We start from the raw sequence: 144,179 nt of genomic DNA on the forward strand, positions 1-144,179 counted from the left end.
ATCTCTGTGACAATGTGCAATGGTTCAGTGACGATTCCATCATTAACTGGCACCTCTTTCACGAGATTAATCGTCTACGAATAGGCGCATCCGCCTATGACTCAATACATAAATCAATAGATCAAAGATATCAATCTCATTCAATTGCAAATATCAATGCAATAAGGTAAAGTATGTGATTTTGCGAAACTCAAGTCGAATCTAACTTGAGTTGTGCAATCCCTCATCAACATCAATTTATACCTTTCGTTTCGTTCTGTCGATCTGACTCTGTCGAAGTCTCAAACTCACTGCCTGTCAATTCAATCTGGCAATAACAATATCGAATACACTGTATCAATGTATAACTCAATTCAGGACCTGTTCTGATCAATACTCAAATCAAACATAATCTGATCCATATCAACAATATCATGATAAAATCTCAATGAATACTGAATCTTATCAAAATCAATCTACTGATGTTTCGACGGCAAAACAATACAGTCTTGATAACCCCGTCAATCTCAACATCACAGATATAATACCACAACTCACAATCGATACCAATACGAATCATAATCTTCAATAATAACAAGTCATAATATCAAATCTGTACAATCTCGATCATATCAGTTTTGAAAAATCATAACAATTATATAAATAGTCCGTTCTTCGATCTGACTTCAATTATATACTGATCAGCATATCCAGAACACAATATATCAGTCAAATCATAATTCCCCCAATATCTTAATTCCAAAGAATATCAGAAGTCAATAAAACTTACGTCGTATTGTAGCTGTCGTCGCTAGGAACACGGTACTGAAGTCTGATTCAAAATCGAACTAATGGATTTGTCACAACTTGAATTCTATGATCAAGAATTGAAAATCTCCCCAAGGTCTCCTCGGTTCTTCCCTTGCTTATTCTGAAGAAATTTGAGAGGCTTGTCATATATATTGCATGTTCAAGGAGCAAGTGGCTCATCTTAGGTGCAACACGTCTCGCGCTATGCGCGACCACCGTCGGCGCATATGCGCGAGACCTTCGAGTCTCGGCGCTTGTGTCTCGGTAGCTCGCGCATTTGCGCGCCCCATTACCGCGCATATGCGCGATACCTACTGTGTCACACCCTTACTCTATACTTGACATGATTACAATAATCAAAATAGGTTTGAATGATATATCTATATTATGAAGAAATTCACACAACGAACATCAATTTGACGGTTTATAAAAATTTTGACATGATGTCCCTACATTCTTGTAAAAGCCAAAAACTCAACTGAAGCAACAACATCAAGCAACAACATCAACACGTATATACAATCGTATTCTTACATACAAACATATTCTGTATCATTATACCCCTAGACATAAACATTGTAAAACTTGTTTCAAACCTATACATTAAATTCATTATAATACACTAGCCACCGAGGCACACACGTTGTGTGTGTCATAAATACATAGAGCTAATATATTAAAAATTCATGATATTACAACACTATGAGACCAAAAAATTTTGTACTTAATCCATGAAAGTCAAGGGACACCAAAACTTAAATAAATATTTTTGAAGCAATAATATCATCTCATGTGAAATAATGATAAACTTCAATGTAAAAGAAGTAAAAAAATAGTCAAAAGATTGTCCAAACAATATGAGAATATTATCAAACAAAAATTTATTGAATATAAAAACCTAAAATTTGTCTTCCACATTCAGATAATAAATAGAACAAAAAACAATTAAAGTTGTAATTATCTTTAAGCATTTTATGCATAAGCTAAACCCACTCTGGTCTAACATAATAAAAAAATATCCATTTTATCAAATCATATCATGGTACAATATAAACATACATAATAAATATAACAATATATTAAATCGTGCTATAAAAAATTGATATGGCAGGAAAAAATGTAAATAATTGCAAGTATTTTGCTAAAAACATGGCAAATAAAGTAGAATTGATAAACTCCTTTTATTTGATCATTTGTAATGTTTCCAAGCATTATAAATTGAAGTATTTGATAATAAAAAATCTCACCAGAACTCAAATATTAACATAAAACAATAACAAAAAATTATAAAGCGTTGTAATGAAATTTATTAAAACTACAGGTTGTCATTAACATGTGAAAACTGAATTGAAAAAAATAAAGGTTATCATCAACACAGCCAAAGACAAAAATAAATAAAATAGGACTTTTTTTATACACTATGATGAAAAAGATATGAAAATTGTAAATTAACCTAAGAAGTCATACTTAAATGTCTCAGCTTTGCATCATTGTCAGAGTATAAATGAGAAATGAGTTTTTTAAAAAACTAAAGGTTGTCATCAACACAGCCAAAGACAAAAATAAATAAAATAGCACCCTTTTGATACACTAAATATGATGAAAAAGATATGAAAAAATTCTAGTTATGACAAAATGTAAATTAACCTAAGAAGTCATACCTAAAAGTCTCAACTTTGCATCAATGTCAAAGTATAAATGAGAAATGAGTACAAACTTTAGAGCACCATGTTCAATTCGCTTAATCCAATTGGATATATTATCACAAATAATTTGCTTATTGCACTTGCATGTATCAAAAAACCCAAGGTTTGATGATGTTCAATTCCAGAATTTGAATACCAGAATGGAACTAATTAGTGATGAAAAATAGACTATTACAATAAAATTTCCTCACCAACTGATTCAATTTCATCTAAATCAAAATTGAGATTATAATTGAGGGTGATTAACTTTTCTGCTGGTTCATCTCTAGGTACACTTGGCACATGCTGCTCAACTACTTCTTGGGAGTATAACATATCATTTTCAAAAGACACTGATGGGTAGCGGTGCCTATAGTGATATGACTTCCTGTCACATAATCATTTGCCAGTCATGCAGTGGTGAACATTGAAGTCAAACGTCTCCTTAAGATATTCAATCAATGATGAAACACATCTCAATCAAGATGAGTAACAAAATCTAGGCATACCCCAAGATTCCTTGTCGACGAAGGCGTGGCTTTGTTGATGGTTTGAACTCGTTTACATTGTCCATACTGTTACCCAACTGTTTTTGTATTTCTTTTTTTGCCTCTGAAATGATTTATAATTATATCATGATTTCCAAACAAATGCATGGCACATGACAATAATTAGAGAAATAGCATTTAAAAAATTACTTTCCAGCCTCTCGTATGCATCAAAAAATTCATCTGGGTCTTGGAGCTTATCAATGTCCAGAGATGGATCCAGGCTTATAGGCTGACTGTTAATGTAGAAAAATTAACATTTAGTCAATCACATATGAATCAAATGAGTCTCTTAGAACTTATGTTATTAAAACTCATAAACTGCAGTCTTTACCTGAGACTTGTCTTCAAAGTAAATGGTGCTTGTTTTCGAGCAAGGCCAAAACCTTGCCTTCTATCTCGAAGCATGTCCTTACCCTTTTTAGAAACAGCATCACTTACATTTACGTTTTTATCAAAGCTCGCCAGATTGGAGTCCAAAATCGTTGTTCTGATGTCCACAATTCTCTTCGCCTCAATCAAGAGCTTTTACGGACTCCTTAAGCCCTAATATACATATAGAGCACCACACCGAATTTTTATTCCCTATTTTCGAATAAAACACTCAGAAAAAATCATGAGCTAAATAAACCAACTTCAAGCAAGATGGAAGTCACAAAATCTACGGCAAATTCAACGTAGTCTTTTTTTCATCCTTTCTGCACATTTCTCCTCCAAGCCACAGTCATTCGCACCACAATAGTTAGTAATACGGTGGAACTAAACCCAGAGGGAAGGATAAATCAAAATGCAGCTAAACAGTTTATGCATTTCTCATCTTAATATCAATACAAATTGTAAATGCAAAGTATTTTACATAGAAAATTAGTCAAACGATTAATCTTCGTATGCTAATATCAGCATTCAAAAGCATAAAATTCGCACAAATTAGGCAAGCCTTTTAGCTGACGACATCAAATAATCAAATAATATAAGCATTTTCTTTCCCAATAAAGCTAGTCAAAAGAATGCATAAATTAAACAAATGCAAAACATTAAAATTACCCGAGATTTCATAAACTCATTGATAGAATCTAAGTCCTCAGAGTTGATGGGCACTGAAGAGGAACAATTTCCCCAATTCAAACGATGAATAAAAAATTTGGAAAACAATCATAAGGTGTAAAAATATTACAGAGTAGAGAAAGAGATAAAAATAAAACCTTCAAAAATTTGATGGGTTTGAAGTGGGAGTGAAGATCGGTCAAGTTTTGAGAAGCTTTAATTTTCACGGAATAGAAAATCTTTCACAGAAGAGAAGAAAAAAATATTAGTATGAGATTGAACAATCTGCGTGGGAAATTGAACATGGGAAAATCCAAGTGATGCGTTTAAGAACGTGGAGTGATGAAGCGGGAGTGAAGGGTATTTTAGGTAGTTTAAAAAACAGACCAAGACACCATTTAGTTACTCTAGTATGCTCAACTTTAATAAATAGTAAAAGATATGCGGAAGCTATACAATAAGAAGTCCCCGGTTCTTTTCGAGGTGAGGCACGTCACTAGCATCCATTGGCGAACCAGCATCCTATGTCTCTCCTTTACCTGATCATGTAATACATGAGCTATGTGAGTTTATAAAACTCAATAAGTTGGCACTTGTATGTATCAATATGCATCGAAGGAACATACATATCAAGTCGTGACAACAATGAATCTTTAAACCATGTCATATCATAGCATATATTCATGTTCATTTTTGTACTTAAGCCTCATTAGTTGACATGTACTACCGTGCTTGCTTTATTATATAGCTACTACTATGTTGGACGTCAGGGAGCAACCTTTGGCAACCCCACGCCCATGAACATATATTGGCCAATAGCTTTGGTGGACCTAAAACCACCCATGATGTCAACAAGCTCTATATCATGTAAAAATCAGTTATTTTCCTTTCATGTTCATAACATTGCACCCATCATCAAAATTTATGAGTTTCTTACATATTTAATACATAACAATGGAATATGGTGCTATGTTTTCATCAATAAGATATTAACAATGTACATATAGCAATAATCAATGGGAAGTATTTGAAATCATAATATTATTCATGTATTACTTCAAGAACATGCCAACTTACAGTCCAAGCTTAAGAACTCTGGTTTGAGATGGTGTTTCTCGCTCCTATACTGTCAAATACATCAATAAACCCATCACTATGCATATACTAGGTGAAAATCACTCCTCTACATTTAGAACAACTAAAAGAGAAGAAAACTTACACTTATATGATGTTCTTGTGATGAAGAACTAAGTTCTTACCTCAAAGTGATGAAAGGAATGAAGAAGAGAGCTTTGGAGGAAGATTTCTAAGTTTTTATTTCGTGTCTTGTTGTGAAGGGAAAGGCAAGAACTGATACAATGGCTCAGAAATTCGAAACTTATCCTATTTTATACTGGGCGGCACTCGGGTGGTCATAAATTACCGCTCGAGCGCGGTACTTTCTGTCGGAAACAAAAAATCCAGAACCATCGGCGCTCGGGCGGTCATTTCTTACCGCTCGGGCGCCACTATGCGCACTGTCACCTCAAAGATCGTTTCTGAAACGGCTCTTCCGTTCATAATCTGAAAAAGTGGTAAACTAGAAAGTTGTAGCCCTATGTCTTGGCTCAAATATCCAATTAGTTTCATGGCATTTCGAGGTCTGAGTAAAAAGTTATGCTAATTCTCCCAACATGTGTCATTGTAGGAGTGACGATACACACGACCTACTTCGGGGCGCTTTTGGCTTGTCTTCCACAATGATTTGGACAAAACTCAAAACAAGAAAGTTGTAACTTTAGATCTTATCTTTCTAATGGTTATGGCCTCACACAATTTGGATCAATATTCCAATGATTATGTTAAAACTCGTAAGAACTACCATATTTTCATCTCATTTCCTACCAACTTCATTACACTACTTTACGTACACATCTTACAATCTCTATTTAGACATATTATCAATCTCAAAACACCATGAATAATATAAAAATCATGTTCAATCTCAATATTGATACCTCAATCATCACATGAAATCTAATGAGCTAATGAACTACGGACTAAACGACATAAACACATTATTATCATTTGTACGAGTAACCGGGCATTACATACTGTCTCCGCACAATTCGTCTCGCACAGCTCGCGCATATGCGTGCACTCAATTCGGGCATATGCGCGAGGTCCTCTGCCCATCTCGCGCATATGCGCGCATCAGTGCCGCGCATGTGCGCGAGGTGTACTGTCCTCGCACATTTGTCGTGTCTTTTCTCGTCTTTCCCGGTCCAATCCTTTCCATCTATAATCACCATTATTATCAGTAAATCATTTCAGATTACAATAACGAAATTCTTGGGCAATACATTTCTCCACCCCAAGATCCGATTTCGTCCCCGAAATCACAGGCAATCAAATCATATCACAAGTAATCATATCAGATAGAAAATCAGACATGAGAAGAAGATATACAGAAGCTAACAGAAAACTAACATCAACGAAAAAATTCTGGGGTTCGCTGTCTCATATCGAATTATGTCTTCCAAGTAGCTTCTTCGATATTCTAATAACTCCATTGAACTTTCAACAGCTGAATAGTCTTCATTCTGAATTATCTTTCTTCTACTGATTCTGATTCCAATATGGAATAATCATTTAAGAAGTATAATATCATAGTACCACTCGAAGTAACTCTGATAGAATCGATCTCAGAATACTGGCTATACAATATTCGTATATACCAATCAACAGCTCATAACAAATCAACATCGTCATCTGCCATCAAATCTGTTTAGGCTAAATCAATTCAATATTCAATCTCCTATATCAAATACAATCGGTCGTCGTAAGACGTTGGCATATTCAGTCTACCTATTCAGAGATGTCGTCATTCTTTTCTGAATCAGCTTTACTTCTGCAGTCATATCTCTGATCATATCAGGTCCAATCTCAGGAACCTCAGAGATATTATCTCAAGTACAAAAGGGAATCTGCCCTTCTCATCGTACAATGCCTCGAATGGAGCTATCTCGATACTCATCTGATAGCTGTTGTGGTACGAAACTCTCAAAGTGGAAAAAATTCTTGCCCACTAGTGCTAAATCAAGCACTATAGCTCAAACTATATCTTCCAGTATCTGGATAGTCCGCTTTGACTATCCATCAGTCTGAGGATAATATGCGGAAGAACCTGCTACACACTCTGCCAAACGTGCAAAGTTAACCGAAAGCATGGTCTGATATAATCAATTTTCGGCACTCTATGTAATTTGATCACTTTTCTGACAGATATCTCAGTAATCTAATAATATCTGTACATTTTCATGTACGAAATACAACTTTCAGACTTGATCAATCTGTCATTCTTAACTCAAATCAATACTCAATCTCGGGAGTATTGCAGTAGCTTCGTCACGATATCCTTGGAAATGTAATCTCATTTCCATTTAGGAATCGATAAGCTATATAACCAATCTCTTGGTTTCATTCTTTCTGTCTTCATCAGTCGGCAAGTCAGACATTTAAGTACAAACCTTTCGGGGCAAGTCAGACATTTCGGGGCAAGTCAGACATTATTTTCTTAGTACGAAACTGGAAAAAACCTTCGATAGAATTCAACTTTAAAGATCTTCCAAGTAATCATTGTACCACGCTGTACTAAGACTTCCTTGGTTACCATCCACCTGCCCTTTGCGACCTCTCGTAACTGGTGCCCAATCAATTTGACTCTACATTCATCCGAGTACTCGAGTGAATCAAACAATATCTCTATATCATCTATCCAGCTCTCACCATCAACAGGCGTCTCAGTACCCCTTAGAATCGGCGGTGTCAATGACTGAAACCTTTTCAACTGTATTTCCATCGGAGTTTCTGAAACATCCATCTGATAAATCAAGATACTATCCCTATTCTGGGATTCTTCGAGGGGATAAATATTATCTTAAAAGGGGTTAGTAACAACATACAACCAAACTATTTCAGTCCTCCTCTGATCATCTTACTGCTGATCAAGAATCGATTCTGATTCACTTTAAATAATACATATTACCAAATTAAATCAGATAATTCAAGTAACATGTATTACAAAGCATTACATCAAGCTAGCAATCAAAACTAGGAAAGAAAACTCAATCTACCCCACTCACTAGCTTCTATCTCAATCTAAAGGATCTATCGCTCTGATACCACCTGCTGTGGGGACCCGGACGCTAATTCATGTCTTAATCATTATTAATGTCAAATATAACAATTAAGAAAAGTGGGACTAAATTTTTTTCTTCTTAAATTATATATGCGAAAATAACAGTAATCTAACTGATATACATGTCAATATCAAAGTACAAGTCATGTACTACATGTCTCTATTTCAACTAGGTTCAAAGACTATACATGCAGTGCTGAATCCTATTCTGCTTCTGGGCTCGAATCTCCACGCTAACTATAATCTCTCATCCTCTTCCAGATCCTGACCCTGTCCCACCTGTTGTCATGCACACATACAAATAAGACAACAGCCGGATAACTCTGGTGAGAATTACATTCCCAGTATAAATCATGTATACATGTATTTCATATAAACAGATATAACAACATGAAACAGATATTTATAACATGTATCAAAATCAGAAACATGAATCAATACAAACTCTGAATCACACTCTGTGACTTTTCGACTCACATGAATCAATGCGACTCTGAATCATACTATGTGACTCTTAGACTCTGACTCGACTTATCCTAATCTATGGATCCCGATCTAAATAAGAACATACACCCACCTACACTCCCGATCGGAGGTGGTGGTACGTTCTTATTCATGGACTTTGGCCCTTTACGTATAAAATCTCAGCGATAGGAGCTGCTCGACTCCCCAACATATTGATACGACCAAACGGCCGGCGTCTTGGCGAATCAGCCACAGACTAGGCACATCCGCCCTGGCATACCTGCCAATCATCTAGGCATATCAACCCTGGCATATCCTGCCAAATCTCTGTGACAATGTGCAATGGCCCAGTGACGATTCCATAATTATCTGGTACCTCTGTCACGAGATCAATCGTCTACAACTAGGAGCATCCGCCTATGACTCAAAACATAAATCAATATATCAAAGATATCAGTCTCATTCATTTGAAAATATCAATGTAATAAGGTAAAGTATGTGATTTTGGGAAACTCAAGTCGAATCTAACTTGAGTTGTGCAATCCCGCATCAACATCAATTTATACCTTTTGTTTCGTTCTGTCGATCTGACTCTGTCGAATTCTCGAACTCACTGCCTGTCAAATCAATCTGGCAATAACAATATCGAATACACTATATCAATGTATAACTCAATTCAGGACCTGTTCTGATCAATGCTCAAATCAAACATAATCTGATCCATATCAACGATATCATGATACAATCTCAATCAATACTGAATCTGATCAAAATCAATCTACTGATGTTTAGACGACATAACAATACAGTCTTGATAACCCCGTCAATCTCAACATCACAGATATAAAACCACAACTCATAATCGATATCAATACGAATCATAATCTTCAATAATAACATGTCATATTATCAAATCTGTACAATCTCGATCATATCAGCTCTGAAAAATCATAAAAATTATATAAATAGTCCGTTCTTCGATCTAACTTCAATTATATACTGATCAGTATACCCAGAACACAATATATCTGTCAAATCATAATTCCCCCAATATCATAATTCCAAAGCATATCAGAATTCAATAAAACATACGTCCTATTGTAGCTGTTGTCGCTAGGAACACGGTACTGAAGTCTGATTCAAAATCGAACAAATGGATTTATGACAACTTGAATTCTACGATCAAGAATTGAAAATCTCCCCAAGGTCTCCTCGATTCTTCCCTTGCTTATTCTGAAGAAATTTGAGAGGCTTGTCATATATATATTGCATGTTCAAGGGGCAAGTGGCTCATCTTTGGTGCAACACATCTCGCGCATATGCGCTGACAGACCTTCGAGTCTCGGCAGCTTGAGTATATGCGTGCCCCATTGCCGCGCATATGCGCGAGACCTACTGTCTCCGCACAATTCGTCCCGCATAGCTCGCGCATATGCACGCACTCGCTTCGCACATATGCGCAAGATCCTCTGCCCATCTCGCGCATATACGTGCATCAGTGCCGCGCATATGCGCGAGGTGTACTTTCCTCGCACATTTGTCGTTTCTTTTCTCGTCTTTCCCGGTCCAATCCTTTCTATCTATAATCACCTCGATTATCAGTAAATCATTTCAGATTACAAAAACAAAATTCTCGGGCATTACAGTACCGACCCCAGCGATTTCTAAGGCATGATCATTTCCCATGAATACAGATCCTCCTGAGACTGGTTCATAATGATCAAACCATTCTCTCCGAGATTTCATGTGCCATGTCGCTCCTGAATCCATAATCCACGTGTCACAAAATTTGTGTCTGCCTTCTGCAACTGTTGTTGCTTCGTTGAATAATATTTCACCACTGCCTGAAGTACTGGCCACATTTCCTTGAGAACTTTTTTCAATACTCGTACACTCTTTCTTGAAGTGCCTTTTACCGCCACATTTAAAGCAGTAAATATTTTTCTTCTTACTTCTCGACTTTGATGTACTTCGTTTTTGGCTCCCACTGGAGTCATTGTCCATAAATCTTCCTCTTATCATCGGTAAAGCCTCTGCCTGCTTCGAGGTTACCAACCTAACTTCCTTATTCTTGCGCCGGTTTTCTTCTCCGAGAACCACAGTTAAGATATCGTCGAATCTTAAAAAACCCGTAAGAATATTGTTGGTAATATTGATAATAAGTTGATCATATGAATTTGGTAGACTTTAAAGTAGAAGCTCCGCACGTTCATTTTCTCCTATTTTATGCCACATGGAAGTTAGTTGGGTAAGTAGGTATTTAGTGTGTTGATATGGTCGGTCATCGATGAAGATTCCGCCATCCTAAGAGTATAAAGCCATTTCTTTAGGAAAATCATGTTGTGTAGCGACTTGACCTCGTACATCTTTGTCAGAGTATCCCAGATAACTTTTGCTGTTTTTATCCTAGAGATACTAGACAAAACTTCGTCTGCTATATCCAAGTGTAAATTGGCAACAATATTATCATTCATCTCATTCCACTTTCCATCATCCGCAGTCTCCACCGGTCTATCTCCAATAGCCGCCATGCAATTCTTCTTTCTTAAAACTGCTTGTATCTCTATTTTCCATAGCATAAAATTGCTACCATTGAACTTTTCTATCTCATACCTACCCGCCATTATGTCTACAACAATTTTAGTAGACTGGACAAAATAATCCCGTCTTAAATAAAAAATCTCAAAAAAATTTTTCTGATGTGGGAGATCAGTCTAGGCTACAACCACATACTAAAAATTTTAAGAAATTTTAAACCAAGGCTCTGATACCACTTGTTGGTCCTAGGTGCGGAATTTGAGATGATAAAACACGAAAATAAAGAATAAACTGGACACCGAGATTTACGTGGAAAACCCCCAAAAATTATTAGGGTAAAAACAACGGGCAAGATGAAAAAATTCCACTATAATATTTTGTGGTGTACAGATCGCTCACTGTGTTTCCAAATAAAACACACACTCTCTTAATACAGGAGAACAAAAACCTCACAAATATTATAGAACTTAGCACTCAAATGCCTATAAGATGATAGAAAACTCAAAGAAGGGATGATTTCAGAATGAAGGGAGGAGCCCTATTTATAGAGCCCCTGTCAGTGTGAAGACGCGTTTTATACGCGTCTCCGTCTTCTGAATTATTCAAACCATCAAACAGCCCACGTTTCTTTTACAAATTCAATTCAAATATGCCAACATTGATGACCCCTCATTTAATATTCTTGTCGACTCAATTTTACACTCTTATCTGCATTTAATGAAAAATTAGAGAATTAAGACTTCATTTTGGCTTTGTTCGCGTCGATTGATGATAGATTTATCAATGTTTAAAATCATTTATTAAAAATTGAAGCTTCCGAAAAATCTGAAGTCAAAATACATATTCGCATTTAAAAGATTTCGTTTAATTTATTTTAGATTTTTAAGCCTGGTTTCATTTTTTTTAAAAGGTGTTCGAACTTTTCGTGTTAAAAAAGTATCATGTTTCTAGAGAAAAGAGTTCCATTTCTCTAATAAAAATCTAAAATTAATATTCAGATTTAAGGGTATTTCTGGAAATTACTTTTTATGCATTTTCGTTGGGTATACATTTTGTATACATATCTATACTTCTATACTAGCTATACTATATTATCTATATTATTATATTATTAAGTCGGAGACCTTTAGATTAAATAATTTTTAGTGTTATTGTCTGTTTTAATATATATATATATATATATCAATAAAGTGTTAAAAATACTATAATCACATATAGCTTAGCTGATATAGTCTTTGTTTTCTAACCATCAAGTTGTGAAGGTTCAATTCTTGGTTTCGTCTTTTTTTCTCTTTTATTTAATTTTTTAATTTTATATATCAAAATTACAATATATTCTCTCACTATTTCTTATAAGGCAAAAACTTGTGTGAGACGGTCTCACGGGTCGTATTTGTGAGACGGATCTCTTATTTGGGTCACCCATAAAAAAATATTACTTTTTATGCTAAGAGTATTACTTTTTATTGTGAATATGGGTAAGGTTGACCCGTCTCACGAATTATGACCCGTGAGACGGTCTCACATGAGACTCACTCTTCTTATAATTACATTTTATACTCATTTAAATATAAAGCAAAAGAATTATAAAAAAAATGATACAAGTATGCAAGTGTATTGGTCTACATAATATATATGAGTCTTATGAAAGAATGTAATGTATGCATCATGCATGCCAACTCGTCACTTTTTCCCATTAAAATCTATATTAACTTCTCTTTAGAGGGAGAAAAAAAACTTGACAGAAAAAAACAATTCTGCTTGATTTATCCCAGTTTATGTGTATGATTACAAAGTACAACAATTAATTATGAGAAGTGTTTCAATTTGTTTTCACTTGGTATAATGTAGACAATCAATCCTATAGAGTGTTCAATGGTACCGACGCATACTATTGAAACACATGGCTAGATTCTCGTTTTGAGTTTAGCATGTTCCGGAACCACTTGACTGAGGACTTGGGAATCCTGGTAAGGTTGTTCTTGAAATCCACATAATATATCCCGAACCGAACCGTATATCCCATGTTCCATTCCCAATTGTCGAGCAACGACCAAACGAAGTAACCACGGATATCGCACTTGTCTTGCCTACATTATGAAATCGACCTAAATTTAATGAATTTTCTAAATATTTGATATGGGTTTGAAGACTAAAAATTATGTTTTTAATCATGTGAATATTGTTATTATTATAAAGTAAAACGTCATACATGTGAATATTTACACGAGTAAATAAAAATGAGATTTAGCCGTTTGAGAAACCAAAGAGAAATAAAAATCATGCTGGTAATATTTACGTCATTACCTTATGGCAGCTGAAAGATTTGAAAGGTAGTCCCTGTGAAAATTTATTCTCTTATCATCCTTCAATGCTTTATCTAGTGTTTCATGTGATCTATTAGGATCATCCATCCCTGGAATCATGAATTCAATTTATTTCAAATATATCACTAGAATTCAAAGAGTTTTCAAAGAAACAGACTCACCATTTTCGGTTATTATTACAGGTGGATTCCCATACTTTTCTTTGATGTAGTTCGCCAGCTTCCGAATACCCCATGGAACAATGTGCAACCAACTAGACGCAGCCTGGAAAGAGGGAACAGCAAGAAGACATAGCTTACTCCAGGGCCAGGGACTGATTTTGGTTCATAATCATTATGGTAAAATGATGCTACTTACCCTCTCGCCAATAGAGATTCCTCGCTTTGAAGCTATTGAAACATGCAGAAATAGAACATTAATATCATGTTGATGAATCTTAGACAGAAAGATTGAGCTTTTACTCGCTTTTATTGTTGGATCCCGGTTTTCTACACGCCCAAACGCAGCGGAAGTTTTAAAATTTTTATTTTATTTTGACAATCAAAATATATTTGATTTGGACGCTCGTATGATTTTCATAACATTCATAGGGAGTTTAAAAGTTATACCTTTGGTGAATAAATCACGAGGCTCCAACTACACCGGTATTAGCGGACGTAGCTCTTGTTGTAAATCTCTACGAACATTCTTCGATCTCCTAATCCGGTCCACGACTGAAATATTTGTTCCTCTTCTAAATTGCACTAGAAATTTAGAAGAACTTTTGCGTAGAGATGGAACACGAAGAAGAAATCGACTCAACATCATAAGCCGAATTTTTCCTTGATTTTGAGAAGAGATTTTCGAGAGTTTTTGAATTGGGAAGAGCCGAAACCCAAAAAATATTCTTCAAATCTTTCGGATGCACCTTACGTTAATAAGGATCAAATCCTTCTTATCTTTTTCTAATATTTAATTTACTTAATTAATCTCATTAATTAAGTTAATTAAATATTCCAAAATTGCATCCCATATCTTGGCCATTCTCGATGCATGCCTTTTTGTAAAGATAAGATTCAAAATCTTATTATTATATTTATAATCCTTAATTTACTTAATTAATCTCATTAATTAAGTTAATTGAAGATTCTAAAATACATGCAATATATTATCTAATCTCGAATCCCTGATAATATTTGGAGGATATGATTTTAGGTCAAACATTTAAAAAAAAAAATAAAATAAATTACATGACCTAATTATCATAATTAACATTAATGGGCTTGATTAATTAATTGATCTAGTCCAACTAGTTTAATTAATTAATCAAAGTCCATTAAGAACTTTAATTATTTAGTATGTTGGATTTGTACTCAAGCCCATTAAACATACTTCCCATTATATTTAATTTAATATTTAATAAACTCAACTTTTGAGCTTAATAAATTAAATACATTATAAATTCAACTCCTTGAATTTTTATCACCTCCAAAATTTAATATTTAATAAACCCAACATTTGAGTTTAATAAATCAAATTCTCAAATTTTATAAATTCAACTACTTGAATTTATTATCTCAAAATTTAATTATCATAAATTCAACTCCTTGAATTTACTATATAATATAAATTCAACTTCTTGAATTTATTCTCTCAACGGGAACAAACAATCCAGTACTTGTGTGACCCTCAATGGTTCAGGGATACAGCTAGCCGTGGGTTCACAACTCTTTGTGATTCAGGACATAATCCTTTATTCGGGCTTACCCTAGTTAGCCCCATTCTTTTCATCAACACCTTGATCAAGAATGTCAGAACTCATTTCTGATTGCACCCATCGGATCATGGTAAGAGCGTCTAGTAGCATCGCCCCATGATCCCCTAGGTATCACTGATAGTGCCTGCAAGAACCAGTCGATTATGATTAACGTACAGTACGGTCCCTTCATCTCATATATCCCGATCGAATCTGCAACCATTGGTTCATCGAGGGTTGCATATTAATTCGATAACTATGTGATAACTTTAATAGTGGCATCGCGTGTACTACTGGAGAACTCCTTCTCCAACGTACATCTCATACTCTGGCCAGAGATTCCATGCACTATTATTACATCAGATCACATAGGATATCCACACCCGTAGGTGAGCGGTGAATCCCCGACTACAATGCACTGGCTCCTATATGTGTCGCAACTGTACCCAACCTCGCCACCTGATGACTCTCCTGGAGCCGGTAAACGAGTCAAAGCACAGACCTAGCATATAGAGCCTCAGTGTTGTCCCGGGTCGTAAGGACTAATGGTGTACAATCATAACCACGGACTTATCCTCTCGATGAATTATAACCACTTGGAAAGTCCGAGGGAGGGTTGTTCGATATAATCATCATATGACTACCCATCTGCATGTTTGGACATCTCTATGCCCTTACCAAGAAACGCAGTACACAACATCACAGATGCTAGTCTCGAGCTCAAGCGGCCTTTATCCCTGTTTTAGGCGGCTGAATCGACTAGGAACGAATTTAGAATATGCAGTGTTTACAAATGAGTTTCAACATCGAATTACGATTCATTTGTATTAAAGCATAATCAAGGACTTTATCTATGCTGTTTGCATGGGTATTCAGATAAAGTATAACAAGACCATAAAAATTTAAATTATATTAAAATAAAGATTGTTTATTTCACTTGAGTCAATAAATTCCCTAGCCAACCGTTGGCTTGCAGGGCATCTACTCTAACAATCTCCCACTTGCCCTAGAGCCAGCTACCCATAATCCCATTGCTTCGCGATGCTACTCAAACAATGGTCTTGGCTAGGGCTATGTAAGTGGATCAGCAACATTATCTGCAGAGGGAAGTCTTTCGACTGATATGTCTCCTCTTCCCACAATCTCCCGCATGATGTGGAACTTCCTCAGTACATGTTTGGATCGCTGATGAGACCTTGGTTCCTTTGCTTGCGCAATGGCACCAGTGTTGTCGCAGTACGACGGGACTGGATCAACTCTATTAGGAATAACGCCCAACTCTTGGACAAAATTCCTCATCCAAACTACCTCTTTGGATGCATCAGATGCAACAATGTATTCAGCTTCAGTGGTGGAATCCGCAACGGTGTCTTGTTTGAAACTTTTCCAAGAGACAGCCGCACCATTAAGCATGAATACAAAATCAGAGGTCGATTTCGAATCATCTACGTCACATTGGAAGCTAGAATTCGTGTAGCTTTCCAATTTCAATTCTCCATCCTCATAAACCATGAACAAGTTCTTAGTGCTTCTCAAGCACTTAAGAATATCTTTCACGGCTTTCCAACGCATTGGACCAGGGTTCGCCTGATATCTGCTTGTAACAATCAAAGCGTAAGCAACATCAGGACATGTCGATATTATACCATACATGATACTACCAATAGCTGACGCATATGGAATACGTGTCATCATCTCTATCTTTCCATCAGACTTGGGCCACATTGCATTAGATAGAGTAATACCATGACACATTGGTAAGTATCCTCTCTTGGACTCTTCCATAGAGAATCGCTTCAATATGGTATCGATATAAGTGACTTGGGTGAGTCCTAGCATCCTCTTTGATCTATCTCTATAGATTTGTATTCTCAATACGTAGGATGCTTCACCCATGTCTTTCATGGAGAATTTACAGGCCAACCATACTTTAGTTGATTGCAATAATCCTACATCATTCCCAATTAGCAGGATATCATCAACATAAAGTAATAGGAATGTCACTACACTCCCACTAAATTTCTTGTACACACATGGTTCCTCAGGATTCTTAGCAAAACCAAACTCTTTGATAGTGCTATCAAATCTAAGGTTCCAACTCCTTGATTCCTGCTTGAGACCATCTATTGATCTCTGAAGTTTGCATACATTATGCTCACTTCCTACTGATGTGTATCTTTCAGGTTGAGACATATAAATTTCTTTTTGATGTCTCCATTGAGGAATGCAGTCTTTACATTCATTTTCCATATCTCATAGTCATACCATGATGCTATGGCTAGTAGTAATCTAATGGACTTAAACATAGCAACTGGTGCCTTCCATTCGCCCCAAGCTTTATTTTGTAGATCCATTTGCACTCTATAGGAACGATTCCCTCAGGTTGATCCACTAATTTCCAGACTTGGTTCGAATACATAGAGTCCATTTCTGACTGCATGGCTTCAAGCCATTTGGTTGAATCAGTATCAGATATTACTTCTTTGAAATTCATTGGATCACATCCAACACAAGACTCATCATGGCCTTGTTCATGAAGAAGCGTATATCTTGCAGGTGGTCTAATAACCCTATCAGACCTTCTAGGAGCTTGTACTTCAACTACTGGTTGTTGGGGATTAGGTTCAACTACTATAGTTGAGGGAGTATCTTGAATTTCTTCAAGTTCTATCATCTTGCCTTTTCTATCTAATAGAAATTCATTTTTCCAAAAAGGTGGCATTTCTTGAAACAAACACTTTTGCTTCATTGGGATGATAGAAATAATATCCAACAGAATTCTTTGGATATCCTACAAAGTAGCACAAATTGGATCTACTATCCAATTTGTTTCCCACTGTCTGCTTCACGTAAGCAAGACATCTCCATATTCTCAAGTAAGAATACTTGGGAGGTTTCCCCATCCATATCTCATATGATGTTTTATCCACTGCTTAGTATGGACATTATTCAACAACATTGCCGCAGTTCCAAGCGCAAAGCCCCAAAACGATGTAGGCAATTCAGTGAATCACATCATTGATCGAACCATTTCCAACAAGGTTTGCCTACAATGTTCAGAAACACCATTCAATTGTGGTGTTACTGGTGGAGTCACTGTGAGAGAATCTCATTCTCTTTTAGATAACCCAAAAATTCAGCACTTAAGTATTCTCCACCTCGATCAAATCGAAGTGCCTTAATACTTCTTTCTTGCTGATTTTCTACTTCAGATCTGAATTCTTTGAACTTTTCAAATGCTTCATATTTGTGTTTTATCAAATAAACACACTCATATCTCGAATGGTCATCAGTAAAGGTAATGAAGTAGGATTGCCCATATCCTGTGCTAACACTTAGCGGGCCACAAACGTCTGTGTGGATCAAATCCAGCAGACCATGTGCACGTTCCACGTTTCCATTGAACGGAGTCTTAGTCATTTTTCCTTTTAGACAGGATTTACAAGCAAGTAGAGAATTTATGTCTGACAAGTCAAACATGCCTTCTCCCACTAGTTTGTGCATCCTTCTTTAGGAAATGTGACATAGTCTAGCGTGCCATATTTGTGTGGGATTTGGATCATCTAACTTTCTTTTGTTTGTTGTTGAAATCATGTTTACTCGGACATTCACTTATCATTTCCAGAACAATTCTGGCGCATATAATTTTTTTATGTCCGGACTTCTTGCAGTGAAATAAATATGTTCTAACTTATCGGGCTTCGTAGGCCTTTTAAGTGTCTTTCAGAGTTTGCTTCTTATTGGGATTGTTTTTCTTGTGAGGGGCAGAACATTTCTTTCCCTTACCTTGTGGACCATTTTCGTCTGACGAGAGGGCCATAAGAAAAACAACAATTCTATATTTTATGGTGATCTAATAAATTATAAGCGTGTTGACTAGCTCTTCAAGGCTATCATCTATCTTATTCAATTCACCATAACCCCGTCAAATGAGGAAGAGAAATATAACAAATTGATGTTATCTAGGAACTCGTTAGGAATCACATATTCCAGACACACCACATTCTTAGCAAGCCCAGTCATACGTACACCATGCTCATGAGCCAAAGCCCTGTCTTGCGTGCGTGTAGTCATGAGCTCATTGAAAGTGGTCTGCATAGTTTCATGCACCATGCAACTCTTGCACGAGCATTCGAATGTCAGCAGCATTCAAAATTTTCCTCAAACTGTCTCTACAGTTCATTTGACATAAAAGCGAGCATGTTACACTTTAGCTTGCATACTATGGTCCTACCATCTTGCATGCTTTGTCAGTTCAACAGGACTGACATTAGTGTGTATGCCATTTTCTCTGAATTCAGAACAATTTTTCCAACCAGTCTTGAAAATTAGATTCGATTAGCTGGTTAATAATAAAAATTTATAACGTGACGAAATCGAAAATATACTGATACGGAAACAAAATAATGGTTGCTGATTATTTTAAAATAATTTTAAGATATAAAATATGGATTTTATTTTATAAATCTCCCTCCCACTATTTTGACATTTCCACCACCCTCTGATGAAAAAGGGAAATCGTATTTCCTTAGTAGGCACGTAGAGTCCAATTAGCCAATTATAATCCCGAATAATATCAGCCAATTATAATTTCTAAAAGGTAGAGTCCAATTGCATCCCTATGCAACCTCCGCGTGTTTTGCCTCACGTTTAATAAGGACCCAATAATATGACGCCGTTTATTTTCGCGTGTCAAACCAACCCATCAATATTGAATTGTAGTAGACGGTCGCCACGAGTTCCCCCAATAATATGAGCCGAAGTCATGGGAGTTCCACTCAATTCACATCATATGTCCGGTGGAAGTCACAGCTTTCCGGCGTACAGGCCTCCCCAATAATATGAGCCAGACACTGTCCGCGGGTAGCGATCAACATGCAACCACGGTTGATGGAAGGCAAGGAAAAATTAAACTCTTTTAATTTTTACTTTTCCGGTTTGATATAAATTTTGAATCATATTCAAAATGAGGGATTTTAATTTTTAAAATTGTCTCATCATTTTAATTTAAAATCACGTGCCACGAGTTTGTATGTTTGCCGGATTCATGCAACTATATTATCTAATAATATACATACATGTATACTACTATATATCGCATATATCATAATATTACATTCAACAATAAATAAGGATGATCGATCGCCAACACTATTAGATCCATGTGAGCCAGATATGGATCCAGGTCCAAAACCTAGGTGAATGCAGGGATGCAAATGCAACTATTACAAGAGCTTCCAATATTTTACATGTCTTCATCTTAATCATCGGGCCCACCATCTTCCAGTCTTGATCTCCCACTATTTCTAATAATTACATTTGAATAGCCATGGCACATAAGGGATACATCTCATGGGGTGGGAACGAGCCATAAACCAGGCCCACTTTAATAATATCAAATATTAATAAAAAACCGAATAAAACAGTAAACTATCCTAACATACACCTAACACATTGGTCAAGGCTCTCGATCATCCTTCATGCATTTAATATCAAATATTAACATCAATTTAATTAAATAATTTAATTAATTGATAAATCATATATCTAATAATTATATCACTAACCACCACAATTATTAAAGAATTTAATAAATTAAATAAACTCCTTTATTTAATTTCCAATTAAATCAATAATAATTGATTTCTTGTAAAAACTCATTTTTACCATAAATAATTAAAATCATATTCTAATTATTTATTTCACAAGAAAATTATTAATTTTCTAAAAATCAATTTTCCAAAATAAAAATTGAACCAATTTTCAAAAATATCAATTTTGTCCAAAAATTTGAAAAATCAGAAAATCGAACCCTAGGCCCAAACAATTCAAGCCTATTATCCAGAACGGTTCCCGAGACACTCCCGGGCACCAGCCCGTGCTGCCCTCGCACTGCCCGAACGTTTCGGGCAGTCGCAGGGACGCTGTGCGCGCGCAGGCCGCGCGCACGTGGCGCGCAGCTCCTGCGCGCGCCGCACGCACGCTGCGCGGACGTTCCGCGCAGCTCCTGCGCGCGCGCCGCACGCACGCTGCGCGGACGTTCCGCGCAGCTCCTGCGCGCGCGCCACACGCACGCTGCGCGGACGCTCCGCGCAGCTTCTGTGCGCGTGCTGCGCGTACGGTCTGCCCGGAACAATTCCGGGCAGAACCGAAATTTTTTTTTTTTTTTTTTTTTTAAATTTCTGGAAAAAACAATTTTTATGGTGCATCAATTTTCTGAAAAATTTTCTTGTGTGGTTAGAAATAAATTATTCAATATGATTTAAAATCATACGATATAGAGAACCTGGCTCTGATACCACTGTTGGATCCCGGTTTTCTACACGCCCAAACGCAGCGGAAGTTTTAAAATTTTTATTTTATTTTGAAAATCAAAATATATTTGATTTGGACGCTCGTATGATTTTCATAACATTCATAGGGAGTTTAAAAGTTATACCTTTGGTGAATAAATCACGAGGCTCCAACTACACCGGTATTAGCGGACGTAGCTCTTGTTGTAAATCTCTACGAACATTCTTCGATCTCCTAATCCGGTCCACGACTGAAATATTTGTTCCTCTTCTAAATTGCACTAGAAATTTAGAAGAACTTTTGCGTAGAGATGGAACACGAAGAAGAAATCGACTCAACATCATAAGCCGAATTTTTCCTTGATTTTGAGAAGAGATTTTCGAGAGTTTTTGAATTGGGAAGAGCCGAAACCCAAAAAATATTCTTCAAATCTTTCGGATGCACCTTACGTTAATAAGGATCAAATCCTTCTTATCTTTTTCTAATATTTAATTTACTTAATTAATCTCATTAATTAAGTTAATTAAATATTCCAAAATTGCATCCCATATCTTGGCCATTCTCGATGCATGCCTTTTTGTAAAGATAAGATTCAAAATCTTATTATTATATTTATAATCCTTAATTTACTTAATTAATCTCATTAATTAAGTTAATTGAAGATTCTAAAATACATGCAATATATTATCCAATCTCGAATCCCTGATAATATTTGGAGGATATGATTTTAGGTCAAACATTTAAAAAAAAAAATAAAATAAATTACATGACCTAATTATCATAATTAACATTAATGGGCTTGATTAATTAATTGATCTAGTCCAACTAGTTTAATTAATTAATCAAAGTCCATTAAGAACTTTAATTATTTAGTATGTTGGATTTGTACTCAAGCCCATTAAACATACTTCCCATTATATTTAATTTAATATTTAATAAACTCAACTTTTGAGCTTAATAAATTAAATACATTATAAATTCAACTCCTTGAATTTTTATCACCTCCAAAATTTAATATTTAATAAACCCAACATTTGAGTTTAATAAATCAAATTCTCAAATTTTATAAATTCAACTACTTGAATTTATTATCTCAAAATTTAATTATCATAAATTCAACTCCTTGAATTTACTATATAATATAAATTCAACTTCTTGAATTTATTCTCTCAACGGGAACAAACAATCCAGTACTTGTGTGACCCTCAATGGTTCAGGGATACAGCTAGCCGTGGGTTCACAACTCTTTGTGATTCAGGACATAATCCTTTATTCGGGCTTACCCTAGTTAGCCTCATTCTTTTCATCAACACCTTGATCAAGAATGTCAGAACTCATTTCTGATTGCACCCATCGGATCATGGTAAGAGCGTCTAGTAGCATCGCCCCATGATCCCCTAGGTATCACTGATAGTGCCTGCAAGAACCAGTCGATTATGATTAACGTACAGTACGGTCCCTTCATCTCATATATCCCGATCGAATCTGCAACCATTGGTTCATCGAGGGTTGCATATTAATTCGATAACTATGTGATAACTTTAATAGTGGCATCGCGTGTACTACTGGAGAACTCCTTCTCCAACGTACATCTCATACTCTGGCCAGAGATTCCATGCACTATTATTACATCAGATCACATAGGATATCCACACCCGTAGGTGAGCGGTGAATCCCCGACTACAATGCACTGGCTCCTATATGTGTCGCAACTGTACCCAACCTCGCCACCTGATGACTCTCCTGGAGCCGGTAAACGAGTCAAAGCACAGACCTAGCATATAGAGCCTCAGTGTTGTCCCGGGTCGTAAGGACTAATGGTGTACAATCATAACCACGGACTTATCCTCTCGATGAATTATAACCACTTGGAAAGTCCGAGGGAGGGTTGTTCGATATAATCATCATATGACTACCCATCTGCATGTTTGGACATCTCTATGCCCTTACCAAGAAACGCAGTACACAACATCACAGATGCTAGTCTCGAGCTCAAGCGGCCTTTATCCCTGTTTTAGGCGGCTGAATCGACTAGGAACGAATTTAGAATATGCAGTGTTTACAAATGAGTTTCAACATCGAATTACGATTCATTTGTATTAAAGCATAATCAAGGACTTTATCTATGCTGTTTGCATGGGTATTCAGATAAAGTATAACAAGACCATAAAAATTTAAATTATATTAAAATAAAGATTGTTTATTTCACTTGAGTCAATAAATTCCCTAGCCAACCGTTGGCTTGCAGGGCATCTACTCTAACATTTATAACATCTTACATGTGGTAATTACAGCTGAGTCAGACGAAGCATCCTGTAAGATCAGCTTACGAATTTGAGTTCTATCATTACGAGCGTATAAACTTGTGTAATGGTTTATCCCAACGAAGTCCAACGAACCCTTAAGTAGCGGGGACAAGTCCGGACCGATTTCAGGGAGTCTTTCACCCACCAGCTTCTGCATTGAAAGAGGGTAACTCCCAAGAAGAAGTGGATCTAGAAACCTTAAAATCAGATTCAAGGCTTGTAATCATTCTCTACAGACCATAATTTTCAAAATACCGAAATAGTAAATTTTATTCGTACGTCATTACCATCCTATTCCAAAATCCAATGCTCTCCTTGCAGCGTCTACATTTTCATCAACATCAGATATTGGTTCATACCACTTGGCGTCTAATGCTATACCGACTATGCCTCGTTGGCTTTCCTGATAAAAATGGCGTCTATTATGATTCGTCCCAGAGATGTTTTTTGTCCCTAAAAAGAAGTTCTTAATAAACAGAAATACCTTGAAATTTTGCTTGTAGTTTCTATAAGCAGCAGCATGAGACAAGAGTACGTTATGAGCTACAATGTAAGGCTCGACAGATGATTTTCCTGCTTTGCAAAACAAATGTCCGAGGATAGAGCACCTCCCCGGAGCTTGAACCCCTAAATCATAACCTTGGATTGCAATACCGTGAGGCTCGTTGAAAGTTATCCAGTGTTTCACTCTAGTCCCAAAAGCTTTGAAACATGTAAACGCATATTCTTCGAAATCTTTTCTGTAACAAGTAAAAAATTTGACATATTAAACTTCATTCTCGAACCCAAGAAATTACACTGTAAGCAAAGTGAATTACACGAACAATGCACCTACACTGCTTGGTTGCTTAATAATCCTCCATACTTATCTTCAAGGATTTGGGGAAGATCCCAGTGATATAAAGTTGCATAGGGCTGTATTCCTAACAAAACAATATTTTGAACAACTACTTAGAAATGAAGAACTTGCACGTATGATTTCTCACGAGTTTTCTTTCTCCTTACAAAACTAACCTTTTTCAAGTAAAGCGTCTATTAGATTGTTGTAGTATTCTATCCCTTCTTGGTTTGGTTTCCCAGTTCCATCTGTAAATTCCATAAACTAAAGACGTAAGAAATAGTGCTTAATGTTTTAAGCCACAAACTAATATTGAAAAATAGGGACCATTGGTGGCAAATGGCTGCATATTCAGTTATGTTTGCGATAAGTTCATCGTAGGGATTAGGGGTGGGCACAAGTCGTGTATTTCGGGTTTCAAATGCTTTGAATTGGATTTTCAGATAATAATTTATGCTACCAAAAAATAGTTGGTCACCCGAGGAGTCAAGTGCCGATGAGATTTGGTCAGCTTTCCCTAACAACCAATATCCATTATTTGAATTATATGCATTTTGAAGTATGTTGTCCTTTTCAAACACCATTTAATAGATTTTGCAAATTCATAAAGTTTAATTAATGTTGGTGGCAAATTGAGATAATAATATGAAAATAAAAAAATACATTGGACACCAAAATTTACGTGTAAAACTCCCAAAAATTATTAGAGTAAAAATCATGGGCAAGATGAAAAAAATTTCACTATAATATTTTATGGTGTACAATCACGCACTATACTTTCAAATAAAACATACGTTCTCTTAATACAGGAGAACAAAAAGCCTCACAAATATTATAGAATTAAGCTGTAAGTTCTAGGAAATTCGAACTACGTAATCTGAATGCATGCAATCTAGGGTTTTATTTAATATGTGTTTAAACGATTATTGCGTGTTTAGAGTTCACTTCATGATCATTTTAAAGTTTCATGCATTAGGGTTTTAAGTTGCATTTCGCTCTCGAACGAGTAACAGAGACCGGGATTATCAGGTAAAATCTTTTTTTTGAATAATTAATTTTAATTAATTAATTTGAAGTGTTTTTAAGGGTGATTGGGCCTTGGTGGGTAGTTTTACTCGTCGGGTCATATTTTTAATCGGCACGCAAATTTTATCGAATCAGGGGAATTTTGATAGCTTGGTCAATATTTTCTAAAACATACCTAAATGAAATATTTTTCGCGAGTGTTATTAGGCTTGTTGGGTTTGTTTTAATGTTTAATGGGCGCAAAACCTTTTAATACTTCTAAAATATTATCAAGGACCCATTAGTAGGTTATTAAACCTAGATTCATTAACCCTAAACACCACTTAACCTTCAGTAGCCGCCCATCCCGTTTCCAGCAGCCCTCCCTTCGACTTTTACAAGAAAAAAAAATAGCAGCCCCATCGATTTTCCTCCATAGCTTTCAAGCAAGCTCCCTCCCCGCTCCTCTGGTGCTTGTCCAACGCGTGTATCTTCGAGTTTGCGAGCATGTTCACGTTAAGGCACACATATATCTTCGTTTTCTCCTCATTCACGCCAATATTGTGCTGAAATATATGTAAATGCATGACAATCCTTTGATCTACCTTGTGTTCATGTTTTTTAATAAGTTTGACATGAAATTTTGCATTTTTATGACTCATGCTCAAGTTTTTATGTATTGTTGCAAGGGGCTGCCGATTTTTATGATTTCTAAGGGGCCTGTAGGTTGTAAACTAAGGAGACATGATGCTGGAGTCGAGGGTGTGCAAGGGTTAGGTGAAGTCCGAAAGGTGGTGCATAGGAGGCTAGGGTTTTGGGCGTTTTGGTGAAAGCTTAGGGAAGACGCGGCTGAAATGGGGCTGAACCAGACCAAGGTGCGGTCGAGGAGGGTCCAACCGAGGTCGAGGGGAGGTCCAAACTCAGCTGGTCTCAAGTATAAGAGGGGTCCCTAGGTTAGAAGCGAATGCGCTTCAAGGGAGGTTTGGGTGTGCTTTTCCCGTTGTGGTTCGAGTGGTGCGCTGCTTGGGGATGAGGGCTAGGCTTAGATTGGTCCAGAAGGGTCCTAAGGTGGACTAGGAGGGGGTGGTTCATGGCTGGTCCCAGCTGGTTAGGTGTAGGGTCAGTGGTTTAGTGCTAGTGTCGCGGGTAGTTATCGATTAGGTTGAGCAGAAATTTTCCAATAGATTTTTGTTATGATTTGGGGGTCATAAGGGGTCTGGAATAGTTGGTTAATAGGCTGAACAAGTAGAGTTAATTCATATTTTGAGTTTGGAAAAATTTGGTTAGGTTTCGGGTTGATTCGGGTTGAAACCGGTACCCCCGATCCAAGTTTTAAAACGAATCGTATAAGTTTTGAATCGGACTCGAGCTTACGTCTAAGAAGTATTTTTTAATATGTTTTGAGGTGTTTTAAGGAGTTTGGTAAGCTTTGGCTCGAAATTTTGAGGTTCAGAGGTAAAATGTTCATTTTGGGTTTCTAGGGCCAAAATGATCATTTTACACTCGGGTCGGGTTTTTAGTCCTGGAAGCGCTCTGAGCAAAATTTGACATTTTTTAAATGTTTATGTTAACTAGTACACGCCTTTTTACGTAATTATGAAAATACGTTGCATACTTGGTTTTAAGGAAAAATTTCGTATATGCATGATTTTGTTAAGTGAAGAAAAATATGATGTTTGAAGAATGGAAGTTGGTTGTGACTAATACAATGACATGTTAATACGATGATATGTAAGACCAATGCTCAGTGGATGGGTAATATTGTCCCTGATGTCCCCGCCGTCGGGTATCGCGGTTATACGTAGATGGATCCATCGCCTAATACGATGATACGAAAGTCACAGCTGATAATTGAAATTCAAATTAAGAAAACGAACATGTATATGTTGATATAATGATATATGTAATGAAAATAATTATGCCTTGACAGATTACGATTTTGCATACGACTTTTTAAGATCATGAATTGTATTTTGATTACGGTATTTTCCACTATTGCATGTTATGTATATGTATTTGTATAATGTTACAGGTGTGTTGAATCTTTAGACTCACTAGGTGTGAAAATGCAGGTGAGCATGTTGTTGAGGAGGCTGGAGGTGCCGAATTCTGAGTAGGCAGGGCTGTATGTGCGCACATGACCCGAGGACCATATTTTCTGCACATCACATTGTATGAGTTTAGAGTGGACATGAACATTTCATTACGCTTGGTCTTGACATGTTGTTAGTTATCAGGCTCTTTTTACTTGATTTATTTCACGTACAATTATGAATGCCGAGTTGGCAATTTTTAACTGCAGTATTTTATCTGTTATTTGATTACGATTATTTTTAAAAAGTTTATTTTTCAGTAGTATTGCATGCATGCATATTTTTGAGAATTTCAAAAAAATTGAGCTTGTCAAAAAAAATTTAGTAGTATTTTTATGTAGCAGTCGTCACATAAGCACTCAAATGTTATAAGATGAGATAAAAAAACTCGATGAATGGATGATTTTTGAATGAGGAGAGGGAGCTCTATTTATATAGCTGATTAATTCTAAGTCTGCCACCAATAATTCTTCTGCCGAAATTTCTCCCACTTGGAGATTTGATTGATAATCAAACAAATATCTACACATCTTTTCAATATTATCATTCTCTGCTCCTGACGTTTCCGTTAGGTTACTTGAGGATCTACACCACTAAAAATTTTCAATGTGCACTGGCTTGGTAAAAAAATCATCTATCTTATCCTTTGTATTACGCTTCGTTCTTTTATTACTTCTCAAACAAAGTGAAACTGAACTCCATTGTGTTTAGTCCTGGAATGAAATCTGGATTCCTTTTCATGTGTAAGGCGCTCTGTCAGTCACTAAACAAAGAAACATTCTCTTGTTTGTGTCTGAACTCCTCCAAAAATCTTTTAATCTATATTGCCTCCTTTCAAGCTTGAGCTAGCTACCATGTATTCTGCCTCCGTTGTAGATAATGTCACAACTGTTTGCAGTTTTGAAACTCAGCTTACTACTCCCTCTGCAAGTGTAAACATATAACTAGTATTAGATTTTCTTTTATCAGGATCACCTGTATAATCTGAATCAACATAGCATCTGAGTGTAAAATCTGATCTTCCATAACATAGTGCAACAATTGAGGTTCACTTAATGTACCTAATGCTCTAGTCCAATGCTCTGAGTGTAAAATCTGATCTTCCAATGCTCTAGTCCAGGATTCGCCATATACCGGCTAACTGCTCCCACTACTTGAGGAATGTCCGTTCTTGTATAGATCATAGAGAACGTCAAACTTCCCACTGCTGATGCATATGGTACTCGAGACATCTTCATCCTCTTTGCTTCACTGCTAGGACATATCTTAGAGGATAACTGGAATTTAATAGGAATAAGGTTGTTATTAGCTTGCTATCTTGCATATTTAAGCGTTACAAGACTTTCTTCAAAGAATTTTTATGGGAAAGCCAAATCTTTCTATTACTTCTGTCTCGATGAACTTCCATTCCTAGAATCTTTTTTGCTAGTCCTAAATCCTTCATATCAAATTACATAGCTAACTGTGACTTCAATTCTTGAATCAGATCTTTGTTGGGGCCTGCTACCAACATGTTGTCCACATACAACAGCAAAATGATATAATCATCACCACCTCTTGAAATATGTACAAGGGTCTGCACTAAGTCTGTTGTATCCAAGGCTCATGATATAGGAATCAAATCTCTTGTACCAACACCTCGGTGCCTTTTTGAGACTGCACAAAGATTTGTTCAACCTGAAAACCAAGTTCTCTTTGTCTTCTCCACAAAACCTTATGGCTGAAACATATAGATTTTTTCTTCAAGATTTCTATGAAAAAATGCAGTTTTCACATCTACCTATTCTAGATGTAGTTCAAACACTGTATACAATGTCAAAACTACTCTGACTGTTGTAAGCCAAACACAAGAGAAAATATGTCATTGAAGTCAATGTCTTCTTTCTAAGTATACAATTGTGCCACTAATCTAGCACGATTTATGTAAGGTCTAGAAATTCGAACGACGTAACCTGACTTCATCCGAACTTATGGTTTTAATAAAATGCTTATTTAATGATTTTTATATGCATGTTTATGACATGAAATTTCATACATTACTAGACTGCATTTAGTTGGGCTTTTAGCAGTATTTCACGCTCGAACGAGGAACGGAGACCGGTGACAGATTGAGGGAAATGTTTTTATTAAATAAATATTTTTAATTATATAATATATGATTTAATATATATGAAAATTTTTAAAATGGGCTCTTTGCAGTATTTTTACACAATGAACCGTATTTTTTTAACTGGTAGACAATTTTTAGCAAAATTGAGGACTTTTTGAAGGTTCAGGTAATATTTTTGAAAACCTGACAAGAAGAAACATTATACATATGGGTTATTGGGCCCAATGGACTTGTTTTGGTCAGTTTTTGAGTCATGCCCGTTACACCTCAACATGCTAAACCTAGGCTCATTATCCTATTACTTGTAAGTCAATTGTTTTCACTCCAAAATCCTACTCCCTCACCTTACCATTTGCCCTAGCAACTTTGCTTCATTTCTTCAAAGGAAATTCGTTATAAACATCGGCACGTCCTCCGATACTTGCTCCGTCGGTCGTATTGTTACATTTATTCATCATGGCACGCCTAATTCCCTTATTTTCTCATCGATCACTTTATAATATCTATTTTGGATTGTATTTGCAAGATAAGTTAGTGAAGTGGTGTCATGCATCTGTTTTGCTTGGTTTTATGCGAAAACGTTGGACTTTCTTGCATGTTTCTTATGTGTTGATCATGTTTTGTAAGGGTCTGCCATGGCTAGGGAGATAAGAGTGATATACAACATGTTTACCATGGATTTAGATGGAAACATTCGAGCTAGATCTTGTTCCAGTAGGTGGCCGATCGAAATTTCTTGTTTGTGGCTCGGTTTTGGGGCGTATGGGTGGTTCGCATGTATTCAAGAGCATGGGGTTGAAGTTCATGGCTAGGGTAGTGCATGAAGTTTTGGTTGTGGTGTAGAATAGGTTGGTTCCATCGTAGTCCGGGTCGAGGGAGCGTAGGAAGATTTGGCTCTGAGGTGGAAATGTAGGCTTTTTCCCCGCAGGTTTGGCACCATGGTGCTGCCCAGTTGGCGTTGCAGAGCTTCAGCTTTGGCTCTTGTAGCGCCACAACGTTGATGCATGGTGTGAGGCCCGGGGTCGAAGAGGGCGTGGGGTGATCGCCGGTGCCATGAGGTTGCACAGACAAAGAGCGGCTTCTGGCATGCTTCTAGATGGAGGGAACATGAATGAACCGATCCCACACCGGAATGAGAGGGATTTCGAGACTGTACAATGTAATGGACTGTACAGTTGAAGAGGACTTAAAAGATTTGATATGTATTATTCATATCAAGAAGGTGCATCTTCTTTTCGTTAGCTCATCACATAAGAACTCCAAAGTGAAGCGTGCTTGACTTGGGGCAATTTTGGGATGGGTGACCCTTGGAAAGTTTCCTAGGATGCGTGTGAGTCAGGACATAAGCACACTGGAAAGACCGATCTTGGTACAGTTAGGACAGTCGTTGAATCTGGGGCGTTACAGTTGGTATCAGAGCCGTCTTCTCTTAGTACGCTGTGGTTCGAGGACGAACCAAGCGGAAGCTGGTGGGTATGTGAGGCACGGGGCCGAAGATGGCGGGGGGTGATCGCCGGTTCCATGAGGTTGCACGGAAAATGAGCGGCTCCTGGCAGGCTTCTAGTTGGAGGGAATATGAATGAACCGATCCCACTTCGGAATGAGAGAGATTCCGAGACTGTTCAATGTAATGGACTGTACAGTTGAAGAGGGCTTTAAAGATTTTATATGTACTACTCATATCAAGAAGGTGCATCTTCTTTACGGTAGCTCATTACATAAGAAGTCCAAAGTGAAGCGTGCTTGACTTGGGGCAATTTTGGGATGGGTGACCCCCTGGGAAGTTTCCTAGGGTGCGTGTGAGTCAGGATATAAACACGCTGGAAAGACCCATCTTGGTATAGTGAGGACAGTCGTCGAATCTGAGGCGTTACACATGGTAGCTATGTGTTTACAAGCGCTGCAGCGCTACTCAATCAGCGCTTAGGCGCTAGTCCTGCACTTGAGGGTTAAGGATTTTGATGAGTATGGTTCGTTTTGGGTGTTGATAGGTCAATATGTCCGAGTTTTTGAGGGTGTAATTGGGTCATACAGGGTTTGGTTAGGTAACACAAATATTTTTTAAGGTGTTCGATAAATGTGATTGGGAAACCGGTCATTTTTGCAACCATGTTATGTTAGCAGTCCTGGCAATGCCCTAACAACTGTTTATGTATATTTGAAATTTATATGTTGATATTGAACATGGATTTTTATGTTAATGTTAGAAACACGTTGCATGCTTGATTTTAAGAAAAGGTATGTAAATGCATGAGTTTTACAAGTGATGGACATAATAACATGTTTTGAAAGAAGTGAGTTGGTTGTGACTATTACGAACAAGAACACGAACATGTAAGGCCAAGGCTCAGTGGACGGGTAAAACAACCACTGATGTCCCCGCTGCCGGGTAACGCGGTTATACGTAGATGGATCTATCGACTTAGAGATGATATAAAAGTCACAACTAATGATCTTAATTAAATAAGTAAAAATGAACACATATATGATGATATGATAGGGCATGATTTAAATATGTTATATTTAAGTTTACGCTTTTGAAGTTCATGAAACTTATTTTAATTACTGTAATTTTCACTGTTGCATGATATGTATATGTACTTGTTATTATGGTTCAGGTTTGTTGAGTCTTTAGACGCACTAGGTCTGATTAATGCAGGTGATCATCAGGATGTGTAGACTGGAGGTGCTGAAGACTGAGTAGGCGGAGTTGGGGGTGCACATGAAAACCCGATGACCTTGCATTCTTCTACATATTATGATCATGAGTCATGGGTGTGAACAATTTTTTAAATTTTTTTGCATTTCTTTATACGTTGATGATTGGGACGACTCGAAAATTTGAGGTTCACGTGAACCACATGCATACTAGTTATTAAATTCCTTGTGTATTGTATTAAATGGTTTTAATGCATGGCTATTTCATTAATTTGGGTTTAAATTCATGATTTATGAATTTACATTATTTTAAATTATAATATGTATAGTTGATCCATGTTAAAACGTTTTCCTTGAGTTTTATGTTTCAGACGATTATTCGAGGTGGGATCGATGAAATGAGACCGTCGACGATTTAGGCGATTTTAAAATGGGGTATTTTATTTCAAGTCATTCAAATTTGTATTTTAAACGATTTACGAAATTTTGAGCATTTTAAAGCCTAATTTAATTTATTAAGCGATTTTAAGATTTTAAGCTTTTCAAAAATACTGATTTGATTAGTTGGGGATTTCAAATCATGAAAATTTGACACTTGTGCATTTTATTTTAAATTAGGGGTGCTACTAAATTAGTTGGAGATCAGTATTTTATTTAGCATGTTAATTAGTTATTAGAATTTTTATTCACCTAATTAACCCCTAATTAACTCCCATAATAAAATCTTATTCAATACACACACATCTACACGTTTCTACCCCCCCCCCCCCCCCCACACACACACACACACACACACACATTCTCTTTTCTTTTGAAAAGAACTAGGGTTCTTAAAGTGCTCCAGCCACCTTTTCCCCTTTGATTTTCTTCAGTTGACTCACGTTCTATTATAGCAAGAAACGCGCCACAAGTCGTTCCGAATCGATTCTCGCATATCCTTGCTTCGTTATTTGTCGTTTCGTGAGTATAATCATCAAGGCATGTATATTCTTTTATTTTTGCATCGATCTTGTCATAGTATTTATTTTGATGTATATTGTATGAAAAACATGTGTATGTTATGCAAAAGTTTGAGAAAAAAATTTTGAAACGATTTTGGATCAAAATTTTGGTTCTCAAAAATTGAGTCTACTGTATTTTCGAATACTGGAATTTTCGGTCAATTTTCTGGAAAACCTTTCAACATATAAAACGTATGAATTTTTTATACCTTCGATTTTACAGTAAATTCATAGTTTTTGAACAAGAAACGAGTGATTTATGATCATTTTTGTGGGACTGCACATGCTCTGAAATTTCTGTGTCATAAAATCCATCACCCTCTGTTATTTCGAATTCTGCGACTTATAGGTTGGTTTTCTAGAAATGTTTTCAAAATATGATTTGTATTACATTGTGTTACCTTCGATTTGACATTAAATTCGTATTTTTTTGAAAAGAAATGAGGGAGATATGATTTTTATCGTAACATCGCTCAAGCTGTGAAAATTTGTGCACGTTCTTCTCGTTTTCTCAAGTTTTGGTTGCAAGCTTCATTGGGCTCTTCTGAATCTTTGCTGCTTTGGTTAGGGAAGCATGTCCAGATCATTCCAACGAAGTCCTCGACGTTTTTAAGTATGTTCGACGTGCAAAAGAAAATGTTTAGTTATTTTGGGTATGCTAAATGACTTGTGACTAAATATGAACGGGTTTGGAAGTCGGTGAACGTGGACGATGACCTCTCCACCCCAGTAAAATATGACCGAGTTTGATTAGGATTGGAAAGCGGTAAAGTATGACCAGGGACCAGACCAATCCACCCGGTAAAATATGACCGGGGATCTTATGTATGTGGTAGTGGACATCCCTGCCAGCCCAGTACTGTGATTTATTCTGATCAGGCGCATTTATGTATGGGTAATTTGCTTTGAAACATATCTCTATGCAAAATGATGTTATGTATGCTCAAGTATATATGATGGAAGTATGTTTAAGAAAAGTTTTATGATGATGGCACGTCTACGTTTATGCTACTACGTTCAACTTTCAAGTATGTTTATGCTATTACGTTCAAGTTTCAAGTATGTAAGCCCTACTTTAAAGATACATGTGGTTTTGTTATGTAGTAATTGCTATCTCCAGTTTATACATGTTGAGTCTTTAGACTCACTAGACTTGATTGATGCAGGTGAGGATGACTTTGAGGAGACGAGGGGTGGGGACCAATGAGCCGGCTTAGACTGCGCAGGATGCTAAACCCGAGGACCGCCCATGTTCTAAGATTTTATGCATGACAATTTTAATACTCTGATTTTACGGTATCGTTTACGATGTTTAAACAAGTGTTTTTCTTAGGCAAACTTTATTTGTGTTCTCCTTTATTGTAAATATTTTGGATTAATAGTTTATTGATTATCGAATTTTGAAAGTTATTTTTTATTTAAGAAAATTTTTATTTTTTCGCAAATTTTAAAGTTGTTCTAAATACGGTACGTTACAGTTGGTATCAGAGCGGTATTCTTGTAAGTTTTAAAGTTTTAAAGCCTTTTAAGTTGTAAGCATCAAGTCATGATTTCAGCATGTGCATGTTTTAATGCTATCACCAGTATGTTTACATGACATACGTTTTTTGAGTACATGTTTACATGTTATGATTTGAGATTGGATATTCAAAGTTTTTATGCATGTTATGACATGAAATGCAAAAATATATGACTTTCATGCATGCTGGCTTTGTAGTATTGGACATGCTTCAGAATTCGACTATTAGGCATTAATTATTTGAGCATAACGATTTTTGGTTAGTAAGTTTTGATGTTCTACTCCTTGAGTCATAAGTTAATAATGAAAATTTTGAATGCTTTCGGGACGTAGATTTTTAAAATACTGATGACTCATGGTTACTAGTTGAGTTAACTCTTGAAAATTTCGTATAAGGAATAATGATTCGAAATCTGCGACGACCTTTAGCAGTATAAAAAAAAGTTTGTGTAATTTGGGATTTTAATTATTGATGGAAATGTAAGATTGGTTATAAGAAATGGTTTTTTGATTTAATAAGCTTAAGATTATTGAACTTATGATGCAGAAAACCTATAAAATAGAAGTAGGAACGTCAAGAACTTATGGGTAATTGTAGGATTTTCAAAATTATGGACAAAGTTGGGTATTATTGAGGAAATTAGGAATTTATTGTTGCAATTGTTAAGGAATTTTGGGACTAGTTTAGTAATAAGTGAGAATTTAAAGGTTTGAATGATAGGAGTTTTCGCTAATTTAGGCTTGAAAAGATATTTAGAACCTTGAAATATCTAGGTTATATGTTATAAAGAATGGTAATCAAAGGCAATGTAGGATGAATCAATACTAGACTTAAAAATCTAAGTGTTAGTGGAATAATGCATAGGAAAACTAAGAAATTATAGTGATAACAATTTAAGATAAAGTTGATCAATTCGTTAAGTTAGAAGATTAGACAGTAAGTTAACTTATTTTTGGGAGCTTAAGGTTTAATGTAGCATAACTTTTAGTCATGATCTTAACAGTTAAAGTTATACCTTTGTTAGGGTTAAATTTTTTTTAAAAGTTGAGTATTATTGTTGGTTATATTACTTTTTAGATGCATGTATGAAGTGAGACATGCACCTTTCTTGAAGAATCTTTGTAAGTCATTAAGAAACTTAGGATTAAGTGGATATGAGTACTGAAATTAGGTTATCTAAGACTACTTGGATTGTGTAATTTTGAATTTCAAGTTTATGAAATAGGTGTTCCTACGGGGATATTGGGTGAAATGAAAACAAACGAAAATTAGTTGTATTCAACATAGGTTATCAATGGACGAATATTAAGATTTTTTTTATCGAGTAAGAAATCTAAAATCTTTATATGAGGATTCTAGAATTCTATGGGTTATAAGTGAAGTTGATTTATTAGAGTTAGTCCATCATTAACAGGGGAAACTTATTAATTTTTATACGTTAGAATGAATTAAGTATTGAAGATACGTCAAAGTGTGACATTCGTTCTAATGAGGAGGTCCATGTATCTTAGACCTCAACTATAATGTAATTGACAAGGAAATAGTTTAAGTATGTGTTTGATGCTAAGAAGGTTTTATTATTTAAGCAGAAGATCGATATTGTACATTTTGGGGTTTTATGGATTAATGTTACTCGAAATTTAAGATTAGCAACAATTTTATATTTGAGATGTACTTTTAAATAGCTAAGTTACGTAAGTTTGGTGTCGTAAGGTAAATATTCGATTCAAGGATCGTAGGTAAATATTATTATGGGGTTAAGATAAGGTTTAACTTTTGAGTGTAGTACCAAGGATAGAAGTTGATCAGTAACTTTTGGTGCTAAGATTTCTTAGGTTGAACTGCATAAATACTAATGTAATAGATCGATGAACATTACAAGAATAGTTTAAGAAAAATAAGATACTATAAGTTTGAACCTTCAATTCTAAATTGAGAATTGTGATAAAAGTCAGAATTCGAGGTCGTAATAAAGTAAAACTAAGACGCCATAAGTCGCTTTAAGTTGTGATTCACAAACGAGGCTTTTGATAGACAATTTAATTAGGATTGAAGAGAGTAAGGACATCTTAGGACTTAAATTTTTATCAGAGTAGCGCAGCAGAAGCATAGATTATTGGGATACTAGAATTAAGAATCTAAAATTTTGGATTATCGAGGATAAACGAATTTCGGGGACAAAATTCAATTTAAGGGGGATAGATTGTGACGTCCAGAGAAGTTTAGGTTCACGAGAACTACATGCATGCAAGTTATTAAACTCCTTGTGTATTGTATTAAATGGTTTTAATGCATGACTATTTCATTAATTTGGGTTTAAATTCATGATTTATGAATTTACATTATTTTAAATTATAATATGTTTACTTGATCCACGTTAAAACGTTTTCCTTGAGTTTTATGTTTCAGACAATTATTCGAGACGAGATCGAGAAAATGAGACCGTCGACAATTTAAGAGATTTAAAATGAGATATTTTATTTCAAGTCAAGAAAATTAGTATTTTAAATGATTTACGAAATTTTGCGCATTTTAAAGCCTAATTTAATTTATTAGGCGATTATAAGATTTTAAGCTTTTCAAAAATACTAATTTGATTAGTTGGGGATTTTAAATCATGAATATTTGGCACTTGTGCATTTTATTTTAAAGTAAGGGTGCTATTAAATTAGTGGGAGATTAGTATTTTATTTTGCATGTTAATTAGTTATTAGTATTTTTATTAACCTAATTAACTCCCCTAATTAAATCCTAATCAATACACACACCCACAAGATGTGAAATTTCTGGAAAAACTTTCAACATATAAAACGTATGAATTTTTGATACATTTGATTTGACAGTAAATTCATAATCTTTGGACGAGAAACGAGTGAGTTATGATCATTTTTGTGGGACTGCACAAGCTGTGAAATTTCTGTGTCATAAAATCTGTCACCCTCTGTTCTTTTGAATTATGAGAGTTATAGATTGGTTTTCTCGAAATGTTCTCAACATATGATTTATAGTACATCATGTTACCTTTGATTTGATAGTACATTCGTATATTTCTGATAAGAAATGAGGGATATATGATTTTTACCGCGACATCGCTCAAGCTGCGAAAATTTGTGCACGTTCTTCTCATTTTCTCAAGTTTTGGTTGCAAGCTTCGTTGGGATCTTCTGAATCTTTGCTACTTTGGTTAGGGAAGCATCTCCAGAGCATTCCAACGAAGCCCTCGACGTTTTAAAGTATGTTCGACGTGAAAAAGAAAATGTTTTATTTTTTTAGGTATGCTAAATGACTTGTGACAAAATATGAACGGGTCTGGAAGTCGGTGAACGTGGACGAGTACCTCTACACCCCGGTAAAGTATGACCGGGTTTGATCAGGATTGTAAAGCGGTAAAGTATGACCAGGGACAAATCCACCCGGTAAAGTATGACCGGGGATTTTATGTATGTGGTAGTGGACATCCCTGTTAGCTCAATACTCTGGTTTAGTCTGATCAGGCGCATTTATGTATGGGTCACTTGCTTTGAAACATATCTCTACGCAAAATGATTTTATGTATACTCAAGTATGTATGATGGAACTATGTTTAAGAAAAGTTTTATGATGATGACACGTCTACGTTTATGCTATACGTTCAACTTTCAAGTATGTTTATACTATCACGTTCAAGTTTCAAGTACGTAAGCCCTACTTTAAAGATACTTGTGATTTTATTATGTAGTCCTTGCTATCTCAAATTTATACATGTTGAGTCTATAAACTCACTAGACTTGATCGATGTAGGTGAAGATGACTTTGAGGAGACGAGGGGTGGGGACCAGTGAGCCGGCTTAAATTGCACAAGAGGCTAAACCCGAGGACCGCCCATGTTTTAAGATTTTATGCATGACAATTTTAATACTCTGATTTCACGTTATGATTCAAGATGTTTAAACAAGTGTTTGTTTTAGGCAAACTTTATTTGTGTTCTCCTTTATTGCAAATATTTTGGATGAACAATTTATTGATGATCAAATTTTGAAAGTTATTTTGTATTTAAGAAAAATTTTATTTTTCCGCAAATTTTAAAGTTGTTCAAAATACGGTACGTTACAATGATATTGACAGATGTTGAGTTCTTTTAAAAATTAGACTAGAAGATTTCGTTGCATTCTAAGATTTTGTGTAATTGCAATTATTTTTACTTAGTGGTTGAGTGAATTTTAAAACGTTTGATTAACTTATTTAAATGTTTATAAATGTGTGTCTTTTCGGTCATAGCCTTTTTAAAAAAAATATTTCAGTAGAATTTTAAGTATTAGATGTTTTTGTTGGTATCAGAGCAAGGGTTCTTGTAGATGGTTTGTGCCACCGCCAGCTTCAGAAGCTCTATAGTCTAGCCTCAAATCTGTAAGTTTACATGTTTTAAATATTTTGAAATTTTTATGCTTTCACATGCATGTATACATAATTTATGTTTTACAATACATGTTTAGCTTTTTATATGTTTTAAGGTTAAAGGATTTAAAAGCTAAATTGAATTGCATGTTGGTTACATTTAGAATTTGGACTGTACTCATAAATAATTCCTCCCAGAAGAGCTCCCAGTACAGACAAGCAGGATGGAAAACTTGGAGGTGACAGAGCATTTACACCACCAGGAGTTCCTTCTACTCGAGTTTTGGAGGGGATTGCACGTTTGATGGAGCAGGCTCAGCAAGCTCCTAGCCCGCAGGTGGACATATATTAGCAGTTCAGGAGGCTCAACCCGAAGTAGTTTGGCGGCACTACTAACTCTGAAGGATCGTTTGCAGAGCACCTTGAGGTGCTTCAAACAAAATATTCTCCAATAGTTGCAGTAGCTCGTGTTCTAAGAATGTATACACCGATTAATTAGATCGAGTTTGGAATAAAACCAAGCGGAAAACACTCGATCAGCGCCTAGGCGCTAGTCCTGCACTTGAGGATTAATGATTTTGACGAGTATGGTTCGTTTTCGGTGTTGATAGGTCAATATGTCCGAGGTTTTTGAGGGTATAATTGGGTCATATAGGGTTTGGTTAGGATCTTTCGAATTAAGTTTAAGTTTGGTTATGTTCGGGCTGAAACTTGAACTCCAATCTATGTCTTAAGCGAATTATAGAAGTTAAGGTTTGAGCTCGTGTTTACGTCTAAGAAATGGTGACAAATATTTTTTAAGGCGTTCAATAAGTGTGATTGGGAAACCGTTAAATTTTGCAACCAAGTTATGTTAGTAGTCCTGACAATGCCTTGACAACTGTTTATGTATATTTAAAATTTATATGTTGATATTGAACATGGATTTTGATGTTATTGTTATAAACACGTTGCATGTTTGGTTTTAAAAAAAGGTATGTATATGCATGAGTTTTACAAGTGATGAACATGATGACATGTTTTGAAAGAAGTGAGTTGGTTTTGACTAATACGAAGAAGAACACGAAGATGTAAGGCAAGGCTCAGTGGACAGGTAAAACTGTTACTAATGTCCCCGCTACCGGGTAATGCGGTTATACGTAGAGGGATCTATTGACTTAGAGCTGATACAAAAGTCACAACTAATGATTTGAATTCAATAAGTAAAAATGAACATATATACAAAAGTCACGTGTTCACATATTTGAATTCAATAAGTAAAAATGAACACATTTCATGAACTTCAAAAGCGTAAACTTAAACATAATATGTGTTCATTTTTACTTATTGAATATATGTGTTCATTTTTACTTTGAGTAGCCTCATGGAAACTCGATGGCTCACCATACTATGTTAATAGACAAAATGCAATATTGTTTTCAATGACAAAGTCTGAAAGCCAACCTAGTGGTCTTCTGTCTCGAGTTGACTACCTTATAGTGTAAACCTCGACGTGTTCTTGTTCCTCGTGCTCTGGTATTACTTCATAAGAAATTTGATATCCGTCTGTCTTATTTTCCACCTGAAATATAGTAGTTTCTAAATTCAATGTACTTTGTCTCCTTTCACTTTATCTTCCTCGAATATAACATCTATGCTGATAACAAGCTTGTGGACATTAGGATCCTACAAGCGAGATCTCTTTACTCCATTAATATAACCTAAGAAATTTTCTGGATTTTTAATCCAACTTCAAAATTTCTTTATCATTGTACAAAAATTTCAAATGTATGCAAATGAGAATAATCAGTCGGCATCCCAGCCCACATCACTATCGAAGTCTTCAGATCAATCAATACTGAAGGAGAACGGTTGATAATATAACAAGCGATTTTGAATGATTCCACCCAAAATGAGTTGTCTAGATCTGCAGTCCTCAACATAGCTCTTGTTCTGTCCAACAAGGTCCTGTTCATCCAATTTGCTACTCCATTCTGTTGAGATGTGTAAGCAGTCGTAAACTGTTTTTTTATGCCCTTATGTTGACAAAATGCATCAAATTCGTCACCAGTATATTCTCCTCCATTGTTAGTCCTCAAACACTTGATTTTCTTCATAGAATCAAGTTCAACCCGCTCTTTGAAATCTTTGAAGATCGGGAAACTATTTTATTTCTTCTTGATTGGATGCACCCAATATCTCCTAGAAAGATCATCAATGAAGGACACAAATTATCTCGCTCCTCCTAAGGACTCAACCGGTGCTTGCCAAACATCCGAATGAATCAGCTCCAATATACTTTTGTTTTTGGCATTAAAAGTGTCAAACTTTAATTTTTGTAGTTTACTGGTAACACGATGCTCACAAAAGGGTGGTGACATTTTGTAAGTTCTGGCAGCAGCTTCCGTTCTGAGAGAGTTTTCTACACTCGTTCTAATACATGTCCGAGCTTTCTATGCCATAACATTGTTAATTCTTCTACTGAAAAAATTGATGCAACAGCTAGTTCTGCATCTTTGTGAGTTTCTCCCAAAAGTACATACAGATTTGCAGCAACCTTTTCCGCCTTCATACCCACAAGCGCACCACCCTTCACAATTTTCATGAGCTCGTTCTCGATACGAGTTTTGCACCCGATATCATCCAATTGCCCCAAGCAAAAAATATTTTTCATCAGTCCCTTCACATGTCGTACCTCATGTATGATGCGAATGGTGCCATCAAACATTTTTATTTTGATAGTACCGATACCATCGATTTACAAGACATGATCATTTCCATGAATACAAATCCTCCTGAGACTGGTTCATAATGATCAAATCATTCTCTTTGAGATGTGATGTGCCATGTCGCTCCTGAATCCATAATCTACGTGTCACAAAATCTGTGCATGTCTTCTGCAACTGTTGCCACTTCGCTGAAAAATATTTCACCACTACCTGAACTATTGGCCACATTTTCTTGAGAACTCGTCTCGATACTAGTACATTCTTCCTAGAAGTGCCCTTTACAACAACCTTTAAATCAGTATATATTTTTATTATTTCTTCTTGACTTTGATCTACCTCATCTTTGCCACCCACTAGAGTCATGATCTATAAATCTTCATATTTTCATCGGTAAAGTCTCTATCTACTTCAAAGTTATCAATCTGTCTTCTTTATTCATGCGCCGACATTTTCCTCTGAGAATCGCGATTAAGAAATCGTCGAATTTTAGAGAGTCCATAAGAATATTATTGGTTAAGTTGATGATAAGTTGATCATATAAATCTGGTAGACTTTGAAGTAGAAGCTCTACACGTTTATTTTACTCTATTTTATGTCCTATTGAAGTGAGTTGGGAAAATATAGTATTTAGTATGTTGATATGATTGGTCATCGATGAGGATTCCTCCATCCAAAGAATATAAAGTCTTTTTTTTTAGGGAAATCTTATTGTACAATGACTTGACCTCGTACATCTTTATCATAATAGCTCATATTACTTTTGTTATTTTTATCTCAGAGATACTTGACAGTACTTCGTCTACTACAGCCAAGTGTAAATTAGAAACAAGATTATCATTCATCTCATTCCACTTTCCATCATTTCTACCGGTTTATCTTCAACAGCCTTCAATCAATTCTCCTTTCTTAAAATTGCTTTTATCTTTATTTTTCACAGCATAAAATTGCTTCCATTGAAATGTTATCTCGTATCGGCCAGCCATTATGTTTACAACAATTTAGTAGACTTGACAAAAAAATCCCGCCTTAATAAAAAGTCTAAAAAAAATTTCTGATGTGGAAGATCAGTCTAGGCTGCAACTACGGAGCATACTCAGAATTTTAAAAAATTTTAAACCAAGACTCTGATACCACTTGTTGGTCCCACGTGCAGCAACTTGAGATAATAATATGAAAATAAAGAATAAATTGGACACCGAGATTTATGTGGAAAACCCCCAAAAATTATTAGGGTAAAAATCACGCCCAAGATGAAAAGAATTCCACTATAATATTTTATGGAGTACGATCACTCATTGTGTTTCCAAAGATAACACACATTCTTTTAATACAAAAGAACAAATACGTCACAAATATTATAGAACTAATAACCCAAATTTTATAAGATGAGAGAGGAAACTCGATGAAGGGATGATTTCTGTATGAGGAGAGTGAGCTCTATAAATAGAGCTACTCGTCCGTGTCAAACTGCGTATCGGCAGTTTCTTTCCATCTGCAATTTTCAACAAAGCCTACCTACCACTTAATTATTTGTCTTCTGATTCTCCTATGAGGATCCGGGTCATTATTAACCCTACTTATTAATTAGATAGCCCATATCAGAGCCAATATGCCAGGTACTTACCACAATACCCGGACACATCTTCTCTTCCCGGGTGATCGCCAGATAGCCCGGGCCCTCATACAAATACCCGGGTACCTTACCACCCAGGCCAACTCGAGAATTGCACCACACTCGAGTATGATTGATACATGCTATCTAATCTGTCAGAACCACTGGGGTTTAGAGTGTTCTAAAAGTCATCAAAAGCTATAGTATGTGCAACCGAGTTGCCATACTTAGTAGGTGGCATGGGAAACAAGGTACCTACCACATTTTCTCCTATAAATAGCAGGTATGCATCTTATTTAATGATTTTGAAATTTTTGAACTCCCAAGCACTCACATATATTTGCTTGTGTTCATCTTCAACTTGCTAACTTAAGCATCAGAGTGGCTACATCGGACACTCCTCCAGCGCCCATTCACGAGTTCTTTTTCTTGTTCGCAGGTGTTATAGCAGCCATTATCTTCACTCAAAATCCTAAACACTTAAAACTAATGATTTGATCCGTTGGAGCCCCTTACCCGGCTCATCCATTTCAGCGAGATCACATCATTGGCACCGTCTGTGGGAAATTGAGATTAAAACGTTGATATGACTCCTACAAGAAGAACTAACGAGGAGAATTCTCAAGTTTTTGGATATGGTGCACATACGTCGGGGCAAGACGTTGATATGGCTCCAACAAGAAGAACTAACATGGCCATATTTTCAAACCTGCCCAGGTGCTCCTCGGGGTCTGTATTGCCAAAGTGAAAGATTACGATGGCAATGCAGACCCCGAGTAGCACCTAGGCAGGTTTGAAAATATGGCCATGTTACACTGTCACATTGAACGAATCAAGTGTAAAGTGTTCCTGACAACGTTGGTGGATTATGCTCAAAGATGGTTCGAGGGGTTGGCTCCTCAAAGTTTTAGTTCTTCGAAAGACTTCCAGAAGATGTTTTCACACTATTTTAGCAGCAGCAAGAAGTACAAAAAGAATAATTTTAGTCTTTTTGAAGTCAAACAAAGCCCGGAGGAGAGTTTAAGGGCTTATATCAGAGGATTTAACAGAGTGGCTCTGGATGTTCCCACTTGTGCCACCGAAACTAAGACAACTGCCTTCACCCAGGGCTTGAGGGAGGGTGAGTTTTTTCGATCTTTGACTAAGTAGGTGCCCGGGTATTTTGGCAAAAGAGGGAGGCCGTAAGGAAGAAGAGAGGGGATCTGGTGTCTAAGCCCGAGGAGAAAGGACAAAGGAGGGGGTATTCCAGGGCACTTTTCTCACCATGTGCCTCTAAAGATTGCTCGGGATAGGGAGGTCCAGGAGTGCAGTGAGATCTAGCCCCGGATCACCAACTATCCCGGCCTGAGAAGAGAGGATTTTGCACCCTCCACAAAGTATGTTATCACAACACCGAGGACTGCAAAACAATGAAGGGAGACTATGCCTTACCTTCCGTCCTGGGACCTAGTCAAGCCAACAAGAGACCGAGATTGCCACCATGGACATCTCAACAGCCAGGGTCCAATGCCCGGGGAGGAGATGTAAGAAATAATCCGAGGGGTAATCCGAGTAGGAGGAGAGAGCAAGAGCTCGGAAGGAAGAAGACTTCACCCCTGCCATGGGGTTGATTAAAATGATATCAGGAGGCTCCATTGATGGAGATTCTAATCGGGCTAGAAAATCGAGGAGTCCTCGAGACTGTATGGAAGTAGAAGGGGCAAGGAGGAGTGAGGCGGTGATTAGCATTGGCCCGGAGGATTTGAAGGGTGTAAATCTGCCCCACAATGATGCATTGGTTATCCAAGCCTGGGTGGCCAATTATAATATTCTGAGAGTCTTTGTGGACTCGGGCATTTCTGTGAATGTTATCTTTAAAGATGCCTTTTTGAAGATGGACTTGCAAGGTTATCATTTGGAAGCTGTGGAGACCGCACTCTTTGGCTTTGCTGGCCATGTGGTTTATCCGAAAGAAGAGATTGTCTTGCCATTAACCTTGGGCTCTCAGGATCTTAAAAAGACAGTGATGACCACTTTCAATGTGGTGGATTCCCCATCATCATATAACATCATATTGGGGCGGCCGGCCATGAATGAATTAAGGGCCGTGGCATCCACCTATCACCAAAAGATCAAGTTTCATGTGGGACCCCGGGTGGGGGAAGTCCGAGGAGATCAGCCTTCTTCTCGGAAATGCTATGTGGAAGCTGTCCGGGCTGATCAAAGTAAAACCAGGAGGAAAGGGAAGAAAGCAAGAGTTAATGAAGTAGGAGGAAGAGTACTGGAGAAGGGGGAAGTACATTTCGTGGCTGAGGAAGAGTAGGAGGTTATAGAAGTCGCTCCAGACCAGCAAATCCGGGAGGCTCAGACCTTAGTGCATCCACCCACGTTAGTTTGATTAATTGTTTAAAAACTAATATACTTGCTTTTGTCTGGTCCCAGCAGGAGTTGGCAGGGATCTCACCCCTGATATCCGAGCATCATTTAAACATTCTCCCGGGATCTCACCCGGTGAAGCAGAAGAAAATACACTTTGGTCCGAAAAAGGACAAAGTTATTGATGACCATATGAGAGATCTGTTGAACACCGGCCACATTCGACAAATTCAATTTACTACATGGCTCTAGAAAGTGGTATTGGTGCCTAAATCCACCGAGAAGTAGAGGATGTACGTGGACTTCCGTGATCTCAACAAAGCTTGTCCCAAAGACCATTATCCCCTGCCAAGGATCGACCAACTGGTGGATTCCACCTCAGGCTTTGAACTGCTGAGTTTCATGGATGTTTACCAGGGTTATCATCAAATCCCCCTGGCCAAGAATGATCAAGATAAAGCCAGCTTCATCACCTCGGAAGGTATATTTTGTTATGTTGTAATGCATTTCGGGTTGACGAATACAGGGGCCACTTACCAGCATCTCACGAACAAAGTCTTTGAGAAGAAATTGGGCCGGAATGTGGAAGTGTATGCACACGATATTTTGTGCAATTCTAAAGAGGTTGCGGACTTCATTACTGATTTGGAGGAAACTTTTGCCACTCTGATGATCTATGGAATCAAGCTCAACCCTGCCAAATGTATATTTGGAGTGAAGAGTGGGAAGTTCTTGGGTTTCATTGTGACAGACCGAGGTATTGAGGTGAATCAGGAGAAATTCAAGTCCGTATTATGCATGTCATCTCCTCGATCTGTCAAAGAAGTTCAGAAGCTGACCGAGATGGTTGCTTCTCTTTCTCGATTTATATTCCGATCAGCACACAAGAGTTACCCTTTCTTTCAGCTCCTAAGGAAGGCCCAACAATTCGGATGGGACGAAAAATGTGAACAGGCCTGTCAGGATTTGAAGATCCATCTTGCGGAACTTCCTGTATTGGTAAAGCCGGAGCTCGGGGAGAAATTTTTTGTTTATTTATCTACCACATAGTATGTTGTCAGCTCAGTTCTAATAAAAGAAGAAGGCTCTGATCAAAAGCCTGTCTATTATGTCATCCATGCTCTAAGAGGCCCCGAGACCCCGGGTGACCATCAAAGCGCAGGCGTTGTCAGATTTTTTATCCGATATGGTCCAACCCGATGAAGAGGAAGTATGGAGAGTTTTTGTGGACGGGGCATCTAGTGGTGTGGAGTAGGGGTTGTGATAATATCTCCCCTTGGAGAAAAAATTAAGATGGCCTTGAGAATTGACGCCCGGATAACTAACAATGAGGCCGAGTATGATGCTGTTCTGGCCGTCTTCAGAGCTGCTTGGGAAATTGGAGCTCCCCGGATAATTTTATAATAAGATTCACAATTAATTACACAGCAGATCATGGGTGTTTATGAAGCTAAGGATGACAGGATGCACAAATATCTACAGCTCATCAAAGCCCAATTAGAATTTTTATGGATTGGAGTATTGAACAAATACCCCGGGTAGAGAATAACGAAGCAGATGCCTTGGCAAAAATGGCTGCTTCTTTATCAGAAGCCAGTACCCGGGAAGTGCTACGTGTTACTCGGCTAGTCCTTTCTGCAGAGGAAAAAATATTGCCAGTACCCAAGGACTCCTGGATGACACCCCTGGTCAAATTCATTATAAATAATTAATTAGCTAAAGATAAAGCCCGAGCTCAAAAAATTAAGAAACAAGATCCCAGGTTTGTTCTCTTAAATAATGTCTTGTACAGGAGATCAATCCAGGGACCTCTATTAAAATGCTTACATGAGGGAGAAGTGGATTATATCCTCCGAGAGATTAATGAAGGGTGTTGTGTTGAGCATGTCAGAGGAATATCTTTGGCCCGAAAGACAATGCTTGCTGGATTCTGGTGGCCAACTCTTAGCCAAGACTCTGCTCGAGTGGTCCAGGCTTTTGAGGGTTGTCAACATCATTCAAATTTTCAGCATAGCCCGGCCACTCTTATGAAACATATTTGGGCATCTTGCCCTTATGATCAGTGGGGCATGGACATTGTGGGACTCTTTCCAATTGCCCGGGCTCAGAAGAAATTCTTGTTGGTGGCTGTTGATTATTTTTCCAAAATGAGTAGAAGTTGAGCCCTTGGCCAAGATCAAGGAGCAGGAATTTTTGAAATTTCTATGGATGAACATAGTATGTCGATTTGGAGTACCCAGAAGACTGATCTCAGATACCCAAAAGATTGATCTCAGATAATGGAAGACAGTTTCAGGGAAAAGAGATTACATCCTGGTGCCGGGAAATGAAAATCACTCAGTCTTTTACTTCTATTGCCCATCCTCAAACTAATGGCCAAACAGAAGTTGTGAATAGAATTATTGTACAAGCATTAAAAACAGGCTACAAGGCAAAGGAAAGGACTGGGTGGAATAATTACCCAGTGTTCTCCGGGCATACAGAACAACTCCACGGGCACCTACTCAAGAAACTCCCTTCAACTTTGTATACGGATCTGAAGCAGTCCTTCCAGTTGAAATTGGACAAACTTCTTCCCGGGTAGAATCTTACCTATATAACAATTATCAAAGTCGGGCCATGGAATTGTACTTGGTAGAAGAAAAGAGAGATCAAGCGATGATTCGAATGGAAGCATACCGGAGCCGGTTTTGAAATCATATAACAGGAAGGTCCGAATCCGAGACTTCCAAGTGGGGGATCTAATCATGAAGAAAGTCAATCCAGCTGGGGATGTTGGGAAGCTAGAAGCTCCGTGGGAAGGACCTTACAAAATAACTCGGAGGGTTAGCTCGGGATCCTTTTATCTAGAAGATTCCCAAGGACGTTCTCTCAAAAGGCCTTGGAATGTATTTAATTTAAAGAAGTATTATGCTTGACAGATGTAATCATTTGAATAAAGATATAATGAAAAGATCTATTTTCTCAGAGAAAAGTGTTAAGTATGTTTCTTTTATCTTAACTCGGGAGGTATAAAGCCCCGGTTAATCAAAAAGCCCAGGGCACTACATCCTGGCTCGGGGCACCACACCTCGACCATTCCTATGTCCAGGGACATGCTCCCCGGACCAAGACTCCGTACCTTGGTTCCTAAAAATCCCAGGGCACTACACCTATGTTCGGGGCACCACACCTCGACCATTCCCAAGTCCCAGGACATGCTCTCCGGCTCCGTACCTTGGTTACTAAAAATCCCAGGGCACTACACCTTGGTTCGGGGCAACACACCTGGACTGTTCCCAAGTCTCGAGACATGCTCCCCGGCCCAAGGCTCCGTACCTGGGTTCTTAAAAAGCCCAGGGAACTACACCTTGGTTCCTCGACCATTCCCAAGTCCAGGGACATGCTTCCCGGCCCAAGGCTCCGTATCTTGATTCTTAAAAACCCAGGTCACTACACTCTGGCTCGGGGCACCACACCTCGACCATTCCCAAGCACCGGGACATGCTCCCCGGCCCAAGGCTCCGTACCTTGGTTCTTAAAAAGCCCAGAGCACTACACCCTGGCTCGGGGCACCACATCTCGACCATTCCCAGGTCCCGGGACATGCTCCCCGGCCCAAGGCTCCGTACCTTGGTTCTCAAAAATCCTAGGGCACTACACCTGGCTCGGGGCACCACACCTCGACCAGTCTAAATCCCGAGATATTATCTCTTGCCCGATTTTCCCATTTTAGTTTTACGCATCAAGGTTTTATATCTGGATTTAAAGATTGCTTACATCTTGGTCACTTACTGAGTGTGAGGCATTTTATTCATTACGGGGATCAAGATCTCGGGTACTTATTTGAAGTTACCGATTAATTGGAAAATTTTCTGGTTATTTGCATACAAGGAGTTATGTTACCCAGGTCTCTGAAGACTTATCAATATAGTATTACGGAACAGTGGAAAGGAAATTTCATTGATAAAAGCCCGGAGGCCGAGAAATACAAAATGAAATAAAAAGTACAATCCTATGCTAAACTTCGGGGACAGACTGCTCCCCAGCTTTCTCAGAAGCCCCCTCGGCCTCTTTACCATCTGCATCGTCCTTGGGAAGGGATTCGTTGGCTTTATCAATATCTGGGAAGCCCTCCTTACCTGCCGGGATAGGACCTTCTTCCTCGAATTTCTCCTGGCACTTCTCAAACCCTACTTTGAAGTAGTTATATAACTTATCTTCAATAGCCACTTGAAATTCCGAGGAGTGGAGGAAAAGGGCCCGCCATTCCTTTTAGTTAAGCTGTAGGACCCTCAACTTTTCCTCAGCAATAACAGCTCTATGTTGCTGTACGCTGGCTTCGTCTTCAAGGAAGTGAGTTTTGGATTCCAAGAAGGAAATCCACCGTTGTTAATTCTCCTCTCGGACCAAGCCTTCGTCCCAGGCAGTCTAGGAAGAGGCCAGTTTTTGGGTGGCCATTTCAAGGGAGGCCTTGAGACCGATAGTCTCTTTTTTCTGAGCCCGGGTAACCTGGGCCAGCTCTTCTTGCACCTTCCCGAAGAGGTCTTGGCTGGCCCGGGCTTGTTGGCCCTTTTTAGTGGCCACTTGTAAGGCCCGAGATTTTGATCTGTTAATCTGTGAAATGATTGATTGATATGATTAGGAGAAGATTAATCGGGACACGATTTGATTCGGCATGAGAAGATGTAAGTGCGAGGACAGTACCTATCGCGCACATGCGCGACATGATGCGCGCACATGCGCGAAATGGACAGAAGACCTCATGCATATGCGCGAAGTGAGGGCGCGCATATGCGCGAGCTGTGCGAGAAGACAAATGCAATTCCAGAGGACCTCACGCATATGCGCAGAAGATGGGCGCGCATATGCGCCAGATGCCGAGAAGCTAAGTGAAGAGACCAGTAGGCCTCGTGCATATGCGCCGATAGAATTCGCGCATATGCGCGAGACGTACAGATTGGAGGATGAGCCATTTGTCCTTAGCCATGCAATATATATATATAGCAATTGTCTTCATTCCTTCGATTCAATAGGAAGAAAGAACGGAAAGCTCAGGTTCTTTACATATTAGGATTTGAAGAGTACGAGAAATCCGTCCGTCCGAATTACAATCCGACTTCGATACCGAGTTCCTATCGACGAGAGCTTCACACGGACATAAGTTTTGTTACATTTTGTTATCATATGAAATTATGTTACTTCCAGAATCGGATATGATTCATATATGGTGTTCTTGACATAATAGACATCGTACAATCGAAACCGGCTTGAAGAACGGATACCGTATAAAATTGTTATGATTTTCTGAGTTGATTTGATTGAGTTGTGATATCAGATGTTTATCGTTATTGATTATGAGTTGGGGGAATTGATATCTTTTGATTTGTATTTGCTGGGTATATTGAGATTGTACAGTTATGCCGTTGAAACAGAATTTGATTCAGTTCTGATTATATCCAGTATTGATCTGAATTATATATTGATACGATACCCTCGATATTGTCATTGCCAGATTGAGTACTGACAGACATTGAATCCAAGACTTCGACAGAGTCAGATTTACAAAAACAAAGGTATAAGTCAATGTCGAACCGGGAGAATGACTCGAGTGTCATATACTTGAGTTTCCCTAAACCGCATACTTATTGTTATTGTGTGCATTGATTTGATTTGATATGCTTGTTCTATTGATTTATAGAAAGCATGTATTAGACGATTGGTCTCTTGACAGAAGGCCAGATGGTGATGGAATCGTCACTGGCCCATTGCACATTGTCACAGAATAGTGATTGGCGGAGGTGCCAAAGTCTTTGACGGATAGGTCAAGACACTGGATATTTGGTTTATATCGATATTTGATTAGAAGTGGATTTACTTATATTACTGAGATTCGATATATGATGCCAACGTCTGGAAACCGGGATCCCTAGACTAGGAATGAGTCTAGTCTGAAATATAGAGTCATGAGTTTATTAATAGATTTATATTGAACTATGTTTTCAGATTTTGATACATATTACTGGTATCTATTTCATGCTTTATCTTGATTATATGATTGCATGTATCGTTGATTTATACTGGGATGTATTTCTCACCGGAGTTATCCGGCTATTGTCGTGTTTGTATGTGTCCATTGCAACAGTTGGGACATGATCAGGGTCAAGGAGATGAAGAGAGATCATGATTAGATTGGAGACTACGGACTTGGATTTTAGATAGGGTTTGAACACTTGATATGTAGTCGTTAAAACTTAGTTTTAAATGATTGTATGTGGACAAAACTTGTACTTTGTTTTCGATGTATATATTTGAATGAATTCCATTACATTCCGCATTTGACACTTGTATAATAACAAAAAAAAATTTAGACCCAGTTTATTATAATTGATTTAATTATTCCCACAGACGATTAAGAAATGAATTAGCATCCGAGTCCCCACAACAGGTGGTATCAGAGCGATATATCCTTTAGATTGAGATATGAGCTACTGAGCAGGGTAGAATGAGTTTTCTTTCTTTGCTTTTGATTGCTAGCATGTTCTACTGCTTTGTAATGCATGTTTATCTATTTATTTGATTTGATTTGGAAACATGCGTTATTGAGAATGAATTAGAACCGATTCTTGATCAGCAGTAAGATGATCGGAGGAAGACTGAAACAGATTTGTTCTATTTGGTTTCTAAACCTTTTGGTAATCAGATATGCCTCCTCGAAAAGTACCAGAACAGGGTAGCACTTCGAATCCTCCAATGGATGTGACACCGACTTCGATTGAAACATTGATGAAGAGAATTCAGTCGTTCCATCCACCGACTCTGAAGGGTACTGAGATTTCAGTGGATTTTGAGAGTTGGCTAGATGACATTGAGATTCTATTTGAGTCCTTGGATTACACTGATGAGCGGAGAGTGAAACTGATTGGGCACAAATTGCATGATGTCGCGAAGATTTGGTGGCTCACCACAAAGAGGGCGTTGGAGCATCGAGGTACAGTAATTACTTGGAAAGTATTTAGAACTGAATTTTATCAGAGATTCTTTCCAGTGTCGTATAGAAAGGACAAAGGAGCAGAGTTTGCCAACTTGAGACAGGGTCAGCTGAACATTGAGGAGTATGTGGCCAAGTTCTCTACCTTGTTGAGATTTGCTCCACATGTGGCTGAGAACGACGAAGCTGTTGCTGATCAGTTCATTAATGGCCTGAATCCTGAAATATTTACATTGGTGAATACGAGGCGACCGAACAATTTAACTGATACCTTGAATAGAGCTAAGGGAGCCGAAGCTGGTTTGATAAGACAAAAAGGAGCTTCATTTGTGCCTCCAGCATCGAGACCACAGCAACTACCTTCCCAGTTTGAGAGTGGCAGCAGCAGTGGTTGGAAGAAAGATTTCCTGAAAGCCAGAGGGAAGCAGTACTTTAAGAGATCTGGTAGCAGTTCATCCAGTTCTAGTGGCTCGAAACAGATCGGTCAGGGCCAGAGTTATACAGAAGCCTATCGCAACACTTGTGGAGGAAAACATGCCACAGAGCAGTGCCGAGGAGTGTTTCGCAGTTGCCCTATTTGTAGACAGTAGGGACATTTTGCTAGAGTTTGTCCCCAGAGAGATTCTCAAAGATCACAGGGTGCCGAATCATCTGGATCAGTAGCTCAAACTGATAGACCACCACCATCTGCAGTTCACTCTTTCCAGCCAGCACCAGCCCAGTCACAGCCAATTCCAAGAGGAAGCCAGACAGTTAGCCAGCCTCCTAGACAGCAGGCCAGAGTGCTCGCCTTGATTGAAGAACAGGCTCAGGACGCACCAGATGATGTTGTTGCAGGTAACTGTTTTATTTTTGGTTATCCTCTATATGTATTGATAGATACTGGTGCATCGCATACATTCATATCTGATCGATTTGCATTGATGCATTCATTGCCCATTGAGTCATTATCTGCTGTAGTGTCTGTCTCTTTTCCTTTGGGGACATGTTTGATATCAGTGAAGTCAGTGAAACATTGTATGTTACAGTATGATGGACATGAGATTGAGTTAGACTGTATTGTGCTTGGGTTTTCTGATTTTGACTATATTATCGGTATCGATATGTTGACCAAGTACATAACTACTGTTGATTGGTTCCACAAGATTGTGAGATTCAAACCTGAAATTGCTGATGAGTTGAAATTTTATGGTAAGGGTTCTCGAGCCAGAATTCTCTTGATATCTGCTATAAATATGACTCGGTTGTTATAGAAAGGAGCAGAGGGATTCCTTGTATATTCAGTTGACTTACTGAAATCGAGTCCATCATTGGCTGAATTGCCAGTGGTGTGTGAGTTTGCTGACGTCTTCCCAGATGAGATTTCTAGTTTGCCTCCGATTCGAGAGATAGACTTCAGTATTGAATTGATGCCAGGTACATGCCCGATTTCTAGAGCTCCGTATAGAATGGCACCAATTGAATTGAAAGAGTTAAAAGATCAGTTGGAAGATTTATTGGCCAAGGGGTAGATCAGACCGAGTGTTTCTCCTTGGGGTGCTCCAGTATTGTTTGTGCGAAAGAAAGACGGTTCAATGAGACTCTGCATTGACTATCGGCAACTGAACAAAGCAACGGTGAAGAATAAATACCCCTTGCCTCGCATTGATGATTTGTTTGATCAGTTGCAGGCTTCTTCAGTATATTCCAAGATCGATCTGAGATCTGGATATCATCAGCTGAGAGTCAGAGATTCTGATATCTCGAAGACAACATTTAGATCCAAGTATGGACATTATGAGTTTATTGTCATGCCGTTCGGTTTAACTAATTCTCCAGCTATATTTATGGGGTTGATGAACCGTGTCTTTCAGAAATATCTTGATGATTTCGTGATTATATTTATCGATGATATTTTGATTTACTCGAAGAACATTATTGAGCATGCTGAGCATTTGAGAACTGTATTGAAAATTCTGAAGGCTGAGAAATTATATGCTAAACTGTCGAAATGCTAGTTTTGGTTGAGACATGTTGTATTCTTGGGTCACATTATATCCAGAGACGGTATTTCTGTTGATTCCAGTAAAGTTGAGGCCGTGATCAGTTGGCCAAGACTGACATCAGTATCCGAGATTCGTAGTTTTATGGGTTTGGCAGGATATTACCGTCAATTTATTAAAGATTTTTCCAGCATTTTCAAGCCGATTACTCAGCTAACTCAGAAGAATGCTCCATTTGTTTGGTCTGAAGAATGTGAGACCAGCTTTCTTGAATTGAAGAAAAGACTGACCGGTGCACCGATACTCACTATTCCTTTAGGTACTGGTGATTTTGTGGTTTATTTTGATGCATCTCACTGAGGATTGGGTTGTGTTCTGATTCAGCGAGGACATGTTATTTCTTATGCCTCGAGATAGCTGAAGCCACATTAGGCTCGTTACCCAATTCATGATCTTGAATTGTCTGTGATTGTATTTGCTTTGAAGATATGGTGACACTTCCTTTACGGTGAGAGGTTTGAAATTTATTCTGATCACAAGAGCTTGAAGTATCTGTTTTCACAATCCGAGTTGAATATGAGGCAGCGAAGATGGCTTGATTTATTGAAGGGTTTCGATTGTGAAATCAAATATTATCCTGGAAAGTCCAATGCAGCAGCTGATGCACTGAGTCGAAAGGTATGTTCTTCATCCTTATCGACGATTGGTCTTTCGAATTTGATAGAAGATTGCTGTTTTTCTAGATTAGACTTTGAAAGAGATTGTCAGCCTTTTAGAATATGTGCTATTCAGGTCGAACCAGAACTGATATTGAGAATCAAAGAAGCACATAAAGTTGATCAGAATGTATAGAATTCGATTGCTATGGTCAGAGCTGGACATCAATCAGAATATCAGGTTCATGACAGTGTTTTGTATGTGAATAACCGTATTGTGGTGCCGAATGTTTCAGATTTGAGACAGCAGATACTGACAGAAGCGCACATCAGTCGTTTTAGCGTTCATCCTGGTGGCAGGAAGATGTACAATGATTTGAAGACACAATACTGGTGGAAACAGATGAAAGCTGATATTGCTACATTTGTATCCAAATTTCTAAATTTCCAACATGTGAAAGCCGAGAGAAAGAAACAAGGAGGTCTACTGCACAGTTTATCTATTCCTGAATGGAAATGGGATCACACTTCCATGGATTTCGTAACGCAGTTACCGCGTTCCTCCAGAGGTTGTGATGTGATTTGGATTGTAATTGACAGATTGACCAAATCAGCATGTTTTATTCCATATAATATGACGTACAGACATGACCAGATGGCCGATATTTATGTCAGAGAAGTGGTCAGATTGCATGGAGTACCGAAGTTGATTGTATCAGACCGTGATCCTCGGTTTACTTCGCACTTCTGGCAGAGTTTGCAGCAGGTTCTAAGTACGAAATTACATTTGAGTACCGCGTATCATCCACAGACCGACGGACAGTTAGAGCGGACTGTCCAAACACTGGAAGATATGCTGAGAGCTGTAGTGCTTGATTTTAGCACTAACTGGCAAGATGCATTGCCACTTTGTGAATTTTCCTACAACAACAGCTATCAGACGAGTATTGAGATGGCTCCTTTTGAGGCGTTGTATGGAAAGAAATGCCGATCCCCTTTGTATTGGGATGATATCTCTGAAGTTCCTGAGATTGGACCTGATATGATCAGAGATATGCCTGAGAAAGTGAAGCTGATTCAGGAGAAAATGAAGGCAGCTCAAGATAGACAAGCCAAATATGCCAACATCATACGACGACCGTTGGTATTTGAGGCAGGAGACCGAGTATTTTTGAAAATTTAACCTTTCCGGGGAGTTGTCAGATCTGGCAAGAAAGAGAAGTTGTCTCCGCGTTACATTGGGACATATGAGATTCTCGGAAAGATAGGAGATCGTGCCTATCGACTCGCCTTGTCGCCTTCTTTATCTGGTATACATGATGTCTTTCATGTATCATTATTGCGGAAATACCTGCCTGATGCTTCACATGTTATTCAGCCAGACGAGGCCGAACTTGACGAGACATTGAGCTATTTTGAAAAGCCGATTCAGATTCTCGATCGAAAGGAAAAACAGCTCAGAACGAAGACAATTCCGCTTGTGAATGTTCACTGGAGTCGTCATGACATCGAAGAAGCGACCTGGTAGACTAAGTCATATATGAGACAGCGATTTCCCAAGTTATTTCACTGATGTGAGTATTCGTATTTAGCTTATATTCTCCAGTCCTTATTGTATCTGATTTGATATCTAATTTGATTGCTTGTGATTTCGGGGACAAAATCGGATCTTAGGGGGGGGGAGAAAGGTAATGCCCGAGATTTTTATCTGTTAATCTGTGAATGATTTGTTGTGAATTGATATGTTTAGGAGAGGATTAATCGGGACACGATTTGATTCGGCATGAGAAGATGTAAGTGCGAGGACAGTACCTATCACGCACATGCGCAACATGATGCACGCACATGCGCGAAATGGACAGAAGACCTCGCGCATAGAGAAGCTAAGTGAGGAGACCAGTAGGCCTCGCGCATATGCGCCGAGAGAAGTCGCGCATATGCGCGAGACGTGCAGATTGGAGGATGAGCCATTTGTCCTTAGCCATGCAATATATATATAGCAATTGTCTTCATTCCTTCGATTCAACAGGAAGAAAGAACGAAAAGCTCAGGTTCTTTATATATTAGGATTTGAAGAGTACGAGAAATCCGTCCGTCCGAATTACAATCCGACTTCGATACCGAGTTCCTATCGACGACAGCTTCACACGGACGTAAGTTTTGTTACGTTTTGTTATCATTTGAAATTATGATACTGCATAAATCGGATATGATTAATATATGGTGTTCTTGACATAATAGACATCGTAAATTCGAAACTGGATTGAAGAACGGATACCGTTGAAATTGTTATGATTTTCTGAGTTGATTTGATTGAGTTGTGATTCCAGATGTGTATCGTTATTGATTATGAGTTGGGAGAATTGATATATGTTGATTTGTATTGCTGGGTATATTGAGATTGTACAGTTATGTCGTTGAAACAGAATTTTATTCAGTTCTGATTATATCCAGTATTGATCTGAATTATATATTGATACGATACCCTCGATATTGTCATTGCCAGATTGAGTACTGACAGGAATTGAATCCGAGACTTCGACAAAATCAGATTTACAAAAAGAAAGGTATAATTCAATGTCGAACCGAGAGAATGACTCGAGTGTGATATACTTGAGTTTCCCTAAACCACATAATTATTGTTATTGTGTGCATTGATTTGATTTGATATTCTTGTTCTATTGATTTATAGAAAGCATGTATTAGACGATTGGTCTCGTGACAGAAGGGCCAGATAGTGATGGAATCGTCACTAGCCCATTGCACATTGTCACAGAATAGTGATTGGCGGAGGTGCAAAAGTCTTTGACGGATAGGTCAAGACACTAGATGTTTGGTTTATATCGATGTTTGATTAGAAGTGGATTTACTTCTATTATTGAGATTCGATATAAGATGCCAACGTCTGGAAAGCGGGATCCCTAGACTAGGAATGAGTCTAGTCTGAGATATAGAGTCATGAGTTTATTAACAGATTTATACTGAACTATGTTTTCAGATTTTGATACATATTACTGATATTTGTTTCATGCTTTATCTTTATTATATGATTGCATGTATCGTTGATTTATACTGAGATATATTTCTCACCGGAGTTATCCAGCTGTTGCCGTGTTTGTATGTGTGCAAGGCAACAGGTGGGACAGGATCAGGGTCGAGGAGATGAAGAGAGATCGTGATTTGAGTGGAGACTACGGACTTGGATTTTAGATTGGGTTTGAGCACTTGATATGTAGTCGTTAAACCTTAGTTTTAAACGTCTGTAGGTGGTATAAGAACTTTGTTGTCGATGTATATATTCGAATGAATTCCATCTCATTCCGCATTTGATACTTGTATTAAAAAAAATTAGACCCTGTTTATTATAATTGATTTAATTATTCCCACAGACGATTAAGAAATGAATTAGCGTCCGGGTACCCACACCACTGGTTCCACCTCCTCGAAGGCCGAGACTATCATCTGAGTAGCCTGTACAAAAGAAGTTTAAAAAAAGGAAAGAGGAAGAAAAAAGAGGACTAACAGATAGGAGCCGGCTTGAGCCCTCCAGAAACCGGGCACCCGGCAGTGAGCTTTTCAAAAATACTTCCTCAGCAGGGATGAGCATCTGCTTGAGGAGCTGAATACTGGTTGAAGTAGCCCCCTCAAAAAAGATAATAGCCAGGGTAGGATGATCATTTTGAAGGGGCCCTTGGTGGGGTACATCAGTAGGTTGTTGGCGGGGGGAGGTGATCGGGTGGACCGGGAGGTGCCTTGACCACCCTCGGGGAAATCCTCGAGGACGATCAGCTCTGGTTCCATTGCAGCTTTTCGCTTCCTCTGCCTGAGAGGAACACGATCTTCAGAATCCTCCGTGGTTGTACCGACTAATAAAATAAAGGAGAAGTGAAGAAGAATTACCGGGTTGAGATCCCAAGCCAGCCACCTCATCAATTTCCCGGTCCAAGGGGTCGTTAGCCCGGGCACTCAACCCATAGGCAACTAAATTCTCCTGGGAGATAAGAGTGGAGGGGGAGTATTTTTTGCCCTCCACCAAATCTTGGCTTCGAGTATAAAATTTCTCGAATTTGTAAACTTTGGGAAGGGCATGTTGAGAAGGAAGGGAAGGGAGAAACCCGGTCAGACAGAGAAGAGGACCCGAGAGTTGAATATATAAAAATCGTCCTTTCCACCCCTTCTAGAAAGAAAGAATGTCATCAAGGAACCGAGAGTTAAGGCGGACAGTCAGGGAGAAGGCATTGTCCTCGAGTCTGTAAAGTAATGAAGAATAAGAGGGTTGATGACAAGATTGTTCATCTTGAAAAGGATATAGGCCGAGGCCATGATCCTGAAGGAATTTGGATGAAATTGACTAACAGGTACACCAAAAAACTTGACAACTGCAATATAAAAAGGAGGGACAGGGAACCGGAGACCATTTTTAACTTGGTCTCGGAAGAAAGTAGTGTAACCTGGGAGAGGGTTGTCTGCCCTGTCAGAAGTCCCGGGAATTACAATGGAAATGGAGGAAGGGATGGAGCCCAGAACGCAGAGTTCCTCGTCCGCCCCCGAGTGCAGAGTGCTGCTCATTGAGGAGAACCAAGGAACCCCAGGGGCCTCGGAAGCAGGAGGGTCAGAAGCCCGGGCATTGCCTTTACCCTTGTTCTTTTTAAGAGTTTGGGAAAGACCCGGGGAAGTAGGTTTTGAAGAAGAGGGCTTGGTTTGTTTAATTTTTGGTTTTTTGGAAGTTTGAGTAAGGAGGCGGGGGCGAGGTGGAGATGGGGAGGAGTCGGAGCGCATCACGATGGACTCGTCACTAGGCGAGCATCGCGCATTCGCTCCAGAAGTAGAAGAGGTGGAGATCGACATTTTTCAATAAGATTGGAGGGAGAAGACTTACGTGTGTGGGGAGGAGAGCTGTAGAGCCCAATTTCGTACACGTAAAACCCATGCATTTATTCAAATTAGTAAAGCATTTAATTTATTTTAAAGGAGTTTAGTCATGCATAATTCATTTAAATGCATTATTTTAAAGTATCTACGTTTATGTGATGCACGTTAAAATGTCTTTTGAGTTTCATGTTTCAGGCGATCATTCGAGGCGTGATTGAGGAAAAGACCCGGGGACGATTTTTGGCAATTTAAAGATGGTATCTTATTTTAGTTGAGTTTGAGGGCATTTTCAATTAATTTATTGAATTTTAGCATTTCAAGTCTAAATCATGTATTTATCAATTTTAAGAGTTTAAAACTTTTAAAATCTAGCATAGTGTGTGTTATATTTTAATTAAAGAATTTTATTTAAAAGTTAATTGTGAGTTAGTGTTTTAATTAGTAGACAATTATTTTAGTAAACTAAAATTCAGTCTCCTAATTACACTAAAACACACGCCTCACACACACATTACACGCTTTTACACACACCTGTAACGCCTAAACACACACACACACACACTCTATCATTCAGTTTTTATTATTTTGAGAGAAGAAAACCTAGGGATTCTCCTTCCCTACAGCAGCCGCCCCATCCCCTTCACGGTCCCAGCAAGTTTCGTGAGTTTTTATCGCAAGTTTTAGCGCCACGATCGTCCCGGATCAACCTCGCTTTCATCCCCGCTTCGATATCGCCGGTTCGGTAACGTTTAATATCAAAAAGGCACGTATATTCTGTTCTTACTGTGTCGATCAAGTCATATATTGTATTGCAATGTTTTTATGCGTAAAAGTTATGTATGATGGTAGTAGTTTGAGCGGATCATAGATCGGATCAATTTCGAAGGAAAAGTTATAGATCTAAAACTCGTTTTTGCTGTCTTTTCAAATACTGCGATTTTTCTTTTCATATTTTGAGAAAACTTTCAACTAGAAAAATGTAGAACTTTCCGATGCCTTCGATTTGACATAAAACTCGAGATTTTTGGACGAAAAATGAGTGAGTTATGATGTTTTTTGTGAGACTGCTCAAACTGTAATTTTCAGAAAATGTGTTATTGATGTGTTTCTTGAAGTTTTACGTTGCAGGCTTCGTTGGGGCTCGACGGGTGATCGCCGCTGCACATAGGTACTTCGGTTATGATGTTGGAATGGTCATCGATGTTTTGTTTCGTGTCGATAGGCACTAAGATGGTTCTAGAGTCGTAGGAACAATCATTGATGTCCAATTCGTTGTTGTGTCGTTGGTTGTGAATTGTTACCCTCGGGGTGATGTTTATGCACTTGGGTTTGGTATAATACCTTAGTGTTCTAAGAAGTGTCTCGTGGTGACGTTCATAGTCCGAGGAATCGAGTCTAGAAGACTAAGCAAAAACATGTTCAGAATCTCGTAAGTTTCGACCGACAGTAGCCACACGGACCTTGCCACGGACCCTGACACGGGGTCCGTGCATTTGTTTTCTCGTGAGTGTCAAATTTGCGCAGATACACGGACCTTTACCCGGACCCTGGCACGGGGTCCCGTGCCTTCACTTTCTCACAAGTGTCAAAGTTGCGAGTGGACACAGACCCTTACACGGAGGCAGGCATGGGGTCCGTGCCCCTTTTTCTTTCCGAGTACATCCTTCACCGTAGGTAGACGGACCTGTACACGGACCCGGGTTAGGGGTCCGTGTACACACTGTTTGGGAAAAATATTATTTTTGGTTTCAAGGTTTGATGCCATGGTTTAGAGAAATGATTAGTAAGGTCATGTCATGGGAAGTTATAGAAGGTCCTAAGATATGATCGAGCTTGAGAGTAAGTATAATTTTTCTACGTCTAAGCTATGCAAGTTAAGTATGAAATTCATGTTAGTATGTCGCAGCGACGGCCCCAGTCGAAGTCCAACGAATCCCTCAACGCCAAGTAAGTGTGAATGACGTGCAAAGGAAATGTTTTAAGTTTCGAGGCATGCTAATTGTCTTGTGACCAAAGAAAGTTAGGATTGGAAAGCGTTAAATCATGAACGGGGACCAATCCGCCCGTTAAATTATAAACGGGTTAGATCGTGGTTGTGAAGCGTTAAATTATGAACGTGGATCAACTGGCCTGTTAAATTATGAACAGGGATCTTATGTATGCGGCAGTGGATACGTCCCTGTCAGCCCAATACTGTGGTGTGTCTGATCAGGCGTTTATCATGTTAAGGGTCACTTGCTTTGAAACATCCTCTACGTAAAATCATGCAGCCAAGTATGTGAAGTATGATAGCATGTTTAAGAAAAGATTATGATCATGGCACGTCGTAGTATGTATGTTCAAGTTCAAGTTTATTTCAAGTTGAAGTTTATGCAAGTTCAATTTAAAGTTATGTATGTCCTATATTAAAGATGCATGCGATTTTATTATGTAGTACTCGTTATTTCCAGTTTATACGTGTTGAGTCTTTAGACTCACTAGACTTGATCGATGCAGGTGAGTACGATGAACAGGAGACAGGAGGTGGCGACCAAGGAGCAGGCTTGGGCTGAGCGGCAGGCTAAACCCGAGGACCGCAAGTTTATGTTTTTAAGCACAGTTTTAAATACTCTGAATTTTTATGATTTGAATGTAAGATGTTTTGAGACAGCGTTCTTTTAGCAACTTTTTAATTGGTGATGGATTATTTTAAAAATATTTTTATGAATGTTGGGTGACGACCGTATGGATGTTTTTATTTAATAAAATTTTTAATTTTTCCGCAAATTTCAAGTAGTAAAAGTACGGTACGTTACAGTTGGTATCAGAGCCAGGTTCTTGTAAAGGGTTACGCCTACTGCCAGTCGCAAGAAGTTCACAAGGTCACACCTCAAGTCTGTAAGTTTTAAAGTTTCAAGATTTATGTTTTGTAGTATGCATTGAGTTACGATTTCAGCATGCCCATGTTTTAAGTTCAGTACGTGCATCATATGTTATGTATATCACGATCATACATGTTGGGTTTACGTGTTGGGTAATTATTGGAACAGTATGCCTCCTAGACATGAAATTAACCGGGAAGATAGGGAGGAGGACAGAGAGCCTCGAGTCGAGGAGAGGGCCAATCCTCCACCACCTCCACCACCCGACATGCAGGCCCAGATGATGGCTGGAATGACTCAGTTCTTTGCCCAATTTATGGGTAACCAGACAGTGGCTGATGCAGGGGCGAGACCCAGAGCTGAGGCTGTCTACGAGAGGTTCAGCAGGATGCACCCAGATAAATTCTCAGGGACGACGGACCCATTGATAGCAGAGGGATGGGTTAAATCCATCGAGGTAATTTTCGATTTTATGTAGTTGCAGGATGCTGATCGAGTGAGGTGCGCTATCTTTCTACTTCATGGGAGTGCAAGAGTTTGGAGGGAGAGCGCATCAGTGATAGTTAACCTACAGACTCTCACGTGGAATGGGTTCAAAGAGGTGTTTTACTCCAAGTACTTCACTGAGGAAGTGCGTACGAAACTGATTGGGGAGTTCATGACGCTACGATAGGGAGATAGCAGCGTAGCTGATTATGTGCAGAAGTTTGAGAAGGGTTGCCAATTTATGCCCTTAATCACCAATGATGTTCAGGCCAAGGTGAGACACTTTCTCCTTGGAATGCGGCCGATCTTGCGCCGTGATGTGAAGGTGGTAGGGCCTATGACCTATGAGGTCGCCGTAGCGAGGGCATTGGAGGCGGAGCAGGATATGAAAGAGATTGAGAAGGATCGACTGGACAAGAGGCCCTTTCAGGCACCGCAGCAACACCAGCAGTATCAGCAGCGACCACCATTTAAGAAGCCCTACCAGGGGCAGCCTGGAAAGAAACCATACCAAGGACCACCTAAGGGCAAGGGTCCTATCCAACAGCAGGGGGCGCCGCAGAAGCCCGGTAATTTCCCTGTTTGTCAGAAGTGTAACCGCCAGCATCCAGGACCATGCTTGTATGGGTCAGGCAAGTGCTTTAAGTGTGGTGCTACCGACCACATGCTAAAGGAGTGCCCGCAGTGGAAGCAGCCAACTCAAGGCAGGGTATTCGCCATGCACGCTCAGGAAGCGGATCCGGACACTACTTTACTGGCCGGTAAACTTTCCTACCTAAGCTCAGTATTACTTTGCCTTGCAGGTGAATTTTATTTGGGGATTTTTAGGATGCTAGTATTGTTTGAGTATATTTGGGTTACTATCTTGTTAGCATTATTTTTGAATGGCATAGGACATCGAATTTTATTATGCGTAAGGTTAATGTTAGTATTTTTGATATAAGTTGTGTTGTGCTAACGCATCTCAGGGAACATTTTCATAAGCACTGATAGATTCAGGAGCCACTCACTCCTTTATATCAGAGACCTTCGCTAATCACCTGGACATCAAGTCCATCGGCCTAGACTTGAACTTCTCAGTGACAGTCCCATCAGGGGAAGAGTTGTTAGCTACCAGTATGATCAGGGATATCGATCTAGAACTGCAGGGCCACCTAGTGTATGCAGATTTGATCGTATTGCCGATGCCAGAGTTCGATATCATTTTGGGCATGGACTGGCTGACTAAGAACCGAGTTCTAATCGATTTTCAGAAGAGGTCGGTATTGGTCAGACCGCTCGGTATGGAGCAGTTTTTATTCGAGCCAGCTAGATGGAGGAGTTTCCCTCGTATGATTTCGTGCATGCAGGCGAGGAAATTAATTTCAAAGAGATGTCAGGCTTTCTTGGCCAGTGTTATAGCAGCGCCTGACGTGCCCACTCCTTCTATTTCAGAAGTGCCAGTAGCCAGAGAATTTCCAGACGTCTTCCCAGACGACGTCACAGGCCTTCCACCAGATAGAGAGGTGGAGTTTGCCATCGATCTCATGCCTGGTACAGTGCCGATCTCTAAGGCACCGTACAGATTAGCTCCAGCAGAGATGTTAGAACTTAAACAGCAGATTCAGGAGCTCTTAGACAAGGAGTTTATCCGCCCGAGTTTCTCACCATGGGGCGCACCAGTACTCTTTGTGAAAAAGAAAGATGGGAGCATGAGACTGTGCATCGATTACCGTGAGCTGAACAAGGTAACGATCAAGAATAAGTATCCGTTGCCACGAATCGAAGATTTGTTCGACCAGTTGCAGGGAGCTACCGTGTTCTCCAAAATCGATCTTCGATCAGGGTATCACCAACTGAGAGTAAAGGATGCAGATGTGCATAAGACAGCTTTCAGGACCAGATACGGGCATTACGAGTTCTTAGTGATGCCGTTTGGATTGACCAATGCTCCAGCTATTTTCATGGATCTCATGAACCGAGTATTTCAACCGTTCCTCGATCAGTTCGTCATAGTGTTCATTGACGATATTCTCATATACTCGAAGAGCCATGAGGAGCATGACCAGCACTTGAGGACAGTTTTGCAGACTTTGCAGAGCCGTAAGTTGTATGCAAAATTCAGTAAGTGCGAGTTTTGGTTGCAGAAAGTCGCGTTTTTGGGGCATATAGTGTCTAGTAGAGGGATTGAAGTGGATCTAGCCAAAGTGGCAGCTGTCAAGGAATGGGTAGAGCCAATGAATGCATCCGAGATCCGCAGCTTTTTGGGCTTAGCAGGCTACTACCGTAAGTTTATTCAGGGGTTTTCGTCTATAGCAGTGCCACTCACTTCACTAACCAAGAAGAATGCTAAATTTACGTGGAGTGATGAATGTCAGAAGAGCTTCGACACCTTGAAGCAAGCTCTCATTTCCGCACCGGTGTTAGCCATGCCATCAGGGCAAGGAGATTATGTTTTATACACCGATGCATCTAAGCTCGGTTTAGGAGCAGTGTTGATGCAACAGGGTCGAGTTATAGATTATGCTTCCAGACCGTTAAAGGTGCATGAGAAGAACTACCCGACTCACGATTTGGAATTAGCAGCCGTTGTCTTTGCATTGAAGATTTGGAGACATTACTTATACGGCGAGAAGTGTCATATTTTCACCGATCACAAAAGTCTCAAATATTTCTTCACGCAGAAGGAGCTGAATATGAGACAGAGACGGTGGTTAGAACTTGTGAAGGACTATGATTGCGAGATTAGCTACCACCCGGGAAAAGCTAACGTCGTGGCAGACGCTTTGAGCAGAAAGGTGGCAGTCATAGCACAATTGTCAGTTCAGAGACCGCTTCAGTCTGAGATTCAGAGGTTTGGTCTAGAGATTTATCGTAAGGGCAGAGCTCCTAGACTGTCTAATCTGACAGTCAAATCTGATTTACTAGACCGCATTTGAGCAGGACAGTCTTCAGAAGAGCAACCACAGAAATGGAGACTGAAGGATGAAGCTAAGGGCAGTGTTTTGTACACAGTGTCAGATGGTATCGTGAGATACAGAGACAGAATGTGGGTGTCTAGTGTTGATTCGATCAGACAGGATATTCTGACAGAGGCACACGCATCTCCGTATTCTATTCACCCAGGAGGTACCAAGATGTACAAAGACCTGCAGATTTTGTATTGGTGGCCAGGGATGAAGAGAGACATCCGCAGATTTGTATCTGAGTGCCTCACTTGTCAGCAGGTGAAGGCAGAGCATCAGAGGCCAGCAGATATGCTTAAGCCACTCCCTATCCCAGAGTGGAAATGGGAGAACATCACTATGGATTTCGTCGTTGGGTTACCTAAGTCAGTCAAAGGGTCTAATTCTATTTGTGTTATAGACACTAAGTCAGTGCATTTTCTGCCAGTGAAGACGACTTTCTCCATGACGCAGTATGCGGAGCTTTATATCCGGGAGATAGTCCGTTTGCATGGTTTCCCAGTCTCTATTGTGTCCGACAGGGATCCGAGGTTTACATCGTCCTTCTGGAAGAGCTTGCATGCAGCTATGGGGACGAAGTTACTGTTCAGTACAGCTTTTCACCCGCAGACAGATGGCCAGTCTGAGCGAGTGATTCAGATTTTGGAAGACTTGCTAAGAGCTTGCATGATTGATTTTCAGGGAACTTGGGAGTCTAAGCTACCTCTAGTAGAGTTCACATACAACAACAGTTTCCAAGCATCAATTGGTATGGCTCCCTATGAAGCGTTGTATGGTCGGAAGTGCAGATCGCCAGTTCATTGGGATGAAGTTGGTGAGAGAACAGATCTAGGCCCAGAGATAGTTCAGCAGACTGCAGAAGTGGTGGTCAAGATTCGTGACAGAATGAAGACCGCCCAAAGCCGTTAGAAGAGCTATGCCGATAAGAGAAGAAGAGATCTCGAGTTTGCCGTCGGGGATCACGTTTTCGTCAAGATAGCACCCATGAAGGGTGTTATGAGATTTGGGAAAAGAGGCAAGTTGAGTCCAAGGTTTATTGGACCATTCGAGATTTTGGACAGAGTTGGGACACTAGCCTATCGTGTTGCCCTTCCGCCGAATCTGGCCGGAGTGCACAATGTGTTCCATGTCTCAATGCTGAGGAAATACCTAGCTAACCCTTCGCATGTTCTGAGTTATGAGCCTTTGCAGCTTGCTCCAGATTTTTCTTATGAGGAAAGACCGACTCAAATCCTCGACAGACAGGAGCGCAGACTCCGGAACAAAGTGACTAAGCTAGTCAAAGTTCGATGGTTTAACCAATCAGTGGAAGAGGCCACTTGGGAGTAGGAGGCAGATATGAGACTTCGCTACCCGAAATTGTTCGGTAAGACTTAATTTCGAGGACGGAATTTTTATAAGTGGGGGAGGAACTGTAGAGCCCAATTTCGTACACGTAAAACCCATGCATTTATTCAAATTAGTAAAGCATTTAATTTATTTTAAAGGAGTTTAGTCATGCATAATTCATTTAAATGCATTATTTTAAAGTATCTACGTTTACGTGATGCACGTTAAAATGTCTTTCGAGTTTCATGTTTCAGGCGATCATTCGAGGCGTGATTGAGGAAAAGACCCGGGGACGATTTTTGGCAATTTAAAGATGGTATCTTATTTTAGTTGAGTTTGAGGGCATTTTCAATTAATTTATTGAATTTTAGCATTTCAAGTCTAAATCATGTATTTATCAATTTTAAGAGTTTAAAACTTTTAAAATCTAGCATGGTGTGTGTTATATTTTAATTAAAGAATTTTATTTAAAAGTTAATTGTGAGTTAGTGTTTTAATTAGTAGACAATTATTTTAGTAAACTAAAATTCAGTCTCCTAATTACACTAAAACACACGCCTCACACACACATTACACGCTTTTACACACACCTGTAACGCCTAAACACACACACACACACACTCTATCATTCAGTTTTTATTATTTTGAGAGAAGAAAACCTAGGGATTCTCCTTCCCTACAGCAGCCGCCCCATCCCCTTCACGATCCCAGCAAGTTTCGTGAGTTTTTATCGCAAGTTTTAGCGCCACGATCGTCCCGGATCAACCTCGCTTTCATCCCCGCTTCGATATCGCCGGTTCGGTAACGTTTAATATCAAAAAGGCACGTATATTCTGTTCTTGCTGTGTCGATCAAGTCATATATTGTATTGCGTTGTTTTTATGCGTAAAAGTTATGTATGATGGTAGTAGTTTGAGCGGATCATAGATCGGATCAATTTCGAAGGAAAAGTTTTAGATCTAAAACTCGTTTTTGCTGTCTTTTCAAATACTGCGATTTTTCTGTTCATATTTTGAGAAAACTTTCAACTAGAAAAATGTAGACCTTTTCGATGCCTTCGATTTGACATACAACTCGAGATTTTTGGACAAAAAATGAGTGAGTTATGATGTTTTTCGTGAGACTGCTCAAACTGTAATTTTCAGAAAATGTGTTATTGATGTGTTTCTTGAAGTTTTACGTTGCAGGCTTCGTTGGGGCTCGACGGGTGATCGCCGCTGCACATAGGTACTTCGGTTATGATGTTGGAATGGTCATCGATGTTTTGTTTCGTGTCGGTAGGCACTAAGATGGTTCTAGAGTCGTAGGAACAATCATTGATGTCCAATTCGTTGTTGTGTCGTTGGTTGTGAATTGTTACCCTCGGGGTGATGTTTATGCACTTGGGTTTGGTATAATACCTTAGTGTTCTAAGAAGTGTCTCGTGGTGACGTTCATAGTCCGAGGAATCGAGTCTAGAAGACTAAGCAAAAACATGTTCAGAATCTCGTAAGTTTCGACCGACAGTAGCCACACGGACCTTGCCACGGACCCTGACACGGGGTCCGTGCATTTGTTTTCTCGTGAGTGTCAAATTTGCGCAGATACACGGACCTTTACCCGGACCCTGGCACGGGGTCCGTGCCTTCACTTTCTCACAAGTGTCAAAGTTGCGAGTGGACACGGACCCTTACACGGAGGCAGGCACGGGGTCCTTGCCCCTTTTTCTTTCCGAGTACATCCTTCACCGTAGGTAGACGGACCTGTACACGGACCCGGGTTAGGGGTCCGTGTACACACTGTTTGGGAAAAATATTATTTTTGGTTTCAAGGTTTGATGCCATGGTTTAGAGCAAGGATTAGTAAGGTCATGTCATGGGAAATTATAGAAGGTCCTAAGATATGATCGAGCTTGAGAGTAAGTATAATTTTTCTACGTCTAAGCTATGCAAGTTAAGTATGAAATTCATGTTAGTATGTCGCAGCGACGGCCCCAGTCGAAGTCCAACGAATCCCTCAACGCCAAGTAAGTGTGAATGACGTGCAAAGGAAATGTTTTAAGTTTCGAGGTATGCTAATTGTCTTGTGACCAAAGAAAGTTAGGATTGGAAAGCGTTAAATCATGAACGGGGACCAATCCGTCCGTTAAATTATGAACGGGTTAGATCGTGGTTGTGAAGCGTTAAATTATGAACGTGGATCAACTGGCCTGTTAAATTTTGAACAGGGATCTTATGTATGCGGCAGTGGATACGTCCCTGTCAGCCCAGTATTGTGGTGTGTCTGATCAGGCGTTTATCATGTTAAGGGTCACTTGCTTTGAAACATCCTCTACGTAAAATCATGCAGCCAAGTATGTGAAGTGTAATAGCATGTTTAAGAAAAGTTTATGATCATGGCACGTCGTAGTATGTATGTTCAAGTTCAAGTTTATTTCAAGTTGAAGTTTATGCAAGTTCAATTTAAAGTTATGTATGTCCTATATTAAAGATGCATGCGATTTTATTATGTAGTACTCGTTATTTCCAGTTTATACGTGTTGAGTCTTTAGACTCACTAGACTTGATCGATGCAGGTGAGTACGATGAACAGGAGACAGGAGGTGGCGACCAAGGGGCAGGCTTGGGCTGAGCGGCAGGCTAAACCCGACGACCGCAAGTTTATGTTTTTAAGCACAGTTTTAAATACTCTGAATTTTTATGATTTGAATGTAAGATTTTTTGAGACAGCGTTCTTTTAGCAACTTTTTAATTGGTGATGGATTATTTTAAAAATATTTTTATGAATGTTGGGTGACGACCGTATGGATGTTTTTATTTAATAAAATTTTTAATTTTTCCGCAAATTTCAAGTAGTAAAAGTACGGTACGTTACAAGAGCGGTGGAAGATCGCCGGAGTAAAAAAGGATGGATGCGCCGGAAAGCTGAGAAGAAAATTTGCAAGGGCTTCACCGCAGTTTTGAATTTGTAAATGATTTTTGAACAATAGGAGGGCTACTATATATAGGCGGTAAAGGGAGAATTCGGCCATTGATCTAAATATACGTGGACGATCAAGATGAGCCTCGTAATTGTATTGGGCATACAAAAGGACGTGCAAAAATATCGAGAAGACAGGCTCAATATTACCTCGTAATATGAAAGAATTTTTCGGCGGTTTAAATATCAAAGCATGCGTCATAAATGACACCCCTTGGACTGCCCGAGAATACTAAATGACAAAATATTCAAAGTCCGGGAGACATAAGGCATCGGCATCTTTTTTAAAGCCCGGGAGACATGAGGCCTCGGCATCTTTTGCTAAGCCTGGGAGACATGAGGCCCCAACATCTTATTAATAGCTCGAGAGATATGAGACCCCGACATATTATCTTAAGCTCGTATGGTATCAGACCCCGGTATCTCGTCCCATCAATAGGATATTTCAAGCCCCCGATGCTCCTACACATTCTGAATTATGTTTTTACGAAAGTACTAGTATGATTGATCGGGACAACGAGTAAGACTCTAACTCGAATATTTTAGGGATGGGTGGTGATACCCCCATAAAGATCCGGATCATTATTAACCCAGCTTATTACTTGGATAGCCCATATCAGAGCTAATATGTCGGGTACTTTCCACAATATCCGGGCACTTCTTCTCTTCTAGAGTGATCGCCAGATAGCCCGGGCCCTCATACAAATACCCGGGTACATTACCACTCGGGCCACCTCGAGGATTGCACCACACTCGAGTATGATTGATACATGCTGTCTAATCTGTCAGAACCACTTGGGTTTGGAGTGTTCTAAAAGTCATCAGAAGCTATAGTATGAACAGCCGACTTGCCATTTTTAGTAGGTAGCATGGGAAACAAGGTACCTACCACATTTTCTCCTATAAATAGCAGGTATGCATCTCATTTAATGATTCTGAAATCTTTGAACTCCCAAGCACTCACATATATTTGCTTGTGTTCATCTTCAACTTGCTAACTTAAGAATCGGATTGGCTACGTCGGACACTCGAGTCTCTTTTCTTGTTCGCAGGTGTTATCACAGCCATTATCTTCACTCAAAATTCTAAACACTAAAAATTACTGATTTGATCCGTTAGAGCCCTTACCCGGCTCATCCATTTAAGCGAAATCACATCATCTGCCACCAATAATTCGTTTGCCGACATTTAATGCTCATAACATCAAACTTTGGATTCCATCCAATTGCTCTGATATCCGACGATAAATTTGTTATCCTAAATATTTATATTTTTTTAGATTGGATACATAAGCTGGTTTTTCGGAGACAATCTGACGAAATTTAGATATATTTGGTGTGATTTGACGAATCCCAACTACTATTAATAAACCGAACGGAATTGAATCTAGAATGCCCTGTCTTTGGTGAATGTACAAAATCAAAGGGAGAGAGTAATTAATTGTGTAAAATCTTACTAGGAAATATTCTTGACCAAGATATGGAGAATCTGTACGCATCCATACCTAAGTCTTTCATCAACTCTATGTCACTCTGTCAAATGAAAGATAAAAAGTCCACGTCAGTTAGGAAAATATAAGACCTCAATTTTATCGAAAAAAAGTCTTCATTGATTTACCCATATCACTAAACATATTATTATTCATATCACAGGTGTGCCACACATGCTTATTATTATACTAAGGATAATTATGATTGTACTACCAAACAATGTGGTTTTCTTATCCTCTTCCAATACCTTTTCTCTAAATTATGGCTTTTTATCAATATCTTTGGGCATTGAATTCAAACTTTTATGTTTGGAGTAGGTTTCTTGTGAGACGGTCTCACGAATTTTTATCTGTGAGACGGGTCAACCCTACCGATATTCACAATAAAAAGTAATATTTTTATCATAAAAAATAATACTTTTTCATGGATGACCAAAATAAGAGATCCGTCTCAAAAAATACGACCCGTGAAACCGTCTCATATACGTTTTTACCTTATGTTTGACTTCCGTGAGAAAATTCAAGATAAAAGAAAACAACAAGCTTGTAAAAAATCTATGGAACTTCTTCGTTGAATATGTTTGGAATTCCTTCTCATGGAAAATTACAACTATATTCAAGACCTATAAATCGATCCGATGTAAAATAACATAGATGCAAGACTAATTTTGTAAGATATAAGAGATTTTATGTGATGGGGTTCTTGTTTTCATTTAGTTTACGAGGTGTGTGCACTTGATAAAAACAGGGCATGGAGCTATTTATGTCTCGTTAAGACATTCACCTTGAAACGATGATATTGATCAACCGCTGTATCTGCATTGCTGAAGTCCAATATTCGTCCTGATCCCCAGAAGAAGATTGACATAATCATTAAGCGGTGAAAAAGTTTTAATGACAGATTGATCATGTTTGCTACATTTTGGATCAAACCAAATTCTTGAAAAGAAACACCAACCTGGTTGCTTTGTGAAGGTATCCCATATGCTGTCTCCTTTATTTCCTTCATTTATTGCTCCTTCAAACTATAAATAACATATTATACACCGAATATACACACACAAAATTGTCATCATATTTCACTTCTTTATCTTAAAAATGTAATAAAAACCAGTGAACATGTATATATTTTATAGTAATTAATTTAACCTGGTAAGCAGAAGAAGCAGTTCCAAAAACGAAACCGTCTGGAAAATCGTCCCGGGAAATGGATTCGGAATTCGCCAAGAACAACAGCATCAACGGAAAAACCAGTAAAATGGTTGCCATTTATCATGAATTGAGGAATGTGGCTATAATCTTTGAAGGTAAAAATTTCATTCGTTGCAGCCTAAAAAGTTGGCGGATTAACAATCAACAGCGACTTAAGGTTTTTGGGGTGCCTGTGAAGCAAAGTGTGCCTCTTGCTTACACGTAATCATCCTTTTTAACTCTTTCGTATTCAAATTTACATATCAACAGAAAGGGGGTGCCGTCTATCGTCATCAAAACTATCCTCATCATCTAAATTCACCCCCTACCCACGTCAGTCTAATCCTTAATATTAAATAAATCTAAAAGTTTACATACGGCACATTAAGGGACGTAGACAAAAAATATTTTGATCCTAAGCTAAATGAATCGATAAACAACATTAAATTATATAAATCAAATATTTCAAATTTAACTATTAATATTACAAAGTGATACAAACCAGATATAAACTATTGAAGATGTGCCCTGTGATTTTTCATTGAGTAAAACTCATCAATTACAAATCAATGTTTATCCTTGCAGTAAACTCTCTTTCAATGTAGACAATCATAAAATCTGTCAATAACTCTTCTCCCAACTTATTCCGGAGAAATGTTTTAAGAAGTTTCATAGCTGAGAATGATCTTTCTGTTGTCGCAGTAGAAACAAGGAGAGTTAAAACAAGACGAATCTGTTGGATCTCGGTTTCTCTCGTGTCCAAATCACAGCGGAAGTTTTAAAATTTTATTTTGACATTCAAAATATTATATGGACACTCGTATGGTTTTAATAAATTAAATAAAGATAGGGAGTTAGAAAATTTTACATTCAGTGAAATTTTTACTTGCCTACAAATAATCTGGTATTAGCGGACGTAGCTCTTGTTGTAAATGTAAGGTCCAAAATTAAGACGACGTAATCCAACGGCATGCAAATCTAGGAATTCTGAAAAATGGTCAATTAAATTATTTTAATTGCTTAATTGATTATGTGATATGCATGATTATATGTTAAATGGGATTTAATTGTCGTGATGCGTAAAATTGTATTTTTAAGGATTATTCAAGTTGCGATCGAAGAACGGAGACTGAGGACTGAAAAATTAAAAAAATGATTTTTATTATATAGTTGTTTGTAATTATTTAAAAGATGGGAGATGTTTTTTATTATTTTTGAAAAATATGGGGTTTTGAGATGATTTAATACGCTGGAACGTAAATGTTATCGGTGTTGGTTTTTCAACAAAAATACGAACTTTTTAACAACCCGGTTATTCAATTTACAAACTTACCAAAATCATTCTAGTAATTTAATTAAATCCTAATCTAGCATTGATGGGCCTAAGTTGTGCTTAAAGGGGCCTAAAGCCCTACTAGTTGATTTTCATGTATTTATTATGAACGTCCCAACCCCAAACCCTCACATCTGGCGGCCACAATCCTCATGCCGCTTTCAGTATTTTTGTGCCACCTAAAACTCTTCCAAATTCTTTCAAAAACACACGGCACACACTAGAATTTCGAAGGATAAATTCGGTGGAAGCTTAGGAAGATTCAAGCCACGGTTCTCGTTCGTTCTTCGCAATCGTCAACAAGTTTTTCGTGCGTTAAATACGCAAAGGCACGCCTATTCTTTCCTTCTAAAACCATCATCACACCATATTATCCTTTATGCATGAAAATTGTGAAAATCGAGTGACAATTATGGTTATTTTCTTTTAGGCATCTAACATGAGATTTCAAGCATGCTTTTCCATTCAAACTCTTGTTTATTATGTTAGAGTAGATGCCCTGCAAGCCAACGGTTGGCTAGGGAATTTATTGACTCAAGTGAAATAAACAATCTTTATTTTAATATAATTTAACTTTTTATGGTCTTGTTATACTTTATCTGTATACCCATGCAATCAGCATAGATAAAGTCCTTGATTATGCTTTAATACAAATGAATCGTAATTCGATGTTGAAACTCATTTGTAAACACTGCATATTCTAAATTCGTTCCTAGTCGATTCAGCCGCCTAAAAATTGGATAAAGGTCGCTTGAGCTCGAGACTAGCATCTGTGATGTTGTGTACTGCGTTTCTTGGTAAGGGCATAGAGATGTCCAAACATGCAGATGGGTAGTCATATGATGATTATACCGAACAACCCTCCCTCGGACTTTCCAAGTGGTTATCATTCATCGAGAGGATAAGTCTATGGTTATGATTGTACACCATTAGTCCTTACGACCCGGGACAACACTGAGGCTCTATATGCTAGGGCTGTGCTTTGACTCGTTTATCGGCTCCAGGAGAGTCATCAGGTGGCGAGGTTGGGTACAGTTGCGACACATATAGGAGCCAGTGCATTGTAGTCGGGGATTCACCGCTCACCTACGGGTGTGGATATCCTATGTGATCTAATGAAATAATAGTGCAGAGAATCTCTGGCCAGAGTACGAGATGTACGTTGGAGAAGGAGTTCTCCAAATAGTACACGCGATGCCACTATTATAGTTATCATATAGTTATCGAATTAATATGCAACCCTCGATGAACCAATGGTTGCAGATTCGATCGGGATATATGAGATTAAGGGACCGTACTGTACGTTAATCATAATCGACTGGTTCTTGCAGGCACTATCAGTGATACCTAGGGGATCATGGGGCGATGCTACTAGACGCTCTTACCATGATCCGATGGGTGCAATCAGAAATGAGTTCTGACATTCTTGATCAAGGTGTTGATGAAAAGAATGGGGCTAACTAGGGTAAGCCCGAATAAAGGATTATGTCCTGAATCACAAAGAGTTGTGAACCCACGGCTAGCTGTATCCCTGAACCATTGAGGGTCACACAAGCACTGGATCGTTTGTTCCCGTTGAGAGAATAAATTCAAGGAGTTGAAATTATATTATGATATAGTAAATTCAAGGAGTTGAATTTATGATAATTAAATTTTGAGAAAATAAATTCAAGGAGTTGAACTTATGAGATAGTAAATTCAAGAAGTTGAATTTATGAAATTTGGAGAGAATAAATTCAAGGAGTTGAATTTATAAAATTTGATAATTTAATTTATTAAACTCAAATGTTGGGTTTATTAGATATTAAATTTTGGAGGTGATATAAATTCAAGGAGTTGAATTTATAATTTAAATAATAAATTCAAATGTTGAATTTATAATGTATTTAATTAATTTATTAAGCTCAAAAGTTGAGTTTATTAATTAATGAATTAAAATTGGTGGGAAGTATATTTATGGGCTTGTAGGAGTACAAGTCCAATATACTTAATGATTAAAGTTTAATGGACTTGGATTAAATAATTAAACTAGTTGGACTAGTCTAATAAATTAATCAAGCCCGTTAATGTTAATTATATATTTTAGGTCATGTGTTATATATAAATAAGATTTTGCAAGTCAAAGACCTAGCCACCACCCATTCTTCCAAGGTCATTCACGTGAATGAAAATTCAAATTCCTCCAAAATAGTTTTTCCGTTTTTCAAGAAAAGAGATTTGTGTCTCTCAAATTTTAAATCTCAAACGAAAAACATCTTTTAATTTTCTAGTACAAATTAGAGGAGGAACAAATCTTCCAGTCGTGGACCTGATTAGAAGATTATTGAAGAAAGTTCGTAGGGATTCATCAAGAGCCAGATCTATAATACCGGATCGGTTGGTGTCCAGTGAATTAAATTCACAAAGGTATAATTACTAAACATCCTATGTATGTTTGATTATGAAAATCATACGAGCGTCCAAATCAAATATATTTTGATTGTCAAAATAAAATAAAAATTTTAAAACTTCCGCTGCGTTTGGGCGTGTAGAAAACCGTGATCCAACATATTATGTGTACAAAGGGCTGCCATGACTTGGGTAAGTTCAAGCGTGGTTTAACACGATTGTTTAGTGTCCTAATCTCACACCACACACGCTACACCAGCCCATACAAGGAGGAAACGTTTTCTATACGAAAATACTGTCAAGGGGTTCGGGTTCTATGGTTGAATGGTTGAGCTTGGTTCGGCTGGGACCAGGGGCTGGCCATTATGTGGATGAGTCTCGGGAAGAGTCCTGGCTTGGACTCCTACCCGAGATTGGCAAAATGGGGCGCGCAAGTTCTGTAATCTGTGCAGACTTGGGGGCTCGGTCTAGGGGGCTTGGGCTGGGTTAGGTCGAATCCTTGGGGTCTTAAGTGAGTGCACAACATGATGGTTCAAGGGTGATTCAGTCAGTAAGGCTCTAGGCACCAGATAGTATAAACTACACGCCTAGGGGTTCTCGGCCATATTGGGCGCATGGTTTGGAGCTTCGGTTCGAGCCTGGGGGCTGGGGCTGTGGGTTCCTAGGGACCAGAGTGGTGTCTAAGGATGTTGGTCAGGGCCTGGACCAACATGGTCCGATGGTGGTTCGAGAAATTCAAGGGATGGCTCGGTGCCAACCATCGAGGGTCACTTAAGGGTTTAATCGAAGAAATTATTTGAAACATGACTCACCAGGGGTTGGGTCCTGGTTCATAAGGGCTAAAATGATATAAAAGACTAAATTTAGAATTTAAGAATTTTATATTAAATTTTGGGATTTTTCGGAATTAAAACGCCTTCAAGACGCCAATTCACGAAATAATTAAAAAGCCTAGTTTTTTTTTTAGCTAAAGAAAATTATGGAAATTTTAATTTAGGCTTAAACAATTATTTGGGACATGTTATAGTCAAAGAAATTAAGAAAAAGTCAAAAGCGTGGAATTTTACGTCTAAGGGTAAAACGGTCTTTTTATACCTAGAAATTAGTAAACGTCATGGCAGTGTCCTAAATACTGTTTTATATGCTAATATGATTATTTTTCATGATTATGGATGTTTAAGAATTTTTATATGTTAATATGTCATTTTAAATGATTATGAACTTCTAAGATGCTGACACGTTTATTTTAAATGTTTACGGATTTTAATATGATAAAATGTTTATTTTAAAAGTTTATGTTTTCTCTTATGATTTTTATATGTTAAAACGTTTATTTTAAATGTTCGGGGATTTTTATGGTTTAATCTTTGACGTTTAAAAGATATGTTGCATGCTTGGTTTCAATTATTAAGTTATGATAACATGTTGAAGGATGTGAAGGAATTGTGACTACTACATGTTGGAAATATCGTGAGGGTTATGGTCCCAGTAGGAGACCGACGATCGTGTTTTCTTGGATACAGATACAAATACAAATACGAATACGAATACGAATATGTTAATACGTAGGCCAAGGCCCAGTTGACCGGTGAGAGTGTTGCTGGTGTCCCCGCCGCCCAGTACTGTGGTTTCTTTAGATGGATCCATCGCACAATACGATCAAGAATACGAGTCACAATCACGATCTGAATTCAACAAACACGAACATGAATATGAATATGTTAATATGAATATGAATATGAGAACATGAATATGTTGATTTGAATATGGATATGAATATGAATATGTTTATGTTTATATGAAAATGTTTATGCGTAATATTATAAAAATGTTTTTATTTAAAAGTTTTATGCATCATGAAAATGTTTACGAAAATTTTTATGTTTATCTTCATGAAAACGATATTTTAAGTAAAAGTATTTTTCACTGTTATATGTTAACTGTATTACGTATTACTCGTTATCAAGAATATGACGTGTTGAGTCTTTAGACTTACTAGGTGTGTTGATGCAGGTGATATAAATAACTATGATATTGGAGGTCTTGACGAGTGACTTGCTGGAATGTCGGTGCACATAACCCGAGGACCAGCGCTTCTATTTTTCCGCATTTAAGTTTACGATTTTAAGTTAAAGATTTTTACGACATTTTATTTATGCTTTTGAGAGATTTTTGAGAGGTTTAGTATGGGCTTCAAATTATTGCTTTTTAGGTTCGGTAAAACGATTTACGATTTCATGTTTGACTATTCTCTTTAGATTTTCAAGTACTAGTTGGATGTTTTATTGTAAAAATGGTGAGAAGATATTTTAAAGTATTTATATATATATGTATATTTTTAATTATTAAGATTAAGGAAGGAAAAAAAAATTTGTAGTACTTTTTAAGAAAGCGAATAAGCAGAAGTTTCAGTAAATCCCTACGAACATTCTTCGATCTCATAATCCGGTCCACGACTGGAATATTTTTTCCTCTTTTAAATTGCACTAGAAATTTAGAAGAACTTTTGCGTAGAGATGGAACACTGAGAAGAAATCGATTCAACAATAATAAGCCAAATTTTTTTTGCAAGAATTGAGAGCTTTTGAGAACAGCACACTAATCCTTAGGGAAGAGCAGAAAATTCTTGAATCTCCTTCTCAACTTTCGGATGCCTCCTTTTTAAAATAAGAATCAAATCTTATATTTTTATCTAATCTAAAATTTACTTAATTAATTAGATTGATTAAGTAAATCAAAGATTCTAAAAATATTTGTGTGCCAAATCATGAAACTCTGGGAAGCATGTTAATGGATAAAAATCAAATTCTTATTATTATTTTCTTATTATTATTTTTCTAATCATTTATTTACTTAATTAATCTAATTAATTAAGGTAATTAAAGATTCCAAAAATAAAATGCATCCCATGTCATGGTCAATTTCGAATGATGCACATATTTCTTATAATATCATGCATCATTGTTATTTTGCTTTGTGTGCAAGTTTTTAAAATTATGGTATCATGAACATATTCATTACACAAATCAATACTATATTTTATAAATACTTAATGGGCTATATTTTAACACAATTAAAATATAATTATTAAAGCTCATTTGAACTTTAATAAATTAGCATGATGGACTTATACTCTTACAAGCACATGATCCATGCTCCCATTATATTAATATCATCATAATCTCAATCGATGATCCATCATCATCGATGTGACAATTTTAACTTATTTGTTATTATGATTCACACTTTAGTTTCGAGATCACCAATGTCTAAATAAAGCAGGTGCACTCTCTTTGACTGTTTTAGCCGTCATACTCTCAAAATTTCTATAAGCTTTTAAACTTTATCTATAAGCTTATCGATTGATCATATCAAACTTATTTCTTATTAATTCAACTCATTGAATTTATTATCTCAACGGGAACAAGTAAACCAATGCTTGTGTGACCCTCAATGGTTCAGGGATGCAGCTAGCCGTGGGTTCACAACTCTTTGTGATTCAGGACATAATCTTTTATTCGGGCTTATCCTAATTTGCCTCATTCTATGTAACAACCATTGATCATGAGAACGTCAGAAATCATATTTCTGATTAAACCCATCGAATCATTGTAAGAGCTTCTAGTAGCATCGTCCCATGATTCCCTAGGTATCACTGATAGTGTCTGCAAGAACCAGTCGATTATGATTAAAGTACAGTACGGTCCCTTCATCTCATATATCACGATCGAATCTGCAACCATTGATTCACCGAGGATTGCATATTAATTCGATAACTATGTGATAACTATAATAGTGGCATCGTGTGTACTATTTGAGAACTCCTTCTCTAACGTACATCTCATACTCTGGCCAGAGATTTCATGCACTAATATTTAATCAGATCACACAGAATATCCAGACCCGTAGGTGAGCGGTGAATCCCCGACTACAATGCACTGGCTCCTATATGTGTCGCTACTATACCCAATCTCGCCACCTGATGACTCTCCCGGAGCCGGTAAACGAGTCAAAGCACAGTCCTAGCATATATAGCCTCAGTGTTGTCCTGGGTCGTAAGGACTAATGGTGTACAATCATAACCACAGACTTATCCTCTCGATGAATGATAACCACTTGGAAAGTGTGGGGATCCGGACGCTAATCATCTTCTTAATTGTCATTAGGACTAATTTAATCAATTAGAATAAACAGAGTCTAATTTTTTTTTTTAAATGCGGAAGGTAATGGAATCATTCTATTATACAAACCAGTATAATAATACAAATACTATATAACATGCATCTCGTTCTAAACTAGGTTCAACTACTACAATCAAGTAATAAACCTATCTAGATCCAAGTCCGGAATCACCACTCTAATCTCGATTTTTCTTCACCTCTGTGACCCTGAACCTGTCCCACCTGTTGCCATGCACACATACAGACAAGACAACAGCCAGATAACTCCGGTGAGATATAAATATCCCAGTATAAACAATGTATCAATACAATCATATAAAACATATATAACAGCATAAACAATCATTAAAACATGTATCCCAATCTGACTACATGAATCAATACGAATCTGTATTTAAGTCAATGGCTTGTTATCTTATCTCAACTTATTTCTGACCTAGGGATCCCGATCTAATTTAGACTTTGGCATGCTGTATCGAATGTCTACAATAGAAGTCGATCTACATCTAAGCTCATCGACACACCGTAAGTCTAGAGTCTCAGCGGTTCTGACAAAGACTCGGCGGTTCTGCCCTAGCTAGGCTGATCTACCCTAGACTCAAAACTCTGGCTCTGCTATCATTCAATAGACTAAACATATCAATCTGATAATCTGCAAATATCAATGCAATAAAATAAAGTATGTGATTTTGGGAAACTCAAGTCAAACCTATCTTGAGTTGTGCTATCCCGAATCAACATTTATTTTAACATTTCTTGCTGTCGCTCTGATACAATCGAAGTCCTGACTCAAAGTCTGTCACTGTTCGATCTGGCAATGACAATATTAATATTCTGTATCAATATTCTATTTATTTCAAGACCTCTCTGTCTTATCAAATTCTAACTATACAAGAGTACAATCTTGCGATTCCGGTAATACCATATCAGTCTATACCAATTCCATTAACTTAAAATCAACCACGATACAAATCTGATATCACATCTCAGTCAATTTAACTTTGAAATTCATAACAATTCAATAATCAATCTGTTTCTTAATCAGACTTCGATTCTATGATGTCTGCTATATCAAGAGTACTATATATGAATCCCATTCACTTTTGACAATATCATAATTTCAAGACATGTCAAAACTTAATAAAAATTACGTCCAGTTGAAGCCTGCGTCGATAGGAACACATTACCGAAGTCGGATTCACAATCGGACGGACGGATCGAAATATAAAGGCGTAAGGATTTTCTGAAACTATTTCGTTCTCCTTTCTTCGTTTCCTCCATTTCTGATGAAGGAATTCGTATATATATATCTAAACTTGCATGGTTCTGCAACGTCTCACGTTTCTTGTATATCGGTTGGCGCTCGGGCGGTCATGAATTTCCGCCCGGGCGCTTGCTTGGCGCTCTGGCGGTTAAAACATACCGCCCGGGCGTGGGGTGTTCTGCCCTCACGATTAATCCTTGGCGCTCGGGCGGTCATAAACTACCGCCCGGTCGCCACATCTTCTGCCCGCAGCATACTTCTATTGAACACTGGCGCTCGGGCGGTCAAAAACTACCTCTCGGGCGCCAGACTCTCTGTCCACAAGTTGTGTAATTCATATGCTTGGCCCAATTTGGTCTCGTAATGGCCCGGCTATATCACATCAGTTTATAATCAAAATCTCAGATTAATAGAATCAAGATCTTGGCCTTACAGAAAGTCCGAGGGAGGGTTGTTCGGTATAATCATCATATGACTACCCATCTGCATGTTTTGACATCTCCATGCCCTTACCAAGAAACGCAGTACACAACATCACATATACTAGTCTCGAGCTCAAGCGACCTTTATCCATGTTTTAGGCGGATGAATCGACTAGGAACGAATTTAGATTATGCAGTGTTTACAAATGAGTTTCAACATCGAATTACGATTCATTTGTATTAAAGCATAATCAAGGACTTTATCTATGCTGATTGCATGGGTATACAGATAAAGTATAACGAAACCATTAAAAAGTTAAATTATATTTAAATAAAGATTTTTTATTTCACTTGTGTCAATAAATTACCTAGCCAACCGTTGGGTGAACCTCAACATCCTCTTTGATCTATCTCTATAGATTTGTATTCCCAATATATAGGATGCTTCACCCATGTCTTTCATGGAGAATTTACTTGCTAACCATACTTTAGTTGATTGCAGTAATCCTACATCATTCCCAATGAGCAAGATGTCATCAACATAAAGTACTAGGAATGTCACTACACTCCCACTAACTTTCTTTTACACTCATGGTTTCTCAGGATTCTTAGCAAAACCAAACTCTTTGATATTGCTATTGTAATGAACCGTACTTTTCATACTTAAAATTTGCGGAAAAATTAAAAATTTTCTTAAATATACACATCCATACGGTCGTCACTCACCATTCATCAAAATAATATTTGAAATCAATATCGCCAACTTAAATTTGCTAAAGGACAAGCTGTCTCAAAATGTCTCACAATCCAATCATAAAATCAGAGTGTAAATGTATTTTCTTAAAATCTTAAAACAACGTAGGCGGCCCTCGGGTATAGCCTCCCGTTCAGTCCAAGCCTGCCCCTTGGTCGCCACCTCCCGTCTCCTCATCAACATAGTCAACTGCATCGATCAAGTCTAGTGAGTCTAAAGACTCAACACGTATAAACTGGGATAACGAGTACTACATAACAAAATCGCATGCATCTTAAAAATAGAACGTACATAACTTGCAACTTGAGCTTGCATAAAAAAACTTGAACATACGTACATACATAACTAGACGTGCCATCAACATGAACTTTCATAAACATACTGCATGCTTGAACATACGTAACTTCATCATTTTCGTAGAGGATGTTTCAAAGCAAGTGACCCATACATAATAAACGCCTGATCAGACACACCACAGTACTGGGATGACAGGGACGTATCCACTGCCGCATACATGAGATCCCCGTTCATAATTTAACGGGCTGGTTGGTCCCCGTTCATAATTTAACGCTTTCCAACCACGATCTAACCCGTTCATAATTTAACGGGGCGGAGAGGTCCTCGGCCACGTTCACCGACTTCCAAACCCATTCATAATTTGTTCACAAGACATTTAGCATACCTCAAAAACTTAAAATATTTTCTTTGCACGTCATACATACTAACTTGGCGTTGAGGGATTCGTTGGACTTCGACTGGGGCCGTTGCTGCACACACTAACATGAAATTGCATACTTAACTTGCATAACTTAACGTAGAAATCATACTTACTCTCGAGTTCAATCATTACTTAGGACATTCTAAAATTTCCCATGACGCGACCTTGATAATCCTTGCACTAAACCATGACGTCTAACCTCAAAGCATACTAAATTATTTTTCCCAAAAACGAAGGACACGGACCCCGTACCTACATCCGTGTAGTGGTCCGTGTAGACTCTGGAAGTAGACACCGAAAGGAAGCAAAGGCACGGACCCCATGTCAGGGTCCGGGTGGACATCTGTGTAGGCACTGGAAGAATACACTAAGTGAAACCCAAAGGCACGGACCCCGTGCCCTCATCCGTGTAGGGGTCCATGTAGATACTGGAAAAAGAGACGCCGAGAAGGAAACAAAGGCACGGACCCCGTGTCAGGGTCCGTGTACGGGTCCGTGTACCCACTGTGATCGCGAACTTACGAAAATTCTATACATGCTTTGCTGAACATCCTAGACTTGATTACACGGACTATGAAACGACACCATGAGTCGTTCCTAGAACACTAAGGCATTATACCAAACCCAAGTAAACATTATCATTACCCCAAGAGTAACAAACCATCAACAACAACGACACAACTCAAAATTCGACACAATGTTACTTCCTACGACTCTTGCTTCAACTTAGTGCTATCGACCCGAAATGAACCATTAGTGACCGTCCAAATACATAAACAAGGTACCTATACGCAGCAACGATCACCCGTCGATCCCCAACGAAGCCTGCAACAATTAAACTTCAAGGATACATCAATATCATAACTTTTCTGAAAACACAGTTTGAGCAGTCCCACGAAAAACATCATAACTCACTCAATTTTCATACAAAAATCTCAAATTTTATATCAAATGGAAGGCATCAAAAAGTTCTACAATTTTCTAGTTGAAAGTTTTCTCAAAATCCCGACAGAAAAATCGCAGTTTTCAACAGAACAGTGAGTTACGAGATTTCAGATCTAAAAAGTATTTCAAACGCATTCAAACCATTTTTCCGCTCAAACAACGAACGTCACACATGGATTTTCACGCATAAAAATACACAACGCATACTCTGACAAGATCGATGCAGAAAGAACAGAATATACGTGCCTTTTGATATTTAAAAATACCGTAACGACGATACCGAAGCGGAGATGTAGTGAGGCTTGATCCGGGACTAACGTGGCTCGATTTTCTTGAAATAAACTCGACGAAATATTGCTGGAAATTGATGAGGGAAGGGGCGGCTGCTTCTATACCAAGAACCCAAAGTTTCTTTCCTTTAAATTCTGAAAATAAAAATGTGTATGTGTGTGTATTGTGTTTTTACGTGAGTGTGTGTGTGAAATTGTGTGTGTGCGTGTGTTTGGGTAGAACTGAGGTAATTAAATTGTTTAATTACCCTATTAAAATGCTAAATATAAAGGCTAATCAAGTTGCTCGTTAAAATGCTAGTTAAAATATTATAAAATTCTACTCCACTATTAACTCTAAATAAACTCTCTTACTTTAAAATAAAATACACAAGGGTCATATCTTTAAAAGTTTAAAAACCTTAAAATCATCTAATAATTAAATTTGGCTTTAAAGTACTAACACCTCATAAATCAATTTAAAATGCCCCATCCTAAATCTTAAAATAAAATACCGCATTCTAAATTGCCAAAATCGTCACCGGGTCTTTTCCTCGATTCCACCTCGAATAATCGTCTGAAACATGAAACTCGAAAAACATTTTAACGTGCATCACGATGAACATGAATAATTTAAAATAATGCACTTAAATAAATCATGCACTGCTAAAATCAATATATAAAAAAAAAGGTTAATTAAATTATTTAATAATTAAATGAATGCATGGGTTATACGTGTACTGAATTTGGGCACTACAGTTCCTCCCCCACTTATAAAAATTTCGTCCTCGAAATTAAATCTTACCGAACAACTCCGGGTAGCGAAGTCTCATTTCTGCTTCTGACTCCCATGTGGCTTCTTCCACTGATTGGTTTAACCACCGAACCTTGACTAGCTTAGTCACTTTGTTCCGGATTCTGCGCTCTTGCCTGTCTAGGATTTGGACTGGTTTCTCCTCATAAGACAGGTCTGGAGCAAGCTGCAACGGCTCCAAACTCAGAATGTGCGAAGGATTAGCTAGGTATTTCCTTAGCATCGAGACATGGAACACATTGTGCACCCCGGCCAGATTCGGTGGAAGGGCAACACGATAGGCTAGTGTTCCAACTCTGTCCAAAATTTCGAACGGCCCAATGAACCTCGGACTCAGTTTGCCTCTTTTTCCAAATCTCATAACACCCTTCATAGGTGCTATCTTGATAAAAACGTGATCTCCTACGGCAAACTCGAGATCTCTTCTCCTTTTATCGGCATAGCTCTTTTGACGGCTTTGGGCAGTCTTCATTCTATCACGAATCTTGCCCACCACGTCTGCAGTCTGCTGCACTATCTCTGGACCAAGTTCTGTCCTCTCACCAACTTCATCTCAATGAACTGGTGATCTGCACTTCCTCCCGTACAATGCCTCATAGGGAGCCATACCAATGGATGCTTGGAAGCTGTTGTTGTATGTGAACTCCACTAGAGGTAGTCTAGACTCCCAAGTTCCTTGAAAATCAATCATGCACGCTCTCAGCAAATCCTCTAAAATCTGAATCACTCGCTCAGACTGGCCATCTGTCTGCGGGTGAAAAGCTGTACTGAAAAGCAACTTTGTCCCCATGGCTGCATGTAAGCTCTTCCAGAAGGACGACGTAAACCTTGGGTCCCTGTCGGACACAATTGAAAATGGAAATCCATGTAAGCGAACTATCTCTCTGAGATAAAGCTCCGCATACTGCGTCATGGAGAAAGTCGTCTTCACCGGTAGGAAATGTGCTGATTTAGTGAGTCGGTCCACTATAACCCAAATAGAATTCGATCCTCTGACTGTTCTCGGCAACCCAACCACGAAATCCATAGTAATGTTCTCCCACTTCCACTCAGGATTGGGGAGTGACTTAACCAACCCTGCTGGCCTCTGATGTTCAGCTTTTACTTGCTGACAAGTGAGACATTCTGATACGAATCTACGGATGTCTCGCTTCATCCCTGGCCACCAATACAATAACTGTAGGTCTTTGTACATCTTGGTACCTCCTGGGTGAATGGAATACGGAGATGCGTGTGCCTCTGTCAAAATATCCTGTCTGATCGAACCAACACTAGGCACCCAAATTCTACCTCTGTATCTCACAATGCCGTCTGAAACTGTGTACATCACACTGCCCTTTGCTTCGTCTTTCAGTCTCCATTTCTGTAACTGCTAATCTGAAGACTGACCTGCTCGGATACGGTCTAGCAACCCAGATTTGACTATCAGATTAGACAGTCTAGGAGCTCTGTTCTCTCGATAAATCTCCAGACCAAATCTCTGAATCTCCGACTGAAGCGGTCTCTGAGCTGACAACTGAGCGACAACTGCCACTTTTCTACTCAAAGCATCTGCGAAAACATTAGCCTTCCCCGGATGGTAGCTAATTTCGCAGTCGTAATCTTTCACAAGTTCCAACCACTGCATCTGTCTCATATTCAGCTCTTTCTGCGTGAAGAAATATTTGAGACTCTTGTGGTCGGTGAAAATCTGACATTTCTCGCCGTATAGATAGTGTCTCCAAATCTTCAGTGCGAAGACAATGGCGGCTAACTCAAGGTCATGCGTCGGGTAGTTTTTCTCGTGCACTTTCAACTGCCTGGAAGCATAAGCTATGACGCGACCTTGCTGCATCAACACTGCGCCTAATCCGAGCTTAGATGCATCGGTATAAAGCACAAACTCACCTTGCCCTGACGGCATGGCTAGCACTGGCGCTGAAATAAGAGCTTGCTTCAAGGTGTCGAAGCTCTTCTGGCATTCCTCACTCCACACAAACTTAGCATTTTTCTTGGTTAGTGAAGTGAGCGGCACTGCTATGGACGAAAATCCCTTAATGAACTTACGGTAGTAACCGGCTAAACCCAAAAAGCTGCGGATTTCTGATGCGTTCTTTGGCTCAACCCATTCCTTAACGGCTGCTACCTTCGCTGGGTCTACCTCAATACCACTGCTGGATACTATATGCCCCAAAAATGCAACTTTCTGCAGCCAAAATTCACACTTACTGAACTTCGCAAATAGCTTGCGACTTTACAAGGTCTGCAAAACTGTCCTCAAATGCTGGTTGTGCTCTTCATGGCTCTTCGAGTATATGAGGTCCATGAACACTATGACGAACTGATCAAGATAGGGCTGAAATACTCGATTCATGAGGTCCATGAAAATTGCTGGAGCATTCGTCAACCCGAATGGCATTACTAAGAACTCGAAATGCCCATACCTGGTCCTGAAGGCCGTCTTGTGAACGTCTGCATCCTTAACCTTCAGCTGGTGATACCCTGATCGAAGATCTATCTTAAAGAAAACTGTATCTCCCTGCAATTGATCAAACAAGTCTTCGATTCTAGGAAGTGGGTACTTATTCTTGATCGTTACCTTGTTCAGCTCTCGGTAATCGATGCACAGCCTAATAGTCTCATCCTTCTTCTTTACGAAGAGCACAGGTGCGCCCCATGGTGAGAAACTAGGGCGGGTAAATCCTTTTTCGAGGAGCTCCTGAATCTGCTGCTTGAGCTCTAACATTTCAGCTGGAGTTAATCGGTACGGTGCCTTAGAGATTGGCGCTGTGCCTGGCACGAGATCGATTGCAAACTCCACCTCCCTCTCTGGTGGAAGGCCTGTGACGTCATCAGGAAAGACGTCTGGGAAGTCCATGACTACTTGCACCTCTGATAAAGATGGAGTGTGCACGTCAGGCATGAAATAATACTAGCCAAAAAGGCCTGACACCCCTTGGAAATCAACCTCCTCGCCTGCATGCACGAAATCATGCGAGGAAAGCTTCTCCATCTGGCTAGTTCAAAAAGAAACTGTTCCATGCCCGGAGGTCTAACCAAGACTGACCTCTTCTGAAAATCGATTAAGACTCTGTTCCTTGTCAGCCAGTCCATTCCCAGAATGATATCAAACTCTGGCATTGGTAAGACGATCAAGTCGGCATAGACTAGGTGGCCGTGTAGTTCTAGATCAATATCTCTGACCACGCTGGTAGCTAACAGATCTTCCCCCGATGGGACTGTCACTGAAAAGTACATGTCTAGGCCGATGGACTTGAGGTCCAAATGATTAGCAAACGTCTCTGATACGAAGGAGTGAGTGGCTCCTGAGTCTATCAGTGCAGTTGTGGATAATCTCTTAATAAAAATGTTTCCTGAGATGCGTTAGCACAACACAACTTATATCCCCAAAAATACTATCATTAACCTAAAGCACAATAGAACTCAGCTTCCCAAGGCACACAAAAAATTACTAGCACACTAATAGTCCCAAAATAGAATTCCACATGCAAGGCAACGAAATACTGAGCTTCGGTAGAAAGGTTTACCTGTCAGTAAAGTAGTTTCTGGATCCGCCTCATGTGCGTGCATAGCGAATACCCTGCCCTGAGTTGGATGCTTACAGTGTGGGCACTCCTTCAACACGTGGTCCGTTGCTCCACATTTAAAACATTTCCCGGATCCCCATAGGCACTGTCCGGGATGCTGGCGATTGCACTTCTGGCACACTGGAAAGTTACCGGGCTTCTGAGGCGCCCCGTGCTGCTGAATTGGACCCTTGCCCTTAGGTGGTCCCTGATACGGTTTCTTCCCAGGTGTCCCCTGATATTACTTCTTAAACTGGGGCCTCTGTTGCTGCTGCTGATGATGTTGCGGTTGTGGTGGTGCCTGGTAGGGCCTCTTGCCCAACCTGTCCGCCTCTATATCCCTTAGATCCTGTTCTGCCGCCAATGCTCTAGATACGGCGACCAAATAGCTAGTAAGGCCAGCTAACCTCACATCGCGGCGCAGGATCGGCCGCAATCCATTCAGAAAGTGCCTCAGTTTCGCTTGGGCATCATTCGCAATGAGGGGTACGAAGTAACACCCCCTCTCAAAATTCCTCACGAATTCTGCCACGCTACTGTCTCCCTGTCGTAGCATCATGAACTCACTGGTGAGTCTGGATCGTACTTCCTCAGTGAAGTACTTGGAGTAGAAGACCTCCTTGAATCCATTCCACGGCAGTACCTGCAAGTTGACTGCCACGGATGCACTCTCCCACCACAGTCTAGCGTCTCCAGTCAATAAGAAAGTGGCACAACGGACTCTCTCAGCATCTTCCAGCTCCATAAAGTCAAATATTACCTCTATGGACTTAATCCATCCCTCTGCTACCATCGGGTCAGTGGTACCCGAAAACTCCTTAAGACTCATCCTCCTAAACCTTTCATATACTGCCTCTGGTTGGGGCCTCGCCCCTGCACCCATTGTTGCGGCCTGGTTCCCCGCAAACTGTGCGAAGAACTGCGTCATACCAGCAAGCATCTGAGCCTACATATCTGGAGGTGGTGGTGGTGGCGGATTGGCCCTCTCCTCAACTCGAGGCTCTCTGTCCTCATCTCTTGTTTCACGGTCGATCATACGTCTAGGAGGCATACTGTTCCAGTGAATTGCCCAACACGTAAACCCAACATGCATGTACATGATATAAATGACATATGATGCACGAAATTTGAACTTAAACATGAACATGCTGAAATTCATGGCTTAATGCATATTACATAGCATAAGATTTTGAAAATTTAAAACTTACAGACTTGAGGTGTGACTTCGACAGCTTCTTGCGACTGGCAGTAGGCATAACCCTTTACAAGAACACCGCTCTGATACCAACTGTAACGAACCGTACTTTTCATACTTAAAATTTGCGCAAAAATTAAAAATTTTCTTAAATATACACATCCATACGGTCGTCACTCATCATTCATCAAAAAAATATTTGAAATCAATATCGCCAACTAAAATTTGCTAAAGGAAAGCTGTCTCAAAATGTCTCACAATCCAATCATAAAATCAGAGTGTAAATGTATTTTCTTAAAATTTTAAAACAACGTAGGCGGTCCTCAGGTCTAGCCTCCCGCTCAGTCCAAGCCTGCCCCTTGGTCGCCACCTCCCGTCTCCTCACCAACATAGTCACCTGCATCGATCAAGTCTAGTGAGTCTAAAGACTCAACACGTATAAACTGGGATAACGAGTACTACATAACAAAATCGCATGCATCTTAAAAATAGAACGTACATAACTTGCAACTTGAGCTTGCATAAAAAAACTTGAACATACGTACATACATAACTAGACGTGCCATCAACATGAACTTTCATAAACATACTGCATGCTTGAACATACGTAACTTCATCATTTTCGTAGAGGATGTTTCAAAGCAAGTGACCCATACATAATAAACGCCTGATCAGACACACCACAGTACTGGGCTGACAGGGACGTATCCACTGTCGCATACATGAGATCCCCATTCATAATTTAACGGGCTGGTTGGTCCCCGTTCATAATTTAACGCTTTCCAACCACGATCTAACCCGTTCATAATTTAACAGGGCGGAGAGGTCCTCGGCCACGTTCACCGACTTCCAAACCCATTCATAATTTGGTCACAAGACATTTAGCATACCTCAAAAACTTAAAATATTTTCTTTGCACGTCATACATACTTACTTGGCGTTGAGGGATTCGTTGGACTTCGACTAGGGCCGTTGCTGCATACACTAACATGAAATTGCATACTTAACTTGCATAACTTAACGTAGAAATCATACTTACTCTCGAGTTCAATCATTACTTAGGACATTCTAAAATTTCCCATGACGCGACCTTGATAATCCTTGCACTAAACCATGACGTCTAACCTCAAAGCATACTAAATTATTTTTCCCAAAAACGAAGGACACGGACCCCGTACCTACATCCGTGTAGGGGTCCGTGTAGACTCTGGAAGTAGACACCGAAAGGAAGCAAAGGCACGGACCCCGTGTCAGGGTCCGGGTGGACATCCGTGTAGGCACTGGAAGAATACACTAAGTGAAACCCAAAGGCACCGTGCCCTCATCCGTGTAGGGGTCCGTGTAGATACTGGAAAAAGAGACGCCGAGAAGAAAACAAAGGCACGGACCCCGTGTCAGGGTCCGTGTACGGGTCCGTGTACCCACTGTGATCGCGAACTTACGAAAATTCTATACATGCTTTGCTGAACATCCTAGACTTGATTACACGGACTATGAAACAACACCATGAGTCGTTCCTAGAACACTAAGGCATTATACCAAACCCAAGTAAACATTATCATTGCCCCAAGAGTAACAAACCATCAACAAAAACGACACAACTCAAAATTCGACACAATGTTACTTCCTACGACTCTTGCTTCAACTTAGTGCCTATCGACCCGAAATGAACCATTAGTGACCGTCCAAATACATAAACAAGGTACCTATACGCAGCAACGATCACCCGTCGTTTCCCAACGAAGCCTGCAACAATTAAACTTCAAGGATACATCAATATCATAACTTTTCTGAAAAACGCAGTTTGAGCAGTCCCACGAAAAACATCATAACTCACTCAATTTTCATCCAAAAATCTCAAATTTTATATCAAATGGAAGGCATCAAAAAGTTCTACAATTTTCTAGTTGAAAGTTTTCTCAAAATCCCGACAGAAAAATCGCAGTTTTCAACAGAACAGTGAGTTACGAGATTTCAGATCTAAAAAGTATTTCAAACACATTCAAACCATTTTTCCGCTCAAACGACGAACGTCACACATGGATTTTCACGCATAAAAATACACAACGCATACTATGACAAGATCAATGCAGAAAGAAGAGAATATACGTGCCTTTTGATATTTAAAAATACCGTAACGACGATACCGAAGCGGAGATGGAGTGAGGCTTGATCCGGGAAGAACGTGGCTCGATTTTCTTGAAATAAACTCGACGAAATATTGCTGGAAATTGATGAGGGAAGGCGCGGCTGCTTCTATACCAAGAACCCAAAGTTTCTTTCCTTTAAATTCTGAAAATAAAAATGTGTATGTGTGTGTATTGTGTTTTTACGTGAGTGTGTGTGTGAAATTGTGTGTGTGCGTGTGTTTGGGTAGAACTTAGGTAATTAAATTGTTTAATTACCCTATTAAAATGCTAAATAAAAAGGCTAATCAAGTTGCTCCTTAAAATGCTAGTTAAAATATTATAAAATGCTACTCCACTATTAACTCTAAATAAACTCTCTTACTTTAAAATAAAATACACAAGGGTCATATCTTTAAAAGTTTAAAAATCTTAAAATCATCTAATAATTAAATTAGGCTTTAAAGTACTAACACCTCATAAATCAATTTAAAATGCCCCATCCTAAATCTTAAAATAAAATACCGCATTCTAAATTGCCAAAATCGTCACCGGGTCTTTTCCTCGATTCCGCCTCGAATAATCGCCTGAAACATGAAACTCGAAAAACATTTTAACGTGCATCACGATGAACATGAATAATTTAAAATAATGCACTTAAATAAATCATGCACTGTTAAAATCAATATATAAAAAAAAGGTTAATTAAATTATTTAATAATTTAATGAATGCATGGGTTATACGTGTACTGAATTTGGGCACTACAGCTATCAAATATGAGGTTCTAACTCCTTGACGCCTGCTTGAGACCATTTGGATGAATAAGTATCAGATATTGTTTCTTTTAAATTCATTGGATCACACCCAACACAAGGCTTATCATGTCCTTGTTCATGAAGAAGCGTATATCTTGCAGGTGGTCTGACAACCCTATCAGACCTTCTAGGAGCGTGTACTTCAACAACTGGTTGTTGGGAAATGGGTTCAACTTCTATAGTTGAGGGAGTATCATGAGTTTCTCTAAGTTCTATCATCTTGCCTTTTCTATCCAATAGAAATTCCTTTTCCAAAAAAGTGACATTTCTTAAAACAAACACTTTTGCTTCATGGGGATGATAGAAATAATATCCAACAGAATTCTTTGGATATCCTACAAAGTAGCAAAAAGTGGATCTACTATCCAATTTGTCTCTCACTGTCTGCTTCACGTAAGCATGAAATCCCTTATTCTCATGTAAGAATACTTGGGAGTGTTTCCCATCCATGTCTCATATGGTGTTTTACCACTGCTTTAGTATGGACATTATTCAACAACATTGCCGCAGTTTCAAGCGCAAAGCCCCAAAACGATATAGGAAATTCAATGAATCTCATCATAGATCGAACAATGTCCAACGAGGTTCTCTTACGACGTTCAGAAACACCATTCAATTGTGGAGTTGCTGGTGGAGCCTACTGTGAGAGAATCTAATTCTCTTTTAGATAACCCAAAATTTCAGCACACAAATATTCTCCACTTCGATCAGATCGAAGTGTCTTAATACTTCTTTCTAGCTGTTTTTCTACTTCAGATCCGAATTCTTTGAACCTTTCAAATGCTTCAAATTTTTGTTTCATCAAATAAAAATACCAATACCTCGAAAGGTCATCAGTAAAGGTAATGAAGTAGGATTGCCCATATTTTGTGCTAACACTTAGCGGGCCACAAATGTCCGTGTGAATCAATTCCAGTAGACCATGCGCACATTCCACGTTTCCATTGAATGGATTCTTGGTCATTTTTCCTTTCAGACAGGACTCACATGTAAGTAGAGAATTTATGTATGTCAAGTCAAACATTTCTTCTCCCACTAGTTTGTGCATCCTTCTTTGGGAAATTTGACTTAGTCTAGTGTGTCATATTTTTGCGGGATTTGGATCATCTAACTTTCCTTTGTTTGTTGTTGAAATCCTATTTACTTGGATATTCAATTATCATTCCAGAACATTTCTGGCGCATATAATTTCTTATGTCCAAACTTCTTGCAGTGAAATAAATATGTTCTGACTTATCGGGCTTTGTAAGCCCTTTAAGTGTCCTTTAGAGTTTGCCTTTTATTGGGATAGTTTTTCTTCTGAGAGGTGGGGCAGAACATTTCTTTCCTTATCTTGTGGTTCATTTTTCGTCTGACGAGAGACCCATTTGAAAAACAATAATTTCCTGTTTTATGGTGATCTCATAAGTTATAAGCGTATTGACTAGCTCTTCAAGGCTATCATCCATCTTATTCAAATTGAAGTTCACCATAACCCAATCAAATGAGGATGAAAAAGACAACGAATTGATGTTATCTAGTAACTTGTTAGGAATCACATATTCCAGGCCCACCACATTCTCAATAAGCACAGTCATGTGTACACCATGCTCATGAGCAAGAGTCACATCATGCATGTGTGTAGTCGTGAGCTCCTTGAAAGTAATGTCCATCATCGTATGAGTATCATGCACCATGTAACTCTTGCACGTGCATTCGAATGTCAGCAGCATTCAACATTTCCTCAAACTGTCCCTACATTTCAATTGACATAAAAGCGAGTATGTTACACTTTAGTTTGCATACTATGGTCCTACCATCTTGCATGTTTTGTCAGTTCAGCAGGACTGACATTAGTGTGTATGTCATTTTTTCCGAATTCAGAACAATTGCCCAACCAGTCTTGAAAATTAGATTCGGTTAGCGTTCCCATGCCTCATATATAGATTCCTGATCGAATTGACCAAATGTTGTAATGTCCGCCCGCAGCTTCATGGTCTTGGAGGGAGGGAAATAATTTAACCACGCTTTAGCTTTATCACGTAAGTAAAAAGGAAACAAACGCAACCTAACGGCATCATCAGAAACTCCATTGAATTTAAAAGTATCGCAAATTTCAAGAAAATCCGCGATGTGCGTGTTGGGGTCATCTACTGCAGTTCCTCCAAATTGGACTGTGTTCTGAATCATCTGGATTATGGTTGGCTTGATTTCAAAGTGATTTGCCCGCACGATAGGCCTCACAATGCTAGGGCGTGCACCCTCCAAAGAAGGTTGGGCATACTCCAGCATTGGTATGCGGCGCGGTATCTCCACATGTCTATCGTCACGACGTTCCTCCTCTTGATCATTCAACTGCCTCTCCATCAGTTCTTTTAGCCTCTGCTGTTGTCTTCTGCTGCGGAAGGTTCTTTCAATTTCAGGATCGAATTCAAGCTCCACGTCAAGTGATTTTGGCATGCACTAGACAAGATATCTGGGATAAAATATGGAGTGTTAGCTCAAGACAAATAAAATAATGCTAAAGAAAATAACTAAAAATCAAATTGTAGATTAACAGTCCCCGGCAACGGCGCCAAAAACTTGATCGAGCAAAACTTGCACTGTGAAGTCCTCAATAAAAATAGGTTTTATATGCTCAAAATAATCGCAAGTGCACGATGTCGAGTTATAATATAGTGTACGTGAGTACGAGTATCGTTCCACTGAAGACTGTGTTTAATAATTATTATTCCAGTTATTAAAACTTTAGCAACGAAATTTGATTTTATTGTTTTATAACTAATAACATTTAATAAAACTAAATAAACAAGTTCAAGAATTTAATGAAGAGATATGAATGCTAGATCAATTGATTAAATTTCAATGATAAATGAATTTGTTGGGAATTCTGGTTCACCTACTCCTTATTAATTTATTAATATGTTCAATCGTGTTTATATACTTCCGACAGGATCTCCTATTCAATTGAACACACTCTCTCGAGCTATGCCAAACTAATTCTACCCAATGAAGTAATTAAATGTCTTTAATTATTTATCAAGGGTGAATCGCATTTCGATTTATGAAATCCCCTAATTTTCGACCCTTAGGACTATGATTATCGGCACATATCCAATTTCATATATCTATGTAAATTGTAGATCCGCGTATTATACTACTCGATCCTATCACTAGTTATTCTCTCGAACTCACTCGTGATATTGAAAACGTCGTTAAAGTTAGCTACGCTCTAACAACACAATAAAACAATAGTATAACCAAGAACAAATCACAAATTGAAATATAAATTAACTAAATCAAAGTTTGGGGTAGGATCCCCTTAAATCCCAACAAATATTAAAGTTTAGCTACTAAAACTCATGATTGAAAATAACCAAAACAAAGTTAGAAGACGAAAACTGAATTAGAAATACGAGAATTGACGAAAAACGCGAAGAACGACGCCCAGAAAACTTCAAATCTTAAATCCAAGCGTAAAGTGCTCTCCAAGGCTTGTGGCGGCTGAATAATAGAGTCTGAATATATGATTTTGTGCCTCCACATCCTACCATATCCTCTCCCTTTCAGAATTAAGGTAAGGGATCGTCCATTATTTTTTCCAAAAATCCGAGTGCGCCCGAGCGGACATAAGTTTCCGCCCGGGCGGAAGATCTTCGCAGATTAAGCTCTTCAATTTTCCTTTGACGCGCCCGGGCAGATGTAAGTTTCCGCCTGGGCGGGTGGTCTTCGCAAATTCATCATTTTTCTTTTATGTGGCGCGCCCGGGCGGATGTAAGTTTCCGCCCGGGCGGGTGGCTTTCGCAAGTAATTATTTTTTTTCTTATTTTTGCATGAATCTCCTGCATTTTCATACCGAGACATATGATTAATAATAAAACATAATATAAACTAAAACGTGACAAAATGCATGAAGTCTAAACTATAAATGCAACAAAATGGGACAAAACATGGTACGAAAAATACGTAAATTCCATCTCTATCAGTTAGCTTGTTAATAACAGAAATGTATTACGTGACGAAATCGAAAATATACTGATATGGAAACAGAATAATGGTTGTTGATAATTTGAAAATGATTCTAAGATATAAAATATAATTTTATTTTATAAATCTCTCTCCCACTATTTTGACATTTCCACCACCCTCCGATGAAAGAGAAATCATATTTCCTTAGTGGGCACCTAGAGTCCAATTAGCCAATTATAATCCCGAATAATATCAGCCAATTATAATTTCTAAAAGGTAGAATCCAATTGCATCCCTATGCAACCTCCGCGTGTTTTGTCTCACGTTTAATAAGGACCCAGTAATATGACGCCGTTTATTTTCACGTGTCAGTTGCCATGAGTTCCCCCAATAATATGAGCTGAAGTCATGGGAGTTCCACCCAATTCACATCATATGTCCGGTGGATGTCACAGCTTTCCGACTTACAGGCCTCCCAAATAATATGAGCCAGACACTGTCCACGGGTAGCGATCAACATGCAACCACGGTTGATGGAAGGCAAAGAAAAATTAAACTCTTTTAATTTTTACTTTTTCGGTTTGAAATAAATTTTGAATCTTATTCAAAATGAGGGATTTTAATTTTAAAATTGTCTCATCATTTTAATTTAAAAATCGTCTGCTACGAGTTTGTATGTTTTCCGGATTCATGCAACAATATTATTTAATAATATACATACATGCATAATACTATATATCACATATATCATAATATGACATTCAACAATAAATAAATATGATCGATCTCCAACACTATTAGATCCATGTGAGCCATACATGGATCCAGGTCCAAAACCTAGGTGAATGTAGGGATGCAAATGCAACTATTACAAGAGCTTCCCATATTTTACATGTCTTCATCTTGTTCATCGGGCCCACCATCTTCCAATCTTGATCTCCCACTATTTCTAATAATTATATTTAAATAGCCATGGCACATAAGGGATACATCTCATGGGGTGGGAACACGCTATAAACAAGGCCCACTTTAATAATATCAAATATTAACAAAATGAATAAAACAGTAAAATATCATAACATACACCTAACACATTGGTCAAGGCTCTCGATCATTGTCACGCCCCGAGTCCGAAGCGTCGCTGACATTCGGCATTGTTTAGAAATTATTTGAAAACAATTAAGCCTCGTATCGAAACGCCAAAACCAGTCTTTTTCATAAATTAAACATTGTCTTTACATTGACAATATAATTAGAAATACATTAGAGTTTCAAATAGCGGAAATGAAAAGAAAGAAAAATCTTGAGTTCTGATCTTGATCTTCGATTCACCAACCCCAGAAAGCATCTTGCTCTTCCTCATTCAGTTGAACCTCATTTTTATCCGAAATTTGTAAGGGGTGAGTGTTTTGGGAAACACTCAGCAAGTGGGGGTCCATCGATTCCAAATATACATATAGAACTTAGTTTTCTTAAAACGTTCTTTTAACAGACTTTCAAAACTTAATATTCTTAACTTATCAGGACAGAGACAAATCGAATAAATGACAGAATTAATCACATGGTTCAGAAAAATTCAGAAATAGATTAAATCAATTCAGAACAGAACATATCAGAACAAACATAACACTTTTACTCATCTCATTTCCATGGTCAAATTGTCCCCAATATGTTAGTCCTCTAAGGGGTGAGGCCATAACATGGTTTTATACCCACCAATGGTGGCCAGGACAGAAAATGGTTTTATACCCACCAATGGGGTCCAGAACAGAACTACAATTTTCGTCCCATTTCAAATTCGAATCGTAACAGTGCAACAGAATTCAGAAGTAACAGACCGAACTTTTCAGATTTTCAGATTTCAGAGTTTTCATATGGACACGGTGGAATCAATGAATTTCAAAGCATAGAAGACAACACATAATCGATCGAAATTTTAAACAGAACAGATAATAATTTTCGAAAATGAAGACACATATACATGCATGTCATGATATACATATTCGAGTTTAAAAATACAACGAATATATATCAAAAGCCCACTTACCGATTTTTGAAGTAGATTCGAAAATTCAGACTTTGGCACGCACTTGACTCTCGCAAGTTTGACAGCACCTCGACTTAATTTTGACAAAAAGGGTCTTCGATCCGACAGCACTTTGACGCAAAGTTTCAGCACCGGGCCGTACGAATTTTCCTCCTTTCTTCCTTGCTTACTTGGCCGAAAATTTGGGAGAGTGAGGAGAAGGGAAAACCGAAATTTGAGAGGTTTTGTGGTGTGTTTCCTTTCAACCAAATGAGTGGTATTTATAGGCAAAAGAAAGACCTTCCACCTAGCCACCATGGTCGACCACTTGGGGTCCAAGAAAAGTTTTGAATGTGATCATTATGGTGGCTCAAAATCTCATGCATTCCTTAATTGTCACTTTGGTTTTCTAAAGGGTCATTTCCTGCATCATCAATATGTCTTAGTCCTTTAGCTCCTCCCTTAGCTCCTTCATGGGTTTACTCAAAGGTTGCTTCTTGCATAATAAGTTTGTCCAATTCCTTGGCTCATCTTTTAGCTTCCTTTTTAGTCTTGTTAGGACAAGCTTGGTTGAGCTTCTTTGAGCTGAAAGATCGAGTCCTTGAGCTAGGGTTTTAGCTTTTGAGCTGAGGGTTTCTTTTCCAAGCATCTTGGAGCTTCCTTGAGCTGAGAGTTTCCTCTTCCGAGCGACGTACCCTCAATTCTCAAGATTTTGCATTGCCTCGGCTTCTTTTTGAGCTACTTTCCAAGCTTTTTGAGGTGCTTTGCTTCAAAAAATCCGGGTTCTCACAATCATCATTCACGCATTTAATATCAAATTTTAACATAAATTTAATTAAACAAATTTAATTAATTGATAAATCATGTATCTAATAATTTTATTACTAACCACCAAAAATATTTTAGAATTTAATAAATTAAATAAACACCTTTATTTAATTTCCAATTTAATCAATAATAATTGATTTCTTGTAAAACTAATTTTTACCATAAATAATTAAAATCATATTCTAATTATTTATTTTACAAGAAAATTATTATTTTCCAAAAAAAATAAATTGAATAATTTCCATAAAATATCAATTTAATCCAAAATTTTGAAAAAAATCAGAAATCGCACCCTAGGCCCAAACAATTCAAGCCCAATAATTAGCACGGTGCCCGAGACCTTCCCAGGAAGCTGCCCGCGCCGCCCACGCTGCTCGCCCGCTGCCTGATCGTATCGAGCACTGGCGGGCACGCCGTGCGCACATGCGTGCGCAGGCTTGCCGGACGCAGTGCGTACGCGGCGCGTTGGCGTGCCAGACGCCGTGCGCAAGCCGCGCACGCGGCACATCACCGTGCGAGGACCTGCGCTCACGGACTGCCTGGAACACTTCCAGGCAGATTCAAAAATATTTATTTTAATATCTGAAAAAATAAATTTTATGGTGCTACAATTTTCTGAAAAAATTTCTTGCGTGGTTAGAAATTAATTATTCAATATGATTTAAAATCATACGATATAGAGAAACCTGGCTCTGATACTGTTAGAACTTTTCAAATTCGCAATCTTGATTTTGATGTTAACAAAACTTGTTATTGTGTTTCTAACATATTTACTCAAGTGTGAAGTTGTTAACACAAGAAGCAAACTGAAACCGAATTCTGCACAAACTGAATTTCTGGCGAGCTTTGGTATTTTGATGATATCTCCCAGATGGATGATTCAAATGATAATCCGCCAATTTGAATGATCAGAAAACTCAATTTGGAACAAGTCATGTTTCACGTCATTTGGGCAAAATCGGATGTTATCATGGTCTAACTGATCGCTCAATTACCAAACTGATCATACAAAAACAACAATCAGTTAGGATTGAGCAGCTGCGGTATTTTGGTCATATCTCTCAGCTCGGTTATCTAAATAATGTGATTCATTTTGCGTTGGAAAGATGAGACAAAGATCTACAAATCGTCTTCAGAAGTCAAAGTCTGAATCGAAGCTTACGATGCTGACAAATGACGATGAAGCTACTGGTTCTGCACAAACTGAAAATAGCCTACAGCTAGGCTGATTTCAGCACACCAGCTGAAACTGAACCAACTGAACCAGCTGCTGACCAGATGACCAACCAACTGAACTGAACCAGCTGCTGACCTGAACTGAACCAGCTGCTGACCAGATAAACTGAACTAGCTGCTGACCAGCTGAACTGAACTGAACCAGCAGTTGACCAACTGAACTGAACTGAACCAGCTACTGATCAGTTGAAGTGAACGACCAGTTGAGTTGGCCAGAGTTGACCAGTCGGGAAAATGCCCAACAAGCTGAATTTGACCGTTGCAATTTCAGAAAAGTACAGAAACTTTCCAAACGGTCATATTCTTGTGTCTAACGTATATATCATTGTTGGTGCTTATAAATACAACATATTGAAGATCAAACAAGAGCTTTTGAGGAGGATTCATCGCATGGGCAGTTAGCATGAAGAAATAAGCTAGTTGAGAGCACAAGCCCTTGTGTGAGGATACATTAGAGATGTACACTGTAACTGATAAATTCCTCACACACGATCACTCACACATATACAAGAGAGTTGAAGTTCAAAGATTAGTTGAGTGAGTCTTGCACAAAGACGTAAAACTTGTGTATGTAGTCTTTGCATATGAGACATTAAACAATATGCTAATTGTGAGGTGCTGCCTACAATCTTGAGTGCTAGGAGTTCAGTTTAGGCAGTGAGTAAGTCCTAGCTGAATGGGTTTGTAAAAAGTGTTGTATAAATCAAAGTCTTCTGGTGAATCCTTTTAAATCTCCGAACATTCATAAACAAATTCGTGTCTATTTGTTTATTGCATTTACTTATCATTTCCATAGTTTTAAAGATGCATTGTTGAAACTTTTTATGTCTTCTTCAAATACCAAAATATTGAATACCAAGTGTTTGATAAAATGCTTCAACTAAAATATTTTTACTAATTCAACTTGCATATATTTTAAATGTTTTACAAAATATTTAATCGGTTTATACGAAGGATTATTTCGTGTATCTTCCGCTTGGTTTTTAACCAAACTCGATTTAATTCATCGGTGTTCAATATTTCAAGAACCGAGCTATTGTAGCTCAACGGTGATCCCCTAACCGATCCCAACAGATACCACTGTTGGATCTCGGTTTCTCTCGTGTCCAAATCGCAGCGGAAGGTTTAAAATTTTATTTTGACATTCAAAATATTATTTGGACACTCGTATGGTTTTAATAAATTAAATAAACATAGGAATTAGAAAATTTTACCTTCAGTGAAATTTTCTCTTGCCTCCAACTGCTCCGGTATTAGCGGATGTAGCTCTTGTTGTAAATCCCTACGAACATCCTTCGATCTCCTAATCCGGTCCACGACTTGAATATTTGTTCATTTTTTAAATTGCACTAGAAATTTAGAAGAACTTTTGCGTAGAGATGGAACACGAAGAAGAAATCGACTCATCAACAATAATAAGCCGAATTTTTCTTGCAAGAATTGAGAGCTTTTGAGAGCAGCACACTAATCCTTAGGGAAGAGCCGAAAATTCTTGAATCTCCTTCTCAACTTTCGGATGCCTCCTTTTTAGAATATGAATCAAATCTTATATTTTTGTCTAATCTACAATTTACTTAATTAATTAGATTTATTAAGTCAATCAAAGATTCTACAAATATTTGTGTGCCGAATCATGAAACTCTCGGATGCATGTTAATAGATAAAAATCAAATTCTTTTTATTATTTTCTTATTATTATTTTTCTAATCATTTATTTACTTAATTAATCTAATTTATTAAGGTAATTAAAGATTCCAAAAATAAAATGCATCCCATGTCATGGTCAATTTCGAATGATGCACATATTTCTTATAATATCATGCATCATTATTATTTTGCTTTGTGTGCAAGTTTTTAAAATTATGGTATAATGAACATATTCATATTACATAAATCAATACCATATTTTATAAAAACTTAATGGCCTATATTTTAACTCAATTAAAATATAATTATTAAATCTCATTTGAACTTTAATAAATTAGCATGATGTACTTATACTCTTACAAGCACATGATACATGCTCCCATTATATTAATATCATCATAATCTCAATCGACGATCCATCATCATCGATGTGACAATTTTAACTTATTTGTTATTATGATGCACATTTTAGTTTCGAGATCACCAATGTCTAAATAAAGCAGGTGCACTCTCTTTGACTGTTTTAGCAGTCATGCTCTCAAAATTTCTGTAAATTTTTATAAACTTTATCTATAAGCTTATCGAGTGATCATATCAAACTTATTTCTTATAAATTCAACTCATTGAATTTATTATTTCAACGGGACAAAGTTAACCAGTGCTTGTGTGACCCCTCAATGGTTCAGGGATACATCTAGCCGTGTGTTTACAACTCTTTGTGATTCAGGACATAATCCTTTATTCGGGCTTATGTTAGAGTAGGTGCACGTCGAGCCAAGTGTTGGTCAAGTGTTCACAATGAAACTCTATGTATAAACAGTCTTTATTTTAATAATATTTGAAATTATTGTTTTGGCACATCTTTATATGTATACTCATGCTAGTTGCATAGATAAAGTCCTTGAATATACAAATACTTGAAAGAATATGAGATGCTCATATGATGAGTAACATGAAACTCATATTTGCAATACTGTATATTCTAAACCATTTCTAGTCGATCAACCGCCGCTAAGAAGGATATAGGATTCTCGAGTTCAAGACTAGTATCTATGATGTGAGTACCATGTGTCATTGGTAGGGGACATTGTGATGTCCGAACATGCAGATAGTTGCTCCTTGTAGAGTGCACTGAACAACCCTCCATAAAGGACTTTCCATGTGGTTCTCACTTATCGAGTGGAAACATCCTAGTTTATGGTTGTACAACATTAGCCCTTATGACCCGTAACAACATTGAGACTCTATATGCTAGCATTGCACTTTGACTTGTTTATCGACTCTCATGGGATCATCAGGTGGCAAGGTTGGGTGTTTTGTCGAAACATATATGAGTCGATGGATTGTAGTTGGGGATTCACCGCTTATCTTCGGGTATGGATATGCTATGTGATATCATGTATATGTAGTTTGAAATCTCTGATCAGAGTATGGTGGTAATTATGAAAGGGGTTTCATAGATTATACCATCGATGCAACTACTACATGACACATAGTATCGATTCATTGATATCTCTCGATATACCAATGATTGTCGAATCGGTCGAGATATATGAGATGAAAGGACCGTACTGTACGCTAACCATAATTGAATGGTTCTAGCGGGCACTATCATTTGATACCTAGGGAATCATGTAAGCGATGCTGCTAGGCGTTTAACATGATTGGTTGGATACTATCAGACTTGAGTTCTGAAGTTCTTGTTATCAAGGAGTTGATAATTAAGAATGGAGAAATTGGGATATGCTTGTATAAGGACATGTTTAGTCCGAATCACATGAAGATGTGAACCCACGGCTAGTTGTATCAATGAACCATTGAAGACCACACAAGTACTAGCTTTCTAGATCCCGTTGAAAAGTAAAATAGTTCAATATGTTGAACGGCTTATAAAGGAGTTTATAAGCATAAGGAAAAATAGAAGTAAGACTTCTATAAGGAGAATGTAATTTTTAATTTTAGGAAGTGCTCCAAAATTAAAAGTTGGCCAAACAAATAATGTATTTAAAAATTGTGATTTTCATAAACATTATTATTGACTAAATTAAATTAATTCAAGTGTTGAAACACTAGTGGGCCTAGTAGAGTCCAAATAATTAAATTAATTCAAGTTTTGGATTAATTAAAAACACTGGGCCTTGTAGACCACAATTAGAAATAATTATTAAACTAGTGGGCTTGAGTAAAATCAAGTAAATGTTAAATGGTCTCAAATGTATTTGAGACATTTAAATAAAAGTCCATGTGCTTTATAATTGTTATAAACCCAAATAGAAATGCATGCATGGGAGGGGAAGAGTTAGGAGACTAATTTTTCAATAATCAAAGCTTGGCATGCTAAAAGTTCTTTAACTTTTTCCACATCCAAGAAAGTGGTTCTCCTTTCTCTCCAACACATCACCTTGGCCGAAATTTCTTGTGACATTCTCCCCCAATTTTTGTTCTTCAATTGTTGAGGAAATTCTGCACTTCTCATTGAAAAATCCTCTTATTTTTCTATTGCAAAATAAGAGGGGTTCTAGCTTGCAAGTGGTAGGCCTAATTTTGAAGCAAGGAGAGCTTGAAGATTGTCTTGCCATTCAAGAGCTTAGTTATTTAAAACTAAGTTGGAGCCATCATCAATCCTTTGTGATCGATAGGTAAATTTTTCTTAAAACACCCTATGTATGACATTTCTTGTTTTTCGTATTTGCTACACATTATAGGATCAGGGTGCTCGGTTTTCTTGTTGAAAAACAATTATTGAAAATTCTGTTGCACATTAGGGCACCTTAATCGATCCCCTTTCAGCTTAACCTAATTTGCCCCATTCTATGTATCAACAAATTATCATGAGAATGTCAGGAATCATATTTCTGATTAAACCCATCGAATCATGGTAAGAGCATCTAGTAGCATCGCCCCATGATTCCCTAGGTATCACTGATAGTGCTTGCAAAAACCAGTCGATTATCATTAACGTACATTACGGACCCTTCATCTCATATATCCCGATCGAATCTGCAACCATTGGTTCACCGAGGGTTGCATATTAATTCGATAACTATGTGATAACTATAATAGTGGCATCGCGTGTACTATTTGAGAACTCCTTCTCTAACGTACATCTCATACTCTGGAATATTTATGATAATTATACATATTAGTAGTCATCACTACTAATATAATTATTTAAACAATAAATTGTCAATTCACTAAATAAATGATTCTGAACTCATTATAACCCCGATCGACAATCCGAGAGCGCGATGCATCAAAAATATAAGTCTTGTTCATATAATGAAAACGAAAATTTCGAACATCAAAATTTTCATTTAAAATATTGGGTAGTTGTCAGTTTTGTGTACTTCTTCACTAAAACAGACAGTTCCACTCTCTTTACTTAATCATGAATTAAGCCAACTTCCATTTCTTCCATCCTATGGAATCAGCTTATAAACTACTTTATAAGCATCATGTTTGATCTCCATGAAAATATAAGTCGACAAATTCAACTCCTCAAATTTTGACTTTCTTAATGAGAACACAAAGTCTGATACTTGAGTGACTCTCAATGGTTTAAGGATATAGCTAACCATGGGTTCACATCTATATGTAATTCATAATAACATTTATTCTTATTCGGACGTACCCTTGTTAGCCCCATTCTTTTCATCAAATCCTTGATCAAGAATGTCAGAACTTATTTCTGATTGCACCTATCAGATCGTGGTAAGAGTATCCAGTCTCATCACCCCATGATCCCCTATGTATCATTGATAGTGCACACAAGAACCTTAAGTCATGGTTAGCGTACATTATGGTCCCTTAAACTCATATATTTCGTTTGAATCTGTAACCATTAGTATATCGAGAGTTGCATATTAATTTGATAACTATGCGATTATCTTTGAGTACTAATAGTGACATGATATGTACAACTAAGAAAACACATTTCTTTAAAGAATATTTCTTGGTCTGCCCAGAGACTCCTTGCACTATTAATACATTAGATCACATAAGATATTTTTACCCGTAGACAAACAGTGAATCTCCGACTACAATACATTTGCTCATATGTATTTCAAAACTACACCAAACCTCGCCACCTGATGAACTCAATGAAGTCGGTAAAACGGATCAAAGTGCATCCTAGTACGTATAGCTCCTGTATTGTAGAACCCGTTAAACCATACTACGTATAAGTCATGCATAATTTCTAGTATTTAAATAAAAAAATGATTTCTTTATTTTTTTAAAGGCATTTTAAAGTTATTTAGTCTTGATTATTTATTTTAAATCGCATGAGTATAGTTTTATCGTTTCAATTAAATAAGCGAGGTCAGACTGGAGTTGGAGTAATGAAATAAATTTTAATAATGAGAAAATATTCCTATACTTAATTTAAGATAAAGAATAATTTATTTTAATGTAAAAGAATGTTTAGGGATTTAATTAATTAATTGAAGTTAGTAGTAAATAAGTTCCTTTATGTCCAATAATTTAATTAAAAGCCCAAATTAAAATATGTGACCAATTGTGATAAGCTAATCTAGGCTTATTTTATTTAATAAATTATAACTTAACATGTTAGTAATTTACTTTAAGGAATTGGCCATGCATGCAAGATAATTACTATCCTAAAATAATTAATTATTTAATTCACTAAAATACTTAATGGCTAAATAAAACTTTTAAGATTTAAAATACAAGATTTAGCAACATTTTTGTGGGGACCCGAACGCTAATCATCTTCTTAATCATCATTGGGACTAATTCAATCAATTAAAATAAACAGGGTCTAAATTTTTATTTTTTATTTTTTAAAATGCGGAAGGTAATGGAATTATTCTATTATACAAACCAGTATAATAATACAACTTTTGTATAACATGCATCTAGCACAAAACTAGGTTCAGCTACTACGATCAAGTAATAAAACCTATCTATATCCAAGTCCGGAATCACCACTCTAATCTCGATCTTTCTCACCTCGGTGACTCTGAACCTGTCCCACCTGTTGCCATGCACACATACAAACAAGACAACAGCCGGATAACTCCGGTGAGATATAAATATCCTAGTATAAACGATGTATTAATGCAATCATATAAAACATATATAAAAGCATAAAAAATTATTAAAACATGTATCCAATCTGACCACATGAACAAATACGAATCTGTATTTAAGTCAATGACTTGTTATCTCATCTTATTTTTAACATAGGGATCCCAATTTAATTTAGACTTTGGTATGCTGTATCGAATGTCTATAATAGACGTCGATCTACATCTAAGCTCATCGATACACCGTAAGTCTAGAGTCTTCGCGGTTCTGAAAAAGACTCGGCGGTTCTGCCCTAGCTAGGCTGATCTGCCCTAGACTCAAACTCTGGCTCTGCTATAATTCAATAGACTAAACATATCAATCTGATAATCTGTAAATATCAATGCAATAAAATAAAGTATGTGATTTTGGGAAACTCAAGCCAAACCTAACTCGAGTTGTGCAATCCCGAATCAACATTTATTTATACCTTTCTTGCTGTCGCTCTGATACAATCGAAGTCTTGACTCAAAGTCTGTCACTGTTCGATCTGGCAATGACAATATCAATAATCTGTATCAATATTCTATTTAATTCAAGACTTCTCTGTCTTATCAAATTCTGACGATATAACATGACAATATTGCGATACCGGTAATACCATATCAGTCTATACCAATTCCATTAACTTAAAATCAACCACCGTACAAATCTGACATCACATCTCAGTCAATTTAACTCTGAAATTCATAACAATTCCATATTCAATTTGTTTCTTAATCTGACTTCGATTCTACGCTATCTAACATGTCAAGAACAACATATATGATGTGTATTCAATTCCAACAACATCATAATTTCAAAACATGTCAAAACGTAATAAAACTTACGTCCTGTAATAGCCTGCGTTGCTAGGAACACAGTACCGAAGTCGGATTTAAAATCTAACGGACGGATTTCTCACAAAAGGCGTAAGGATTTTCAACACTTTCACAGCAACTTCTCTCGATTATTTCTGATGGTTTCTGACGAATTATACTTGATATGTATATATATATATATATTGCATGCAACTTGCTACGTGTCAATCTTAAAATTTGTCCAAAGCCTCTCGCGCATATGCGCGTACTGTCTTCGCGCATATGCGCGAGACCTATTGTCTCGGTGCGTAGCTTCACGGAGACTCGCGCATATGCGCGACATATCTTGGCGCATATGCGCGAGGACTTTGCTCAAAATTTCCCACTCTCGGGTTGTCTCGCGCATGTGCGCGAATCCAAGTCGTGCATGTGCGCCAACCTTTCTGGACCTCTCGTGCATGTGCTCGTATATAGTCGCACATGTGCGCCGATGCTACTGTCCTCGCACATCAATTTTCACACGCGATCTCATTTCGTGTTTCGGTTAGCCCTTTCCTAATCGTCTCGATTAGAAATTAATAATCGTAATTTAATATGATATAAAATCTTGGGCATTACATTTCTCCCCCCCTAAGATACAATTTCGTCCCCGAAATCTCAGGTAATCAATTATATCAATAAGGAGTATATATACAAAAACTGTATAAGAAATTTACATCATTGAAATAACTCTGGGAATTCTTGTCTGATATCTGATTCAGTTTCCCAGGTTGCTTCTTCAGTACCATGACGAGTCCATTGAACTTTCACAAGTGGAATAGTCTTCGTTCTGAGCTGTTTTTCTTTACGATCGACAATCTGAACCAGCTTTTCAACATAACTCTGAGATTCATCAAGTTCGGCCTCGTCTGGCTGTATAGGATGTGAAGCATCAGGAAGGTATTTCCTTAATAACGATACATGAAAAACATCATGTATCCCGGATAATGAAGACGGTAAAGCGAGTCGATAGGCACGATCTCCTATCTTCTCGAGAATCTCATAAGGCCCAATGTATTGTGGAGACAGTTTACCTTTCTTGCCAAATCTGACAACTCATCTGAAAGGTGAAATCTTCTAAATACTAGGTCTCCTGCTTCAAATACCAACGGTCTACGTCGAACATTGGCATATTTGGCCTGTCTATCTCGCGCTGCCTTCATTTTCTTTCGAATTAGCTTCACTTTTTCTGTCATATCTCTGATCATATCAGCTACAATCTCAGGCACTTCAGAGATATCATCCCAATAGAGAGGGGATCGACATTTCTTTCCGTACAACGCTTCGAATGGTGCCATCTCAATACTCGTCTGATAGCTATTGTTGTACGAAAATTCACAAAGCGACAATGCATCTTGCCCATTAGTGCTGAAATCAAGCACTATTGCTCTCAGCATATCTTCCAGTGTCTGGATAGTCCGCTCTGACTGTCCGTCGGTCTGTGGATGATATGCGGTACTCAGATGTAACTTCGTACCGAGAGCCTGCTGCAAAATATGCCAGAAGTGCGAAGTAAATCGAGGATCACGGTCTGATACAATTGACTTCGGCACTCCATGCAATCTGACCACTTCTCTGACATAGATCTCTGCCATTTGGTCAAATCTGTACGTCATCTTGGAAGGAATAAAACATTCGGATTTGGTTAATCTGTCAATCACGACCCAAATCGCATCACAACCTCGGGAGGAACGCAGTAGCTGCGTCACAAAATCCATGGAAATATGATCCCATTTCCATTCAGGAATGGAAAAACTCTGTAATAACCCTCCTGGTTTCTTTCTTTCTGCTTTCACCTGCTGGGAATTCAGACATTTCGAAACAAATTCGGCAATGTCAGTCTTCATTTGTTTCCACCAGAACTGTCTTTTCAAATCATTATACATCTTTCTGCCACCAGGATGAATACTGAATCGACTGTTGTGCGCTTCTGACAATATCTGTCGTCTCAGATCTGGAACATTCGGCACAACCAGACGATTATTCACATACAAGACGTTAACACGTACCTGATATTCCGATTGATGCCCTGTTCTGACCATCGATACTGATTTTTGTATATTCTGATCAACTTTCTGAGCTGACTTAATCTTCATAATCAGTTCAGGTTCTATTAGTACCGTATAAAGTCTTAATGGTCTATAATCTGTTTCAAATTCTAATCCAGACAAACAGTAGTCTTCTATCAAATTTGAAACACCAATCGTCAATATGGATAAAGAACATACCTTTCGACTCAGTGCGTCTGCTGCTGCATTAGACTTTCCTGGATAGTATTTGATTTCACAATAAAAGTTTTTAAGCAAATCAAGCCATCTTCGTTGCCTCATATTCAATTCAGATTGTGAAAACAGATATTTTAAACTCTTATGATCAGAATATATCTCAAAATTTTCCCTGTAAAGGTAATGTCACCATATCTTTAATGCAAAGACAATGGCTGCCAATTCAAGGTCATGGATTGGATAACGAGTCTCATGTGGTTTAAGCTGTCTTGAGGCATAAGCAATAACATGCCCTCGCTGCATCAGCACACATCCCAACCCTCTGTGAGAAGCGTCGCAATAAACCACAAAATCACCAGTACCGGATAGAATAGTCAACACCGGTGCACTGATCAACCTCTTCTTTAACTCCAGAAAACTGGTCTCGCATTCTTCAGACCAAACAAATGGAGCATTCTTCTGATTCAGCTGAGTAATTGGTTTAGCTATACTCGAGAAATCTTTAATGAAACGACGGTAATATCCCGCTAAACCCATAAAACTGCGAATTTCGGGCACGGAAATCGGTCTTGGCCAAGAAATTACGGCTTCAAATTTACTGGGATCCACTGATATCCCATCTCCGGATATAATATGACCCAGAAATACTACATGTCTTAACCAAAACTCACATTTCGACAATTTAGCATATAACTTCTCAGCCCTTAAAATTCGCAACACAGTTCTTAGATGCTCAGCATGCTCACTCATATTCTTTGAATAAATCAAAATATCATCGATGAAAATAATCACGAAATCATCGAGATATTTCTGGAATGTACGGTTCATCAATCCTATAAACACAGCTGGAGCATTCGTCAAACCAAATGGCATGACAATAAATTCATAATGGCCATACCTGGTTCTGAATGCTGTATTTGAGATATGAGAATCTCTGACTCTCAGCTGATGATATCCTAATCTTAAATAAATTTTGGAATATACGGAAGAACCCTGCAACTGATCGAATAAATCATCAATACGAGGCAAAGGATATTTATTCTTTATTGTTGCCTTGTTTAGTTTCCGATAGTCGATGCAGAGTCTCATCGAACCGTCTTTATTTCTTACAAACAGTACTGGAGCACCCAAGGAGAAACACTCGGTCTGATGTACCCTTTGGCCAGTAAATCTTCCAGCTGATCTTTCAATTCTTTCAACTCAATTGCTGCCATTCTGTACGGAGCTCTAGAGATCGGCACTGTACCTGGCATCAATTCAATGCTGAAGTCTATCTCTCGGACTGGAGGTAATCCCGGGATCTCATATGAGAAGACGTCAGCAAACTCACGTACCACTGGCAGGTCTGCCAATGCTGGACTCGACTTCAGTAAATCTGCTGAATATACAATGAATCCTTCTGCTCTTTTCTGAAACAATCGAGTCATAGATAATACGGATACTAAAGGAATTCTTGATCTAGAACCCTTACCGTAAAATTTCCACTCCTCAGCCATATCTGGTCTGAATCTCACTATCTTGTGGAAAAAATCAACTGTAGCTCTGTACTTGGTCAGCATATCAATACCGATAATACAATCGAAATCGGACAACCCAAGTACGATGCAATCTAATTCAATCTCATGCCCGTCATACTGTAGTACACAATGCTTAACAGAATTTACGGATATCAAACCTATCCCCAAAGGCGAAGAGACAGACACTACAGTAGCTAAAGACTCTACAGGCAATGCATGACTTAATGCAAATCGTTCAGAAATAAATGTATGTGAAGCACCGGTATCAATCAATACATAAGCAGAGTAACCACATAAAGAACAGTTACCTGCCACAACGTCATCTGGTGCTTCCTGGGCCTGCTCCTCTGTCAAAGAGAATACTCTGGCCTGCTGTCTAGGAGGCTGGCTAACAGTCTGGCTACCTCCTGACCTCTGCTGTGACTGAGATGGCGCTGGCTGGAATGTGTGAACAGCAGCTGATCGTCACTCAGTCTGTGTTGCTGATCCCGATGACTCGGCTCCCTGAGATCTTTGAGAACCTCTCTGTGGACACACTTTAGCAAAGTGTCCCGGCTGTTTACAAATGTTGCAACTACCAGTCACTCCCTGACATTGCTCAGTTGCATGTCTTCCTCCGCAAGTCCTACAATAAACTCCAGTGTAACTCTGGCTCAGTCTGGAACCACCGGAGCTGGAAGAACTACTGCCAGATTTCTTGAATTGCTTTCCCCTGGCTTTCAAAATTCTTTCTTCCCTCCACTCCTGCTGCCACCCTCAAATATGGGAGGTGGTTGCTGTGGTCTTGGTGCTGGAAGCACAAATGAAGCCCCTTCCTGTCTCATCAGACCTGCTTCTGCTCCCTTAGCTCTGTTCAGGGCGTCAGTAAAATTATTCGGTCGCCCTCTGTTCACCAATGTGAAATGTTCACCAATGTGAAAATGTCGGGGTTCAAGCCATTGATGAACTGGTCAGCAGTAGCTTCCTCACTGTCAGCCACATGTGGAGCAAATTTCAACAAGGTGGAGAACTTTGACACGTACTCTTCTATGTTCATATGTCCTTGCTTTAAATTGGCAAATTCCGCCCCCTTGTCTTTTCTATACGACACTGGAAAGAATCGTTGATAAAATTCAGTTTTAAATATATTCCAGGTAATAGTCGTACCTCTATAATCCATGGCTCTCTTTCTCGTAATCCACCAGTCCTTTGCAACATCGTGTAACTGGTGTCCAATCAATTTCACTTTCCTCTCATCTGTATACTCCAAGGATTCGAACGGCATCTCAATATCATCAAGCCAACTCTCGCACTCCACAGCGTTCTCTGTTCCTTTCAAAGTCGGCGGATGAAATGACTGAAATCGTTTCAGTAACGTTTCCATTGGAGTCGGGGTGACATCCATTGGAGGATTTGATGTACTTCCCTGTTCTGTTACTCGTCTCGGAGGCATATCTGATAACCAAATAAATTAGAAACAAATACCACAATTCTGTTTCAATCCCCCTCTGATCATCTTACTACTGATCTAGAATCGGTGCTGATCCAGTTTTAATAAAACATATTACTATATCAAATCAGATAAAGAAGTAACATGTATTAAAGCAGTAAGGCATGCTAGCATTCAAGAAATAAAACACGTTCTATCCCGCTCACTAGCCTCTTCTATCTCAATTTAAAGGATCTATCGCTCTGATACCACCTGTTGCGGGGACCCGGACTCTAATCATCTTCTTAATCGTCATTGGGACTAATTCAATCAATTAAAATAAACAGGGTCTAATTTATTTTTTTTAAATGCGGAAGGTAATGGAATTATTCTATTATACAAACCCGTACAATAATACAACTCCTGTATAGCATGCATATAGCTCAAAACTAGGTTCAACTACTATGATCAAGTAATAAAACCTATCTATATCAAAGTCCGGAATCACCACTCTAATCTCGATCTTTCTTCACCCTCTGTGACCCTGAACCTGTCCCACCTGTTGCCATGCACACATACAAACAAGACAACAGCCGGATAACTCCGATGAGATATAAATATCCCAGTATAAACAATGTATTAATGCAATCATATAAAACATATATAAAAGCATAAACAATTATTAAAACATGTATCCAATCTGACTACATGAACAAATACGAATCTGTATTTAAGTCAATGACTTGTTATCTTATCTTATCTTATTTCTAACCTAGGGATCCCAATCTAATTTAGACTTGGGTATGCTGTATCGAATGTCTACAATAGACGTCGATCTACATCTAAGTTCATCGATACACCGTAAGTCTAGAGTATTCGCGGTTCTGACAAAGACTCAGCGGTTCTGCCCTAGCTAGGCTGATCTGCCCTAGACTCAAACTCTGGCTCTGCTATAATTCAATAGACTAAACATATCAATCTGATAATCTGCAAATATCAATGCAATAAAATAAAGTATGTGATTTTGGAAAACTCAAGTCAAACCTAACTCGAGTTGTGCAATCCCGAATCAACATTTATTTATATTTTTCTTGCTGTCGCTCTGATACAATCGAAGTCTTGAATCAAAGTCTGTCGCTGTTCGATCTGGCAATGACAATATCAATATTCTGTATCAATATTCTATTTAATTCAAGACCTCTCTGTCTTATCAAATTCTGACGATACAACAGTACAATCTTGCGATACCGGTAATACCATATCAGTCTATACCAATTCCATTAACTTAAAACCAACCACCGTACAAATCTGACATCACATCTCAGTCAATTTAACTCTGAAATTCATAACAATTCCATATTCAATATGTTTCTTAATCTGATTTCGATTCTACGCTGTCTAACATGTCAAGAACAACATATATGACGTGTATTCAATTCCAGCAACATCATATTTTGAAAACATGTCAAAACGTAATAAAACTTACGTCCTGTAATAGCCTGCGTTGCTAGGAACACAGTACCGAAGTCGGAATTAAAATCTAATTGACATATTTCTCACAAAAGGCGTAAGGATTTTCAACACTTTCACAGCAACTTCTCTCGATTATTTCTGATGGTTTCTGACGAATTATACTTGATATGGATATATATATATATTTATATATATATATATATATATATATATATATATATATATATATATATATATATTGCATGCAACTTGCTACGTGTCAATCTTAAAATTCGTCCAAAGACTCTCGCGCATATGTGCGTACTGTCTTCGCGCATATGCGCGAGACCTATTATCTCGGTGCGTAGCTTCACGGAGACTCGCGCATATGCGCGACACATCTTGGCGCATATGCGCGAGGCCTTTGCTCAAAATTGCCCACTCTCGGGTTGTCTCGCGCATGTGTGCGAATCCAAGTCGTGCATGTGCGCCAACCTTTCTGGACCTCTCGCGCATGTGCGCGCATATAGTCGCGCATGTGCGCCGATGCTATTGTCCTCGCACATCAATTTTCACACGCGATCTCATTTCGTGTTTCGGTTAGCCTTTTCCTAATCGTCTCGATTAGAAATTAATAATCGTAATTTAATACGATATAAAATCTTGGGCATTACAATTTTCCACCCCATTTTAATATGCATAAAATCGGCCATCCCTTGTTAGATTTAAAAATAGTTGTCAACTCTCCATTTTTGATATCTTTCCTTATCCCTTCATGGAAGAATAATTCCTTCATTTTAAATCCTCAATAATTATTAAGTAAGCAATTTTCCTACCCATTTTTGAAGCAAGAATTCGACCACCTCTTGATAAGATTTAATATTGATTGACAACTCACCATGTGATTCATTTCCTTGATCTTTTCTTGGTAGATAATTTTCCCCACCTTTTAATCATCAACAATTAAACAATTTTCTACCTTGTACCTAGACTAGATTAGGCCATCACCCCCTCAATTATCCTTCAAAATCCTATGATGTCAAACCATTCCCTTATCTAACAAATTCTAGGATAGAAAGATCGATCATGCCATTTAATCTCCAATTATCTTGCAACCTTCCCATTTATTTTCCTAGCCTTCTCCCCCACTTCATATTCTCGAAATTTCAATTTCTTTCAGCAAGAAAAATCGTGAGAGGCTAGAGGAAAAATAAGAGAGAGAAACAAGCTAGAAAAGAGAACTTCGTCTCCGCCGCGCCGCGTCGTAGTATTGATTTGTTTTCGTTTCAAACAAATCCAAGCCATGTTTATATTATCTTTTGCTCTTCAATCAAGTCAAATACATACTTTTAAACCAAATTATGTTCATATTTTATGCAGCAAAACCGAAATTCTGTCAAGCAATTTTCGAAACATTGTACAGAATTTTTCGGCTCTTCACTTGTGCACCTTACGGTTTTGATGTTTTGTGGTTGAAGGGTTGGCTCGATTTCCAGGGGCTCAAGGCTGCACCTAGGATGGTTATAGAGTGTGATAGGACCAGATTCGTCCATTGGTTCGAGTTCATTCGCTACAGAAACACGCAAATGACAACAACTTCCCCCCTAGTGCAGCTTGAGTCTCGATTTTCTGGTGTTGGATGTCTAAGTTGAGGTTCGAATCTTGGTTATCTTTTGGGCCTGTAACCATGGTTAGAACCTTCCCTTAGAATGTCTAGGACGTGACCAAGATGACCTTTCATGGCTTGGTTCAAAATTCCATCGGTTTTAAAAATAAACAATACAAGTGCCCCCTTCGAACCCTTTTCTTTTTCTGCATGTGTAGTTTGGGTTTTGAGGTTGGTGTGGATCTTGGTTGGCTTTTTAGCCCTTATCCATGGTTCATACAATACCTCATGATGTCTAGATCATGCCATGGTCGATCACATGGCCGCTGGAATGATCCATGACAGCAAAACAAGCAACACCCCCACGCGTGCCATGTGTGTCTTGTGTGGAACTTCAGATTTGTCGTTGGTGTTGGTGTGGATTGTGGTTGGATTAGGCACTTAGCCATGGTTCAAACTACACCTTAGTATGTTGGGAAGAGGCTCTGGTCGGCGGTTCAAGCCCCCATGGCCAATAGCCTCATAAACGAAGAAAGAAAGCACAACAGATGCTGCTGTATTTTTGACAGCAACTTTGCCTTCGGTTCAAAGGCTCGTTCGAGTTCTTGGTTGGCTTTTAGCCTATGGCCTCGGACTGGAAAATACCTCATTGAGTTAGGAAGGTCATGTTTTTGGCCGTTTGTGATTTGGTTAAGTTTAGAGGTCGTACGAGAATTTACAGGTGAATTGTGCCAAAGTGACTCTCCGTGCACAATTTTTGTGTATTACAGCCCTTGGTATTTATTTTCTATCATTTTAGGTGTATTTTAATCATGACTATATGATGGTTCAATATTGGTTCGGGTTGGTAAGGAGTCATGGTTATAAATTAAGTTGTTGGTCTAGTTGGCCCCTTTTTGGGTTCAATTACGAAGTTTTGGTCAAGTTAAGTTATTTGCATGTTCTCATGTTAGGATTAGGATGCAGCGAGCCTGGGAACAATCCAACTCAATTGGTAAAATAAAACAGGATAATAATTATATTACGTGCATAAATTATAATAGTTTATTTTGAGATTTATGCGATAAAACTTGTGGCACTTCATGCTCATGGGATTGCAGCTTATGGGATTATTACTTCATCCGGTGTCTAATGATCGGTTCATGTTCATGTATGGGTAGATATCCAGTCCAAGGGCTGTGATGATCTCTACCGCCCAGTATACTGGGGTTTAGTCTGATCAGATGTTTCAGTTCATGTTATGGGCCACTTACGTAGAACATAATCTCAACAGAAAATTATGATATGCTATTTTATGACAGGGCTCTATTGAGCAAACATTTTACGTACGATTTTTCAGTTATGCACGTATTTATAATTATTCATGACACGATTTTCACGTTACGCTTTACGATATGATATCTTTGCATGGCATGAAATTTTACGATATATTTACTTGTTATTCATGATATATGCATGATGAGTCTTTAGACTCACTAGAATTGATTGTTGTAGGTACTGATGAGGTCGAGGCCGAGGGCGGGGACCAGTGAGCTAGCTTGGGTCGGCAGTAGTAAGAACCTGAGGACCATCATTTACCATTTTTATGTTCAAACTCATTTTATGACGATGAATTATTTTAAGTTGTTGTTTTGAAACAGATATTTAGTTCTTCTGCTATTTTGACATTTAAACTTTTATTCCACTGTTACATTAAACATTAAAACTTTTATTCAGTTTATTTTATGAATGAGGCAAGTTATTTACTTTTAAAGGAAAATTTTAAATTATTCCGCAAATTTTCAAATACGAAATACGGGCCTCTACAGTTGGTATCAGAGCCTATGTTCTTGTAAAGGGTTGTACTACTACTGATCTCGAGAAGCTCACGAAGTCACGTCTTCGTTCTGTAAGTTTTACGTTTACGCATTTCGTTTAAAGCATGAAATATTTTAACAGCATTTTTTCATGAAATATTTTATGTCTAGATTATGATTATGCATTATTTATTTAAATTTAAAGAAATAATAGAGATTATGCATGTTAGTTACGTATGGGTTATGTATGGAACAGTATGCCTCCTAGACGTATTCTTGAGCGCATGAGAGGTGATGAACCTCGCCATGAGGACGGCGAGAATCAGAGGCAGGAGAGGAATGTACTTCCACCCCCTACACCAGACATGAATGCCCAGATGTTAGCTGGGATGACGCAGTTCTTTGCACAGTTTGCGGGGAACAATGCTGTGGCAACCAGGCCGGCAGGGCCCGAGGCTATCTATGAGCGGTTCATGAAGATGAGGCCAAAAGAGTTCTCAGGGACGACAGATCCCATGATTGCCGAGGGTTGGATTAAGTCCCTCGAGGTTATCTTCGAGTTCATGGAGCTTAAAGACGAAGATAGGGTTCGTTGTGCTACCTATATATTTGGAAGGGTGATAGGACTCGTTTTTACGTGTTTTTAGTGTTGGTTTTGAGTCGCATTCATGCATCATATTAGTTTGTATTAGTTTAATTTTGTTTTTTTTAGCATTATTTATCATGTGATTGATCTCGTGTAATTTGTGGTTATTTTGTAGGAATTGAACCAAAAAGTGGGAGATAATTTGTCAAAATATCGAAGAGGATTCGCTAGGGCGGTCAAAAGTGACCGCCCCAGCGAGCATTTTGGTCTGGCCGAGGATTTTATGCGCAAGTGTCTCGCTATGGCGGTCAAAAGTGACCGCCCCAGCGAACCCAGGGACATTCTCGAGGAAGTTTATGCGAGGACCTCTCGCTAGGGCGGTCAAAATATACCGCCCTAGCGAGAAGCGAGATTCGAGAAGATTTGTTTCCAACTTTTTATGGACTCTATCCCACACCAAAACCTAAGACACAGGATCAGCCACCTTTTGTCAGACTTTTTATCAGATTTTTCATCATTTTTTCTTGAAGGAGAGGCTAGAGAAAGGAGATTTCGAAGACCTCGAGATTTCCACGCGTCGTGGCCGTCATCCATCGTCATCTTTAGTATTTTCATTATTCAGTATTTTATTTCTTACATTGATTGTTGGTTTTTATCATGAGTTTCAGTAGCTAAACTCTAGATTTGTTGGGATTTGAGGGGATCCTACCCCGTACTCGGTGTTTAACATTATTTCTCGACGTTTTTATTAGTTATTTGTTTATGCTATTGTTCTTTCTTGTTTCAATCGAAGCCTAGCTAACTTCCTTTGATTACTTCATGTTGTTGATGATTTCGATTGAACAATTAACAATAGGATCAAATAGTATAAACCACGGATTTACAATTTTAGTAGATATACGGAATTGGGTACATGTCGATAGTGATAGTTCACCCGGATGAAAGCTAGTGGATTCCATAGAATGTAATGCAATCTTGAACTGTTAAATAATTGAGGACACTTGAGTACTGCATGTTTATGATTAATATTAATATAGCTAGACAAAGTATATTAATTAGTCTAGGGAATTCCGTCGAATGCACGAGTAAAAGTCGAGTGTGATTATTTAAACACGAGTAGTAGGTGAACTGCAAATTCCCAACAAATTCATTTCTCAATTGATTTAATCCAAATTAATCATTGCTTTCTTGAATACGTTTTCTTTGCATTTTAATTATTTTAGTTGTTTAATTTACATTAGATTAATCATCAACTCATTTTATCGTTGCTAAAGAAATTTTACTTGAAAATAAAAATAGTGTAACGCAGTCCTTGTGGAACGATACTCGTATTCACTTACGTTTATTATAACTTGACTATCATGCACTTGCGATATTTAAATCGAGCTTTCATTTATAAAATAAATTTTGGGACTATTCACTTTGCAAGTTTTGCTCGATCAAGTTTTTGGCGCCGTTGCCAGGGACTGTTGATTCACAATATTTTTTATTTTTCATTTAAATTCTTTAGTATTATTTATTTTATTGTTATTTGATACTCTCATTGTGTTGCAGATTTTTCTTGTGGTGCATGCGAAGATCACTCGAGTTTAAGCTTGAGCCTTTTGACCCCGAGATTGAACGCACAGCTAGACGTCGACTACAGCAGCAAAGAGCGAAGGAAAGAATGGAAGACGAGCAACACAGAGAGGAGCCAAGGCGTATACCGATGATGGATTATGCACAGCCGTCTCTTGATAGAGCACGTCCAAGAATCGTAAGACCAGTCATCCGAGCTAATCAGTTTGAGATCAAGCCAGCTATCATTCAGATGATTCAGAACACTGTCCAATTTGGGGGAAGTGCACTTGACGACCCTAATTCTCATATAGCTGACTTTCTTGAAATTTGTGATACTTTTAAGTTTAATGGCGTGTCTGATGATGCTGTTCGTTTGCGTTTATTTCCATTTTCACTGAGAGATAAAGCTAAATCGTGGTTAAACTGTTTGCCTGTAGGGTCTATTACTACATGGGAGGATATGGCAAAGGTATTCCTGATCAAGTACTTTCCTCCGTCGAAGACTATGAAGCTTAAAGCCGACATTACTACTTTTGCTCAAAATGAGCAAGAGTCACTTTACGAGGCATGGGAGCGCTACAAAGACTTGTTGAGGAGATGTCCACACCATGAGCTGCCTCTTGGGTTAGTTGTTCAAACTTTCTACTACGGTCTGCTTACTCCTAACCGTACTATGATAGATGCTGCTGCCTGTGGTAACTTACTGAGAAAAACGGCTGAGGAAGGATATGAGTTATTGGAGGAGATGGTTGCTAGTAGCTATCATCCTCAGTCTGATAGGCAGAGACGAGGTGCTGGAGTTAATCAAGTTAATGATTTGTCGGCGGTTTCAGCACAGTTAGAGGCTTTGAATAGAAAGATTGATGGGATGAGCATGAGTGGGTCGGCTATGCGTCTGCAAGAAATTTTCTGTGATAAGTGTGGGGGTGAGCATGACGTGCAGGATTGCCAAGACGGCAATCCATTCTATGTGCTTGAGGGAGCACCGGTAAAACAAGTGGGATTCCAGAACCGTCCTAGAAATGACCCTTATTCGAACACATATAATCCGGGATGGAGGAATCACCCAAACTTTTCATGGGGAGGTCAAAACAACCAAAATCGCCAACAAAGAGGTCCACCGTATGGGATGCACCAATGATTCAAGCCAGAACCGCCTCGGGAGGAGAAGTCCAATTTAGAGCAAATGATGACTAAATTTATTTCTGCAACAGAGACGAGATTTCAGAACCAAGATGCATCCATAAAGGGGTTAGAGAATCAAATTGGACAATTGGATAAGTTGATTGCTAATAGGGAGCAAGGAGCTTTGCCAAGCAACACGGAAACTAACCCAAGAGAACATGTGAAGGCTTTGGAATTGCGTAGTGGAAAAGCACTCGAGTCTAATGAGGAAAAGACCAAGCACGGTGAGGATGAGGTGGAAAATCGAGGAGGTAAGTCTTCTAACTCTACATCTACACCTATTGCATAGAATAAAATTTTTATCCCTCCACCTTTTCCTGCAGCAATGAAGAAAGCTAAATTAGATGCACAATTTGGTAAATTTCTTGAGATATTTAAAAAATTGCATATTAACATTCCTTTTGCTGATGCTTTATTAAATATGCCAAGTTATGCAAAATTCTTGAAAGATATCTTAGCAAATAAGCGGAAGCTAGAAGATCATATGACGGTGAATTTGACTGAAAATTGCTCCGCTTTAGTTCAAAACAAGATGCCTCCTAAGCAAAAAGATCCAGGGAGTTTCTCTATACCTTGCATTATTGGTGACATTAATTTTCATAAAGCTCTATGTGATCTTGGTGCGAGTATTAATCTGATGCCTTTTTCTGTGTTTACGAGACTGGGATTAGGTGAACCCAAGCCAACTAGGATGTCGTTGCAGCTGGCTGACAGATCTGTCAAGTATCCACGTGGGATTATCGAAGATGTTTTGGTGAAAGTGGATAAGTTTATTTTTCCTGCAGATTTTGTGGTACTTGACATGGAGGAAGATTTAGAGATGCCTTTAATCCTAGGGAGACCGTTTCTGGCTACAGGGAAAGCACTGATTGATGTTGAAGAGAGGAAATTGAGACTGAGAGTTGGAGAAGAAGAAATTATTTTTGATGTCTTCAATACTCTCAAGCACACAATGCACAATGATAGTTGTTTTCGTATTGATGTTTTGGATTCTCTCGTTTGTGATTTTATGCAGGATGGATTGAAAGAACCATTGGAGGCCACTCTCACTACTGAAAAGCAGGAGGATGAGCTAGACGAGGAAAAGATGGAGATGGTAGCCCACTTGAATGCCATTCCACCTTGGAGAAAGCAAGTGAGGCTGAGACTAGAGGAATTAGGAGACAGAAAAGATTTAATGCCTCAAAAGTCAAGCCTAGAGGAGCCACCTACTGTGGAGCTCAAACCACTACCTCCACATCTCAAGTACGTATATTTAGGAGAAAATAATAAATTGTCTGTTATTATTTCCTCTTCTTTGACAGATGATATGGAGAGTAAGCTCTTGGGAGTCCTCAAGGAGCATAAAAGAGCATTCGCTTGGAAGGTTTCAGACATAAAAGGGATATGTCCTTCGATCTGCATGCACAAAATTCTGATGGAAGATAAATACTCACCTCTAGCACAACCACAAAGGAGACTCAATCCAAAGATGCAAGAGGTAGTAAAAGCTGAAACAATTAAACTTCTGGATGCAGGTATTATCTATCCTATCTCTGATAGTGCGTGGGTAAGTCCTGTACAATGTGTGCCTAAAAAGGGTGAGATCACTGTTATTACTAATGAAAAAAATGATTTGATTCCCACTAGAACTGTTACGGGTTGGCGTGTGTGCATAGATTATAGGAAATTGAATGATGCAACCCGTAAAGATCACTTTCCCTTGCCATTTATCGATCAAATGATTGAACGATTAGAAGGTCATGAATTTTATTTCTTTTTAGATGGATATTCGGGATACAATCAAATCACAATTGCACCTGAGGACCAAGAGAAAACTACTTTCACTTGCCCTTATGGTACATTTGCGTTTAGGCGTATGCCCTTTGGTTTATGCAATGCACCTGCAACATTTCAAAGATGCATGACCGCTATCTTTCATGACATGATTGAAAATTTCCTTGAAATTTTTATGGATGATTTCTCTATTTTTGGCTCCTCATTTAATGAATGTTTAGAGAATCTGAACTTGGTGTTAATTAGATGTGAAGAGAGCAATTTGGTGTTAAATTGGGAGAAGTGTCATTTTATGGTTCAAGAGGGGATTGTGTTAGGACACAAGGTATCAGAGAATGTAATTGAGGTCGACAAGGCCAAGGTGGAAGTAATCAAAAACCTACCACCACCTTCATCAATAAAAGGAGTTAGAAGTTTCCTAGGGCATGCTGGTTTTTATAGGCGTTTTATTAAAGATTTTTCTAAAATTGCTAAACCTTTATCCTTTTTGTTGATGAAAGATGTTGAATTTAATTTTGATTCAACTTGTCTGCATGCATTCGAGATACTCAAGGAAATCTTGGTGACAGCACCTGTTTTGACTGTCCCTGATTGGGAGTTACCGTTTGGGGTGATGTGCGATGCTAGTGATACAGCTGTTGGTGCGGTGCTGGGTCAAAGGAAGAACAAGGTATTTCATACCATCTACTATGCAAGTAAGACTTTAAATGATGCTCAATTGAATTACACTACTACTGAAAAGGAATTACTTGCTATAGTATTTGCTTTCGACAAATTTGATTCATACCTTGTTCTGTCTAAAGTAAATGTGTATACAGATCATTCTGCCCTAAAATACTTGCTTGCTAAGAAAGATGCGAAACCTAGGTTAATTAGGTGGATTTTATTATTGCAAGAATTTGATCTCGAGATTCAAGATAAAAAAGTGTGGAAAATGTAGTTGCTGATCATCTGTCTAGGCTTGATCATGTTGGAATTAAAGGTCAGTGACGATGATATAGATGACTGGTTTCCTGATGAACAATTGCTTGAGATGAAACATTGTCCATGGTATGCAAATTTCGCTAATTTTCTTGTCACAAGCACACCTCCACCAAACCTATCGTTTCACCAACGAAAGAAATTCTTTTCTGACGTGAAATACTATTTTTGGGAGGAACCGTTTTTGTTTAAAATTTGTGCAGATTCCATGATAAGACGGTGTGTTGCGGAGGAAGAGTTTGATCAAATTCTCAACCATTGCCATGACCGTGAGGTAGGTGGTCATTTCGGACCAATAAGGACGGCATCCAAGGTACTTGAATGTGGCTTTTATTGGCCAACTCTCTTTAAAGATGCTCGTTCTTATGTGCTACATTGTGATAAATGCCAGAGTACAGGTAACATCTCTAACCGTCACGAAATGTATTTAAATAATATCATTTAGTGTGAGGTTTTTGATGTGTGGGGGATAGACTTTATGGGACCGTTTCCTAGTTCTTTCACGAAAAAATACATCTTGGTTGCGGTGGATTATGTGTCTAAGTGGGTAAAGGCGGAAGCATATGCCACTAATGATGCTCAAGTGGTCCTAAAATTTTTAAAGAAAAACATTTTTAACCGATTTGGAACACCACGAGCAATCATTAGTGATGGTGGCACGCATTTTTGCAACAAACTATTTGAAAAACTTTTGAGCAAATATGGTGTCACACATAAGATATCTACCCCCCTATAACCCCCAGACGAGTGGTCAAGTGGAAGTGTCGAACCGAGAGATAAAGCGAATTTTGGAGAAAGTGGTAGGTGTCAATAGGAAAGATTGTTCGGTGAGGTTAGACGATGCTCTGTGGGCATATAGGACTGCTTTTAAAACACCTATAGGCACTACACCATATAGGCTTTTGTTTGGTAAAGCATGTCATCTACCTGTAGAGTTAGAGCATCGGGCATATTGGGCAACAAAAGCATTAAACTTTAACTTTATTGATGCAGGTGAACGTCGTTTGCTTCAACTAGATCAGTTGGAGGAATTCCGGAATCTGGCCTATGATCTAGCACTGTCATACAAAGAAGAGACAAAGAAGGCTCATGATAGGAGGATCATCGCAAGAGAATTCAAAGAAGGTGAAAACGTCCTTCTCTACAACTCCCAGTGGCGACTATTTCCCGGAAAACTGAAGTCGCGATGGTCCGGTCCATTCGTGATTTCGAAAGTATACCCATCGGGAGCGGTAGAGTTGGAAGATGGGAAGGATGGGACATTTACGGTCAATGCCCAGCGCCTTAAGCACTACATGGGTGGCACAATCGAGCCACAACTTGGAATCACCCGGTTCCAAGACATGCCGAACTGAGACGGACCGACAGTCAAGCTCTCGACTATATATTGAGAACTACTTTTCTTCCCCTTCCCTTGCATTTGATTTAATTTTTGTTTCGTATCGATTGGTTTATTTTCTCGTGCTCTTGTTTAGTTTTATATTTATAAAAAAAAACAAAGATATTTTGGTGTGCACAGCCGTGAAGCTTCCGCCCGGGCAGGAATTTATATCCGCCCGGGCGCAATTTTTTTAAAATCCATGCCGTTAAGCTTCCGCCCGGGCGGAAGCTTACATCCACCCGAGCGCGTACTTTTCAAAAAAAAAAATTCGAGGAACATCCGCCCAGGAGGAAACTTATATCCTCCCGGGTGGATCGCGCAGATTTAAAGTCTGCTACATCTTTTCTCCTCTCCCCACTCAAAACCCTCGCCCCCCTTTCCGAATTTTTCGCCCCCACTCTCTCAATCTCACTCAATTTATCTCTTCTCACAAAATTTCAGGTACAATCGTGCACCCTCACCTTCCCCGAGTGTCAAGACGCGATTTTTCCAGTCAAGAACTCAACTCTCCGGCGAACCCAAGCGATTTCTGGCCGCCGTCACCTCTTTTCTGGCCGCCCCTTCCGTTCCCGACCGCCACTAAGTTCCGGAAAACATCGCCCGACTACGGACTACTTGCGCTCTTCTCCAATCTTCCAAAATGACACCAAAAAGTCTAAGGTAACTCATGGTGCTTCTAGTTCTCGATCCACTCCATCTATGTTTGTGAATGAAAAAGCTAGGGAAAGATTTGAACATGCTAGACTACATAGGAAACCAATCCCTGAGCGTGGATTTAGATCGTCTATTATCAATCATTTTTCGGAGTGCCAAGTAGAAGGAAGAGGGTGGAATGTTTTTTTTGCACAACCGAATGCAGCAGTGGTTCCGGTTGTGCGTGAATTTTATACCAATGCTCCGGAGAGGAATGAGTATAAGGCATTTGTGAGGGGACAGCTAGTCCCGTATGATTCCAAGACGATCAATGAAATGTTGGGTTTACCGTCGGTGGACCATTCGGTGTTTCAAGCGTGGGTGCTTAACCCGGATTATGATTTGATCATTCGCACAATCTGTTATCCAGGCACCACGTGGAAACAACCGGGGACTTATACGATCTTTCTTGAAAAATTTTTGAAAGTGGAGGAGGCATTGTGGTATGCATTCTTGTCTAAGAGATTGATGCCGGTCGGCCATACGAGTGATGTGCAGCGTGAGCGGGCGGTTGTTCTTTATGCCATCTGTACTGGGATGGTGATTGATGTGGGCAAGCTCATTTTCGGACAGCTTAACATGTGTATTAATAGCAGCAATTTGGATTTTTTACTTCCCGACGATAGTGACTGAGCTGTGTGCCCGAGCGGGGGTGACATTCGCAGATGATGATGAGTGGTTACCGCCGATGAGAGCCATTGATGAGGCTCTTTATAAATCCAAGAGGGAGAAAAGACAGGCTGAGCTGCCCGAGGAGGTATTTTTCGATTATGGGAGAGCAGCTCAACCACCTCCGGCCTTAGGACATGCACCACCACCTCCGCAGCCACGCCGCCGTGCCATGCGAGATCACGTCGACGAATTGGGCGCTTGGGCCATTTATCAGACTCAGTACCAGGCCGTTAATCAGGCTCACATTTAGAACATCGAATATTTGTTGCAGAGGATCTCAACTCATTTGGGCATCGACACTTCCGGACGGCCACCTACACCCGCATACCTACTACCCTTCCATTTTCAGTACAATTATCCTATGCCCCCAGCAGCTGAAGAGGGAGTTCCACCGCCAGATAATGAGGATGAGGATGATTTCTGATCAGGGGAGTTTACTGTTTCCCCTTTCTTTTTATTTTGCATATTCTGTCTTTGCATTTACATTCATTAGTTGTTATGTTTTTAGTGTTTGTTTCGTTTTGTGCAATGAGGGCATTTCACAACTCTAGTATGAGGGGGGTAGGTTTTTAGTATTGCTTGTTTTGAGTTGGTTGTTTTTAGTTCGTTATAGTATTGCATGTTTGGTGTCGTCTATGGTGAGAAGACATAGTTTATGAGCCAATGATGATGTTGAATTGACAGTATACAAAAGTATTTATTGGGTCACGTCATGAATGCTACTCTTGATTGTTAAAGCATGAATTTTGGTACAAAGTTTGAACTTTTTGAGCACATATGTGTGGGGACTAGAATTTTGTAGGAATAATGGTGAAATTTGAAGGTTTTGTGTGGTTAACTTGAAAGGCATCATTTATGAGTTGATTTAGCATGTAAACCCGTGAGAATAAGTCACTAATTGGGACCTTGAATGAGAACATTTGATTTGCCTTGAACTTTACATATACTACCCCTAACCAGCTGTAATTCAAAGTTATATATTCTTAGCCTAGGGAGTACATGTGTGAAAATTGTGCATCTTAAAAAAAAAAAGGGAGATGTAAGGTGAACCATGTGAAAATTGTACATGTAAGGGAAATTGTACATGTGTGAAAATTGTGCATCTCGTGTGTTTTGTGGTTATTTTGTAGGAATTGAACCAAAAAGTGGGAGATAATTTGTCAAAATATCGAAGAGGATTCTCTAGGGCGGTCAAAAGTGACCGCCCCAGCGAGCATTTTGGTCTGGCCGAGGATTTTATGCTCAAGTGTCTCGCTAGGGCGGTCAAAAGTGACCGCCCCAGCGAACCTAGGGACATGCTCGAGGAAGTTTATGCGAGGACCTCTCGCTAGGGCGGTCAAAATATACCGCCCTAGCGAGAAGCGAGATTCGAGAAGATTTGTTTCCAACTTTTTATAGACTCTATCCTACACCAAAACCTAAGACACGAGATCAGCCGCCTTTTGTCAGACTTTTTATCAGATTTTTCATCATTTTTTCTTGAAGGAGAGGCTAGAGAAAGGAGATTTCGAAGACCTCGAGATTTCCACGCGTCGTGGCCGTCATCCATCGTCATCTTTAGTATTTTCATTATTCAGTATTTTATTTCTTACATTGATTGTTGGTTTTTATCATGAGTTTCAGTAGCTAAACTCTAGATTTGTTGGGATTTGAGGGGATCCTACCCCGTACTCGGTGTTTAACATTATTTCTCGACGTTTTTATTAGTGATTTGTTTATGCTATTGTTCTTTCTTGTTTCAATCAAAGCCTAGCTTACTTCCTTTGATTACTTCATGTTGTTGATGATTTCGATAGAACAATTAACAATAGGATCAAATAGTATAAACCACGGATTTACAATTTTAGTAGATATACGGAATTAGGTACGTGTCGATAGTGATAGTTCACCCGGATGAAAACTAGTGGATTCCATAGAATGTAATGCAATCTTGAACTGTTAAATAATTGAGGACACTTGAGTACTGCATGTTTATGATTAGTATTAATAAAGCTCGACAGAGTATATTAATTAGTCTAGGGAATTCCGTCGAATGCACGAGTAAAATTCGAGTGTGATTATTTAAACACGAGTGGTAGGTGAACTGCAAATTCCCAACAAATTCATTTCTCAATTGATTTAATCCAAATTAATCATTGCTTTCTTGAATACGTTTTCTTTGCATTTTAATTATTTTAGTTGTTTAATTTACATTAGATTAATCATCAACTCATTTTATCGTTGCTAAAGAAATTTTACTTGAAAATAAAAATAGTGTAATGCAGTCCTTGTGGAACGATACTCGTATTCACTTACGTTTATTATAACTTTACTATCACGCACTTGCGATATTTAAATCGAGCTTTCATTTATAAAATAAATTTTGGGACTATTCACTGTGCAAGTTTTGCTCGATCAAAGGGACGCCCGCTTATGGTGGGAAGGAGCATCCGTAGCCCTGAACTTGGCTACTTTGAGCTGGACGCGCTTCACCGAGGTATTCTACTCGAAATATTTTACTGACGAGTTGCATGCCAGGTTGAACAGATATTTCATGACCCTGAGGCAGGGAGATATGACTGTTACGGAGTTCATCCGTAAGTTTGAGAGGGATTTCCTTTTTGTGCCCCTAATTGCCAATGATGCGGGACCCAAGTTGAGACAGTTTCTGGATGGTCTACGGCCGATCTTGCGCCGTGACGTTAGGGTGGCTGGCCCTACTACCTATGACGTCGTTGTCTCCAGAGCTCTAGTTGCAGAGCAGGAACTGATTGATATAGAGAGAGACCGCCAGGGCAAGTGACCAGTCTAAGTGCCACACCGCCCTCCTCCTCAGCAGCAGCCACAGAGTAAGATGCCTTTCCACGGCCCACCCAAGAACAGAGGACAGCAGCAGCAGTGGGGAGGCGCAGTCCCGAGGACTTTGAGCACCCAGTCTGTCCTATGTGCACAAGCCGCCATGCTGGAGCGTGTATGTATGGTTCAGGGAAGTGTTATAGTCCAGGCCACAGTCTGTCCTATGTGCACACCCTTGTTAGCCCCATTCTTTTTATCAACTCCTTGATCAAAAATGTCAGAACTTATTTCTGATTGCACCTATCAGATCATGGTAAGAGTATCCAGTATCATCACCCCATGATCCCCTATGTATCACTGATAGTGCACACAAGAACCTTAAGTCATGGTTAGCGTACATTATGGTCCCTTAAACTCATATATCTCGATTGAATCTACAACCATTAGTATATCGACAGTTGCATATTAATTTGATAACTATGCGATTTATCTTTGAGTACTAATAATGACATGATATGTGCAACTAAGAAAACACATTTCTTTAAAGCACATTTCTTGCTCTTCCCAGAAACTCCTTGCACTATTAACACATTAGATCACATAAGATATTTTTACCCGTAGACAAACTGTGAATCTCCGAATACAATACATTTGCTCATATGTATTTCAAAACTACACCAAACCTCGCCAACTGATGACCTCAATAAAGTCGGTAAAACGGATCAAAGTGCATCCTAGTACGTATAGCTCCTGTATTGTAGAACCCGTTAAACCAGACTACGTATAAGTCATGCATAATTTCTAGTATTTAAATAAAAAAAATGATTTCTTTATTTTTTTAAGGCATTTTAAAGTTATTTAGTCTTGATTATTTATTTTAAATTGCATGAGTATAGTTTTATCGTTTCAGTTAAATAAGCGAGGCCGAACTGGAGTTGGAGTAATGAGATAAATTTTAATAATGAGAAAATATTCCTAGACTTAATTTAAGATAAAGAATAATTTATTTTAATGTAAAAGAATGCTTAGGAATTTAATTAATTAATTGAAGTTAGTAGTAAATATGTGATCAATTGAGATAAGCTAATCTAGGCTTATTTTATTTAATAAATATAACTTAACATATTAGTAATTTACTTTAAGGAATTGTCCATGCATGTAAGATAATTACTATCCTAAACTAATTAATTATTTAATTCACTAAAATACTTAATGGGTTGATAAAACTTTAAAGATTTAAAATACAAGATTTAGCAACATTTTCCACCCCATTTTGTTAAGCATAAAATCGGCCATCCCTTGTTAGATTTAAAAATAGTTGGTAACTCTCCATTTTTGATATCTTTCCTTATCCCTTCATGGTAGAATAATTCCCTCATTTTAAATCCTCAATAATTATTATTTAAGCAATTTTCCTATCCATTTTTGAAGCATGAATTCGGCCACCTCTTGATAAGATTTAATATTGATTGACAACTCACCGTGTGATTCATTTCCTTGATCTTTTCTTGGTAGATAATTTCCCCCACATTTAATCATCAACAATTAAACAATTAATCAATTTTCTACCTTGTACCTAGACTAGATTTCGGCCATCACCCCCTCAATTATCCCTCAAAATCCTATGATATCAAACCATTCCCTTATCTAACAAATTCTAGGATAGAAAGATTGATCATGCCATTTAATCTCCAATTATCTTGCAACCTTCCCATTTATTTTCCTAGCCTTCTCCCCCACTCCATATTCTCGAAATTTCAGACTCTTTCAGCAAGAAAAATCGTGAGATGCTAGAGGAAAAATAAGAGAGAAAAACAAGCTAGAAAAGAGAACTCCGTCTCCGCCGCGCCGTGTCGTCGTATTGATTCGTTTTCATTTCAAACAAATCCAAGGCATGTTAATACTATAATTTGCTCTTAAATCAAGTCATATACATACTTTTAAACCACATTATGTTCATATTTCATGAAGCAAAACCAAAATTATGTCAAGCAATTTTCGAAACATTGTACAGAATTTTTCGGCTCTTCACTTGTGCACCTTACGGTTTTGATGTTTTGTGGTTTTAGGGTTGGCTCGATTTCCATGGGCTCAAGGCTGCACCTAGGATTGTTATAGAGTGTGTTAGGACGAGATTCGTCCATTGGTTTGAGTTCATTCGCTACAGAAACACGCAAATGACAGCAACTCTCCCCCTAGTGCAGTTTGAGTCTCGATTTTCTGGTGTTGGATGTCTAAGTTGTGGTTCGAATCTTGGTTAGCTTTTGGGCCTGTAAATATGGTTATAACCCTCCCTTAGCATGTCTAGGACGTGACCAAGATGACCTTTTATGGCTTGGTTCACGATCCCATCGGTTTTAAAAATAAACAATACAAGTGCCCCCTTCGAACCCTTTTCTTTTTATGCATGTGTAGTTTCGGTTTTGAGGTTGGTGTGGATCTTGGTTGGCTTTTTAGCCCTTATCCATGGTTCACACAATGCCTCATGATGTCTAGATCATGCCATGGTCGATCACATGGCCAGTGGAATGATCCATGACAGAAAAACAAGCAACACCCCCACGCGTGCCATGTGTGTCTCGGGTGGAACTTCAGATTTGTCGTAGGTGTTGGTGTGCATTGTGGTTTGCTTAGGCCCTTAGCCATGGTTCAAACCACACATTAGGATGTTGATAAGGCTCTGGTTGGCGGTTCAAGCCTCAATGGCCAATAGCCTCATAAACGAAGCAATAAAGCACAACAGCTGCTGCTGTATTTTTGACAGCAACTTTGCCTTCGGTTCAGAGGCTCGTTCGAGTTCTTGGTTGGCTTTTTGCCTATAGACTTGGACTGAACAATACCTCTTTGAGTTAGGAAGGTCATGTTTTTGGCCGTTCGTGATTTGGTTAAGTTTAGAGGTTGTACGAGAATTTACGGTGCAATGTGCCAAAGTAACTCTCGAAAGAGCGTTTCATGATTTTGGCCTCCATGCACAATTTTCGTGTATTACAGCCCTTGGTACTTATTTTCTATCATTTTAGGTGTATTTTAATCATGACTAAATGATGGTTAGATGTTGATTCGGATTGGTACGAAGTCATGGTTAGAAATTAAGTTGTTGGTCTAGTTGGCCCCGTTTTTGGGTTCAATTACGAAGTTTTGGTCAAGTTAAGTTATTTGCATGTTCTCATGTTAGGATTAGGATGCAGCGAGCCTGGGAACGATCCAACTCAATTGGTAAAATAAAAAATGATAATAATTATATTTTGTGCATAAATGATAAAAGTTTATTTTGAGATTTATGCGATATGACTTGTGGTCACTTCACGCTCATGGGATTGCAGCTTATGGGATTATTACTTCATCCGGTGGCTACTGACCGGTTCATGTTGATGTATGGGTAGATATCCAATCAAAGGGCAGTGATGATCTCTACCGTCCAGTATACTGTGGTTTAGTCTGATCAGACGATTCAGTTCATGTTATGGGCCACTTGCGTAGAACATAATCTCAACAGAAAATTATGATATGCTATTTTATGACAGGGTTCTATTGAGCAAACATTTTACGTACGATTTTTCAGTTATGCACGTATTTATAATTATTCATGACACGATTTTCACGTTACGCTTTACGATATGATATCTTTGCATGGCATGAAATTTTACGATATATTTACTTGTTATTCATATATATGCATGCTGAGTCTTTAGACTCATGAGACTTGATTGTTGTAGGTACTGATGAGGTTGAGGCCGAGGGCGAGGGCCAGTGAGCTAGCTTGGGTCGGCAGTAGTAGGAACCTGATGACCTCACTTTTATCATTTACCATTTTTATGTTCAAACTCATTTTATCACGATGAATTATTTTAAGTTGTTGTTTTGAAACAGATATTTACTTCCTCTGCTATTTTGAAATTTAAACTTTTATTCCGCTGTTACATTATACATTAAAATTTTTATTCAGTTTATTTTATGAATGAGGCAAGTTATTTACTTTTAAAGGAAAATTTTAAATTGTTCCGTAAATTTTCAAATACGAAATACGGGCCTCTACATGTATTTTCTTGGGTCAAAGGACTAATGGTGTACAATCATAACCGCAGACTATTCCACTTGATAAGTGTGAACCACTTGGACAGTTTGAGAGAGGATTGTTCAGTGCATCATTATATGATCAGCTATTTGTATGAATGGACATTTCCATGCCCTTGCCAATAAAATATAGCGTTTACATCACATATGATAGTCTCAAACTCAAGCAACCTTTATCCTTATTTTAGGCGGCTGATTCGACTATGAACCTGTTTAGAATATACAGTACACTTCTTAATGAGTTTCATGATCTTATATTGAGAGGTAGACCTCATTGTACCTATTGTATATTCAAATACATTATCTATGCAGCTTGCATGGATATACAGATAAAACATAATGTCATAATTGAACAAAATCGTAAAATATTGTAAAATAAATATTGTTTTACATTAGAGTCAATAAAAGCCCAAGTCACAAGTTGGCTTGTTGAACACCTACTCTAACAATTTATATCCATGCTCTGTTCTCATTAGCTTCCCATTGAATTTGATTTTAATATTCGGAGAGATGTGCTATGAATATTTTGGAAATTAGAATATTACCATGGATATAATTTTAAGAATTTCGTCCTGTAGGTAAAATGTATAAAGCCATATTATTGCTAGGAGAAAATATGATGACTTCATTATTCTATTTGTGCCATTAAATATAAAATATGAGGGTATGAGTGGTTTAATTTTTGATATACAATAAAGACTCATCACAAATTACAAAAATTATTTATTAATAAAAAAAATATCTTTTATAACTACCATTAACCAATAAAATATTTCCTTGTATTTATCGTTAAATCTATCGAATCACCTATTATATATAAAAAAATATTTTTAACGTTTATAATTTCGGTATAATCTCTATATCTATACAGTAAAATTATCTAACAGAAAAAATATTATAGTACGGATGATAAATAAACAATTTGAAATATAAATGTACATGGATTGGGTGAAAATAGGATTTTCTACATGAAGGTCCATATCTAATATGGCAACCCATTAAATTTGGGAAAATAAAAATATATGATCAATTTTAAATTTAATTAAATAAAAGGGATTTTGATTTTTTGAAATCGAGAAAAGGGAATTGGCTGCTGTTAATTAGGTGAGTTCATTTATTAGATCGTTAATTAGTTAGTTAGATTTTACTTTTTCAAAAAATATTTTTTAATTGATATCGTTCCCTCCCCGAGGTTTTATTTAGTCCCGTTATTTTTGTGTTCTACACGCCAAAATAATAAAAAATCATTTGAAAATTTGAAGATTTGCAGAGAAGTAAGTACTTGAATGTTGTATTTGTTTCAGTTTAATTCTGGTTGTTTTTTGTTAGAATTTTTATGAGTGGAGTTTGTGTGAGCATTTACAGTGCAACGTAGTATGAATTGATTGTGTGGGTTGAGCAGATGAATGAAGTGTGCTGGTGTGAGTCGAGCATGATCATATTTGCTAGTTAGTGTGTTGGTGAACACGTGTGGGTGTCTATAGGTGGGTCGAGGTTCACTTGTGGGTCGAGGTGCACACCTCGACCCACACACACCTTGACCCATAGTTGTGAATAGTGGGTTGAGCTCTTCACACCTCGTGTGTGGGTCGAGATGCACGTCACACTTGACTCGACCCATGTGTGAAGAGTGGGTCGAGCTGTTCGCACCTCGTGTGTGTGGGTCGAGTGATGTGTTGTTGGAGTGATGTGTTGGTTGAGTAATGTGTGGTTCGAGAATATTATTTTAAAATAAATAATATTGTTTATAATATAATATTCTTATCTATGTTTTTTAGGTTATTTCAACATTTATTCTCTTCGAGTACAATGGTGAATGGGAAATTAAAGAAGATAATATATTTAAATAGCGTTCATGACCGAGTGTTAAGTGAGGTAGCTATTCCTTTGGATTCTGATATTTGTTCTATGGAATATAGAGAAAGTGAGATATACAGAATTATGAATCTAAGTGGCACAAAAAAATTGAAATTAAGTTATCTTCCTGATGTGAAGCATTGCGATATTCGTCCAATTTATATTGAGGATGATAATGATTTGAAAGCATACTTATATTTTTTATGTGCAAAATAAAGACCTGTACTTCATGTCGAATTTGAACTCACTGTTGTTACTCTTGATATTGTTGAAAGTGAAAATATCATGTCACGGGATTTAAATATGACTTATTTGGATTATGAGTATGTCTATGATGAAACAAATAAGTATGATCATTATTTTGATAGAAATTTTGTCTCAAATGACCACTTTACCAATAATGATGTATTAGAAGATATAAACACTTCAATTGAAAATATAGAAGAGAATGATGTGAGAAGCACAGAAAATGATTGGGAGGATATAGATGCAGTACATGTGGATGATAATGATCTCAACATCCACCACATCAGTGTAGCTCATGATACTGAGACTCATGTTCAAGCAGATACATATTCATTTACCGATGGTTCATGCTTATTTATTGGTAAAATATTTTCAAGCAAAACTGAAGTGAAGAAAGTGCTATCCAAAATTGCTTTGAACTCGTCTTTTGAGTTTGAAATTGTCAAATCTTCTCGAAATATCTATTTGATTTGTTGTGTGAATAAAGGTTGCAATTGGAATTTGGACTTCAAACCAGGAGAACTCAACAGATTTTTTGATTCGTACATACTGCAACACACACAATTGTGACTTGACTGTAATGCGTAAAAGGCATCGACAAGCCAGTTCATATGTCGTTTGTGATATGTTATTAGAGAACTTTCGAGAACAACAAAAAACACCTCAACCAAAATCTATTATGACCATGATGCGGAATAAGGGGGTTCACATTACCTATTACAAAGCCTTGAAAGGCAAACAACTTGCTCATGATATCTTCAGCGGTGATCCTGAAAAATGTTTTGGTCTTTTACCTTCATATTTGAAAATGGTCGACAGAATAAACCCTTGTAGTATAATAGATTTAGTAGTAGACGAGTATAATAGATTCAAGTATTTGTTTTTAGCATATGGCGTATGTGCAAGAGGATATAGATGCATGAGAGAAGTTGTATCTATGGATGAAACATGGTTGAAAGGAAAGTACGACGATACTTTACTTGTGGCCTCAGCACAAGATGAAGATTTTCATCCATATCTTTTGGCTTGGGCTCTTCTTGATGTAGAATCCATTGCTTCATGGAGTTGGTTTTTGATGAAGCTCTTGGAAGTAGTGGTTGATGAGGAAGAGTTGGCGATTATCTTAGACAAACATCCGGGCATCATTGTTGCAGTTGCGGACGTTTACAAAAATGCACATCATGGTCATTGTATATGGCACTTTTCACAAAATATGAAATTCGTTGCCAAAAGAAGAGTTGTATCGAAATGTTTATGCGGTTAAGAAAAATTTACAAGCAAATCGACTTTGACTTGGAGTATGAAAATTTTAAGAAAATATATCCCGATGGTGCAAAGTTTTTGGATGAAAGTGATTCATTGGATCGACGGACTCGAGCATATAGCCCAAGATCTCGGTATAACATTATGACAACGAATGATGTTGAATCAATTAATGTAAGAATGCGTGAAGAAAGACAACTTCCAATCATTGCACTACTAAATTCTTTGCAGACATTGACTACATCTTGGTTTTCAAGGTATCGAAATGCATCCATCGCATCAACAACAAATTTCACTCTAACCATTGAGTCGATTCTGTGTGAAAGGTTTAATATTGGTCGGAGACATCAATTTTATGAGCTGGGCCGCCTTGAGTTCGATGTTGGATTTGGAATCAAATAGATGTACCTGTAGATAATTTGATATTGACAAGATTCCATGTTCTCATGCAATTGCAGCGAGTTACTTTTGTGATGTTAATTTTTATTCCTTGTTCTTAGAGTATTATTATGTTATGATATGGTCTTTAGCCTATTCTGAGCCCATTTATCATGTTCTGAATCAGAACGAGTGACCACTTGATGATATATTAGTACTGCCACCTGTGATCAAGAAAAGACGTGGAAGAAAAAAAAACGATTTCTATCTGTAAGAGAATTTGGTAGAAGATAGGATTGAATGATATGTAATTTGTTTGAATTTAAAGACAATCGATTTGATTTTATTAATATGTAATGTGTTTGTGGTGAATTTTAGCTTTGGGTCGAGAGGATGGTGAGTGGGTCGAGTGGACAATATTGTAATGTGTGCGGTAGAATTTTAAGTTTGGGTTGAGTGGGTGGTAAATTGTTCGATTTTGGGACGAGTGGTGGTGTTCGGGTTTGGTTTAGAGTTTTTTTTAGGGTTTAGGGTTTGGGTCGATTTTGGGTCGGCTTGCATCAAGTGGGTAGAGGGATTTTGAGTTTTGATCATTTTATAGTATATAACTCACTTTATATATGATTAGAATGCAAATATATATAAAAAATTTATTTGTGTAAACATTTAAATATGATTTATATATTATAATTTGAGTATGTTAGTTAAAAAATCTATAACAATAGTAGAAGAATGTATCTCTTGTTATAACAATGTGGGTTGAATTTATACTCGACTTAAATTTTTAACAAATTTTATAATTCCACTAAAATTCTTTTCATAACAATAGAACCTAAAAAATTCACAACAAATTTCATTAGATGTTCACTTGAATATTTATCGAAGCATATGAAATTAATATTTATTGTATATCAATGGGTCGAGCATATTACTCGTGCACGAACATGGGTCGAGCCTTACTCTCGACCCACTAGACCCAATCGAGTGGGTCCAGGGTAAGGCTCGACCCATGTTCGTGCACGAGTAGGTCGAGCCATAATTGGTCGAGCCACGATATTGTGTGGCTGGACCCACTCGACCCTAGCTCGACGAACATGACATTGTGAATTGGTATTCATTGTTTAAAATAGATATCTGCACGACCCCATCCTTGACTCAATGAATCGGACCAATTTTCATTGTTTAAAATAGATTGAGTATACTAAAAAATGGATCACATAAAAAATCGATATAAATTATCATATAAATGTTTTAATCCAACGACCATAATTTATCCCAAATACAACAACAACAATAATGCCTAAAATCTTTGATCTTCTCACCATTCAGTTGATAGGGATTTTTCCTAAACATGGTGTAAACTGCTACCGCTAAACAATATACTCCTCATTCACTGTTGTAGTGAAAAAACAAACATAAAATATACATTGATATACATAAAAAATAATGAAATGAAATAATAATTTTTAAAATAAAAAAATTTAACCTAGTTTTTTGAGTAGGAAAATTTTCTGGCCTAACTATACTCCATCTTTCAGAAGCATCATGTGGAGACCAGGACGCCAATCCATTTCTTAATCGTTCTTGGGAATAATTAAAAACAATTAAGATAAATAGGGTCTAATTTTTTTTTATTAAATACAAGAGTGCGTAACATATGAAATAAATCTATTTCATTTATAAGATCAATATCCAGATCTAAGTACAAGTCCTATACAAAATAAAATCATAACAACTAGTGTTCATTCACTACATGTCAGGTGATGAAACAGATCTACTTCTAAGTCCGGATCTCCACGCTAACTGCCATCTCTCATCCTCTTCTTGACCCTGATCTTGTCCCACCTGTTGTCATGCACACATACAAACAAGACAATAGTCGGATAACTCAGGTGAGAATATATCCGAGTATAAACAATGTAAACATGCAATCATATAACAACATATAAGAAAGCATAACAATAATTAACAACATGTATCAATCTGAAACGTGAAATGATATATAAACTGTAAATCAACTCGTGACTCGTCATCTCCGAATCGACTCATTTCTAATCTAGGGATCCCGGTTTCTTGACATTGTCTAATATATCGAATCTCAGCGATAGGAGTCCATATACACCTAAGCAACATCGATATAAATCAAACATCCAGTGTCTTGGCTTATCCGCCAATGACTTTACATATCCGCCAATGACTAGGCATCTCCGCCTATGACTCAATACATGCTTTGCTATAAATGCATAGACTAAGTATATCAATCTTATTCATTTGCAGACAACAATGCAATAAAATAAAGTATGTGATTTTTGGGAAACTTAAGTCCAATCTGACTCAAGTCGATCTCCTGTTTAACATTGATTTATACCTTTCTTTCTGTCAATCTGACTCTGTCGAAGTCTCGGATGCAAAGCCTGTCAATACTCAATCTGGAAATGACAATATCGATGAGTATAATATCAATATACCACTCAAATCATACTGGATATAATCAAAACTAAATCAAATTCTGTTTCAACGGCATAACTATACAATCTCAATATACCCAGCAATACAAATCAACAGATATCAATTCCCCCTACTCATAATCGATAACAATACAAATCTGATACCAAATCTCAATTAAATCTATTATGAAAATCATAACAATTCATATGGTATCTTTTCTTCAATCCGATTTCGATTATACGATGTCTAACATGTCAAGAACATCATATATGAATCATGTCCGATTCCTTCAATATCGACGGATGAATTTTGCGTAAATCAATTTCTAGTCTTCCAAATCTTTCCAATTCCCTGGAGAAGTCCTCGTTTCTTTTCTTTTGTTTCTAGGCAATGAAATTCACAATTATATATATATCTTGCATGAAAAGGCTAGATGGCTCATCCTTTATTCAACACGTCTCACACATATGCGTGACCCTCCTCAGCGCATATGCACGAGACACTATGTCTCGGGGCGTAACCTTCACAGCAACTCGCGCATATGCGCGTACGTCTTTCGCGCATGTGCGCGACAATCTCTGGAAATGACATCTTGGCTACTGGACAACTCGCGCATATGCGCGCCTTCACTCCGCGTACATGCGCCAACTTCTCTGGACTCGGCAATTACCAATACACTTCCTCGCGCATATGCGCGTCCTGTCTCGCGCATATGCGCGAGGTCCTCTGCGCACATCAGTGTCGCGCATATGTGCGAGTGGTACCATCCTCGCACATACGTCATCACATGCAATCTCATTTCGTGTCTCGATTGGCCCCCTTCATAATCATATCAATTCATAAATCAATAATCACAAATTAATATGATATAAAATCTCGGGCATTACATTTCTCCCCCCTAAGATACGATTTCGTCCCCGAAATCACAGGCAATCAAATAATATCGACACGAAGGTATAACAGAAGCTAAACAGAACACTCACATCAGTGAAATAACTCTGGGAATCTCTGTCTCATGTCTGATTCATTTTCTCAGGTAGCTTCTTCGATGCCATGACGACTCCACTGAATCTTCACAAGTGGAATAGTATTCGTTCTGAGTTGCTTTTCCTTACGATCGAGAATCTGGATCGGCTTCTTGAAGTAACTCAGTGTCTCATCGAGTTCGGCCTCGTCTGGCTTAATAATATGTGAAGCATCTGGCATGTACTTTCGCAATAATGATACATGAAAAACATCATATATCCCAGATGATGAAGGTGGTAAAGCGAGTCGATAGGCACGATCTCATATCTTCTCGAGAATATCATACGGCCCAATATAACGTGGAGACAACTTCCCTTTCTTGCCAAATCTGACAACTCCTCTGAAAGGTGAAATCTTCAGGAATACTCAATCTCCTGCCTCAAATACCAATGGTCTACGTCGAACATTGGCATATTTGGCGTGTCTACCTTGAGCTGCCTTCATTCTCTTCTGAATCAGCTTCACTTTCTTTGTCATATCTCTGATCATGTCAGGTCCAATCTAACGTACCTCAGAGATATCATTCCAATATAGAGGGGATCTACACTTCTTGCCGTACTACGCTTCAAACGATGCCATCTCAATACTCGTCTGATAGCTGTTGTTGTGCGAAAACTCTCAAAGTGGCAATGAATCTTGGCAAGCAGTGCTAAAATCAAGCACTACTGCTCAAAGCATATCCTCCAGTGTCTGGATAGTCCGCTCTGACTGTCCGTCGGTCTGTGGATGATATGCGGTACTCAGATGTAACTTCGTACCTAGAGCATGCTGTAAACTCTGCCAAAAGTGCGAAGTAAATCTAGGATCACGGTCTGATACAATCGACTTCGGCACTCCGTGCAATCTGAACACTTCTATGACATAAATCTCTGCCATCTGGTCATGTCGGTATGTCATCTTGTATGGAATAAAACATGCAGATTTGGTCAATCTGTCAATCACGACCC

General features: G+C 38.3%; 4 protein-coding genes and 1 non-coding gene across 5 annotated transcripts; 1 reads left to right on the plus strand and 4 right to left on the minus strand.

Moving 5' to 3' along the window:
* Window positions 1–2,280: 2,280 nt before the first annotated feature.
* Window positions 2,281–4,460, minus strand: LOC140837830 (centromere protein C-like). Its single transcript, XM_073203927.1, has 5 exons — window positions 4,225–4,460; window positions 3,357–3,568; window positions 3,173–3,258; window positions 2,984–3,086; window positions 2,281–2,862 (listed from the first exon to the last, which is right to left on the minus strand). The coding sequence occupies exons 2-5, from the start codon at window positions 3,428–3,430 to the stop codon at window positions 2,667–2,669; spliced, it is 459 nt and encodes a 152-aa protein (XP_073060028.1). The 5' UTR covers window positions 3,431–3,568; window positions 4,225–4,460; the 3' UTR covers window positions 2,281–2,666.
* An 8,540-nt stretch (window positions 4,461–13,000) lies between these two features.
* Window positions 13,001–74,122, minus strand: LOC140839192 (putative beta-glucosidase 41). Its single transcript, XM_073205823.1, has 13 exons — window positions 73,883–74,122; window positions 73,692–73,758; window positions 73,518–73,576; window positions 72,701–72,776; window positions 24,926–24,997; window positions 24,747–24,834; window positions 24,396–24,651; window positions 24,199–24,314; window positions 23,885–24,108; window positions 13,934–13,965; window positions 13,738–13,840; window positions 13,557–13,665; window positions 13,001–13,339 (listed from the first exon to the last, which is right to left on the minus strand). Exons 1-13 carry the CDS (start codon window positions 74,000–74,002, stop codon window positions 13,141–13,143), a joined length of 1,521 nt encoding a protein of 506 aa, XP_073061924.1. The 5' UTR covers window positions 74,003–74,122; the 3' UTR covers window positions 13,001–13,140.
* A 16,697-nt stretch (window positions 74,123–90,819) lies between these two features.
* On the minus strand, window positions 90,820–91,323 carry LOC140839081 (uncharacterized). Its single transcript, XM_073205714.1, has one exon. The coding sequence runs from the start codon at window positions 91,321–91,323 to the stop codon at window positions 90,820–90,822; it is 504 nt and encodes a 167-aa protein (XP_073061815.1).
* A 31,662-nt stretch (window positions 91,324–122,985) lies between these two features.
* On the minus strand, window positions 122,986–123,092 carry LOC140840326 (small nucleolar RNA R71). The gene has a single exon (XR_012119912.1). It is a non-coding gene; the product is annotated as a small nucleolar RNA R71 (small nucleolar RNA).
* Window positions 123,093–138,174: 15,082 nt separating this feature from the next.
* LOC140839082 (uncharacterized) lies at window positions 138,175–139,381 on the plus strand. The gene is made up of 2 exons (XM_073205715.1): window positions 138,175–138,513; window positions 138,605–139,381. The coding sequence occupies exons 1-2, from the start codon at window positions 138,175–138,177 to the stop codon at window positions 139,379–139,381; spliced, it is 1,116 nt and encodes a 371-aa protein (XP_073061816.1).
* Window positions 139,382–144,179: the final 4,798 nt, after the last annotated feature.

Source organism: Primulina eburnea, chromosome 8 (genome assembly GCF_022965805.1).
Source record: "Primulina eburnea isolate SZY01 chromosome 8, ASM2296580v1, whole genome shotgun sequence".
Classification (NCBI taxonomy): Eukaryota; Viridiplantae; Streptophyta; class Magnoliopsida; order Lamiales; family Gesneriaceae; genus Primulina; species Primulina eburnea.

Bases quoted from the DNA above. Each gene is read 5' to 3' on its own strand.
- LOC140839082 (XM_073205715.1), top strand. From the start codon at position 138,175: ATGACTTATTTGGATTATGAGTATGTCTATGATGAAACAAATAAGTAT. The intron at 138,514-138,604 runs GTGCTATCCAAA...GTGTGAATAAAG, and splicing joins GCAAAACTGAAGTGAAGAAA to GTTGCAATTGGAATTTGGAC.
- LOC140839081 (XM_073205714.1), bottom strand. From the start codon at position 91,323: ATGGAGCTGGAAGATGCTGAGAGAGTCCGTTGTGCCACTTTCTTATTG.
- LOC140839192 (XM_073205823.1), bottom strand. From the start codon at position 74,002: ATGGCAACCATTTTACTGGTTTTTCCGTTGATGCTGTTGTTCTTGGCG. The intron at 24,315-24,395 runs GTATTTCTGTTT...CATTTTTATCAG, and splicing joins ACTACAAGCAAAATTTCAAG to GAAAGCCAACGAGGCATAGT. The intron at 13,340-13,556 runs GTAATGACGTAA...TTCATAATGTAG, and splicing joins AATCTTTCAGCTGCCATAAG to GCAAGACAAGTGCGATATCC.
- LOC140837830 (XM_073203927.1), bottom strand. From the start codon at position 3,430: ATGCTTCGAGATAGAAGGCAAGGTTTTGGCCTTGCTCGAAAACAAGCA. The intron at 3,259-3,356 runs GTAAAGACTGCA...CTACATTAACAG, and splicing joins ACTTTGAAGACAAGTCTCAG to TCAGCCTATAAGCCTGGATC. The intron at 2,863-2,983 runs GTATGCCTAGAT...ATTATGTGACAG, and splicing joins CGTCGACAAGGAATCTTGGG to GAAGTCATATCACTATAGGC.